The 139,950-nt window shown below is 42.6% G+C and overlaps 4 protein-coding genes across 6 annotated transcripts; all 4 read left to right on the top strand.

Annotated features, from left to right (window-relative positions):
- The first annotated feature begins 4,225 nt into the window (after positions 1-4,225).
- On the top strand, positions 4,226-17,169 carry LOC135517786 (leukemia inhibitory factor receptor-like). The gene is given in 21 exon segments (XM_064942385.1): positions 4,226-4,329; positions 4,419-5,347; positions 5,634-5,747; positions 5,750-5,834; positions 5,951-6,120; positions 6,241-6,394; positions 6,508-6,762; positions 6,907-7,033; positions 7,218-7,354; positions 7,461-7,597; positions 7,690-7,843; positions 7,997-8,058; positions 10,048-10,426; positions 10,956-11,057; positions 11,155-11,322; positions 11,448-11,573; positions 11,655-11,748; positions 13,652-13,718; positions 13,833-15,409; positions 15,653-16,609; positions 16,817-17,169. Coding segments are annotated over 17 exon segments (2,745 nt in total). The 5' UTR covers positions 4,226-4,329; positions 4,419-5,347; positions 5,634-5,675; the 3' UTR covers positions 14,289-15,409; positions 15,653-16,609; positions 16,817-17,169.
- A 13,894-nt stretch (positions 17,170-31,063) lies between these two features.
- On the top strand, positions 31,064-35,255 carry cfap53 (cilia and flagella associated protein 53). The gene is made up of 8 exons (XM_064943766.1): positions 31,064-31,953; positions 32,352-32,581; positions 32,688-32,861; positions 32,958-33,261; positions 33,377-33,595; positions 33,717-33,933; positions 34,103-34,205; positions 34,753-35,255. Exons 1-8 carry the CDS (start codon positions 31,879-31,881, stop codon positions 34,994-34,996), a joined length of 1,566 nt encoding a protein of 521 aa, XP_064799838.1. The 5' UTR covers positions 31,064-31,878; the 3' UTR covers positions 34,997-35,255.
- Positions 35,256-37,288: 2,033 nt separating this feature from the next.
- LOC135517784 (unconventional myosin-Vb-like) lies at positions 37,289-117,961 on the top strand. 2 transcript variants are annotated; one of them, XM_064942383.1, is made up of 39 exons: positions 37,289-37,519; positions 71,992-72,102; positions 72,673-72,844; positions 74,226-74,370; positions 75,042-75,198; positions 77,473-77,616; positions 77,909-77,990; positions 78,204-78,311; positions 78,454-78,563; positions 78,686-78,951; positions 82,929-83,010; positions 83,668-83,808; positions 84,352-84,474; positions 87,281-87,364; positions 89,357-89,509; positions 89,740-89,837; positions 94,353-94,439; positions 95,271-95,382; positions 95,933-96,144; positions 96,339-96,495; positions 96,933-97,172; positions 97,416-97,652; positions 98,335-98,428; positions 102,775-102,908; positions 103,002-103,121; positions 103,237-103,371; positions 103,520-103,582; positions 108,083-108,328; positions 110,481-110,575; positions 112,038-112,236; positions 112,441-112,534; positions 112,674-112,823; positions 113,113-113,264; positions 113,429-113,518; positions 113,775-113,925; positions 114,216-114,510; positions 114,750-114,924; positions 115,069-115,149; positions 115,259-117,961. In XM_064942383.1, the coding sequence occupies exons 1-39, from the start codon at positions 37,442-37,444 to the stop codon at positions 115,409-115,411; spliced, it is 5,526 nt and encodes a 1,841-aa protein (XP_064798455.1). In that variant the 5' UTR covers positions 37,289-37,441; the 3' UTR covers positions 115,412-117,961. The 2 variants fall into 2 exon arrangements, with proteins under 2 accessions (XP_064798455.1, XP_064798456.1); XM_064942384.1 differs by lacking the exon at positions 37,289-37,519 and adding an exon at positions 38,132-38,577.
- An 8,174-nt stretch (positions 117,962-126,135) lies between these two features.
- LOC135517782 (interleukin-7 receptor subunit alpha-like) lies at positions 126,136-138,416 on the top strand. Of its 2 annotated transcripts, none has more exons than XM_064942380.1 (8): positions 126,136-126,330; positions 126,530-126,647; positions 126,844-126,983; positions 130,463-130,614; positions 130,800-130,959; positions 131,093-131,192; positions 134,328-134,409; positions 137,091-138,416. In XM_064942380.1, exons 1-8 carry the CDS (start codon positions 126,249-126,251, stop codon positions 137,514-137,516), a joined length of 1,260 nt encoding a protein of 419 aa, XP_064798452.1. In that variant the 5' UTR covers positions 126,136-126,248; the 3' UTR covers positions 137,517-138,416. The 2 variants fall into 2 exon arrangements, with proteins under 2 accessions (XP_064798452.1, XP_064798451.1); XM_064942379.1 differs by having other exon boundaries at positions 137,088-138,416.
- The last annotated feature ends 1,534 nt before the right edge of the window (positions 138,417-139,950 follow it).

The following is a 139,950-nucleotide window of genomic DNA, read 5'->3' as shown; positions in this document are numbered from 1 at the left end:
ATGGATTTATTATGGATAAATGAATAAACAATATCCCCATTTTAAATAGAATTCTATCTAGGTAAACTTATACTTATACTGTTTTATAAGTGATTGACAATATGAGTTCATAAGAAGGGATTGTGTGACAGGACAAGGAGTAATAAAAAGTTAATGAACACCATTCTAACTAGGCAGAAACAAATGGGTTGGGGACTGTGTAAACACATAAGGTCGTTAGCCTATGGTTGACCCAACTGAAATTTAGCTCTGGGGTTTTTAGATAAGGCAGTGAGTGCCTTCCTAGGTTTGCTGTTAATTATAACTGTCAGTTCAGTGGTGATCGGTAATGTTGAGGGGTCAAAAGTTATCTGGGAGTGTGTTAGTAAGTTAGAATTAACTTTTCACCTTACTTTGTCCCGGTCGAGAGGAGGTGATTCGTTAAAGCAGTGAAATGACGTCATGATCTCCATATAAACTGCTGTACGTGTTTAAGTGGTAGCGCGCTCCGAGAATAAATTCTATTACCTATTATTTAAAGGCTGGTCTGCGTCTATTTTATGCAAACAAGAAATCTTACAAATTCTCATAAAATAGATTAAGGGCTTTCAATTAATGAAAGCACATTGTCATAATTAAATTATACTAACACTAACCTAATAAATAACATGCATCCTGTTTGCAACAAGGCACTATAGTAGACTTTTGTTTGACTTCAATGCAGCTTTTGACATGATCTATCATGCAGGTACAGGACGGCAGGCAGGCAGGCTCAGGTTTGTAATCAGGTCGGAGTCAGGCAGGTACATGACGGCAGGCAGGGTCAGGGCAGGCAGGATGGTCAGAACCGGGAAAAACTCAGAAACAGAACTTAACAGGAACACGGGAAGGCACGCTGGTAAGACAAGACCAACTGGCAACAGACAAAAAACAAGTATAATGGGGATAAATGGGGGATAATGGGGGCAGATGTGCAACACCTGGAGGGGGTGGAGACCAGCACAAAGACAGGTGAAACAGATCAGGGTGTGACAGTATCATAGTCTGCTGATGAAAAAACATATACGGCATTGCACCCCCCTGCTCTATTTAATGGAAGCCTCTCCAACAATCCAGGTAGAATCAGGAATTCCCCAGGGCAGCTGTCTAGGCCCCTTTTTGAAACTTTGCTAATGACATGCCTTGGCTTTGAGTAAAGCCAGTGTGTATGTATGTGGATGATTTAACACTATACACATCAGCTACTACAGCGAATTAAATCCCTGCAACACTTAAAAGTATTTAGGACAAACTGCAGCTCTAAAACTGAAACCATTGTATTTGGGGAAAAAAATCCTTCACTAACCCTAAACCTCAACTAAATATTGTACAATGCACACACAGTCATCCCTAATGCCTCTGGCCTGGCGGACTCACTAAACATAAATGCATCTTTTGGAAATAATCTGAGTGTTGGAATGGGCCCCTGGATAACCGTAAATTTTTAAAACAAAACAATGGTGCTGTCTGCTTTGCTTAATCTAATTAATTTTAAGTGATTTACATTTTTGATACTTAAGTATATTTAAAACCAAATACTTTTACTCAAGTAGTATTTTACTGGCTGACTTTCACATAAATACATCTATACTTTTACTCAAGACAATTGGGTACTTTTTCCCCACAACAGTGTTTTGACTGATTTCATGTCAATGATAATATTGCTCAAATTCACTAGCTAACCAACTGTAATGATCTATTTGAGAGAAAAGTGGTCAATGTATTTGTTTTCTATAAACATTGAAGAAATATAGCTTACATGTTGTCAAAATCCTAAGCAGTGATGTGTATTTATGGATGCCAACGGAAGCCAGGCGTCCCCAATTATTGGACCAATAAAAAAATATCAAATTTAATCTGTGTTCATAAATTTTCCATCAATTCGCAAGTGGCTGAACCTCACTGGAGAAATCATTGAGCGAGGAAACAGTGCCCCTCTGTCTCAGTATGTGTAGCCCATGTATCTGACGCTTCTTCAACCAAAAGAGTATAACATTTTACCGCCATAGCGTATGATTGATGTCAGCAAGAATTTGGCCTCCCTTCATAATTTGTTTTTGCCAATCAGCGATGTGCTGAGCTCAACTGTGGGTTGTCCTGGTGCAGCAAAATGTCTGTTTCTGGTCAGCTTATGTTGATGTCCTGCAGTAGCTAGCTTGCTAAATCAACCTCTTTCCTAAGACATTGATGGAGATTTGACCTTAATTCTCTGTACAGGCCTGTGATGACGTCAATTCTGATCTGAACCATTAATGCATATGTTGTGCCACTGACCTGAGATGATTAAAGTTCCATATGTAACCTATTTATTTTATTTTACCTTTATTTAACCAGGCAAGTCAGTTAAGAACAAATTCTTATTTTCAATGACGGCCTAGGAACAGTGGGTTAACTGCCTGTTCAGGGGCAGAACGACAGAAATATACCTTGTCAGCTCGGGGGTTTGAACTTGCAACCTTCCAGTTACTAGTCCAATGCTCTAACCACTAGGCTACCCTTCACCAACCTAGCAGGCTCACATTAACTAGTTCATTGTAGCCCATACGAGGAACTTAGGCTACCTCGCTAAAATGCTTGCAACTAGCCTATAACAACAGAAACTTCAAGTGTACTGTATGACAGAGCCATAGACTGTTTTGCAAACATGAGAGAAGGATAGCATTGGCTTTCAACTAGTCTACAAGTAGGGAGAGTCCGTTTTACACAGAAGTCAGTACCGTGGACAGTCACATGATATGTAGCAACATTGATGGAACTAAATTGTTATCTAAGTTTGTTTTTAATGTAGTGTTGATTTGATGCTGTTTAAATGGTTAAGTTGAAATGGTGCTGGAATAGTGGAGGCAGTACTCCTGTTGTCTTAGTGCTGACTTGTGGTAACTCTCGTTCTAAATCAGTAGATGTTAAATTAACTTGCTGCAGGTGACCTGTGTATTCTCTATTGATAGGCTCTGTGGTGCTTAGTCAATGGGAACTCAATGGGCCATCAAAGTTTTTACACAGTCTGACTAAAGTGCCAGAGGTATGAGGAGAGACATCCTCCTTTATGGAAACAAACACTACCTGATACTTTGGATCCTATTCTTCGCCAGTTAGAAGACACACTGCATCAATGCAAAAAAATAATAATTACTAATTACTATCCATGAGTAACCTCAACCTTGTGGGTCTGTGGGTGTTTGGGCCAATAAAGTGCCAACTCAATTCTACCACTGACTAGTCTCTCATGGCCCTATGAATGGGGACACAGGGCAATAGTTTTAAAATCTAAACCAGCCCTTTTTTACTAGAGTACACTAACCCCTAATTGGGGCTCTTTTCTTGACCCCCAGTAGCAGTTTACCAGATAAGAAGTCAAGAAGATCAAGACGTAGATTGTTGTAAGGGTGTATTATGTCCTGTGCTGGTCCCATTGTCATATCCATTCTGGATTCTGAGTGGTAAAATCATACACAGAGGCATTTTTCAGCTATGTGTATACTGTATGTGGGAATGTCCATCCTACATGTAGTGTTGGTACATGGAATATTCCTCAACTGCGTATATCATAAATTGCTATTGCAAATATAAGTATTATGTTCAACAACTGACATTTTCAGATATTTTGACAAACACACTTTAACACACTTCGGTGCTTACAGTTCACTCTCTATTGTCATAGATTTGGTGGGCACTGTCATCTGTGATCTATGTGATATGACTTTCTTTAAGCACGTACTGATGAAACTGTCACTTCATATTTTTTTCTTAAAGTCTACAAACGCTCTACATTTATTCACTCTGTGATAGGGTTGGATCTTATATGCTACTTTTATTATTGTCCTGTAAATGGTTCAGTGCCTATAATTTAGGCTGTGTGTAGAATGGGGCATAAAGGAAATTACCTCTACTAGATTATAGTGAGAAAGAAAACAGCATACAATTTTGTCCTGTGTATTAATTTGCCTATAACTAATCAGAATTCCATCATGTTTACATAAAAAACAGAATACTTCAAAATGAGAAGATCCTGCCATGGAAAGACGACTGGGTGGAAAGTGGAAAGGAGGGGATATAACTCACACCATGCAGCAGGACACCTTCAGCTGTGGGGTCTTTGTAATGCAGGTTTGACAGTTCTATTTTCAATAATGAAGGGTTAGCTGTTATGTGACAATTAGGTCAAAAACCCAATCTTATTTTTTGGTGTAGTTGGCCAAGGAAGTTGCACAGAATTTCCTCAACATCCCCTCCCAAATTGACATAGAACCTTCACAAAAACACATGGAGCAACTGCAAAAAGAAATGGCTGAGGATATACTAAAATGTCTGGTATGTAATGACATTTAATTCAAAGTAAATTCTTTATTTTTATGTAGTTGTGTGAGAACCATATGTTCAGTTCATGCCTATGATTTCAGAGTTCAACAAAGCCAACAACTGCTTCATGTGTGCCACTGATAAAGAACCTGGATGTGGCCCAAAGACTGACTGGGTTAGTAACATGTAAGACAATTTATGATATAACACAATGGATGGCTAATTTGTCATATTGAATTGATATTTGATATTATTTATAACGTGTTATGCTTTGTTTGAAGTCAGGTCACATGACCAAGGAGCTATTGAAATTCGAAGTTAAAAGAACGTTGTTCTTTGTTTACGCTCCCTACCGAAATGAACTTGGAATACAAAATGCTGCTCACATTTCCACATGTTTATTAGCTTTGGAAAGCGAATTCATGTCCAAATCGTGAATATAAGACCTGCGCAATGTTCTGCGCAATTTTTCCAACATCATGACACTTATTTGGAGTCTGTGGCTCAAGTGGTTTGAAAGCGCGAATATCCAACTTGAAACTGTTTTTACCTCGGTTAAGTAATTTACGTATCGGCTAATCACATAATGTGTTATAGCAATCTGTCAGCCGATGAGAGAGGGGTTTCGCTTTCTCAACTTTTTCTATGTCTAAAAAGCAGTCTGATCCTATGACTTTCATGATAGATAGGATTTCCTGTATTGTATCATGTTTTCACTAAACAATTTAGCAAGAAAAACGTCAATGTGCCAAACTTATATTTTTTTCCACATTGCTTTTACAAGAAAGACCTCCCCCTTAACAAATCCTTCAGTTCCCAAAGCTTTGCCAAGCTGTGTCTTTGTAGTACAGCACTTTGGCCAGCCTAAATGAACCACACTTTAATATTTTTTTCTGAGGATACAAACTCATGGTATAGTGGGTTAGCTGACAACGTTACGAAAACGAAGCGCACTCTTCAATGGGGCAGGACAGTCTGTGAGTTGTGATTCTGGATGGCCAGATCGCTACTAACAACCATGTGGGGAATTGTAAGTGACTCTTTTTAGCTCGTTTCAGCTTGTTCTTGATACCATGTCTTGTTTTGAAGTGTTTTGACTGATTGAATGTCAATTCCATTATTGCTAGCTAGCTAACCAACAACTAAGGATGTATTTGAGACAAGTGCTCAGTGTAAAAAAAATATAAAAAATACATAAATAATTAACAAATAAGTGCTCATTGTGCAATTGTAATTATGTTTTCAATAAACATTGGAGACGAAAAGTTTACTTGTTGTCAAGAATCTAAGCCAACCCCGTCTGTTTTGCCCCAAAGTTGCACACGCTTTGGTTTTGTTGCTAAACAACCAACCAGTCTATGGGCAAACCCAACAACTATCCCGACCAGAAACTACTGAGGCTGACTACAGACCAACACCTCACCACATCATATTTTATGGGAGTAACATCATGTTGGTTTTCCTGCTATGGGCTTCACTGTTCCTCTCAAGCCTCCAAGAACAAAATGGTCAAGATGGTAAGTCCAAAACGTTATAATTTTATCAATATGTTTTGACTGATACAGAACTGTACAGTATGTGATGTTGAATTGCATTGTCATCATGCATACTGTAACAAGCTATACCTATGTAGCTCCAGGTGTCCTGCTTTCTGGACCTCAGAATGTGAGTGTGAATTATGACCTAAAAGACCAGAGGATATCTGTAACATGGGAAGATGACCCATCTTCCTCCAGAGTACCGGACAAACTGATTTATGATGTGGAGGTTCTCTTAACAGTCAATATGACTGAAGTACACAGTGTGAGTGTTTGCCAAATCAATTCCGCACATTACTACTATGGACCTTATTACCACCGGACACAATTCCAAGGTTACTATATAGAAGTATGAGTGGCTGGTTGTGGGTGTTGATGTCCTCAGGAAGCTGTGGATGTGAGACAAGCCCTCGCCAGCAGGAAATACCACTGGAGTTGGACCTCGGCTTTACCCCTAGAGTGCACCTCCCACTCAGTCAGGCTCCGCTCCCGATACCAGAACTACACCAGTCAATGGAGCCCCCTACTGACCATCACTGGTTGGTGTTTTTATTTCAATTAACGCATAATCACACTCAGGCATGTATACACACACAGTACACACAAACAAATGTTGTTCCTTCACATCCGTAACCTTATTTTCTTTCTGCAGGGAGGGCCTCATCACATCCACAGGTTTTCCCAAAAAGCAGCGTGGTTCAAGTCAATAGCAACTTTACTTTCTGCTGTATTCTTGGGCCAGGGCAGAGACTTGAATACATGAAATACAACAACATTCCAATGAACACCACCCACATCATTGACCAGAGTTATGCCATGGTGGTGCATATGCAGTCTCCCTCTCCGCCCAGTTGCATCAATGTCTATTGTAATTCACCTCTGTATGGCACCTGTGTTTACGTGGGATGTAAGTATAAACTTCTTGTAAGCCTCCCTCTTACCAATCTAAGCAGCTCTGTAGTTCCTTGCCATACTGTACAGTTTACAGCATCATTTGAATGTAATCATAATGGATATGGGATGTGTTCAAACATATATCCCCCCCCCCCAGACCCCCCTGGGGACAGGAACCTTGTCTGTGAGACCCGGGACCTGGAGTCAGTGGAGTGTCACTGGGACACAGGGAGGGCCACCAACCTGACTAAACAGAGGATGACTCGTTATGACCTGAATGGAAGGTACAGTAGAAGTACAAAAAGGAAAAGCCACACACTCTAGTAGCTCCAATGCAATAATTTATTCACCAACAGTTCAACAGCAAGCTGTCTTTATCAGGCTGGAGTACTACCCAGGCCATGATATTGTTAGTATTATTGTGTAATAATCACTGGAGGTGACATTCTCTGTCCATGTATTCTTCAGAGCTTGTCCAAACAGAACAGTCTCAAACTGCTATCAAACAGTACGAGTGGATCAGGGGGAGAGGAATTGGACATTGACTGCCAGAAACCCGCTCGGCACACTGGAGCTCAGAGACACAGCAGACCTGAAGAAAAGAGGTACAGTAGTGTGATAGCAGCTCCTCGCACACTGCATATGAATCTATTCCTTACTCTTAGTATATTGATTTACAAGGCTATTGAATGTTGCGGTTCTACCTTCCAGTGCGTTTACTAGCTCCCATGGAAGTGGTGGCTTCAGGTGTGAATGCCAGTGTTCAGTGGCAGTGGGAAAGACCGCAGTACCATATACTATTAATGGTTTGCCAAGTACAGCTGAACCAGAGTGGGCACATAGACGTGGTAAGTTACAGTAGGACACCTACAATACAATGGACAATAGAGTTATTAACTAGGCAATACTAATGTTAAGCCCATTTACACTCCATTCACAGAGGAACTTTTCTGGCATAGGTCTTAGGTCAGTAGTTTTACATGGCCTAGCACCTGCCCAGACATACACAGTGCAGGTGTGTTGTGGATTGAAACAGCACTTCTGGAAATGGGGCGACTGGAGCGAAAGTAGCACCTTCAAAACCGAAGAGGACAGTGAGTATCCAATCCATATGCAGCTACATGGACACACGTTTTTAAATACGGGTAAAAAAGAAGACGTACACATACGGTGTGTGTTTGAACTATTGTATTTGATTACATAAAGTTCACAATTGTTATGTCATCATGTCTTCTTTTTGTCCCCAGTTCCTGAAATGTTAGATGTATGGATGCAGATTGAAGGGAACCAAACCATGATACTATGGAAAGTAAGTTTTGAAGATTGTGTACACTATATAGTATACATTATGTGCTATTGGTCATACTACATTATAAACTGGGTGGTTTATGGCCTGAATGCTGACTGGCTGACAGCCACAGGTATAACAAAACATTTATTTTTTACGTTGGTTATCAGTTTATAATAGCAATAAGGCACCTTGTGGTATATGGCCAATATACCACGGCCAAAGGCTGTATCCAGACATTCCGCTTTGCATTGTGCCTTAGAACAGCCCTTAGTTGTGGTATATTGGCCATATACCACACCCCCCCGGGCCTTTTTGCTTAAGTATAGCACATTTGGGGACTGGGCTGATAATCAAGACGTTAATAGATAGTGGGCTCCAAAATTACTGGCACCCCTGACTGGCAATGCACAAACAACGCTTAAACAAATATAAACAATATAATTATCGAGAAACTCAAAATACCAACATGTGAGAAATACTGTACTTTATTAATGTTTCAATGGAACCAACCAAAATAATTGATTAATTTAGTTAAAAATCAATGTCCTCCAAATCAAGGTTTCACAATTAATGGCACCCTTAAAGATTATTGTAAATAACATTACCAAAATGAAACCAGTTAAATTCCACTTATTTAAGTTTATCTAAGTTTTAAGGAACTATAGAGCCATTCCATCACTTCCTGTTTCACTAGGGTATATAAAAAAAGAGGTAACACACATGCAATATAACGCTGTCATCCAACAACATGAAGAAAACAAAAGAACTAGCAGTTCAAAAGAGACCGATGGTCATAGACCTTCATAAATCTGGTAATGGCTACAAGAAGATCCACAAACGATTGAATATACCACTGAGCACTGTCAGGGCAATTATTAGAAAACTCAAAAGATATGGAACAGTTGAAAACCTCACAGGGAGAGGACGCAAATACAGTTTGACCCCCAGGATAGGGAGGAGGATAGTGAGCAAAGCAACAAAATCCCCAAGAATCACTGTGAAAGAATTGCAGGCCTTGGTGGCGTCTTGGGGTCACCAGGTTTCAAAAAGTACCATCAGATGCCACCTCACAGGCTCTTTGGAAGGGTTGCCAGAAGAAAGCCCTTTCTGACCCCAAGACACAGACACAACCGCTTGGAGTTTGCCAAACGTCATTTAAATTATGACTGGAAGAAGGTGCTCTGGTCAGATGACACCAAAATTGAACGTTTTGGTCATATACAGCATCGGCATGTTTGGCGTCGAAACAGAGATGCATACAAGGAGAGGCACCTCATACCCACGGTGAAATATGGAGGGGGGGGGGGGGGGGTCAGTGATGTTTTGTGGCTGTTTTAATTCCAGAGGTCTAGGGGCACTGGTTAAGATTGATGGCATAATGAATTCTACTAAGTATCAGGCAATTTTGGCTGACAATCTGGTTGCCTCTGCCAGAAGGCTGGGACTTGGCCTTAAGTGGATTTTCCAACAAGACAATGACCCGAAACATACCTCAAGATCCACACAGAAATGTTTCTGTGACAACAAAATCAGTCGCCGGACCTCAATCCAATTGAAAACCTGTGGGCTGAGTGGAAGACGGCAGTTGATAAGCGCAAACCCAAGAATGTGAAGGATCTTGAAAGGATCTGCATAGAGGAATGGTCCGAAATCCCTCCAAATATGTTCCTTAACCTTGTCAAACATTACAGGAAAAGACTCCATGCTGTCATCCTTGCCCAGAGGTGGTTGCACCAAGTACTAAATGAGGAGTGCCAATAATTATGAAACCTTGATTTTGGTTAAATTTATTTTGTATTAAATAATTGAATGATTTTGGTTGGTTCCATTGAAACATTAATAAAGTACAGTATTTCTCACATGTTGGTATTTTGAGTTTCTCTATAATTATATTGTTAATATTTGTTTAAGTATTGTTTGTGCATTGCCAGTCAGGGGTACCAGTAATTTTGGAGCCCACTATGAATTATATCAAAAAGATTATGATATTCATCCCTTTCTCTTTAGCCCCTTACAGTGAATCAGAGTCATGGGCAGATCAAGGACTATGAGGTAACCTGGGGAAGGCAGGAGACAATTCTCCATCCACCTCAGAATGACTTTCTCATCAGTGATCGATCCACTGATGAGGGGCATAGGGTCACAGTTACAGCCAAAAACTCTGCTGGCAGCTCCCTTCCCTCGATCATCATTATTCCTAGACTTCCTCACAGAAGTAAAAGCTCCATGAAAATTGTTGGCAGTGACGGTGGGTTTAACCTATCCTGGTCCGCTAGCCCCAATTCTAGCTGTGGCTACGTGGTGGACTGGTGTCCCACACATAAAAAATGCAGAGTGGAGTGGGTGAAGGTACCAGCTGGTATAACCAGGGCCAGAATCCAATCAGGTAAGATGCCATCTCAGTAAGGGGATGTTGAAATGAGATCTAGGTTCAAACACATGTATTAGATTTTTTTGTTATTTAAATACTTATTTCCTGTGTAGTTGAGTATTTTTTTTTAAATGTCTCCCAAATCCGCTACTTCTATTGGCAGTATTTGAAATTATGTCCATTAAATAGCCTACTATTTGAACGTGTTTAAGTAATTATTTTAAATACTATTTTCTAATACCTGGGTTAAATGCATGGGAGTGTTTTTTTGTTTTTCTTTTGTCAGTATATTTGTGTATTTCCAGATACCTTCCAATATTCAACTACTTGTCTTTTATAATAAAAAATCTGAATAATTACTTCGAAATGTATGTGAAAGTAATTGAGATATTTGAAATAGTATTTGAACCCAGGTCAGGCTGAAATTGCTCAAACGCCATGTCACAGGGTAAATGCTTTTTAATAGTTATTGTAATACCTTTGGAGTTTGGTTCATGAAGAATATGTATACCTTCATGCCCTTGTTGCGGTTTCTCACACCCAGCTAGCTTTGAAGAGGGGGTGAGGTACACACTCTCCATATTTGCCTGTACTCCAGGGGCTCCAGAGCTATGGGAGAGAAGGGAGGGCTATGTAAAAGAGTGCCGTAAGTATCCACTCTTCTGACTTATAAATCCAGAATTCTTCATTCTCTTTCCTCTTGCTATAGTATTTGACCATCCATCTCTATCTTTGCTACATAGTTCCAAAAGGACCGATTCAGAGGTTGGCTGCAGAACAGCATGGTTCGGACACGGTTCTGATCTCCTGGACTGGTATTCCCCCGGAGAGTCAGACAGCGTTCATTCATGGTTACATCATAAACTACTTTGATACTTCCCATCCTTCCAGCATTTTCAATGTGACTACAGGTATGGAACACATGCCCAGAGAAGATTTACAGTATTCGGAGACAAATTAATTAAATGTAATCATATCTTGCTGCTTCCTTTTTTTTTTCCCTTCTTTTTGGATCATTGCCTGCTATGATGGCCAGATGAGACTGGGGCCAAGAATCTGACAGGCTTACCCGTCAGCTCCTACAGATTCATAGTGAAGGCCCTCACATCAGTAGGAGAGGGCGGAGACTCTTCACCAGTCTTCCTCCAGATGAACCCCCAGAGTATGTCCTGACCTATTCAGCTGTGTATTTTTATTGCTGCTGCTTTGTAAAAAGCTGTAACTTTCTGACTTCATTCCACAGCTGATCAGTTGATCACAGTGATTATCATTTCCCTGGGTTCAGCTGCCTGTCTCCTCGCTCTGGTCACCATCTTATGCTACAGAAACTGGAAATGGTAGGAACATGTTTACTGTCATATCATCCAATCAATCAAATGTATTTTATAAAGTGGGTTGTTCCATGTCATTTCAGAAAGCCAAGACACCCACCATTTCAGATTGTTCGGTAATTGTTTCTGTAGTTAGAAACAGATAAGATTTGCATTTGTGCAACATTATTTTGTTCAAATATAATTACATATCTGAGAAATAAAGCTTAACTGATTGCACATAAATTTTAATTTATAGGAATATAGAACCTAACATCTGATTTGGACCAAACTTTTTTTTCTAACAATGAATGGTCAAAAGCCACCTATGGACCCTGCACATCCCACACCAATACAAAACACCAGCCCATCCCAACCCAACAACGAGTATACAGTATCAGTTCACTGTCTGACTAGTTGTATGGAGTTGCAGCTCTGAGTGTTGTTTCTTTATCCAATGTAATATTCTCAGTAAATTTGGTAATTTTTTCCCCCGCTGTTCAGAGAAATTAGTCATGGAAGCTGTTAGGTTTCTGTCCCATCCTGTAGTCTGATATTACCGGGTTCTGACTAGTAGAGGGTGCTATTCCCGCTATTAGGTGATTTTTATTTTTAAGAACCAACCAACCCCCCCCCCCCATCTATAAGTAACATCATTGAGTTACACAATACATTTTTAGATACTTTAGGATGATTTGAAGTGTGAAAATGCTAATATTAGGTACCATTTACTTGCATTGGATTTGTGTCACAAATGCCAAAAGTTAACATATGAAACATTGGCCAAAAAAAACAAAGCATGGGTTGCTGTCAACTTTTGCCAATAGACTGCTTACAGGGTAAGGAAACCAATATCATTTTGTAATTTGGGTGAACTCCCTTTAATTAACGTTCAGGGGGGATCTTCTAACTTCTTCACCTAATAATAGGAACAGCAGCATCTAGTGGCCAGAAACCAGTAATATGAGAATATAGGATGGGACAGAAACCTAACAACTTCAATGACTAATTTCTCTGAACAGGGGGAAAAAACATTACCAAATTCACTGAGGATGAAGAAACAACACTCAGAGCTGCAGCTCCATACAACTAGTCAGACACAGAACTGATAATATATACCTGTTGGTTTGGGATTGGTGTGGGGTGTCTGTAGGTGACTTTAGACCATTCCTTTGGACTCCTCATGTCGATCTCGTTGTTAGAAAGACGTTTGGTCTAAATATGATGTTAGGTACTATATTGAATAATATGAATCCAATTAAAATGGGCAATTTGTATGCAATCAATTAGCTCAATTTTTCAGAGATCAAATTATATTTTTACAAAACAATGTTGCAGGAATACTAATCTTGTCTGTCTCTAACAACAGAAACGATTTCAGAACAATCTGAGATGTGCTTTTTAAGGTGGAACGACCCAAAGCCCTTTTTACGTCAACAGTTGTCACAACGTTGGTATACAAATACTCAGAGGAAGCAATGCAGATATTGAAGCATGGTGGCTAGGAAAAACTCCCTAGAAAGGAAGGACCCTAGAAAGAAACCTAGAGAGGAACCAGGCTCAGGGGTGGCCAGTCCTCTTCTGGCTGTGCCGGGTGGAGATTGTAAGAGTACATGGCCATTTAGGCAAGATTGTTCTTCAAGATGTTCAAATGTTCATAGGTAGCCAGAGAGTAGAGCATTTCAGTACAGCCTGGTCTCACAGCAGTCTAATCTTGAAGTGTCAAAAGCATGGATTAGCTTTTCTGCATAATTTTTGGACAAACAGTTTCAGATTTTTGCAATGTTACAAACTGCTCTTGAAAATATTTATGATATGTTTGTCATAAAATGCTGTTACAAAGACGGTGCCCATCCCACTGGCTGTTATTTTTTCCAGGACCTGTCCATATGACTATTTTATCAACAATTTATTTTCTTCATGTCAACAGTGTGAAAGGGAACCTGTATCCTAAAATTCCAAACCCAGTATGGAAGGAGGAATGGTTGACACCACTGGTAGGTCCTCGGTCCAACTCCATCTTGTTTTTGCATATAAGCACTCTAGACTAGAAAGCAGTACTTGCTGCAGGTAGAGTATATCCTGATATTAACGTTTTTCTTGTTTTCCAGGAGAGCAATGGCCACCAAATCCACTATGTGGAGCCATGTCAACCCAGTGAGATTGATATAGTGTGTAACCGAGAGCAGTCTGGAGAAGCTGTACTAGATAACAATGCTGGAAAGGGTGCCTTAACCAACACAAACTCCGATGTCCCAGCTCTGCATGGGTACTACAACCAGCTCCACACCAAGACCACTTCAGGACACTTCACCTTCTCTCCTCACACGATGGCGACCCCATTCTCTCAACTCTCAGGCACAGTAATTCAGAACCCCTCATACAACGTAGAAGTACAGGCTAGTTTAGACATGGGACAGTCTGTGGGATATGAGCCGGATAGGAACTCTTTCTCCTGTCCTAACCCAGAACTACACAACACCATGTCTTATGTGCCCTTTGAGACTGATTCCCGGGGTTACAAGTTCCAGTGTCACATAGAAGACAGCTCTCCTCTCCAGGAGTAGAGCTTCTGGGCAGCCCTATTTCCTTCAGCTCCACTCAATTCATATTTTTTGTTCCAGCACTAACACAGCTAAGACCACCAATTAAGATTTTGATTGGGCCATGATTGCACTGCTGGAAATAAAAGTGGCTTATCAAACAGAAATAATTAACTGCTGTGCCTGTATTTATTTAAATGCACTTCTCTCTGATGACTTGATATGTTGCTTTATGTGAAATATTTAGATGACAGCAGAAATGTTTTGATAGATACAGGATGAGTAATTATGTAACAGTAAGTGTTGCTTCTGTCCTTCGCCCAAACCAGGGACCTTCTGCACACATCAACAACAGTCTCCCTCGAAGCACCGTTGCAAGGGGTACAACTACTTCTAGTCTCAGAGCGAGTGACGTCACCGATTGAAACGCTAGCGCTCACCCAACTAATTTTAACTAGCTATTTCACACCGGCTTTTTTTCTGGCAGCATATAGACGTTCGATTGTGCGTCAAGAATTCAGCATAGCAAATTTGTATGAAGGTCCGGTTATTAAATGGGTAAATAGTTCAATTGTAATATGGTCTAAAACGCTCTGGTGACAAACTTTTACAATTATCAAACGTTTCCAATTATCGACATGGCTGGGAGAACCTATTCAAGTAAGTAAGGTAAATACATTTCGAAAATGTAAAACAAATAAAAATTGTTACAGTGCAGGCTAACTCAAATGAGCTAGCTAGTTGGCTAGCTAGACATACTGTTAAGCGAATTAAATGTCACCAGTTAACGTTACCCAACTTCATATTAGCTAGCTATCTTGATGTATTTATCACTGTAAAAAAACAAACTCCAAATGCCATGGAGGAGGGTGAAAGGATCATTTTTAGCAGCCCCAACTTTCAAAGTGAGAGAGTAGGTTATTCTGGATAGGGCAGGTTCTTTTGTGTAGTTCCAGTCCCTAGAAGTGAGGACGGAGGTAAAAGTAACATAATATTGAGTGTAGTGTAATTTCAGTATAATGAAGTCTGTTTCTTGTGAGTGTTTCTGTCCTCAGATAAAGAGAGCTCTGAAAGCCTGTCTACGGATGAAGAGGTCCCAAATGAAGAGCAGTGGTTCTCAGTCCTGGTCCTGGGGACTCAAAGGGGTGCACATTTTTGTTTTTGCCTTCAAATGATCAACTCATCATTAAGCTTCGAGTGGTATTCATTTGTGATGCTATCCTTGTTATGATCCTGTTATTGTCATATGCTACACATGCACATGTGTGTCCATGCATCTATCACTTCAATGTTCTCATGCTTTGTTGTAAGGTATATTATACTTTAGTAATCCACAATGACCTGTTGATGTAAGTCTAATAATGACATTGTCTTCCATATTCCTACAGATATCTTGTAAATGGAGATTCCTTCAAAAGGATTGACTACAGTTACCGTGTAGGGAACTGCAAGGTTGAGTGACCAGGGCCATCTGGGCCGCCTCCTGGAGGAATTCAGGTGTGTGAAGGCTACCGGTGTCCTGCGTAACTTCATGAGGATGGACACGAGGACCGGGAGGGGGATCTGCAGCTCGCCGGTGTGTGCCAGAGGAGAAGTCTGGTGCCCTGCAGGATGTTTCAAGGATGGGGTCCAACAACGCAGCAAGAGAAGCATTCCGTGTGCGGGAGATCTTCACCTCCTACTTCTTTGAAGAGGGTTCTGTTCCCTGGCAACACCATAGACTACACTGCACAACCAAAGGCTCTTTTAAGAGCCATCCACATTGCAATAAGAGTATTCTTCCATTTACTTAGCTATGTCAACTGCAGTTATTCAATTCCCAGTTTCTCTCTTTGATTTCTACTTCTCAGGTGTTGGTAAGGGTGTGATGTCTACAAAAACAAAACAGGCTATTTTAAGTCATCCATATTGAATAAAGTTTAAACAATTAGACACCCTATAACCCACACATGTATCAGTATGATTGATGGATTGCGTTGTGCAGTAAGCAGGCTCAGGTGTATAACTGTGGCTCCTTCCACCTCCAAAGTATAGGCAAGAGGGCAAGCCATGGAGAATAGTAAGACCATAAATTATTTCTAGAAATGCGCTATATTGTTCGTCCTCGTGTGTCCGTCCATGTTTTTCAGCATAAGGTACTAATGCAGCCACTTAGTGTAGGCACCAGGTAAGGCCACACACAGATTGTTGAATACTCTCTTTAACTACCTTATTTTCTCAACAGTCTCTCTCCTTCACTTCATCCCGCTCTCCCTTCTCCCTATATCCTCTAGGTTATATCAGCTGTGTCAGCGAACCCCTCCCGCATCTGAACTGGCTACTTAGAGGGCACAGCATGATCAGAGGTGAGAGCTCACTTTGTCAGATCAACAGAAAATATTATTGAAGAGATTCTTTACACTGAAATAGAGATTCAGTTGTACCAGAGTTAATGATCCACGGTCAGTTTTGCATTTCCACCTGATGATTAGGATGACTGACAGTGTTAGCAGGTTTAAGCCTTTGGTTTTTAGAATAAACATTTTATCTCTCCATCGGTCTCTCGTGTGCAGGTATGTTTTGATGTGAGAGAGGATGCCAACCCCCAGTCCTGTCGCCACCTCACCCTCTCTAAAGATAACCTTTGGGCCGACTGGGAGCCCAAGGCTGGTTAGGAGACACTATTGTGTAATTGTGATTAACTGAGAGAAAATGATGGTAGCACTGTGATTCATTAATCATATGCTGCCTTCCCAGCTCCTATGTTCTTACCTCCTTCCCTTTTACACCTCTCTCACCACCTATTTCTTCCTCTGTTTTTATAATGCACAACAGATGTGCATTGAACTACAGATTAAACATGTATTTATAATATTACAATTATAATGTTTATAACACTTGGACAATTAACTTTTTTCAATAAAGGATTTCACATTCTCTACTGGTTAAAATGAAGTCTCATTTGATGAAATACTACACCTATCCTGTGTTTATCAGATCAATGCAGATTATGGAAATTAGATATTGAGATGAACCGGTTTGAGAATGTACATGATGCATAGGAAGTGGTGTACATTTAAAAATATATATATATTTACGTGTATATGAATTACAAATCAACCTTTAACTAGTTAAATCATGTTTCTAGTCTATTTCATAGTTACAATGTGTAACCATTGATGTCCCAGGACCAAGACTGGTAAACACTGTTGAAGTGTATCATTGTAATACATACATACATACAAACATACATGCAGACACAGCATCATTCAAAGACTGGAATTTTATGCACCTGGTATTGGATATGACTGAAAAATAATCTGACATTGATACCTGAACTGTACCTTTATTTGCCACAGAGTACATGATCAGTGAATATATTAAATGTACAGGCTACATACAATGTGGGGATCTCATGCATGGGAATAACTACATGTATATATGACTTCTTTGGAAACAAGTTATATTATTCTACTCAATCCATAGGCTTCATTAATGTCATTCAGACAGTTTTGAAGTTGGCTATGATAGCTGAGGTTTATAGCTAGGTTCTGAACTAATTTGTACAACAAATGTTTTAGGGTCTATACACAGATCGGCTACAAAGCTATCTACACATCCATAGACATACAGGTATTTTGTATCCTCCACTGCACAATAAGCAAGAAAATAGTTAGCTAGCTACATTATTTCATCTATCTGCATTGTACGGCAAATATCAGCAAGGCAAGCTCACAAAATTGTACATTCAATTTGCAGTGAATGTTTTAGCTAGCTAGATTCTGTACATTCACTGTTTCACAAGACGACAGCCTGGTTTGCTGTTGGTTTCAGGAGTCCCTAAAACATTACATTTTCATACTCATGTCACAACAACCATAAAGCTAGTTGTCTAATGTTGGATAGTCAGCTAGTTTGCTAAATCACCCGATACGATTGTCGTAAAAAATAAAAACGTATCCTTTTCACCGCCTCCCAGGCCACATTCGCACCGCCCAAAGGCCCCCGCTCTCTCTGCATTCCTTCCATTGAAATTAATGGGAAGCGTTGTTTCATCGCGCGGCACCGCGTGCTAGTAAACGCGGGGTATCTCGAGATCAGGGAACGTTCTCCTGCCCACTCCCAAGCTGTGTTCGAATACTCATACGACCCATACCAACCCTACTATTTGTGACGTGAATTGAGTATATAGTATGCTTATTGGTCATAGTGTCGCGATACGAAACCTTCAGCCCCGCCCCTTGGCTGGCAGTGGGGTGCAAGAGGTGGTTAGCGTCCGGTTCCCTGGATTGGACAGGGCACTATAGATACTTCAGGCTATCTCCGTATAACCAGGACCGCTCGCGTAGCCCTGCCTTGCTTTCTTTATCGATACGTTGTCCGCGTAGGGAGGTCTTTTGCCTTGTCACTCAACAGTCTAGCTCAAGCTGGGATTTGTGAACCCCACGTTTATCCTCTAGACTCCTTTTACACCACTAATGGATCCTTGAGTTGTTATTAAGCCTTCTTCCTACCAGTCTCTATATGATTTCCTTGTGGTTGAGTATTTCCCCTCTGTGATGTATCTAGTTGAGTGTGAGGACCTTTAGTCAACTTAGTCTCACTATGCCCGTCGGCTATGTATCGCTTGGATAATAAAACTTAGATCGATAAGACAATTAATGAATCACTACTGGACACACCTTCCTCCTTGTCTTTTAATGATAACTCACTTTGTCAGAGTATTAGTCTCCGTTTCCAGTGTCCCGGTAGAGGGGAGTGTCAAAGTTGTTAACTCCCGTGCCGTTAACTGTCTTGGGAGGACGTTTTACTCGAGACAAAATGTGGCTACCGTTTATTTTTGGAAACACTCTTTTTTGTCTTTGACAATCAAACACACTTCAGAATACACAATTTGTTACTTGGTTACACACAGCGTTAATCAAAAACATGCAAATGCATTAATGCTCTATAATGCCTGGTACAATGATAACACTTATCTCTAATAAAATATATTTCAACTTAATTACCTTTAAAAGATGACAGGGAGACCCACGGTATCAGGAGCAGAGTTTCAGTCGGTCAGAGTTCTTTTAAGAATTTAGGTAGGTAGCGACTCCCCTCTACTGGCTGAGAGGTTGAATTGGAGTCGGTGCTTTACTAAATTGAGAGATTCAAGTTTGGACTGGATGAGAGAACCCGCTGGTGATTCCCTGCCCCACTGGAATATCGAATAGTCTGTGCCATGCAACTAGGGCGAGGTACTGAGCTCAATCGAGAGGTTAAGTTTTTTAGACTTTCTCTGGATGTAATTTGCATCAGTATACAAGCACCAAGGCCACAGGCGACAGAACAGCTGTTCAATAGTTAAACGGTATATCGGAGAGACACTTCTCAGATCCAACAAGTTCGAATCTTTAAAGTAATTTGAGTCAGGTGCCAATTACCCTAAGTCAAATGGTTGTCTAAATGAATTCAGAATTCAAGAAGGCAGCGCCGAAGTATCGGCAGTTTCTCTATACCTTTTTTATCTCTCACTCGAGGTCACGTGAGTGTCCTCCCCTCTACAAACTTTGGAGGACACACAGCTGCATTACCACATATTAACAACAGTTGATATATGGGTATCCATTTATGATAGTGCCCTTACTCTTATAACAGTACATATATGGGCATCCGTTTAGGACAGTGCCTTACTCTATCAGCAATGAGTCTAACAGCTGTTCCCATTCAGAGGTGTCACCTGAGGCAGAGGGTGGTTCTTCCTGACACCAGTCTTGTTCAGTAGTGGGTTGGCTTGAGTCATCTTCTGGTGACGCTGTCCAATCCGGCATTTCAGTAGGCGTGGTCATCTCTGTCTCTACCATTGGTGGGTAAGGCAGGGGAAGAGGGCCAGGAGGTAGATCCATTTGGCGTTTTACTACAATAGTATGGATATATTTAGTATATCCATACTAGTTAGCTAACTACCTAACAATAAGTTCCCCGGATGTCCAACTAAATTAGCCAAAATATGAAGTATACATTTAGAGATAGACCAGATGCTTTTCATCTTTCTTTTGAGAAACTGTACCCATAACATTAGGAACACTGTTGTAACGAACAGTTATGAGAATGGTGGGCTGAATTTTCTGGACTTCACTCCTTTAAATAATACTTTTAAGATCAATTGGATAAAACAATTCCTAAGAAGACCCACTTCTATCTGGAACTTTATTCCTCATCATGTCTTCTCTACTTTTGGTGGCCTTAACTTCATGTTGTTTTGCAATTATAATATTGACAAAGTTCCAGTGAAACTTTCTGCTTTTCATCAGCAGGTTTTCTTCTCATGGTCCTTAATTTATAAACACAAATTTTCTCCACACAGATATTATATATGGAGTAATCGGGATATATTGTACAAAAATACTGGTTCCGAAATAATATCCTATTGGTGAGCCAACTGGTAAATGCAGAGGGTCTTTTACTCAGTTATAAGGAATTTTTATCACTTTACAAGGTCCCTGTTGTATAGCACACTGTATTACTTAGACAACTAATATAAGGACAGGACATGAGACGGGAGTAGAAATGAACGTGGGCATTGTTTAATGCATTTCACAGGAAGAAGATTCCAAGCAGTTCAACGTAGGTAAGCAAGGGGGGTTACAGGTGCTCTAAAGGGACAAAACTAGAATATCAATACACAACATATTCCTCCCCCTTTACCTTTGATGACTCATAAGGAAAAAGTAAATATTCACTGTTTGCCTATTGCTTTCTTTTTAATACAAGTTCTCTTAATGTAAATAAATTAACTTTTCAGAATATCCTTTTCTAAACTAGGGATAGAGGGTAGACTGCATCAGTCCCCAGACTTAACCCAGGGGTGTAATGTCAGAGGTTAGTTAGTCTGAACTAAATAGTCAACCTGTCAGGGGGTCGTCTTTCTCTTGCAGGGTAATGACGACGTACAGGTGAGTCTGCAGTCACGTTATCTCTGAGTGGTGATGGTGTATGCCCAGACTGGGTTGCAACAGTACTCTGAGTAGGCACTCTGGCTGGTTCAGGTGAGTCTGGAGCACTTTCCACATTTGTAGGTTGCTACAGTGGATGTTCAGGTGATAGCTCATTGTCATGGTAGGTCTCCAGTAGCTGATCTTGGTTTGTCACTTGACATGAGTCATCTCTGAGGTTGGTTCCTGGCAACAGTTGATCCACATGTCTCCTCCAGATTATGTTTTATGGTGTGTGAACTGTGTAGGACACAGGCCCTGTTTGTGCAACCACTGTGGCTGGTATCCACTTTGGACCTTTGCAGTAGTTCCGAGCAAGAGCTCTCTCTCCAGCTATGAAGCTTCTGTCTTTTGCGTTGCTCCGTCTCTCCACCTGTGCTCTCTGTTGTGTCTGTACAAACTGTCTCGTCTTTGGAGGTCGAGTCGCGTGTGAAGCTGTCTTTTCATCATGGCTGACGCGGGTGCCACTTTGCTTGTAGCATGGGGAGTGTTTCTATAGGTTAACAGGAAGGTGTTAAGACGCCTATTGAGGGAGCCGTTCTCTTGTGATGATTTTAAAGCTTGGTCATCGTTTGGACAAACCTTTCAGCGAGGCCGTTCGTTGCAGGGTGATACGGCGCTGACTTGATGTACTGAATTCTGTTTGCTTCCATGAATGAACGGAACTCTTCAGACACCAGTTGGGGGCCATTATCACTAATGAGTTGCGTTGGCAAGCCGAAGCGACTTTAGATTGACCGTAGCTCTTCGATGGTTCTCTCCTCTGAGGTGCTCTTCATCACTGTGACCTCAAGCCATTTGCTGTGTGTGTCAACTACGACTAAGAACATACAATCCTCCAGTGGGCCTGCATAGTCTATGTGGACTCGCTGCCAAGGCACCTCTGGGAATTCCCATGGGTGTAGTGGCGCTAGTTGAGGCATGTTCCTCATCTTTTGACATACAGAACATGACTTGACCTTGTCTTCGATAGCTGCGTCCAGACCTGGCCACCAAAAGTAGCTGCGTGCAATCTCGTTCATTCGCACCATGCCACAGTGCCCTGAATGGAGTTCTTCAAGCACCTGCCTTCTCAGTGGCGGCGGTATGATGACTCAAAAAACCCATAGCAAGCATCCAAACTGAACTGTAAGTTCGTTTCTCCTCACTAGGTAAGGTTGTAGGCTGTCCGACATCTCTCCTTTTCCACGAGTGACAATGTCCACGACCTCAGACATCACTGGATCAGTGTGGGTGAACTTTTTCACTTGAACAGACGTAACTGGGGCGTTTGTCACTTCCTTGAAGTAGAAGATTTCAGCCTGGGAGTGGTCAATGTGTGTGACAGGTAAGTGAAGCCTTGAGAGGCCATCTGCATTGCAGTGCTGCTCAGACCTTCTGTACTTGATGTCGTACTGGTGAGCAGATAACAATAACGCTCATCGCTGCATGCGGCTGGCTGCAAGCAACGGAATGCCGGTGTGGGGACCAAAGATGGAGGTGAGGGGTCTATGGTCCGTCAGCAGTGTGAATTGTCGGCCAAACAGAAACTGATGAAATTTCTTAACTCCAAACACAATGGCGAGTGCTTCACGCTCTATCTGTGCATCATTGCTCTCGGCTTTACTTAAGGTCCGTGATGCGAAAGCAATTGGCCTTTCTTCACCTGATGGCATGATGTGTGAGACAACCGCACCAAAGCCATAAGGCGATGCATCACATGCCAACTGTAATAGCAAGTTGGGGTTGAAGTGGGTTAGGGCCTCTGACTGAGCTAAAGCTGTTTCCACTTTCTTGAAGGCCTCCTCACATCTGTCTGTCCACTTCCACTGTTTGGTTTTGTTCAAAAGTTCATGCAGTGGCTTTAACATGTTACCTAGGTTTGGCACAAACTTAGCGTAGTATGTCAGTAGTCCTAAGAATGATCTCAGCTGACTTAAATTCTGTGGGGATGGAGCTTCCACAACGGCTTTTATCTTCGATGGTGCCTTGTGGTGCCCCGAACTGTCGATGATGTGGCCCCAGTACTCAACAGAGGGCTGGAAAAACTTGCATTTTTCCTTCCGGACCCTCAGACCGTACTCCTCCAATCTCTGTAGTGTAGCGTTCAGGTTTCTCATGTGCTCCTGCTCATCTTTGCCGGTGATGAGTAGATCATCGAAGTAACATTGGACCCCAGTGAGCCTGCTCAGTATCTGGTCCATAGCTCTCTGAAACAAGGCCGGAGCTGAGGTGATTCCAAAAGGAAGCCTCCGGTACCTGTACAGTCCTTTGTGAGTCACTATGGTCAACAGTTCTTGTGACTCTTGGTCCACATGCATCTGTAGATAGACTTATGTCAGGCCTATCTTACTGAGTTTTTGTCCTCCAGCTAAACCAGAAAAGAGGTCTTCAATGAGGGGTAGTGGATATTTTTCAGCAGTCAAGACTGGGTTAATGGTGACTTTGACATCACCACAGAGTCTGAGTGATCCATCTTTTTTTATGACTGGAACAACGGGTGTAGCCCATTTACTAACATTCACTGGATCCAATACTCTACTCTCGACTAGTTTGTTTAGCTCAATTTCAACTTTTGGTTTTATGGCGTATGGGACAGGCCTAGCTTTGAAACATTTTGACTTGTATGTCCTTCATACTGCCAAGGTCTCCTTTGAACACATCCGCATGTTTCCTCAATATCCCTTGTAGGTTTGTGTCCTCTTTTGCAACCATGTGAATTTCCTGCCAGTTTAGTTTGATCTTTTCCAGCCATGTGCATCCTAGCAATGCTGAATGTTTGCCTTGTAGAGTGGTAGCTTTACCTTCTGTTTGTTGAGCTCCACTGTAACAATCACGCTTCCTCTCATTGGAACAATCTCACCGGTGTATGTTTCAGGCATCATCTTTGTGGGCTGTAGTATTGGGTGATGTAGTTTCTCCTTGTATACAGCCTCAGACAGCAAAGATATGGCTGCTCCAGTGTCCACGTGCATCAGTACTGCGTTTCCATCCTGTAGCGGTGTCACCCAGTACCCGTATCCATTGTCTAAAATGGACAAAACATGCAAAGATTCTTCCCCTTCAGACAGGGTATCACTTTGTTCATCCTCTGTGTGCTCCATTTTATGCACTTTCTTTTTGTACTTCCTGAAGTCACTTTTCCTTTGTTCAGTACTTTGTTTGATTGTGTCTTTTTGTTTTTCCATGCACGTTCGATGTCACCCTTTATTCCACAACTTCTGCAGTCTAAGTCTTTGCACCAACACTCCTCTGCTTGTTGACCTGGTTTCCCACAGCGATAGCATGGCTTCCCACCTCCTGCCTTGTTTTTTTTTACTCCGTAGACCCCTTATGCACTTTGGTCGATGCACTTAGCTGTTGTGTGTCTTTATTTGCCATTTCCATTGACGTACTCACTTCTATTGCTCTCTGCAATGTTAAGTTACTCTCGGTCAAAAGGCATTTCTGAATTGCCTCGCTGCGCATGCCACACACTAACCTATCACGTATAGTGTCACTCATTGATCGGCCAAATTCAGTGTTCAGATAAGTGTTCCAATACAGCCACAAACTGTGAGATTGATTCCCCCTCCTCTTGATTTCTCTTATGAAACCGGAATCTCTCTGCGATTATCAGTGGTTTGGGAGAATAATGTCCTTTTAAGGTAGCCACAATTTCATCATATGATTTATCACCAGGTTTTTCAGGCGTTACTAGGCTGCGCAATAGATTGAATGTTTTTCCTCCCATAACAGTCAAAAATGTTGGCACAGCGACTTCTGCTTTAATTCCATTTGCCAACACAAAGTACTCAAAACGTTCTGTGTTCCACGATTCATCAAATGTTCCTATATTTCCAATCAATGCAGACAATTTCGGTTTATTTTTCTTTCTCACACTTTTCACACGGTCCCTTACTCCCAGACCCTTTTTTCTTTCTTTTAACTCATGCTGACTTCCCTTTCTCCCGCAGCGAAACTCTTTTAACTTTTTTATTATTATTATTTTATTAGTGAAACTCTTCCTATCCCTCCAGGCACTCGTTGCCGTGACATCAAAGGCTAGCTAGCATCACTCGACTGGCTAGCTCCACGTTTTGTTTAAGTCTTTCTACAGCGAAAAAAAAAATGAATTTAACTCAAGACTTTCTGCCAAAGATGATGAGCACAAACGTGAGGTTTCTTCCTCGTCGCCAGTTTTGTTGTATAGCACAATGTATTACTTAGACAACTAATAGGACAGGACAGGAGACGGGAGTAGCAATTAACGTGGGCATTGTTTAATGGGTTTCACAGGAAGAACATTCCAAGCATTTCAACGTAGGTAAGCAAGGGTGGTTACTGGTGCCCTAAAGGGACAAAACTAGAATATCAATACACAACAGTCCCTGTAACACCTAACGATTTTGCAATTGTTTTAGATGCCATTCCCTCAGGTGTTGCTCTGTTATTCAGGAACGTGTCAAGACCTGACCCCCAGAGTTTACCTTCTATTGACCCTGTTGACTCATCAGTAGGAAAGATTTATTTCTCTTTTGGTCCATTCAACAACAGAGCGATACGAACCTTGTTTCAGCAGGATATTGTATCTATACCTTATGTCATGCCTTATTGGAATGGATTTATTGATAATATCTGTTGGAAAAAAAGTTTGGATGTTGCCACACACATACCTACTTGTTAACCAAATTAAGGAAGTCTCCTTTAAAATTAATCATAAATATTATCCTGCCAACCACTATATGAAGAAGTTTAAGGAAAACATCAACTCAAATTGCTCCTTTTGTAATGACAGCCCAGAAACAGTGTTGGATCTTTTTTGGCATTGTATTCATGTAAGAAAACTGTGGCAAGACATCAGTAGATTTATAATTGAACACATTTATGAAGATTTTACACTATTGTGGAGAGATGTACTCTTGGATTCTTTACATACGATAGAAATAAGATGAACATTTTTATGTAATTAATTTAATTATTCTTTTGGCCAAATTTCATATACTCAAATGTAAATTTACAAACAAAAAAACACTTTCTTACCCTACAAAAAGAAATTGAACTGTATCTTAAGACAATACTCTACTAACAAAAAAGCTGTTAGAATTATAAGTATGTATGTCCCTTAAGGTCCTTGTGTAATTGTAATGTGATATTGTAACCCCTTGCTCGATTGTCCATTGTATATAATCTATATATACCTGTGTTCCCTCATGTACTTTCTGTATTAATTTGTTGTTAATAAAATATATTTTTTAAAGACACTTTCCGTACTTTAGGGCCCATAATGCAATTTTTCAAGAAATGGGCATGGATCCACATCATTTTCAGATTTCAAGAAAATGGCGGAAAATATGCAGCCAAAGTCCAACAGCGGATACAAATTCATTGCTTTAACTAATTATGACAACAAAATGTTGAGAAATGTAATAAAGTAATGACTTTTCCAACAAGTTATCTTACACGCTGACAATTTGTTAGCTACGCTGTCTTTACGAACCACATAGTATATCATTACAGCAGTATGAACAGGCGTTGTGCCGAAAATCGTTCATTGCTGCGACTTGCTTGCTAGAACTTGAGATTTCTGCTCTTCACTTCGTTGTCAGTTTAGCCTACATTTCATTGATCTTAGTAGCAGAAAGCATTTTTATCTGCAGTTTTCGGTTTGGCTATTTGTTACTAGTGTATGTGGCGGTGGGCGGCTGCCATTGTCGCCCATACCTACATCCGCAACTGATTTTGTAGTCTATAAATACATATCTTAGCCAAAATTCGTCATCTCTCCCATGTCTCATTCGACTAGTATTTTTGAAAGTGTAAGGATAATAATAATATTATTATAATTCAGCCATAGTAATAAAATGTTTATTTCTTGCTAACATGTTACTCCGTCCACTATGTTTAATATAACACACATACATTCATTATTACTTTTGGATGCCTATCCTGACGTAAAGTTTGTTCTATAGAAGGTATTTGACTCTGATGGTGTGCCACAGAAAGTATTTGACTCCAGCCACAAATTTAAGGAAATTAGAAGGGGGGGGGGGATTCTGGCAGGGCGAGATTTTCGGCACAACACCTGTATGTTAGCTACCTAACATTAGTTGGCTAGTTATATATCAAACTTGCCAGTATATTAACTATAGGCCATCTAACTACCCAACGTTTATTGACTTAATTATTCCATTCTTAGCTAAATTGTATTATCGTTGTGCGTTCTCAATGAACGTTGGGTGCTTTCGTAAATTCGCTCTGGCTATCTACTCCGATTGTGTACCAGTCCAGAGCACAGAATAATGCATGTACGAGTGCTCAACAGCGGTTGAATATGGCAGACAAAAAAAGCGTCATTAAATTGTTGCCACCAACGCTTTGGACAACATAAAAACTGCCTAACCAGCTCTGCTATGGCGAATAAAATGGTCAGAGTGGTCACTCATTTGTGTCTGGAAGTAGCTAGCCAACATTAGCATGGTGTCAATATGCCTTGTCCATTGTTGTTCTGGTTAGTGTTTATTGGCTTATTTCACTGTAGAGCCTCGAGCCCTGCTCATTAGATCTTATCAAACCATTCAGTTCCACCACCCACACATGCGATGACATCACCTGGTTTCAATGATGTTTCTAGAGACAATATCTTTCTCATCATCACTCAATGCCTAGGTTTACCTCCACTGTATTCACATCCTACCATACCTTTGACTGTACATTATACCTTGAAGCTATTTTATCGCCCCCAGAAACTTGCTCCTTTTACTCTCTGTTCCAGACGTCCTAGACAACCAATTCTCATAGCTTTTAGCTGTACCCTTATCCTACTCCTCTGTTCCTCTGGTGATGTAGAGGTGAATCCAGGCCCTGCAGTGCCTAGCTCCTCTCCTATTCCCCAGGCGCTCTCTTTTGATGACTTCTGTAACCGTAATAGCCTTGGTTTCATGCATGTTAACATTAGAAGCCTACTCCCTAAATTTGTTTTATTCACTGCTTTAGCACACTCTGCCAACCCGGATGTCCTAGCCGTATCGGAATCCTGGCTTAGGAAGACCACCAAAAACTCTGAAATCTCCATCCCTAACTACAACATCTTCAGACAAGATAGAACGACCAAAGGGGGCGGTGTTGCAATCTACTGCAGAGATAGCCTGAAGAGTTCTGTCCTACTATCCAGGTCTGTACCCAAACAATTTGAACTTCCACTTTTAAAAATCCACCTCTCTAAAAACATGTCTCTCACAGTTGCCGCCTGCTATAGACCACACTCTGCCCCCAGCTGTGCTCTGGACACCATATGTGAACGGATTGCCCCCCATCTATCTTCAGAGCTTGTGCTGCTAGGTGACCTAAACTGGGACATGCTTAACACCCCAGCCATCCTACAATCTAAGCTTGATGCCCTCAATCTCACAAAAATTATCAATGAGCCTACCAGGTAGCACCCCAAAGCCTTAAACACGGGCACCCTCATAGATATCATCCTAACCAACTTGCCCTCTAAATACACCTCTGCTGTTTTCAACCAAGATTTCAGCGATCACTGCCTCATTGCCTGCATCCGTAACAGGTCAGCAGTCAAACGACCTCCACTCATCACTGTCAAATTCTCCCTGAAACACTTCAGCGAGCAGGCCTTTCTAATCGACCTGGCCAGGGTATCCTGGAAAGATATTGACTTCATCCCGTCAGTAGAGGATGCCTGTTTTCTTTTAAATGCCTTCCTCACCATCTTAAATAAGCATACACCATTCAAGAAATTTAGAACCAGGAACAGACATAGCCCTTGGTTCTCTCCAGACCTGACTGCCCTTAAACAACACAAAAACATCTTATGGCGTTCTGCATTAGCATCGAACAGCCCCCGTGATATGCAACTTTTCAGGGAAGTTAGAAACCAATATACACAGGCAGTTAGAAAAGCCAAAGCTAGCTTTTTCAAGCAGAAATTTGCTTCCTGCAACACAAACTCAAAAACGTTCTGGGACACTGTAAAGTCCATGGAGAATAAGAACACCTCCTCCCAGCTGCCCATTGCACTGAGGAGAGGAAACTCTGGCACCACCGATAAATCCACTATAATTGAGAATTTCAATAAGCATTTTTCTACAGCTGGCCATGCTTTCCAACTGGCTACCCCTACCCCGGTCAACAGCACTCCACCCCCCACAGCAGCTCGCCCAAGCCTTCCCCATTTCTCCTTCTCCCAAATCCAGTCAGCTGATGTTCTGAAAGATCTGCAAAATCTGGACCCCTACAAATCAGCCGGGCTAGACAATCTGGACCCTTTCTTTCTAAAGCTATCTGCCGAAATTGTTGCAACCCCTATTACTAGCCTGTTCAACCTCTCTTTCGTGTCGTCTGAGATTCCGAAAGATTGGTAAGCTGCCGCGGTCATCCCCCTCTTCAAAGGGGGTAACACGCTACACCCAAACTGCTACAGACCTATATCTATCCTACCCTGTCTTTCTAAGGTCTTTGAAAGCCAAGTTAACAAACAGATTACCGACCATTTTTAATCCCACCGTACATTCTCCGCTATGCAATCTGGTTTCAGAGCTAGTCATGGGTGCACCTCAGCCACGCTCAAGGTCCTAAACGACATCATAACCGCCATCGATAAGAGACATTACTGTGCAGCCGTATTCATCGACCCTGCCAAGGCTTTCGACTCTGTCAATCACCACATCCTCATCGGCAGACTCGATAGACTTGGTTTCTCAAATGATTGACGCGCCTGGTTCTCCAACTACTTCTCTGATAGAGTTCAGTGTGTCAAATCGGAGGGCCTGTTGTCCGGGCCTCTGGCAGTCTCTATGGGGGTGCCACAGGGTTCAATTCTTGGGCCGACTCTCTTCTCTGTATACATCAATGATGTCGCTCTTGCTGCTGATGAGTCTCTGATCCAATTCTATGCAGACGACAGCATTCTGTATACTTCTGGCCCTTCTTTGAACACTGTATTAACAACCCTCCAGACGAGCTTCAATTCAATACAACTCTCCTTCCGTGGCCTCCAACTGCTCTTAAATACAAGTAAAACTAAATGCATGCTTTTCAACCGATCACTGCCTGCACCTGCTCGCCCGTCCAGCATCACTACTCTGGACGGTTCTGACTTAGAATATGTGGACAACTACAAATACCTAGGTGTCTGGTTAGACTGTAAACTCTCCTTCCAGACTCACATCAAACATCTCCAATCCAAAGTTAAATCTACAATTGGCTTCCTATTTCTCAACAAAGCATCCTTCGCTCATGCTGCCAAACAAACTCTCGTAAAACTGACCATCCTACCGATCCTCGACTTTGGCGATGTCATTTACAAAATAGTCTCCAATAACCTACTCAATAAATTGGATGCAGTCTATCACAGTGCCATCCGTTTTGTCATCAAAGCCCCATATACTACCCACCACTGCGACCTGTACGCTCTCGTTGGCTGGCCCTCGCTTCATACTCGTCGCCAAACCCACTGGCTCCAGGTCATCTACAAGACCCTGCTCGGTAAAGTTCCCCCTTATCTCAGCTCGCTGGTCACCATAGCAGCATCCACCTGTAGCATGCGCTCCAGAAGGTATATCTCTCTGGTCACCCCCAAAACCAATTCCTCCTTTGGCCGCATCTCCTTCCAGTTCTCTGCTGCCAATGACTGGAACGAACTACAAAAATCTCTGAAACTCAAAACACTTATCTCCCTCACTAGCTTTAAGCACCAGCTGTCAGAGCAGCTCACAGATTACTGCACCTGTACATAGCCCATTTATAATTTAGCCCAAACAACTACCTCTTCCCCTACTGTATTTATTTTGCTCCTTTGCACCCCATGATTTATTTTTCTACCTTGCACATTCTTTCACTGCAAATCTACCATTCCAGTGTTTTACTTGCTATATTGTATTTACTTCGCCACCATGGCCTTTTTTTGACTTTACCTCCCTTCTCACCTCATTTGCTCACATTGTATATAGACTTATTTTTCTATTGTATTATTGACTGTATGTTTGTTTTACTCCATGTGTAACTCTGCGTTGTTGTATGTGTCGAACTGCTTTGCTTTATCTTGGCCAGGTCGCAATTGTAAATGAGAATTTGTTCTCAACTCGCCTACCTGGTAAAATAAAGGTGAAAAAAATGGTGCTTGACTGCCGTTGTAAGGTCAGAACGCTCAAACCCTACTCCTCGGGCCGAGCGTCCAGTGTGCGCTCCGAGAGCGAAACGCTCTGACTTTACAAACGGACAATGACTACGCTCTGAATTTACGAGCGGACTCTGGCACTCAAGGTTGGATTTAAGAACACACCCGAAGTCGTAAAATGTCTAACTAGTAATTTGTTACGCTAACTAGCTAGCAAGAGGTTGCATAGCAACAGCATCAACTTCCGGTAGACCGGCGAAGAGCTCGTACGCTCAACTGAAAGGATACTGTTCCGTTTACAGTATACTCAAATTAAATTATAGTATGTAGTATATACTCATTAAATATGTAGAATTCAGTATGTTAGTATGGGTATTCGAACACGGCGCCAGTGATCAACTCCTGCAGCATGTTTTGTAGTTGTCATGGTAACAATTTACTCGTTCCGTCAACAAAATCGCCGGAGAGACTCCTCGTCAAGGTCCATGAAACAGTTGGGAAACTTGATGGGATGCAGGACAAATAGAAATATCTGGCTGGGAAGAAGCTTGTTTTGTATCCAAGTATGTTGGCCAGTCAGACTAGAAATAAACCACAATGTCGCGAGTTTAAGGGACCAACACCTCATTCAGTGGCTGTGGTAAGTTCAGCACAAACTCTGTGGCTCGTTAACGTTAGTATCCTAGCTAGTAAGAAACCTACCGCAAGCTAACGTTAGCTGGCTAACGTTAATACGCGTCACTACATGTTGTACATTGCTAAACAAACGTATTGTTTTGTAAAATTAGAGAGTAAGCATATCTGGCAATTATTTTTTTTTATGTTTTTTTTTCCTGACCCCAGTTGACCTGGGTAGGAAAACTGGCCCCTAGTTGTACTGTAACCATATAGATTCCCGTGTGACAGTTCTGTACAGTGTTTCAGTTAAAGCAAATAACTACAGTAGGGCTTGGAGTTTTCCTTGGCCAGGTCACTTGGTCAGGAGAATCTGCTGCCTCCCATAAACATAATTACTAAACCCTCACCAACCTTTTCCAGAGGGCAAGGTTCCCATCATCCAGGCCTCCAGACTACCTCATCCTGGAGAGAAGGAAACAGGAGGAGGCCCGGGACAAGGTGTTGGAGTTCACCAAGTACCAGAACACCTGTGACCTTAAGACGCGCTGGGAGAAGAACTCTGACCGGCGCATTGTGTTGGGAACCATTGAGAGACGGGTCAAAGATGCCATTGGGCAGTATCAGATGACCATCAATGAGAGGAGGGATAGGTCTGTGACAAAGCTTTCGGTTGAGTTCCTATAACAGCTGATCATATTTTTTCAATAGAGGTATTTCAATTACTCCATGTCTGTCTATCACCCCTGTCTCCCTTAGACTGCATGATATGTTGGAGGCAGAGGAGAAGGAACTGCTGAGAGAAATGGAGACCAAGAAGGAGACAGTACTGGAGAGACAAGCCAAGATGCGAGAGAGAGCCAAGTTACTGCGAGAGAGGAGGGAGAGTGAAAGACTAAGTGTGGTTGAAGACAAGCTTGAACAGCTATTCAGGTAGAGAGAACACCTAAAGGGTTGCAGACAATGTTGCAGCTTTATTTTCTATGTGTGTGTCTATACAAATAGATTTTTTAAATGGACCAATTTCAGAGAGCAGAGTGAGGAGCTCCGGACTGAACAGACTCGGCGCAGGCAGGACGAAATTTGCACAGAGCGGGCTGCGCAGCTATGTACACGGCAGGTGACGCAGCGGCAGAAAGAGGAGGAGGAGCAGCTCTTTGCTCAGCTGTGGGAGAGCGACCGGCGAGCCAAGGAGGAGCGGGAGGGCCAGGATGCGCAGAGGCAACGCCAGAGTAACTTGCAGCAGCTGGTCTACCTGCGCATCCAGATGGAGGCTGCCGAGCAGCAGAGAGAACAGGCCAAGCAGCTCAAAGAGGAAGAGGCCCTGCTACTGGTAGGCAAATTCAGCCTGTAACTGAGATGCTTCTCTCTGTGTCTGTGTGGGTTTCTGCTTTGTGATCACTAATTGAGCATTGAGCCCTCTCTGTTTTTCTCTGTGTGTGTCCCAGAGGGAGCAGAGAGAGATGTTGCATCTGGAGGAGCAGAGAGAGCACCGTCATAAGCTCCAGGGTCAGGAGAGCCGGCGCAAGCTGCTCGATCACTCTCTGAGGCTGAAGATGAAGCGCCAGGCCAGGGAGCAGCAGGACGAGCTGGCCCTGGACATGAGCATGCTCGAGCAGCTGCTGACGGAGGAGAGAGATGAGAAACAGGGCAAGGTCACGAGGAAGGTGGGAAAGTGGAGTCGTATTAGCATGTTAAATTACCACATTGTCACTATTTGGCACACAAAGAAATCATATGAAACTTTAAGTGGCAGATGATAACTGACTGTGCGTGTGTGTACCACAGCTTGAACTGCGAGAGGAGCAGAGTAGGTACCAGCAGTACCTGGCCGATCAGCTTGAGGAGCAGAAGAGACAGGAGGTGGAGACAGAGAAGCTGATCGAGGCAGAGCTAAAGCAGACCTGGGCCCGGAGGGCAGAGCAGTGTCACAAAGAGAAACAAGCCAGGGATAGGCTGATGAAGGATGTGATGGACACACGCCGCCTGCAGATCCAGGAGAAATGTAAGAAAGCGGAAGAGAGGGAAGCAGATCTGTCACTTGGGCAGGTCCTCTGTGACAGTGCAGTTGATTTACAGTTTACAATGAATCGTTTATATCACAAGTCATATTTTAAATGGGATGTGGTCTCATGGTGTGTGTGTGTGCTTGTGTATTTGTGCTTCTTCTTTAGTGGATTTGAACAAGCAGAAACAGGCTCAGCTGGCCGAGGAGAGAGACGAGCTAAACAAAACCATACAGGAGAACAAACTGCTGGATGAGAGAGAGAAAAATCGGTATGTGTAACGGATGTGAAACGGCTAGCTTAGTTAGCGGTGCGCGCTAAATAGCGTTTCAATCGGTGACGTTACTTGCTCTGAGACCTTGAAGAAGTGGTTCCCCTTGCTCTGCAAGGGCCGCGGCTTTTGTGGAGCGATGGGTAACGATGCTTCGTGGGTGACTGTTGTTGATGTGTGCAGAGGGTCCCTGGTTCGCGCCCGGGTATGGGCGAGGGGACGGTCTAAAGTTATACTGTTACATTGGTGCCGTGACCCGGATCACTGGTTGCTGCGGAAAAGGAGGAGGTTAAAAGGGGGGTGAGTGTAACGGATGTGAAACGGCTAGCTTAGTTAGCGGTGCGTGCTAAATAGCGTGTGCAGAGGGTCCCTGGTTCGCGCCCGGGTATGGGCGAGGGGACGGTATAAAGTTATACTGTTACATATGCATAGTGTGATCAAAGATTTTGACATGCGTCATCTCACAGAAATACACAATCATTTGACCCTTTTTCCCACACAGCAGTAGTCTTCACAATTAATACATATCTCTGCTTTCCTCTCCCAGTCTGAAACAGGGCTGTCAGGAGTTCCAGACAGACCTGCTGGCCCAGATGATGTACCAGCAGCAGTTGCGTGATGAGCGGAGATCTCAGACAGAGCAGGAGCACCAGCAAGGCCTGGTCTACCAGGAGCAGTACAACAGGAAGATGCAGGAGATCCTCTCCAGGCCTACCTCACACACCAGGGCTGTCCACCCCTTCAGGAGAACCTCTTCCACTAACCCACAGGGACAGTTTAGCTTGGAGTAACCTAGCATGTGAAGTAAAGCAAATGCATTTATGGCCTGGCTCGACAGGAAACACATACTTTCGTAATTCAGACAACATACACAAAAACAAATCTCTAAAAACCATACACTCACACGCCTAATCCTGTCTTACCTCACAAACATACATCTCCGGCAAGTGCTTTATGTGTAATCCTCTTAAGACAAATCCGAAATTAGCTGTCCCAAGTTTCTCAGAAAATGGCTAATGGATATTAAATGCAAATAAAATAAGTTTATTAATCATATTTTTGATTTCAGAAAATGTTTCCATTTTGCTCCATGGAAGAGTGCTATATTGCAAACATTGATGGAGGATATCCCCAGGAACAAAGCTGTTCATATTTTGTTCAGTAGGTAGCGCTGAAAATGTATTTTTTCAGTTCAATTTCAGGAACTCTTTATGAGCACGTTGTTGGTATATTAAATGTACCTAATTTAAGGATAAGTCGATTTTCAATTGAATAATATTACTGTGGAGGTGGAGGCCTGCCTGCATACACTTCAAGAAAGCAGTGACTTTCTGGATTTCATTACAATGTAATGTAATATCACGTGATGGCAAACATAACGTTGTTGGATAATTCAGGGATAAAGTCTGAAATACATTGTGTCATGAGCATAAGTTGCTTTCTCTGGATATAGTTACAGCAAGTGAAGGCAGAGAAAGATACAAGAAAAACTATCTGGTCGAGTGTGAAAGTGTGTGTGTGTGTGTGTGTGTGTGTGTGTGTGTGTGTGTGTGACATTTAAGATAATGCATCATGTGCTATATAAATCTACCAAGCGAAAATGAGATGTGCCTGTATTTAGCATGTTTAAATAAGGCATGTTTTAGTGGTGCCAAAAATAAGAATTGGGCTAAAAGCTTATTGTATCACCCAACTCGACAAACTGGATTTTAGTGTCATACTGCCATTAAGTCTATTATGCTTAGACTCATCGCATGGCACATACCTGTAGGTAGTTGAGCAGGTGGTAGGAATTCAGTGGTTAGTCTGGCTGAGTTACCAGAACAGGTTGTTAGTGGCATGTCAAAGCATTGAGTCCTATTATCTCAGTGTCATTTCCCAAAGCAACCCATGGTGTTAGCCCCAACGTTTGGACCACCTGCTGTGGAATGAGGCATACACAACTCTCCAAACGGATTGCTGTGGAAAATATTTCACAAGCACTAACTGAGTAATCTCTATCCTCTTTGTAACCGACTGTTTTAGGTCCATTTCATAATAACACAAACCCTTTTCCATACAAACCCTTTTACTTATCTGTGCTAGTTATCAATACTACTGTAGTTCAATGTGACCTTCAGTGGAAAGTATACAGTACAAATTGTAGAATGTTGAAAAATAATTGTGTATTCTTGTACAAGGCATGGATTGACATTTGGAAACTAAATGAGCAAATAGCACATTACTAGTAATTTTCCTTGTGACCTGTTCCATCTGTGATCTCTGTTTTCTTTATTTAAAAAAATGATATATATTTCACCTTTATTTAACCAGGTAGGCTAGTTGAGAACAAGTTCTTATTTGCAACTGCGACCTGGCCAAAATAAAGCATAGCAATTCGACACACAACAACACAGAGTTACACATGGAATAAACAAAACATACCATCAATAATACAGTAGAAAAAAATTAAATAAAAAGTCCATGTACAGTGAGTGCAAATGAGATAAGATAAGGGAGTTAAGGCAATAAATAGGCCATGGTGGCGAAGTAATTACAATATAGCAATTAAACACTGGAATGGTAGATGTGCAGAAGATGAATGTGCAAGTAGAGATACTGGGGTGCGAAGGAAGATAAATACAGTTTGGGGATGAGGTAGATTGATAGGCTTATTACATATGGGCTATGTGCAGTGATCTGTGAGCTGCTCTGACAGCTAGTGCTTAAAGCTAGTGAGGGAGATATGAGTCTCCAGCTTCAGTGATTTTTGCAGCTCGTTCCAGTCATTGGCAGCAGAGAACTGGAAGGAAAGGCGACCAAAGTAGGAATTGGCTTTGGGGGTGGCCAGTGAGATATACCTGCTGTAGTGTGTGCTACAAGTGGGTGCTGCTATGGTGACCAGTGAGCTGAGATAAGGTGGGGCGTTAATAAAAAAATGAAAATTGAATGGGTGGAATCTATTTTGACTGTGCCCACATACTTTTCAGATTCCATATAGCAGCCTGGTAGGTGAAGTCAATCAACACCCCATACCTGCAGAAGGAGTGGTTTGGGAGTGTAGTCATGGCATGATATTGGAATGGATTTTTTTCTTCTTTCAAGCCTGCCTTCTGCTAACGCTAAGGCTTAAATAGCCTACTGATAATAATGTCTTGAGAACAGTATGATCTGGAACATGGAATAATCACAGCTACCTCTGAATAGAGTAGCAGAATCTTCTACCACATACAGTATCTAAGGACTATAACGCCATAATGAAAAGGCAAGTGAAGGAACATAGCAACATAATGAAGAGACAAGAGGGGAAGATTGACCATGAACTTTACTGCAAGGTAACATACTACTGCTGTAGACCTACAGTGCATGTTGTATTTTGTGATATTGTTGATCATAGTGGGACTAAATGCAGAACAGGATGTATAAATGATGCTGTGTTTTCCAAAGTCTAATTTCCCAAAATAATGTAACCTTGCAGCTGTCATGGACATAAAACTTCAAATTTTAAGCATGACATTTTTATAGGCTTCAGGTACCAATCTAGTTCCTGTCACAGATTGTACTACTACAATCAAAGATAACACTCTGACGTGTTAATGCTTGCCTTGAACTAAGATACTAGGTCCACTGAGTTCAGGAAATCATAGTAATTGATTATCCATACCTTTGCTTTTCAGAATGATTTTGTGGGGTGGAGCAAAAAGTTGCGTTAATTTCATTAAGATTCCTAAAATGTGCCAAGATAAAACATATAATAGCCAAACATATAGGCGTATATTAGAAGTGTTCAACTTAACATTATGACCTAAACCCATAATTGGACCTACCACTCCACAGTCCAACATGGTATCCCCACTGTAATGTTCGTTCTAATTTAGAGCTGGAATAAAATTGTAGTGCGCTGATGAGCCAGTTGGGGTCTCGTGCGGTACTTCGGTACAGCCTGAGCTATTGCCAGTCAACATGACTTGAGTCCATGGATACGACGGGGAGGATCTAAAGGGAAGCTATTGATAAACTATTTATAGTTTATGTATTTGCACTTATAACCTACTGGGGCTGGCTACCCATATCCAGTCGTCATTCGTTGGCGTTTTTCATTATTGAGTAATATTAGGGGGATCAAGCAAAACTGAGTTGTTACGCAACTCATCCACGTGAAGACACCTGCCGTTCGTGACCAGGAAAGGGGTCGGAAGTGGCTAACATATTTAACTCAACCCTGGACGACGACACTCGGGAATATGACGACGAATTAAACTTCTAATTAGATGAAAAAACTTTACGGGATTATCAACAATCATGAGATATTGTCATTTATAAAACGCTGAAGTGACTTTTCAGTTTTCGTTGATAGTGTTGAACCATGTCCGTAAACGAGTTATATTCAAAGGTGAGTGATTTGTACAGTAATTGATTCTTTATATATACTTCTTTCTCCAGTCCAGGTCCTTTTGTTATTGCATAATTATTGTGGCAACCTCTTGGGCGACCACATCTAAAGAGGGTGTAATTGTAGAATTCGCCATTGTAGCCAGTTTCCTGCATGGATGGCATGTATTTTAATGCAGGCGTAATGACAAGTGTTCAGGAAGAAATCGAGCGCCAGCCATCCCAGTTCTGCTGGCTCGGATGTCATTGCAGCTCGTCTGGCAGGTGCACGAGCAAGTTTAGTTTCGGTCTGGTATCGGTGTTCGGTTGTAGTTTACTGTTGTCTTCTAGCCTTGTGAGCTACTGCTGGACCTAGTTGTGGCCATAATAGTAAAATCATACATTTTCAATACTGACTCGTCTTAAGATAAAATAACTTATGTTATCTTTATTAAAGGATAGTGAGTCAAAGCATTCATAATCTGATTGTACAGTATCTCCCAGGCGACAGTGAGTTTTGAACATGGGATAGATAATTGCAAACAAATTATACTGAAGCTGCTTTGTGAAGAGGGTCAAAAGAGGTGCTTTAATCATGGATTGATTGAATATTCTATTTCTGGTGGGAACATGCTTTATGCAGTAACACAGGCTTGTTCCCAATCCTCAAAAAGGACTTTAGTTTTTGATATACCCCTACCCGAGGTATAACAAAGCACAACCATCCCCCCCCCATATCTCGAAGGTCTCTCATATATGAAATGGATGGTGGTACAAAAATATATAAAAAGGCAGCAGACTGCTTGGCATGGCAACGCCAAGTATTTATTCCAAGTCACAAGCCTCTGAGGATCAATGAGGCAACTGGGAGGCAACAACAGGAAAGATAATCTAACCCTGGACTCTGACACGTCTTCCTAGCTCTACAACTTGCCCCCACAGTGGTATAACTTGCACCTCCAGGATTGGGCTCTTAAATCACCTCCTTATCATTTAGAAGTGAGCTTTGATTCATTGCTAGTCTAATATGTCTGCCTGAATCTAACATGACCTTTTGCTGGCTCACTGCATTTCTGATGTTTATTGGGGTGTTCTGGTGCACTCTTATCCTGCTTGGTTTGAGCTGGCACATTGCTTCTTCCAGACTTTCATGTCCACCATCCTGGCCATCTGCCTTGGAGTTGCTGTATATCTTGACTTGGTGCCAGTTATGGTGTACCACACATAAACAAGCTCATAAGGCAGGTGTTCACTACAATGAACCGACACAACCTGACAAGAAATGCCATAAACCTATTGGGCCTTCACTTGCCATCCTGGATCTCCCAGAACTGTCCATGATAGGCCCAATCCACTATCAGTCCTTCCCTCATGTAGTTACTAGAGACAGACACACCATGGAACTGGACTGCCACATGTCAGGAGGCCATTCAACAGCAAAAATGCCATCTGGACATTGCTGGCGTTCATTGTCCTCATATGTACCTACTGTATTTGGCTACCAACCATGGCTGGCCAAGCCATGTGATACCTGAACTGTACTCACTTGTGAAGAAGGGCCTTTTATGCTGAGATGAATCATCTTTTGGTCTGGGAAATCCCAACATCCCTATAAGGACATATGTCATTTATGGCAAATGAGGAACCTTAGGATGGTAAAACTTGCTGTATGTGATCATTTATGGTGGCTGGGGATTGACTATGAGAGTGGTCTTTGTGGGTCATGCTTAGTCTGCTCCACCTCCTCTGCAACCCTTTTACTGTCCATCAAATCCCAGGGATCGTCTTCAAATGTATGTGTGTGTGGAGCTTTGCTATGTCCCTCACAACCAATGCTTCTTAGTCATGGTCTATGTGGCGCAGTGGTCTAAGACACGGCATCTCAGTGCAAGAGGCGTCACTACAGTACCTGGTTTGAATCCATGCTGTATCACATCTGGCCTTGATTGGGAGTTCCATAGGGCGGTGAACAATTGGCCCGGCGGCATCCAGGTTAGGGTTTGGCTGGGGTAGGCTGTCGTTGTAAATAACAATGTGTTCTTAACTGACTTGCCTAGTTAAAGGTTAAATAAGTTTAAAAAAATAGCTACACTCTAACTGACCTCTAAATATAAGTCACCCTCACAGGTTCTGTCATTCTACATCTCCTACTTGTTGTGCCCCAGTGGCTAATCAATGCCAACCACCCACAGATAATATCGGTGAAATTATCATCCTACCTGACTTCCAAAGGAATTTAAAGAAATATGTAGGACTTGACCTGCAGGACATTTTGCCACATTCAACATATAAAAAACCACACCTACAGGCCAATTAGTCATTGGAAAGATCTAAAGGCAAGTCTGTTTTTGACAGCCCTTTCACAGACTTTCCTTCACAACCAGACAACCAACCATTCCACTACTGATGTATCCCCAGCAACATTCAGGCTGGGATAAAATTCCAGTTAGTCAATGCAACTCTGGGATGTTGGCCTTCTAGGCAGAGTTGCAAAGAAAAAGCCATATCTCAGACTGGCCAAGAAAAAGATTACAATGGGCAAAAGAACAGACACTGGACAGAGGAACTCTGCCGAGAAGGCCAGCATCCCATACTGTTGAGACTGGTGTTTTGCGGGTACTATTTAATGAAGCTGCCAGTTGAGGACTTGTGAGGCGTCTGTTTCTCAAAGTAGACACTCTAATGTAGTTGTGCACCGGGGCCTCCCACTCCTCTTTCTATTCTGGTTAGAGACAGTTTGCTCTGTTTTGTGAAGGGAGTAGTACAAGTCATTGTTTTCAGTTTCTTGGCAATTTCTTGCATGGAATAGCCTTAATTTCTCAGAACAAGAATAGCCTGACACGTTTCAGAAGGTCATTTGTTTCTGGACATTTTGAGCCTGTAATCGAACCAACAAATGCTGATACTCAACTTGTCTAAAGAAGGCCAGTTTTATTGCTTCTTTAATCAGACAACAGTTTTCAGCTGTGCTAACATAATTGCAAAAGGATTTTCTAATGATCAATTAGCCCTTTAAAATTATAAACTTGGATTAGCGAACACAGGAGTGATGGTTGCTGATAATGGGCCTCTGTATGCCTATGTAGATTATTATTTTTTTAAAGCAGCCGTTTCCAATTACAATAGTCATTTACAACATTAATAATGTCTACACTGTATTTCTGATCAATTTCATGTTATATTAATGGACAATTTTTTTTTTGCTTTTCTTTCAAAAACGAGGACATTTCTAAGTGACCCCAAACTTTTGTACGGTAGTGTATACACTACTAGAGTAGCTGTTTTATTACGGTTGCTTTCCTGTTACTTGGTTATGATACTGTGTGATGTGTGTGTGTGTGTGTGTGTGTTGTGAAAGCTTGTTATTATATTTTAAGGTTTTGCCCCTTGTTGAAATGAATGAGATTAAAACATGAACACACATTGTGGCTATTCAAACACAACAGAGGCATGACAGTGCCACTCATTGTCCTTGATATACCAAGAGCCTTATGAAACCATTTCAAAGACAGAATAACACAATCAAAATGAACAAGGGCTATTTATATGGAGGCTAAGGTGTTTGAGGGTAATCAACATGTTGGCCATGTTGAATTCAGAATACAATTGATTCAGAATTAGGAATGAGGGTTGTAAACAATTGTGAATAAATGCCTCCCATTTACAAAATTCGTATTTGCAGGTGACTTAACCTTGATCAAATGTTATTATGGCAGCCATAATTATATTTTTGGATTTGAGGCTAAATATAATCTGTGATTGCCCCTTTGACCTAATTGCAATCCTTTAAGGAACCTTGGACCCCAAAAGTTTGTATATTGATGTTTGTTGTTTTCCTTAGAGCCAATTACAATAGCCACAACATCAAAGAATGTGTAACTGTATGTCTTTTTTTCAGGCAGGACCATACAGCAATGAATGAGAGCAAATTTGACATGGAAAATGTTCCATTGAACAGCTACCAAAACGTGAAGTTTCATAATATTTGTATATCTGATATTGCCGTCTATTGTATCTCTGTGTGTTTACAGGTCTACATTGCACAAGATGCTTTAACATATGCTAATGTTTGTTTCGGTATGTAGGGCAGATAATTGTCTCCTTCTATTCCAAATTCTAGCAATATCAGAGTTTGCAGTACTGGGTTACAGGAGTCACCCCCCTCCCCTCAGCCAGGCAGGCATTATTCTTTACTGTTTGAGTTAAGGTGATGTCACAACATCTATCAATTTAACCACTTTTTCTATAAAACTTTTGTATACAACCATCCATTTCATATATTTATAGGAGACCTTTAGAGATATGGAAAAATGTGGTTGTTTTGTTATACCTTGGGTAGGGTTATGTAAAACATTTTGGGGGCCTTGTCACTAGCCTATTTTCCAATACTGGGGGCCCACAGTTGAATGAGCATGCAACAATAACTTGAACGGACACCATTACACACATTACAGACAAATGATGGGTTACTGGCCTACTCTGACATAGATTGTTGTGTAAAATTAGTACTTTGAATTTATACTTTGTATTTTGTTCCAATTGTTATGAAACATTATATTTTTTTTGTGGTGTAGGCCTATGTGTTGATTAACCTAGAAGATGTGTGTACACCACTGGAATGACTCATTTCAGGAAGAAACTTAGCCCAATGAAAGACACTAACTGCCTTCAGCGCCTAGTGACGATAGTGTCTTCTGGCCGGGGGAGTTTTTTAAGAGCCCTGATGCTTGCTCTAAACATTAACACTCATCGCTTGCGGCACAGTTTTGGAAACATAAGGAACGTGTCTTTCATATCAGCGAGAAATAATAATAATTTAAAAAAAGGGTTAGGGTTCCTACATGGCCATATTTCCATGTTACAGTGCTTGTTTATGGGAAAACAGATGTAAGACGACCTGTGCTAATTAGCTATCTACGTCTCTGAACACCTGCGTGCAAATGGAAGACAGACGCCACAAACGTGTTGTCACTGATTAAATACTGTCGGCTGCAACTGTGTTAAAACAGTGTACAGTTAGTGTGTTTTGCATTTGTGAAATTATTTTGATGTGATATGAAAGTAAAAGGATTTCTTTTTTTAGAACCATACCGATATCGATTCACTTTTATATGGAGTATTTGGCTGTTTTGGCTGCCAGAGCCAATTCACCTTTTAAACAGAACATGTAAGGTCCTTGGACTATAAGGAGTAACATTAGGCTCCTTTAGTCTAGAAGAAACCTAGCCAAACTATTGAGAAAGAGATGTCTTTTGAAGTGTGGAGTTATACATTGCAGGTGTTATTGGATAGAGAACAGAATCAGGTTACACACATTATTTGTCACTAATCATCCATGACTCAAAATCTAGTTTCACATTCCTCTGCAGAAATGACAAAAAACAAAGCTGCATTGTTGTTTATTTTAGAACTCTTGCATTTAGTTGAGGTGTTCCTTTTACTCAACTTTTGACTTGTTGAGTGAATGGCTGTTACAGTTCTCTGTCCAAACATATTGTTCTATTTATTTACTAGTTACTTCCCTCTGTCTCTCATTTGTTTACTCAGGGACAGACCAGTCAAACTTTGTCCCGTGAATAATTAACTTAGTCTGACAGATGTCAAACCTTTTTCTTAATGTTTTCCTTTGTGTATCGTTAGTAAAAATAGGACTTGTGACATCATTGTAAAACACTAAAGACACACCTGTAGGCATTGTCATCTGAGTATTTCTCCTCTCTAGTCATTCCTACTTGGTGCTTTCATCCGTGACCTTTTAACTTGCATTGTGTGACATCTCTATGAAATATTCTACCCTGTCTGTGAATAATATTGTATAAGAAGATTCTTTGTCATAATTCTGTCTCGCTGGGCCAGTTCAAAGTCTTCTGATTTAGGAATCCATTTAGCTTTTAGATTTAGTTTTGATACTGGATTGCAGTACAGTAACAGTCCTCAAATTGCACTCCTCAGTTAATAAGCTATTATCTTCCTGGTCCATCCTACTCACACTCTCTGCAGCCCCCCCCCCCCCCAACATGAAGCCCAGTAATCCAGAATAAAGACAAATCCTACGATTCCATCTGTTTTGTGATCAACGGCTGTACCAGATGGCACACAGATTCTTTTTTAGCTTACTATGTTGTGGTCAAAACACAGATTCAGCATGTGTCGTCTATCTACTATCTACCTTGCATTATGTACATAACCTGTAGATGTTGTGATGTCATTGCAGACCTATAGTAATTACGCCTTCCCTCTGACTGTGTGTTTGGTCTGCTGGTGGAATGTTGTTTCTTTGTGTTTAGTCAGGCTGTGGGCCTTCTAGAGCGGGATTATTTGGAGTCGCCACTAACCCCTTCCAGTTTGGGCCTTGGAGTGAATGTAGCCTAAACCTGCCCTCTGTTTTTAGTGGATTCCTAAATCATGACCAATACCTACAGTTGAAGTCGGAAGTTTACATACACCTTCGCCAAATACATTTGAACTCAGTTTTTCACAATTCCTGACATTTAATCCTTGTAAAGATTCCCTGTTTTAGGTCAGTTAGGATCACCACTTTATTTTAAGAATGTGTAATGTCAGAATAATAGTAGAGAATTATTTATTTCAGCTTTTATTTCATTCATATTCCCAGTGGGTCATAAGTTTACATACACTCAATTAGTATTTTGTAGCATTGCCTTTAAATTGTTTAACTTGGGTCAAACGTTTCAGGTAGCCTTCCACAAGCTTCCCACAATAAGTTGTGTGAATTTTGGCCCATTCCTCCTGACATAGCTGGTGTAACTGAGTCAGGTTTGTAGGCCTCCTTGCTCGCACACACTTTTTCAGTTCCCGACCACAAATTTTCCATAGGATTGAGTTCAGGGCTTTGTGATGGCCATTCCAATACCCTGACTTTGTTGTCCATAATCCATTTTGCCACAACTTTGGAAGTATGCTTGGGGTCATTGTCCATTTGGAAGACCAATTTGCAACCAAGCTTTAACTTCCTGACTGATGTCTTGAGATGTTGCTTCAATATATCCACCTAATTTCCCTTCCTCCTGATGCCATCTATTTTGTGAAGTGCACCAGTCCCTCCTGCAGCAAAGCAACATGATGCTGCCACCCCCGTGCTTCACGGTTGGGATGGTGTTCTTCGGCTCACAAGCCTCCCCCATTTTCCTCCAAACATAGCGATGGTCATTATAGCCAAACAGTTATATTTCTGTTTCATCAGACCAGAGGACATTTCTCCAAAAAGTACAATCTTTGTCCCCATGAGCAGTTGCAAACCGTAGCCGTGGCTTCTTCCTTGCTGAGCGGCCTTTCAGGTTATGTCGAAATAGGACTTGTTTTACTGTGGATATAGATACTTTTGTACCTGTTTCCTCCAGCGTCTTCACAAGGTCCTTTGCTATTGTTCTGGGATTGATTTGCACTTTTCGCATCAAAGTACGTTCATCTCAAGGACACCGAACGCGTTTCCTTCCTGAGCGGTATGACGGCTGCGTGGATCCATGGTGTTTATACTTGCGTACTATTGTTTGTACAGATGAACGTGGTACCTTCAGGCATTTGGAAATTGCTCCCAAGGATGAACCAGTCTTGTAGAGGTCTGCAATTATTTTTCTGAGGTCTTGGCTGATTTCTTTTGATTTTCCCATGATGTCAAGCAAAGAGGCACTGAGTTTGAAGGTCGGCCTTGAAATACATCCACAGGTACACCTCCAATTGACTCAAATTATGTCAATTAGCCCATCAGAAGCTTCTAAAGCCATGACATCATTTTCTGGAATTTCCAAGCTGTTTAAAGGCACAGTCAACTTAGTGTATGTAAACTTCTGACCCACTGGAATTGTGATACAGTTAATTATAAGTGAAATAATCGGTAAACAATTGTTGGAAAAATGACTTGTCATGCACAAAGTAGATGTCCTAACCGATTTGCCAGAACTTTAGTTTGTTAACAAGAAATTTGTGGAGTGGTTGAAAAACGGGTTTTAATGACTCCAACCGAAATGTATGTAAACTTCCGACTTCAACTGTATGTGTTAATGTGGGCCTCAGAGGAATGTTATTTCTCAATTGCTTGTATCCCAGCCTATTGGTAGGCCTAAGTTTTTCCCATTTATCATTGCAATATTTGAATTGTTTGAACTCTCACCTCCCCACTTAATGTAGCAGTATTGACAAGTGCTTGTTGTTAAATGGCAGGAGTCAGCTAATGCTAAACCTCTCCATTGCAAGATGTCAGGTGATGCTGTAATTCTACTCCATACATTGTTTATTAGACATGCCAGTGCAGTACTTGCCTTTCATAAACAGGTAATAGGGTGCTGTCAGTGAGCCACTTTCAGCGCCAACATATACGTTATCTTGCAGGCTATTCTAAAAGTTTTTTTCACACATGCCCAAACAGACATTTCTTTACTCCAGACCCCAGTGTCCTAAACTCCTAAAGTATACGCTTGGCTACTGTATGTAAGAGTAGGACTGAAACACGGACCCTGTATCGTAGCTGAAGGGAAGTTAACTGTAAAAATGTAAGGCACAAAAACAGAGGAAGAAAATTGTACCATGAAGCAGGAAGTTGCTGTGATTCTCAGGAGTACAGCACATAGAGAAGCTGGTAAACAACAACCTTGGTTCTTCAGGGAATTGAGCTTAAAGCCAGGTGTGTGTCTGTGTGTTTGGTATGTGTGTTCCTCTCCCTGGGGATATATTGTCCCTCATAGGGCTTGTAACTGTAACATTACTCAGAAGCTTCACAGTAGAGTTGCTTGCCAGCCCACAAATGTCTGTCAGGGAGATACTACTGGCATAAAGCCTCAATGTCCTATGTAGGCTATTCTAAAAGGGCTCGATTCTGACTTGAGATACTGTAAGTAGACTTGACTTAACATGGACTTATGTCAAACACTGTTAAGTTAACTCAAGTCTGAATAGGGCCCAAAGTGATTAGCATTTCGTTTTGTGGTCAAATGCTACTGAAAAGGGTGACAGGTTTTTAATACCACATCTTTTGCATCATCAAGCATATCTCTTGATAATTCTCTGCATCTAGTCTGTTGCTTAGGAACATTTGTCATGTCCTTTGTACAACAAAGCACTCCAGGAAAACCTTTATTCCACCTGCCTGCCTCATGATCATGCTAGCTGACATTCTCAGCATTTTTCCCCTAACACCTAAATGTTTCTCCTTGCTTCTGTCTTTAGAGCAGGTGTAATTAGCACTCTCTTTTTCCGATAAACAGACAGGTCAAAGTTCCTGGAGGAAGGGATTATGGACGTGACTTCCTATTGGCAACAGGCAGCAGGTTTTCACCTGACGCAGTAATAATAGTCCTTGTGCTGACTGACACGCACATCCTAGCAGGGCGGGGCAATGGTAGCACTGGTGCGGAAGGATAGGACACCTGTACAGTAGCTAGCTCCATTCTCAGGGTTTGCATTTTACCTGTGTGTATTTACTTCAGCAGTTTATAAAGGGACTTTTACTGAAACTCCTCACGACCCTTCACCAATTTATCCTATAGACAAGAAGAGGATAACTTTTCACCAACTGTTATAAAGCCCATTAATAGTTCACAAAAATGACAATGGAGATTGAAGAAAAAATATTCTTTGTCTAAAAATTTGAGCCAACAGCCCAAAGGTTAGCATAGCTGTAATTTGATTAAATTTTTTAATCATTGCGACTGTTTGTAATAATATGGCCCACGAAAATTTTCAATGTTCTAGTAAGTGGATTAGTGGAACGTAAACGCACCACAATGACAAAGCAAAAACAGTTTATTTTAGAAATTTTTGCTGATTATAATTTTTTTTCCTACAACTTGATTGGAGTCCATCTGGGGTAAATTCAATTGATTGGACATGATTTGTAATGGCACACACCTCTATATATCAGGTCCTACAGTTGACAGTGCATGTCAGAGCAAAAACCAAGCCATGAGGGCAAAATAATTGTCCGTAGAGCTCAGAGACCGGAATGTGTTGAGGCACAGATCTTGGGGACCTTCAATGCTGCAGAAATGTTTTGGTACCCTTCCCCAGAACACTGGCACCCATCATACATAAATGGAAGAAGTTTGGAACCACCAAGACCCTTCCTAGGGCTGGCCGCTCCCGGCCAAACTGAGCAATGTCGGGAAAAGGGCCTTGGTCAATGATGTGACCAAGAACCCGATGGTCACTGACGGAGTTCATCTATGGAGATGGGAGAACCTCCCCTTAGGACAACCATCTCTGTAGTGCTCCACCGATTAGGCCTTTATGGTAGAGTGGCCAGACGGAAGCCACTCCTTTAGTAAAAAGCACATCACAGCCCGCTTGGAGTTTCCCAAAATGCTCCACGAGAGTCAGACCATGAGAAACAAGATTCTCTGGTCTGATGAAACCAAGATTGAACTCTGGCCTGAAAACCAATTGTCACGTCTGGAGGAAACCTGGCCCCGTCCCTACGGTGAAACATGGTGGTGGCAGCATCATGCTGTGGGGATGTTTTTCAGCAGCTGGGACTGGGAGACTAGTAAGGATCCAAGGGAAAGATTAATGTAGGAAAGTACAGAGATCATTGAAAACCTGCTTCAGAGCGCTCAGGACCTCAGACTGGGGCAAAGGTTCACCTTCCAACAGGACAACCACCCTAAGCATACAGCCAAGACAATGCAGGGGGGACTTCGGAAGAAGTCTTTGAATATCCTTGAGTGGCCCAGCCAGAGCCTGAACTTGAACCCGATCAAACATCTCTGAAGAGACCTGAAAATAGCTGTGCAGCGGTGCTCCCCATCCCACCTGACAGAGCTTGAGAGGATCTGCAGAAAATAATTTGAGAAACTCTCCAAATACAGGTGTGCCAAGCTTGTGGTGTCATACTCAATAAGGCTGTAATTGCTGCCAAGGTGCTTCAACAAAGTACTAAGTAAAGGGTCTGAATACTTATGTAAATGTTATGTTTCAGTTTATGTTGAATAAAATTGCTAAAATTTCTAAACCTATTTTTGAATTGTCATTATGGGGTATTTGTGTGTAGTTTGATGGGGGAAAAAGAATTATCAATGTTATAATAAAGCTGTAACATAACAAAATGTCTATGGGTCTGAATACTTTCTGAATGCACTGTATAAAACATTTATATTGGTTGCAAGAATTTTGTATAATAATTCAAATTAAAAAATGTGAAGTTTTTTAAATCTGGCATCGTTTTGTGCACCGATGTCATGTGCCAGTTTATCCAACTACATTTTTTACCACTACATCACTGGTTATGCTAGTGTTATAACCTCATGAGTTTAATCAGTCTTGTTGTAGGTTGGTTGACTGACGTGGATACGGGTAGTATCAGAAAGGCAAGGGAATTTTTAGACATTACGTAACAGCATGACTTCATCAGGGTCATAGGGGAAACCGGTACTGTAACTTTTTCCTCTGACGTTATTTTCTTCTCCTCTCCCTTATTTCCCTACTCGTCCCTCCTGCCACCCTTACAGGTGTACTTCCACTAACTCCACCAGACCTGTCTGGATGCTTGTTTTATGTCTCCTCTCTTTACATTAGTAGTATTTGGTTGGACTACTACTGTATCTAATGTATTGTTGCCTCTTCTCACTTATAAATCAGATTCCTGAACTCTGATCTATCTATTAGATTTCCTTCTCTTATGTTCTACATATTTGACACAGAGAATAGGGTACTACCCCTATGACAATTCTGTCAGTCCATGGCCATGAGAGAGAGAACAAACACACACACACACACACACACTAAAGACTGGTTCTCAATGTTTCCCTGTCAAGATCATAAACATCCCTGTGTAACTCCTTTGTGTCTTGTCAGCCCATCTGCAAAGCAAGCAGGACCAACACTAAGCCTGATTGAATTGACCCAGTGCAGTGGCCGATGGTAATAAAAAATAAATAAAGCAATTTCATTAGGTCTGTTGGAAAGTGTGATCAGAGGGGGAGAAAGAGGCAGGGAGTGAGCAAGAGTAGGGCTCAGTTAGTTAGTAGTCAAAGCCAGTACTAAGGGAATTTAGGCTTCTTATACCCTGTCATTACTGATCCTGTCTTTTGTACTCAATGAGGAATGGCATCACTTTTTTTTGATGACCATGGGCGACATGGTTAGTCTTCTAAATAGCACTGATTGAACAAAAATGACAATATTACTCACAACAACAGCTGTCGGTGTACAGCAAATGTCACCCATTGTCTCTTAATGTGCTTATATCCAATACCTGTAGGGTAGTCAAAGCATTACCTGTCTGTGACTATTGTCCATCAGAAGGGACATGGAGATGTGGTCTTGGCTATGGATCTTTCCCAGTATAAATTATAGTGGCACGTTGGCCATGTAATGTTAGTCTCCTATTATTTTGGCTGATGTCTGACTGCACAATCCCAACTTTTTTGCTGAGCAAACTGCTTCTTTGTGATTGAATTCTGATGAACTGTACCTGTCATCATAGAACTGTGGCCTATGATGCAGCACAAACTGCAAATCATGTCAGTTCCATTATCAAAGACATAAGGTCCTATTTGATAAAAATCGGGAACCATATTTCTTGGATAATGAGGAAATAACTTTCTGCCCAGCGAAGAAGCATTTTTTTAAAGTTTACTTTCTTTTCACAGTGGGATGGTTAGGATTGGATGAGAGGAGTGTAGAGGTAAACACTCAGCTGAGTGTCATTGAACTTGGCTTTCGAAACATGCTAGGGGCTCATTTCATTACGATCAGAGTCTTCACTAAAGTTTCACCCACGCAGCATTTGACATAGCAGAACAGACTAAATTCAAATGGCTGCCTCAAAAATATATATTTTTAAATAAGGTCACATTAATCAACAGTATATAATTGCAGATATCTGTAATGTCGTCTACTCTATCTGATCACCACCACACTATCCTATCAAATCACAATTTGTCACATGCTTTTTGTAAACAACAGGTGTAGACTAACAGTAAAATGCTTACTTACTGGCCCTTCCCAATAACGCAGAGAGAAAAATAATAAAGGTAACACAAGGAATAAATACACAATGAGTAGGAAACATGATTGATAATACGCTGTAGCAGCAGTGTGTGATGGTTCAAAGGGGGGTCAATGCAAATAGTTGCAATTTGGTTAACTATTTAGCAGTCTTATGGCTTGGGGGTAGAAGCTGTTCAGAGTCCTGTTGGTTCCAGACTTTGTGCATCGGTGCCGCTTGCCGTTCGGTAGCAGAGAGAGCAGTCAATGGTGGCTGGAGTCTTTGACCTTATTTAGGGCCTGCCTCTGACACCGCCTTGTATAGAGGTTCTAGATGGCAGTGGGGCTCAGCCCAAGTGATGTACTGGGACTTACGCACTACCCTCAGTAGAGCCTTGCGGTCGGATGCCAAGCAGTTGCCATACAAAGCAGTTATGCAGCCAGTCAAGATGCTCTCGATGGTGCCGCTGTAGAACCTTTTGAGGATCTGAGGGCCCATGCAAATGGTTTTAATCTGTGGATCTGTTGGGTCGGTATGTGAATTGTAGTTGGTCCAGGGTGTCTGGGATGATGGTGTTGATGTGAGCAATGACCAGCCTTTCAAAGTATTTAATCGCTACGTGTGTGTGAGTGCTACAGGGAAAAAGTAATTTAGACTGGTTACCTTTGCGTTCTTGGGCAGAGGAACAATGGTGGTTTGCTTGAAACATGTAGGTATTATAGACCGGGTCAGCGAGAGGTTGAAAATGTCAGTGAAGACAATTTCCATTTTCGCTGGCATGCTCGGAGTACGCGTCCTGGTAATCCATCTGGCCCCGCAGCCTTCTGAATGTTAACTGTTTTAAAGGTCTTACTCACATCCGGAACAGCTGGTGCTTTCATTAACTTATTAGTGTCACGTTCTTTGAATGTGGCAGCTTTAGCCTTTAGCTCAGTTCGTATGTTGCCTGTAATCCATGGCTTCTAGTTGGGATATGATGTACGTACGGTCACTGTGGGGACAATGTTGTCCGATGCACTTATTAATGAAGCTGGTGACTGATGTGGTAAACTCCTCAATGTTGTCGGAAGAACCCAGGAACAAATTTCTGTGCTAGCAAAACCGTCCTGTAGATTAGCATCTGCTTAATCGAACCACTTCTGTATTGAGCGGGTCACTTCCTGTACTTCCTGTTTTGAGTTTTTGCTTGTAAGCAGGAATCAAGGTTAGTTGGTCATCAAGTATTGTGATTCTGATGACTTCTGTATGAACCACGTCTAAGGACAGGATAGATTGGTTCTGTTTAGGAGGGTGATGAATATGTTTTGACGGCAGAAAGGAGTGGTGTCATGGATCTAGGCGAGGACACTTCAGGATAAATGAGGCTGCTTCATATGCGTTCAGGATTGATGTTTGTTTCCGAAGTGAAGAATGGGTTGGAAAAGTGTGTGTGTGTGTAGGCTATTGTATGTGTGCTGATGTTTTAGGAGGTGGGTAGGACCGGGTGTAGCATCGCATCAGAAGTCTTTAGCAAAAAGACTCCTTCACAAAGCTCTCTATCCATCTCGGTTCCACGTTCATTTGGCACTGTCTTATTGTCCTTTCTTCAAACAGTGATGGGCTGAAGTGAGATTGCGCCCGCTGCGCTACTTATAAAGTTATTTATTTTGGATTTCAACTCAGTTGTTGAAGAGTTTGAAATTTGGAGAATGTTTAGTCACCTCTATGTTTAGCTGTCTTTTGCTCACATTGGCAGAGGAGCTTGGCTTTAGTCTATGATGGTACATAATTAAAGATGGTTTGATCAGGACCTAGCAAGAACACTGCCCTCAAACGCCTTAGCACACCATGGGAGAGAGACATGAAAGATTAGGAGAGAAAAATCAACTGCAGAGAGAACACCTGCCCTCACTTCTGTGGCATGAAAATAGATTTTTCGCCAAGTGATTTCCCCTTTGGCTTTTATGTAAGTCTGGCAAGAATTGATTACTTGTATAAATATGTTGGAAAATAATCCTTAATGTTCATGATCTCCTGAATGCCTTAGTTTATGAAACAAACTCATAATTTTACATTTGAGTGTCAACAAAAAATGTGTCTTACATCCAGTCTAAGCACCAGGGTTCTTAATAAAGGCGTACACTACTCCTACTCCTCATCCGGCCTACTGTATGTTAGGCATAGCCTACATACCATAAGTCCGTATGTTTGGCCTGCTTTGTTTATATTGTTTTTTCTGGGTCAATCCATGGGCCGTGGGACATGTAGAGGTCCTTTGTGATGGTCATTGAATGAGACAGGTGCAGTCAGAGGGCCAGCCCCCCCCCCTCAATCTCTAAATGGATTTATAAGGAGGAGAATCAGCCCCTGAATTCATAACTTCAGAATTACGAGAGAGCCCACTCTGGAATTGTAATGTACTTAGAGTATATTGTTCCAAACTTCTTAACTACTTCACAGATATGAAACAGACAATCATAATCAGTCAAATTTCAAATTCCCAGTTTATGCTTAAAACCAACTTTAATAAGAGGTTTTTCAAATAAGTTTGATGTTTTTCCTCAAAATTCCATGACGTACAGTAAAGAATTTGACCGAATAGATGGATGCAGTTTAATGCATCATTTATATAATTAATACATAGCTAGCTAGCTGCTGGGAGGATGTCATGTCATTGGAGGAGTGGGTGAGTGACCGACCTTTTTCCCCTCATTGTTTTTCAGTGGCTACAGCTAGAGATGCAGGTGTCATTTGTTTAGCTAGCAAGAAATATGAATCGCTTTGCTAGGAATGCTGAATTTGAACGACTGTTATCCCGTTAGCATATCTCTTGCGTTCGTAAATTAACTCTGGCTATTTACTCTGATTTAAGAGCAGAGTCTGAGTGTGCCAGAGTGCACAGTAACTGATGAATTGATGAGAGCAACACCTGCTGGATATGACCAGTATCAGTAAATGTCTGCAAAAAAAAGTAATTCAATTGTTGCCAGCAGCAGAGTTAGTCACTAACGTTCTATATAACATGTAAACCGCCTAGCTCTGCTAGGGCGAGTAAAATGGTCAGAGTAAGGTCATTCTGTCATTTTGTGTCTGGAAGTAGCTAGCAAGCTAGCCACTGTGAGGAACACTAGGATCAACCCTACTCCTCGGCCAGAGCGTGAAGTGTCAATAGTGCAGTGTGCGCTCTGAACGCTCGGAATTTACAAACAATCTGACAACAGCAGGCTACTATGCGGCCAACTAGCTGAAAAGGTTTGAGTGTGTTTATCTAATGTTCCCTTGTTAGATTTTAGCTCATCTCGCTCTGGCTAGAATTAGTTGTTGATCATGTTATTGATGTGCACAGCGGAGGGAGTGAGCCTACTTTTTTCATGGGTGTTTGATCAGTAGGACAATAAGGTCCCAAATGTAAGAGGACTCTGATGGTATTTACATATTTGCAGAAATCCATTCAGGTGACTTTTGGTGAATGTGTTCTAATGATTTTAAAGTCACGCTGTTGCTCCTGCCTGTTAACACAAGAGTCCAGTTCAAAGTGAATGATGGCAGGCACATGTGGCGAATGGCTTATTTGCATAAAGGCCTACTGTAGGTCTGATTGGCTATGGCACACCAGTGGTCCTGGACAAGACAGATGTTTTTATCATGTTTTATTTACTAGTGTCTATTAATTGTCCTAACTTTTACTGTCAAATGTTAAAAAAATAATAAGAAGAAGAATAATAATAAAGGGGTCATAAACTTCCTGTGGGTGTATATGAACAGATTTTACACTGTCAGTTCACTTCTAAATGAACAAAATCTAAAAGGGTACTTTTGAGACGTTCACATTTATTCAACACTACAAATATTAATATGTGTAAATTTGTATTTCAGAATCTAGACATACTCCGTATGTCAGAAGTTATTATACTATAAGAATAACGTTAAACTATTAGAACAACAATTTTAATATTATACTGTTATATATTATGTCTTTATACTATAAGAAGTATAATGACACCAAGATGTTGTCTGTATCATGTACGGTTCACAGATGATATAGGAGGCATGTTTAGGTCTAAAAGGGTCCTAAATGGCCACTTTCATTATGATTATCCTTCCTCCCAATTAAGTTTCTATGTGAGAATTTTTTATTTAACCTTCATTTAACTAGGCAAGTCTGTTAAGAACAAATTCTTATTTACAATGGCGGCCTACCAAAAGGCAAAAGGCCTCCTGCGGGGATGGGGGCTGGGAGTAAAAATGTATCAAATATAAACATAGGACAAAACACACATCATGACGAGAGACAACAGAGCGACCTAAGACAACACCGTAACAAGGCAGCAACACATGACAATACAGCACGGTAGCAACACAACGTGACAACATGGTATCAGCACAAAACATGGTACAAACATTATTGGGCACAGACAACGGCACAAAGGACAAGAAGGTAGAGAAAACAATATATCACGCAAAGCAGCCACAGCTGTCGGAGTGTCCATGATTGAGTCTTTTGAAGAGATCGAGATAAAACTGTCCAGTTTGAGTGTTTTGTTGCAGCTCGTTCCAGTCGCTAGCTGCAGCAAACTGAAAAGACGAGCGACCCAGGGATGTGTGGGCTTTGGGGACCTTAAACAGAATGTGACTGGCAGAATGGATGTTGTATGTGGAGAATGAGGGCTGCAGTAGATATCTCAGATAGTGGGGAGTGAGGCCTAAGAGTGTTTTATAAGCATCAACCAGTGGGTCTTGCGATGGGTATACCGAGATGACCGGTTTACAGGGGAGTATAGAGTGCAGTGATGCGTCCTATAAGGGGCATTGGTGGCAAATCTGATGGCCGAATGGTAAAGAACATCTAGCCACTCGAGAGCACCCTTACCTGCCGATCTATAAATTACGTCTCCGTAATCTAGCATGGGTAGGATGGTCATCTGAATCAGGGTTAGTTTCACAGCTGGGGTGAAAGAGGAGCGATTGCGATAGAGGAAACCAAGTCTAGATTGAACTTTAGCCTGCAGCTTTGATATGTGCTGAGAGAAGGATAGTGTACCGTCTAACCATGCTCCCAAGTACTTGTATGAGGTGACTATCTCGAGCTCTAAACCCTCAGTGGTATTCTTCTTACCAAACCACATGACCTTTGTTTTGGAGGTGTTCAGAACAAGGTTAATGGTAGAGAAAGCTTGTTGGACACCAAAGAAAGCTTTGTTGTAGAGCATTTAACCTCTCTGGGATATGTGGGACAGTAGCGTCCCACCTCGCCAACAGCCAGGGAAAGTTCAGGGCGCCAAATTCAAAACAACAAAAATCTCATAATCAAAATTCCTCAAGCATACAAGTATTTTACACCATTTTAAAGATAAATTCTCGTTAATCTTGCCACCGTGTCTGATTTCAAAAATGATTTACAGCGAAAGCACCACAAATGATTGTTAGTTACCACCAACTCACAGAAAAACAGCCATTTTTCCAGCCAAAGAGAGGAGTCACAAAAAGCACATAGATATATAAAATTAATCACTAACCTTTGATCTTCATCTGATGACACTCATAGGACTTCATGTTACACAATATATGTATGTTTTGTTCGATAAAGTGCATATTTATATTTTAAAAATCTAATTTTACATTGGCGCGTTACGTTCAGTAGTTCTAAAACGTGGTGATTGTGCAGAGAGCCACATCTATTTACATAAATACTCATTATAAATGTTGATGAAAATACAAGTGTTATACATGGAGTTAGAGAGATACTTCTCCTTAATGCAACCGCTGTGTCAGATTTTCAAACAATCTTTACGGAAAAAGCAAACCATGCAATAGTCTGAGTACAGTGTTCAGACAACAAAGCAGCCAAAAAGATATCCGCCATATTGGGTAGTCAACATTAGTCATAAATAGCATTATAAATATTCACTTACCTTTGATGATCTTCATCAGAATGCACTCCCAGGAATCGCAGTTCCACAATAAATGTTTGTTTTGTTCGATAATGTCCATCATTTATGTCCAAATAGCTTCTTTTGTTAGGGCGTTTGGTAAACAAATCCAAAAGCGCGTACAGGTCCAGCCGGACGTCGGACGAAAAGACTGTTGACATCTAGTGGAAGCCTTAGGAAGTGTAACATAACCAATATCCCACTGTATCTACAAAAAGGGTTGAGTTAAACTACAAGCCTCACATTTCCCACTTCCTGGTTGGAAAAACTTCCTGGTTTCTCAGGTTTTCGCCTGCCATATGAGTTCTGATATACTCACAGATATCATTCAAACATTTTTAGAAACTTCAGTGTTTTCTATCCAATACGACTAATAATATGCATATATTAGCATCTGGGACAGTGTAGCAGGCAGTTTACTCAGGGGACCTTATTCATCCAAGCTACTCAATACTGCCCCCCTGTCAACAAGAAGTTAACACAATCTGGGGAGGGGCCAGCTGAGTATAAGACTATCATCTGCATATAAATGGATGAGAGAGCTTCCTACTGCCTGAGCTATGTTGTTGATGTAAATTGAGAAGAGCGTGAGGCCTATGATCGAGCCTTGGGGTACTCCCTTGGTGACAGGCAGTGGCTGAGACAGCAGATTTTCTGACTTTATACACTGCACTCTTTGAGATAGTTAGCAAACCAGGCCAAAGACCTGTCAGAGACACCAATACTCCTTAGCCGGCCCACAAGAATGGAATGGTCTTCCGTATCGAAAGCTTTGGCCAAGTCAATATAAATAGCAGCACAGCATTGCTTAGAATATAGGGCAATGGTGGCATCACTGAGCACATTTTAAGGTTGCAGTGACACATCCATAACCTGAGCGGAAACCAGATTGCATACCAGAGAGAATACTAAAGACATCAAGAAAGCCAGTCAGTTGACTATTGACAAGTTTTTCTAACACTTTTGATAAACCGGGCAAAATAGAAATAGGCCTTTAACAGTTAGGATCAGCTTGACCGCCCCCTTTAAATAAAGGACGAACCATTGCCTTCCAAGCAATGGGAACGTCCCCAGAAAGGAGAGACAGGCTTTGCGATGATTGGGGCAGCAACCTGAAAGAAGAAAGGGTCTTGAAAGAGTTGCCAGAACAATTTGAGACACCCAAAATATTTTTGTCTACGCTGGCGTGGAATCATCCCAAATTTAGTCAAATAACTCTTCAAAGGACTTTGTTCTTTTGTATGTGTTATAGTGGGAGTTTTCAGTATATTCTTGGTGTCCTAATTACAGTTTGATAGGGCCCACGCTGAGCTGTTCTGCATTCAGGGGATGGGCAGCACTCTTTTCTGTACGCTGTACATATTGGAGAACTTCACTGACCCAGATAAACACAGAAAACGGGGATGGGAGGATTCGCTTTGCAGCTGATGCATTTAAATTTTAACAGAATAGCTTAGGCCGACTTATTAAAATGCCCAGGCCTGCAAGAAGCATAAATGTCTGCTATGGCATGTGCTCATATGGGTGCGGGGAGGAGTTTACTAAGGATGACCTCATTGCCCCTTTTTTAACTTTCTCTCTCAGTCCGATGCAGCATCTATGACATTTTGAGAGGATATCGTGAATATTGTCACAATTAAGAAGAGAAACAACAATTCCACGTTCAATCTAACCAGGGTATGATTTTGGCTACTTGATTTAATAATGTTTGTCTTGCCCGAGTCCAAATTTGCAACAAACCTTTGGAAATAGCGAAGTGTTGTGATGGATTGTTTTGAAAGGTGGACTAATGGTCCAGTTTTGATGCAAAATCTGAATGCGTACTGTTGTTGCTTCTGTAGAAGATTATTTATGCCATATAACAGGGCTTTCATCTTGTTTGTTGTTAGTCTCAAAATCCTTTCGACCTGTAGAAAATCACAAAGCAAAGAGAGGAGCGAAGGACGGAAAATGCCGGAATGCCAGTCCCAGCAATAGAATGTAACGAGTGAGAGAAAGATGAGGAGTAGAGGGAGTTTTACAGTACTGATCAAGTCTATCTCATTCAATGGAGCTGATTTACTTCAGCACCACTGCAGCTTGACTCACAGGTAGCTGCTGCTATTCCTAGGCATTGCTGTAGCTTAACACTGCTACAGCAGGGGCTGCTGTTGGAATGGGGGCTAGAACACATATTGTAAAGTCATTAGCGCACCTTCCTGATCTCTACAAAGCAAACTGCAGTCAGAAGTCCTCTGTCAAGTCTCTCCATTCATTTTGTTTTCTAATGTAATAGTGAGGTCATATTTAGCCCTGGCTCTGTCAGCCATTGCTGTTTATTTTAAGTGTACAGTATGCTGGTTTGAGGAGGAGTGAGGCGGAGCTCTAGGAGATGACACTGTTTTACAAATCAAATGAGTTCCTGCCATCACTGAACAAGATTTGCATTTCTGCTACTACCGCACGAAGGAACAGCGTTCTCTGCCAGTTTTCCCTCTTGCTTCCAGTTCACTTCAGAATTAGCCTATTCCTTTCAAAATGTCTTTATGACGGAGTACTGACTGACTGAAGCCATTTACAATGTAATGGCAATCGCCTTTCAATCTCTCATGTTTTTCCTGTTCTTCCTCTTTTGACAGTTTCCATCCCACCACACTTTATTTCCCTTTTCTGTTGACTTTCTTTCATTATTAGGCAAGTACCTGTACCTTAGTTCCTTATTTGTGTTGATTCATGAAGCCTTTGAACTTGGTCAAACATGGGTATTTTCTACAGATTTGTCCTTTTATGTGCTAAGTTAGAGAATTGTATGTCCACACTAACTTACATGATGCCCAAGTGACTACTACAACCATGCACTACTGCCCGCAGATAGTCCATCTGCTCTTGTTCAGGTGCCCTAGAACGTTGCCGTGTCTGTGTAAAGGCAACCATATGTGACTGTCATGTTTACACTGCTGAGAGAAACTGACTGGGCTGCTACAGCGTTAGAACTGTTTGCCATCAAACCAGATTATATCACAATGGTCTGACACTGCTGCTGTGTGAATGGCCATAGCAGCCAACCAGCATGCGGAAAAAAAGCTCGACGCTTGCTATTTTTAAAGTTCTACCACCAGCAGGTGAGCAGAGTGCCGCTTAAGACATGATTTACATCTCTGGCGGGTAGCCCCCAGTCAGAGGACTGCTACACGCCTTCAACAAGCCCCTTATGTTATTTACATCTCTGTCGGGTAGCCTCCAGTCACAGGACTGCTACAAGCCTTCGACAAGCCCCTTATGTTATTTACATCTCTGGTGGGTAGCCCCCAGTCAGAGGACTGCTACAAGCCTTCGACAAGCCCCTTATGTTCTTTACATCTCTGGTGGGTAGCTCCCAGTCAGAGGACTGCTACAAGCCTTCGACAAGCCCCTTGTGTTATTTACATCTCTGGTGGGTAGCCCCCAGTCAGAGGACTGCTACAAGCCTTCGACAAGCCCCTTGTGTTATTTACATCTCTGGTGGGTAGCCCCCAGTCAGAGGACTGCTACAAGCCTTCGACAAGCCCCTTGTGTTATTTACATCTCTGGTGGGTAGCCCCCAGTCAGAGGACTGCTACAAGCCTTCGACAAGGCGCCTTTCCCTGCCCAGCAAATGTAAATGCCTGGAGTTTGCTACATGGCATTGGTACTTGGATTGGAACCAGTGCTATGGTCCGATGAAATGAAAATGGAGCTCTTTGGCCACGCACACCAGTGGTGTGTTTGGCTTCGAAATAAGGATACGTAAGCGGAAAAGAACCCCAAAATATGGTGGTGGATCAAATCTAATGTTATTGGTCTCGTAAAATATTTAAAAGGCTCTGCACCGCTACCTTCGCAGGGTGAGGTATTGAAAACAGGGTACCAGTAATTTTGACCCAAATCTTTTTGAGAAAGATTACTTGTTAACCCCCTCGATGTCCATGCCTCTGTGGTAATCTAATTAGCGTTTAAAAAAGTCAGTTTAAGCTAGAGAGAGTGCATTCGGAAAGTATTCAAACCCCTTGACCTTTTTACCCATTTTGTTTTACATTACAGCCTCATCAATCTACACACTATATTACAAAGCAAAAACTGTTTTTTAGAACTTTTTGCAAAGTTCTAAAAAAAGATCACATCACATTTAAGTATTCAGACCTTTTACTAAGTACTTTGTTGAAGTACCTTTGGCAACAATTACAGCCTCGAGTCTTCTTGGGTATGACTCTACAAGCTTGGCACACCTGTATTTGGGAGAAACTCCCCATTCTTCTCTGCAGATCCTCTCAAATTCTGTCAGGTTGGATGGGGAGCGTCACTGCACAGCTATTTTCAGGTCTCTCCAGAGAAGTTCGATCGGATTCAAGTCCGGGCTCTGGCTGGGCCACTCAAAGACATTGAGACTTGTCCCGAAGCCGCTCCTGCATTGTCTTGGCTGTGTGCTTAGTGTCGTTGTCCTGTTGGAAGGTGAACCTTTGCCCCAGTCTGAGGTCTTGAGTGCTCTGGAGCAGGTTTTCATCAAAGATCTCTCTGTACTTTGCTCCGTTCATCTTTCCCTCGATCCTAACTAGTCTCCCAGTCCGTGCTGCTGAAAAACATCCCCACAGCATGATGCTGCCACCACCATGTTTCACCCTAGGGATGGTATTGGCCAGGTGATAAGCGGTGCCTGGTTTCCTCCATGCGTGATGCTTGGCATTCAGGCCAAAGAGTTCAATCATGGTTTCATCAGAGAATCTTGTTCTCATGGTCTGAAAGTCCTTTAGGTGCCTTTTGGCAAACTCCAAGTGGGCTGTCATGTACCCTTTTACTGAGTAGTGGCTTCTGCCTGGCACTCTACCATAAAGGCCTGATTGGTGGAGTGCTACAGAGATGCTTGTCCTTCTGGAAGTTTCTCCCATCTCCACAGAGGAACTCTGGAGCTCTCTGAGTGACCATCAGGTTCTTGGTCACCTCCCTGACAGAGCTCCAGAGTTCCTCTGTGGAGATGGGAGAAACTTCCAGAAGGACAACAATCTTTCATCAGTCCTTTTACATGAAAATGCCCATAAGGAAAATGAAGTCTGGACCAGATTTCCCCAAATATTCTGTTAACAAATGTTTTATTACTATAATGTTATACTATATGAACCCTCAATTGAATTATACACAAGCCTATTCTCTTTTACAGAAAGTCAAAAGATCTATGTATAGTGACAGTCACACGTTAACTTCCCAAGCAAAGTCTCCATTTTCGGACTCCTCGACTTTAGAAGTTCTTAGCTCAACTTCTGAATGTCATAGAGACAAACCAAAGATATTCCCATGTGCATCAGTTGCGTCTATCTCTGGCATTTTACAGCTTGTTTCACAGAGTTATGCATTGTTATAGATCGGTTCATACAATCCCGAATTTGTAAAAATAAATGTTTAAAATTACCACTCATATCAAGGAAGGTCCTGTGACACTTTGGTGTCCCCCACAATTTCGAAAAAATGGCCAAACCATTGAACAAGTGGTACAGTGAGTAGGTTAGATTGTGTTTTGAAGACATCAGTGCTGCCCGTAGTGGAAGCCAATGAAGCAGAGCGTTAAAAGCATCTTGTCAGGATCAAAGGGAAATGACTCTGGTGTTCCACTGCAATACCAGTTGTCCTTTGAAAGGGTCTGTAACCTGGAGCTTTGGGCCTGATTGGTAATCTCCTCTGGGCAGATCCATCCTACGTCCCATCCTATAGTGGGCTGAGAGAGTCCCTGAACTCTGAATCATGTCCCCATTGTGTCAGTCTGTATCTCTCACACGCTCCAGGTGATGGGCTGAGTAGAGCGTTGGGCTGGCTCGACCCCAAACCCGCAGAGCCAGGAAAAAAGGCAGCAAATTGTTTACTGTATGTTTATGCTCTGTTTACAATCACATGGTCCAAAAGTTATGTCTTGGTCTCATCAGCCAATCTTTAGGATGGCCAGTTCAGTGGCACCTTGCCAAAATCCTTGCTATTTATAAATGAATTATTCTCTTCTCTAAATGCATGTGTAGATAGTCTACTGTGTAGGGGCACTGTAGTCACTCAAGACCGTGTAGTGGTGGATTATTGCAATTCAATGAAACAGAGGCAAGTGTGATTTTAATTAGGAGATTCATATGCACAGTAATGCTGAAGTAAGTCAAATGCATCAATGAGTGACATTGAGATGGGATGCTTCAGTACATCTTTGCGATTATTTATCCACTTAGATATTGTTTATCCAATTTCATGGAAAATTGTCTTACTTCTACTGCATGTGGTTTTGGCAAAAGGATTTCAGACATCAAAGGCCCAGTAAAGATGAAGACTTAATGGACGTTTGCCCACCAGCCTGAGTGCAGACTTAGGTGTAGTAATACACATATGATGCTGAATTCCTCTCTTTTTAGCCATGGGATACAAAATATGGGCTATATCCCAGCCACTTTGTCATGTTTAAGAAATAACGTCATGGCGACTAAGCTTTTCATTCAAACAGTATCGGAGCAGGGGCCGTATCCATAACGTGTCTCAGACTAGAAAATTGGTCCTGACAATAGACACTTTACGCCTACTCTTATGGGTAAAAATAAAAGCTATGCATGAAGCCTCTTTTAGTCATAAGAGTCCTACCTAGTTGACAGATTATTTAGGAGACCTCATGAGATGTCCTAAAAGGCAGCGAGTTAGTGGTTCCCGCGCCATATACAGGCAATTGCTTTGGAGTTTTGTTTAAATGTTTGTGTGTGTGTGTGATATATACTGAATAAAAATGTAAACGCAACAATTTCTAAGATTTTACTGAGTTACAGTTCATGTAAGGAAATCAGTCAATTGAAATAAATTCATTAGGCCCTAATCTATGGATTTTACCTGACAGCGGCAGGTAGCTTAGTGGTAAGAGCGTTGGACTAGTAACTAGTAATCTGTCTTTCTGCCCCTGAACAAGGCAGTTAACCCACTGTTCTTAGGCCGTCATTGAAAATAATAATTCATTCTTAACTGACTTGCCTAGTTAAATATAGGTAAAATAAATGTTTTAAAATTGACTGGGAATACAGATATGTATGTGTTGGTCACAGATAACTTTAAATAAAGGTAGAGGTATGGATCAGAAAACCAGTCCGTATCTGGTGTGACGACCATTTGCCTCATGCAGCGCGACACATCTCCTTCCCATAAAGTTGATCAGGCTGTTGATTGTGGCCTGTGGAATGTTGTCCCGCTCTTCAATGGCTGTACGAAGTAGCTGGATATTGGTGCTAAGGATCTGTACACAACATGCTGTCGTACATGTCAACCCAGAGCTCAATGGGGGATATGTCTGGTGAGTATGCAGGCCGTGGAAGAACTGGAACGTATGTTTTCAGCTTCCAGGAATTGTGTACAGATCCTTGCAACATGAGGCTGTGCATTATCATGCTGAAACATGAGTTGATGGTGGCGGATGAAAGGCACGACAATGAACCTCAGGATCTCGTCACGGTTTCTCTGCATTCAAATTGCCATTGATAAAATGGAGTTGTGTTCATTGTCCGTAGTTCATACCGTAACCCCACCGCCACCATAGGGCACTCTGTTCTCAATGTTGACATCAGAAAACAGCTCGCCCAGGGCCTCCCGGGTGGCGCAGTGGTCTAGGGCACTGCATCACAGTGCTAGCTGTGCCACCAGAGACTCTGGGTTTGCGCCCAGGCTCTGTCGCAGCCGGCCGCGACCGGGAGGTCCGTGGGGCGACGCACAATTGACCTAGCATCGTCCGGGTTAACAAGGGTTTGGCCGGTAGGGATATCCTTGTGTCATCACGCACTAGCGACTCCTGTGGCGGGCCGGGCGCAGTGCACGCTAACCAGGTCGCCAGGTGCACGGTGTTTCCTCCAACACGTTGGTGCGGCTGGCTCCTGGGTTGGATGCGCGCTGTGTTAAGAAGCAGTGCGGTTGGGTTGTGTTTCGGAGGACGCATGGCTTTCGACCTTCGTCTCTCCCGAGCCCGTACCGGAGGGGTAGCGCTGAGACAAGACTGTAACTGCTAACAATTAGATCCCACGGAATTGGGGAGAAAGGGGGGGTAAATCTTTTTTTACGCTCGCCCACAGGACACCATCTGTACAGTTGAAACCGGGATTAATCCGTGAAGAGCACACTTCTCCACCGTGCCGGTGAGCATTTTCCACATAACTCGGTTACGATGCCAAACTGCAGTCAGTTCAAGACGCTAGTGAGGACGGTGAGCACACAGACGAGCTTCCCTGAGACAGTTTCTGACAGTTTATGCAGAAAGTCTTCGGTTTTGCAAACCCACAGTTTCATTAGCTATCCGGGTGACTGGTCTCAGACAATCCCGCAGCTGAAGAAGATGGATGTGGAGGTCCTGGGCTGGCATGGTTACACATGGTCTTCTGTTTGTGAGGCTGGTTGGAGGTACTGCCAAATTAAAAATTAACGTTTAATGTGGTTTATGCTATACCAATTAACATTCAATTCTCTGGCAATGGCTCTGGTGGACATTCCTGCAGTCAGCATGCCAATTGCACGCTCCCTCAACTTGAGACATCTGTGGCATTATGTTGTGTGACACAACTGCACATTTTAGAGTGGCTTTTTATTGCCCCCAGCACAAGGTGCACCTGTGTAATGATCATGCTGTGTAATCAGGTTGACGGATTATCTTGACAAAGGAGAAATGCTCACTAATAGGGATGTAAACAAATTTGGACACAACATTTGAGAGAAATAAGCTTTTTGTGCGTATATAACATTTCTGGGATCTTTTTTTATTTCAGCTCATGAAACATGGGAACAACACTTTACATGTTGCATTCATATTTTTGTTCAGTGTATATATTCCTGTATGATCAATCCATAAATAACCTAGGCCTTCATGCACTTTTGACAATGATTTCACCATGATGCCTATTTCACATGATATGCCTAAATACTTATAACCTCTAGGCTAATAAATAATCACATGTTTTCCTTTCGATTATTCCATTAACCTACATGTTATTTCACGTTGGGCTATTGAATGCATCCAAGGCCTATGTGAACATTGATTGTGTTTGGTGAAAATGATAGACCTTCCAAACATTTTATGCAACATTATCAGCAACGGACTTGATGCCAACTGTGTCAAAGCGATTTAGAGTTGTTGGAACAGGAGTGAGGAGTGTGTTGACGTAACAGTAGCCTAATATTATAAAAAGTTGGCTTTTAATAACCATCATACTATATGATTCAGTGCAATATGCCTATCACATTATTCAACATATCAGAATTGTTAAAAAGATTTAAGAGTAGACAAAGTGATCGTGTCAGGCAAAACTATCAAGCTTTTTTAAATCTTTGCAACATTTGATGTAGTCACATTCACTGTGATTGTCTGAGGCTATAGAGTTCACAGCTGGCGAGCCTCGTCGCCATTGGTAATTCCCCATAATTTGCAACAATGTCAATAAGCGTCAGCGCCATCTTTCCTTTGGGGTACCTCAAACTGTCGCGATTACTGGCTGAGGTTGAGTTGAACATCATCCTAAAACCCACTCTGAGCTGGGAGTTCTTTTAATCTTAAAACCGGTTTCAACAAGATTCCTTGGACCTTTTCTGAGACGCTTTGTGGCTACTACCCCAGGACATGCATAGTAATTCAATTAGGCTAATAATGAATGCTGCCATTTCAAACGCAACCTTTGGAAATGGCACAGCACAGTTGCCATTTCCGTTCCAAATCCTTGATCTTTTCTTGATCTTGACATTCAATCAGCCTCTCAAATATGAAGAAACAACAGTCTGTGAAAAGAGTAGTGAGGATTCCTCTTGCATTATATGCCTACGGTTGTGCCAAATATGTCCTCAATCGTTTTGTCAATAAGGATTCATTGGAGAAGTGGCAGGATGTCAGCCATGCTTACAAACATCTTGTGTTGATTTAAACATTTCTCTCTCCTTCCTTAGATCCATCCCTCGCTCCCTCTCATGTTTCCCCTATTGATTTCTTCCCTGGTGATGTTAAGTAACTGATTTACATGTAGCTAACCAATGAAAGTGTGTCCGAGCATGTGGTATCAGCGGCATGGGGAGTTACAGTAGTTGCTCAGGGGGATCCAGAGAAAAGGCTTTGTTTATTTCCTTCTCTGATGTGTCGCCCTGGGATGATGATGATCTACAGTAATGTAGAGTCACACCTGACCTGACTGCTGTGATAGTCTGTGATTTGGATGGAGGGGGGACTCGCTCATTGTTCTTTTATTTCCGTGCTAAAAGAATGGTCACAAATTGTCATAGCTCTGCTGGATACTTGACAAGTGCACAGAAGTCTCTGTGCTTGTGAAGAAGAACTCTGAGCAAAGGAGAAGCATTGTATACCCATGAGCGTAAGCTTGCAATCGGGAGTGAAGTGAAAGAACCTTTGTGACCCGTCGTCGATCTCCTTAAGAGTCAGCGCGTGAATCGATCCCACGTCTAAATGGACTGGTGGTGAGTGAGTTGCTGGCTCTGTTGTGCAATTATTTTGAACAAGGCCCTATGTAACCTAATAGGTTAGTCATAAATAAGGTACTGATCAGGTCAAATATGCCATACTATTTCCTACAACTGTAAGCTGCAAAACAGAATGAAAGTCACTCACAGTACAATAAGATTTTCCCTCGGGTTGTGTGAAAAAGTTTCAGACTCTGAGACAAACGGTCTTCAAGTGTTCCCAGAGTCAAAGCCAATGTGACCCTGGCTGACACGTGGGTAATATTAGTGATAGCACGGTCGGTTGCAACGCTACGCAAGGTTATTATGTATCGCTACATCTCCCCCCCCCCCCCAGTTATCTGCCAGCCCGCCCGCTGCCTCCTTATTAAAGCGGATTAAAAAGCGCTGCTGTCATCTCGCCTGTCGTAATACGCTGTGCCTCTCAGTTGCCCGGGGGGGGGACAGCGCTCAAAGTTCAGTCTTTTAGCTTCTCAGCCAGAGCATGAATAACGAGGACTTGGCGTCGGTAGGTGTCTTCTCTATAATGTATTTCTACAGGGGAGTGGCCTGCGACATGGTTGTGAGGTGTTCTTGTTGAAATATGAATGGGCCCTCTGTGACCGAGGTAAATGTTAGGTTAAACCTCATGGGGTAGAGTGTCATCTGACTCCTCTCACTGTTCTGATATCAGGCTGAGAGATATCATGATGTACTGATCTGAGATAGCTGGGCTCTCTGGTAACAGTAAACACTGACAACGTGTTGTTCTCCATTTGAGACACGCAGAGCTCAGCTGTGGAAAATCCACTTGACTTACACACAGAGTACACAGCTCCGTAGGGCTGAGCACTGCATAAACTCTATTACCCCTGACAAACTGCGTTAATTCAGTCTGCTGCTGAAATGGGAACCATAGTCTACAAATTATTCCGTCCACTTACCTTTTCTAATGAATATAATGCCAATGTGGCCGAATGGAGGAAATGAGTTGGAACATTCATTAACCTTTGCAGATGTAGTTATTTTTCTAAAAGTTTCCTCCTCTCTCTCCCTCTGTAGTGTTTCTCTGGGGTGATGTAAAGGAGAAACAGTTCTGCACTGGAGGGATGTTGCTGCTTAATGACCCCCCCCCCCCCCTTCTTTCAGCACCCATTTTTGTTTGGGCTTTCTTCCTCTGCTGGCTCAAATTGACATGCATCTAGCTGCTATCTGCTGGTTTTATGTACATAAACTGTGTATATATTGAGGTGAAAGTAGAATTAATTTCTTCCTGGTATGGGAAATCCCTATGTGTGCATGCCTGTGCACCCAGAAAATGTGTGAGCGTAACAGGCCTGGCCCTGAACATTCTGCCGCCCTAGGCGGGACAAAAACATCTCCCCCTCCCCCATCCTCGCTAAACTAGAATAGTGTATAGCAGGGGTTGGCAATAGGTTTGGCCTAGGGCAAATTTTCTCAGCTAATAGTCAGCAGAACAGAACATAATAGTAGCCCAATTCATAGGCCTATGTTACACATTAAACACAACGTTAAACACATCTGGCTAGTTGGCTATATAATCAGGTCAATGTCAATAACATATCCTCATATTTTCAATGTGATTACACTGATAAAATCACCAACGTCTCTATTAAATTAGTTTTTTATATTTCTTTGTGCGTTGATTGGGGAGAAACTGCTTGCAATCAAGAGAATGTCGCTCTGAAAAAGTCTGAAAAGAAAGATGGATAATGAAAAATAGAGCTTTCAGGGAAGAATGGACAGAGGAATAGGCATATTTCTCCAATGTCAAACCAGAGTGTGAGCCTAGTCATAAAGATTTGTCATTGAGCTTAATAGTGGCATATACACAACCAGTCATGATGTTTTCCTCTGCTTGTCAAACAATCACTTCAAAGGGCTCCTTCACTAGGCTACCCACGCACGTTCATCCACTCACAACATACTTCCATCCTCCATACCGTTGTGAATGGAAAGAGACTTCTTTTACACAAAACACCAAAAAGTGTCATGACATTTGGTGATTGTCATTAGGCCAGAGTTAATGCCTCCACTGCTGTCCGCGTGCTTCTTGGTGTGGCCACCCATCTCTGACTTGGCACATTTCTGTGTTCTTGTCGAAGCCAAAATGCAATGTGGTATCACCCACTTTCAAGTCCATTCGCTTTTTCATGCCTCTGACGTATGGTAATGGTGGTACAGCCTACAGTTTTCTTGATGTTTTAGTTATTGTGATCGGCCCAGGTTTTACCGGTACGGCGTACCCCCACTATTTATTTTTCCCGGGATGCCGTACAGGTCCGCCTTACTTTCATCCCTGTGCAATGATGGAAAAGGTACCCAATTGTCATACTTGAGTCAAGGTAAAGATACCTTTTTAATAGAAAATGACTTGTGCTTGATCACCCACAGTGAGCCCTATGTAGTTTAGCTGTCTGAGGTTAGGCTGCTACTCTACTGTACTGTGTTTCTAAGGTCTGCAGCTTAGGCGGGCTTATCTCTGTCAGATGAAATATGGTTGTGGTTTTTAAAGAGCTGAAACATCTCAACAGTGATTGTACTGCGTACAGTAGTTTTGTTTCGCCTTCTCCTTTGTCTGCTGTTTCCCCCACTTACTCCCTATTACCTCGTAGCAGTGCATTGTTAGGCTGTTTTGTGCCTGTGAAGGAAATGGGAGGTAAGGAGGACCGTGTTTAGGATCATTTTTCTGGCTTTTCTTTTTTCCCTCAAGAACACAAAAAATAAACTGCTTGTTCTTTTGTTCTGTGGGGCAGTAGTTTGCATCTGGTATGGTCGTTATAGGCCTAACTGTCAGTGAAGTGAAACCTAGGCTGATGTGCTGAGAAATGGACTAGTCAATTAATGATTAACGCCATAAAATTATATGCTCAATGTTTGTTCAGCAGGGATTTTTTTTTTTGTAAACAAAAATGATTGTTCTGATCCTGAATGAAATTGACAATACCTCATTTCATGTGTTTTTTTTATTTTGAGATTTGTAGGCTACGTTGTGGTGTCTCATTAAGGCAAAGTCTACAGGCTTCCATAATTAATTCAGAAAGAATCCCCCCCCTCATTTTTTTTATTTTTTTCTAATAGTTCTAATTTCAAAATGCAATTAGCAGCGGAGGACCAGCTAATGGTTTGTATGATTTAATCAGTGAGTTATCACTCCCACTCTCCTGACAAATAATAATAATTTATTAAACTTTTTATAGCACTTTTCATAACAGAAAGAAACCTCAAAGCGCTTCAAAAGCAACAACAACAAAACAAAAAAACGATCAAGCAATAGGCTGTCGTGAGTAGCCTAGCTTATAGTTAGCTAGGTCAACCAATAGAGGCCAAGGCTTTGGGTGACGGTTTCCTTCAAAGATGGAGATGGTCAGTTTATGGCTTGATCAGATGAAGGGAGATGGTTGATGGAATCTGATGGTGATTTTGTCGAGGGTCAAGCCCTTCTCCTTCACAATGTGTGGGTGATGCCTCAGCAGCACTAGTAGGTTCAAAACAAAACCTTTCTCTTCAACATCAGGCCAAACTTCTCTCATTAATAATTTGTTCTATTCATCCCGTAAAGTTACTAATTTACCGTCAAAGGAACTGTTAGAAAGGTGCAATTAATCATTTTTGGAAGATGGAATAAGTTGTTGACGGTCTCTTTAGGACACGACTTAGTTTTGCCGTTAATGGCATCCCGGCTTGAAGTACATTTTCATGTGATTCTAAGTGAGTCGATCAAAAAGGTAGGGCCCAGGTTTATAGAAGAAGTAAGATTAGCGAAGAAGTATGCCCTTGGGAGATATCAGTCAGCGTTTTCACCTCACTATGGGCCTATCGAGGGTATCTCAAGGCGGGATGTGTCACAAACAAAATTGCCTCAACACTGCCACATCGTCAACCTGTTGACACTTATTTTCAGCTTTAGTTTGAAACAATAACGCATTGCAACATCTTTGAGCTGTCATATCAATTGGACATCTCTAGAGCATTCAGCAGTTCTGTCGCTTTTTATGGCTTGACAGTATGTTTGCATTGACTATAAATTACACACGGTCAATGAACATGGGCAAGTGGGGGAGGAATGCTCTCTAAATGTGCAAACAATATCCAAAGTAATTGATGAGTTGAATGAAATCTATTTGTATGTGTTTTTGCGTTGCAGTACACTCGGGTGTGGATCCCAGACCCAGAGGATGTATGGAGAGCTGCAGAGATCATCAAGGACTACAAGGAGGGAGAGCCAATCCTGCACCTCAAACTTGAAGATGAATCGGTAATCTACCCCCCCCCCCCCCCCGGATCAGGCCACAATTATAAGATAAATATTGTTGTAATTTTTTTTCAATTATATAGCCCTTGCCTAAGGACTCAATATGCTTTGGTCTATTTTGTCGTGCTCATGTACATTTGTACATGTCCTCATTAAAGCAGTTAATGTGTGTGCGTGCCCACGCACATTCAGAAACTTTGGTGCCATGAATCATTAATCATATTTTTTGAAGTGAGAGATGCAAGCCCTGAGAGTACAAGATACAGTTATTAAATAAGAATGCACTGTGCCAAGAGTAGTTTGAATGAATCAGCAGATGATGATATTATCGCTGTGTGCAGCAGCAGTATGTTTCCCTACTCACGATCACAATCTCTAGTTGATACAGGTATGATTCATAAACACCTAGAAGCCACCTAATCCATATCCTTTAACATGTGTAGTTATGGACAGTGCTGCAATGTGATTTCAACTGATAAAGGGAGTCATCATACCCTCAAACTATGTGCACATACTTTGCTTTTAATGTTTTTTTAGTGTTGACATTTTTGGCTTGAACCCCTCCTGTCCCAGCTGTTGGAATACCGCATCGGACCCAAAGACAACCCTCTTCCCTTCCTCCGGAACCCTGATATCCTGGTGGGGGAGAATGACCTCACAGCGCTCAGCTACCTTCACGAGCCTGCTGTCCTGCACAACCTCAAAGTGCGCTTCCTCGAGCCCAACCACATCTACACATACTGTGGTAAGTCGCTATACTGTACCACCACCTGCTCTGACAGCGCTACTTATAGTAACCAGAATGTCTGGTCTGTATGTCTGGTCTGACCTTGTGCTGCAAATTCCTCCTACGTTTATTATGGTAGCTGGCTTATTTTACACCATGTGTAGGGTCGAGGCTTTCATTTACCTTTTGTAATGGTTGTCTTGTCCCAACTTTTACAAACCTGTCCTCCCAATTCCCCGATCAACTAGGGTTCCATTGACGTAAACAGCCAATGAGTGAGCTGTTGCCATGTGTGGTATGCCCCCTTAACAAAGCAGACAAAGGGGAATGAGCAAAGACAATATTTGTCTGTTGATCCTACACTGGTCATAGATATCACCATCATGTTTTAATTAGGGAAATCTGTTCCCATAGTAACCCTGCCATTGCAAACTTGGGTGAGCCTACTACATTCCTCTGGTAATATGGATGTTGTCATATGTTTTGGTAGTATTTGCCTATCAAAGGTAGCAGGAAATATACAAAGGGCTGTTAACAATGTGTTTTTACCCACAGTAGCAAATTGTACTGTATGATAGGATTATCTAATTATTATTATCTGTGATATGTTGTTGTCCCACCTAGCTATCTTAATGTGAACACACTAACTGTAAGCCACTCTGGATAAGAGCGTCTGCTAAATTACTAAAATGTAGATGCACATATAATTAATGGACTTAAGGTATTCTGGTGGGAATTCAGGTTTTTACTTTCTCATATATTTTCTTAGTATAAATACTTTGAAAGTATGTTGCCTCATTTGCATATATACAGTATGCTGGGTGTATTTGCATTCATGAATAAATGCATATACAGTGGGGGAGCCACCCAAAACCTGCTCTGTCTCTAGGTTACTCCTTCCTGTTGTCACCTTCTCGTGCATAATTTGTTTTATTTATTTTACCTTTATTTATTTATTTATTTATTTCCGGTTACTAGTCCAATGCTCTAACCACTAGGCTACCCTGCCGCCCCAGAGATATGGGGTTAGCCTGCCAGCAGCCATTACCAATACATCTAGCATACTGTACATATGCAGGTCATTCCAAACGTTTCCGCGGTCGTTACATTAACGGGGGGGGGGGAATGGCACAAGCAATAGTGGGAAAGAGTCACCAGTGAAATGAAAGCAATCAATCCAGCAAGATTTCAGTGACCAAGTGGATTTTGCACTCCTCAAACACAGGAAATAGATGGCTGAGATCCTCAGCTGGGTTGCAAACCCCGAAGACACACAAATACACACCCACAAGAATATATGGGATGTATTACTAAATATAGGATTAAGTAACTAGAGGTTACAGTCTCACCGACTGGCCATACTATTTTCTCTGTCCTCCCTTCCCTCCTTCCTCTATAGGTATCGTACTGGTGGCCATCAACCCCTACGACCAGCTTCAGATCTATGGAGAGGAGGTCATCAATGCCTACAGTGGGCAGAACATGGGAGACATGGACCCACACATCTTTGCTGTTGCTGAGGAGGCATACAAGCAGATGGCCAGGTACTGGATGAGCCTCAGGGTACAGCTAAACGGGTATAATACAGGATCAGGATATTGTTAATGTATTAGACCTGGAAGAGTTGCCAATTAATAACCACATTCTATATATTAGTCTGTTTTGGGAAGCAATTGAGTTGCTACTGTGTGGCACGTGGAGCTGTGTAGCAAGCACTTGACTCCTCGTTCGGTTTGATATGTCATTTTGATAGTGTGTGGCTCAGTTGGTAGAGCGTGGCGCTTGCAACGCCAGGGTTGTGGGTTCAATTCCCATGGGGGACCAGTATGAGGGGGAAAAAAGTGTGAAATGTAAATGTATGCACTCTCGATAAGAGCATCTGCTAAAATGTAAATAGTGTCGGTGTGGGACTGAATAATGAGTCGCCACAGAGATAAGCTGTCTTCAATGGAAGATGTGGGTGGATAATAACAGTGCTCCCGTCCACATGAACTGTCAACCTCATCAATGCTGCTCTTCTCTGTAGAGCAAAAGACAATAAATACCATGGCCACTGCCTACGTACTGTGCATGCCCACTGCTGGGTAGTCCTGGCAACTCCAGTCACGTAGAGAAAATGAGCGTCGACGTGGCCCATTTTAATGCAGCTCTGGTCAGTTACCACTTTTTATTAAATGTTCCAAATGTCTTTGTCTCTCTTTTTCTTTTCCCGTAGAGATGAGAGGAACCAATCCATCATAGTAAGTGGGGAGTCGGGGGCAGGGAAGACCGTCTCTGCTAAGTACGCCATGCGGTTCTTCGCCACTGTGGGAGGGTCGGCCAACGACACCAACGTTGAGGAGAAGGTGCTGGCCTCCAGCCCCATCATGGAGGTGAGGAGAGGAACTGGGGATGGGCTACTGGTCCCATACTGTGGGCCAGCCCAGCAGAATGGCATCCTAGTAAAGGAGGTCGATCCGGGAATATATGGGTTACATAATATGATTTGTGTCTTTTTGGAGATGACACATGTATCTTCTGGACAACCAGGTAATATTTTGTTTACCTGCTTCGATGGGTTCTCGTGAAAACGGCATCGTGTTATACTTTTTCTATGCCCTGAAAGTTTTATGAACTCAGCTGTAACTTTGTAGAGATTACAGCACAGTATTCTTATGGGGAATCATTTTGTAAACTGTAGGTGGAGAAGCTAAACACACCAGGAGTCCATTAACAGCAGTCCCACAGCCTGCCTGGGAAGATACGGCTAGGAGAAGCTGCTAGCTAGAACGTTCTCATGACTCTCTGTCCTTCAGGAAGTTATAGCTGAGGAGAGTCCGACATCTCTGAGTCCATTACCAGCCTCACCTCAGCTAGATCAGTCAGAGTGAAGAAACAGGACAGATCTGTATGCAAGGCCAGTTGGGCACAGTCTCCATCTTGGCAGATGACACAACTCAAAATTAGGAGCTTTACAACTGTCAAGGCACATTACGAGCAGCAAGGAGAAGCTAAAGGTTTTTGCGTGGCATGAATCACAATTTCAGAAGATATAAACTCAGCAAAAACATAATCTTTCTTTTTTCATGACCCTGTCTTTCAAAGATAATTAGTAAAAATCCAAATAACTTCACATATCTTCATTGTAAAGGGTTTGAACACTGTTTCCCATGCTTGTTCAATGAACCATAAACAATTCATGAACATGCGCCTGTGGAACGGTCGTTAAGACACTAACCGCTTACAGATGGTGGGCAATTGTCACAGTTATGAAAACTTAGGACACTAAAGAGGCCTTTCTACTGACTCTGAAATACACCAAAAGATAGATGCCCAGGGTCCCTGCTCATCTGCGTGATCGTGTCTTAGGCATGCTGCAAGGAGGCATGAGGACTGCATATGTGTCCAGGGCAATACATTGCAATGTCCGTACTGTGAGACGCCTAAGACAACGCTACAGGGAGACACGGCGGACAGCTGATCGTGATCTGCCACTGCGAGGACATGAAACAACAGGATCGGAACATCCAAACATCACACCTGCAGGACAGGTACAGGATGGCAACAACTGCCTGAGTTACACCAGGAATGCACAATCCCTCCATTAGAGCTCAGACTGTCTGCAATAGGCTGAGAAAGGCTGGTCTGAGCGCTTGTAGGCCTGTTCTCACCAGACGTCACCGGCAACAACATAGCCTATACGCACAAACTCACTGTTGCTGGACCAGACAGGACTGGCAAAAAGTGCTCTTCACTGAGTCAGGGTTTTGTCTCACCAGGGGTGATGGTCAGATTCACGTTTATCGTAAAAGGAATGAGCGTTACACCGAGGACTGTACTCTGGAGCGGGATCGATTTGGAGGTGGAGGATCCGTCATGGTCTGGGGCGGTGTGTCGCAGCATCGACGGACTGAGCTTGTTGTCATTGCAGGCATTCTCAAAATCAAATCAAATTTATTTGTCACATACACGTGGTTAGCAGATGTTAATGTGAGTGTAGCGAAATGCTTGTAAACGCTGTGTGTTACAGGGAAGACATCCTCCTCCCTCATGTGGTACCCTTCCTGCAGGCTCATCCTGACATGAGCCTCCAGCATGTCAATGCCACCAGCCATACTGCTCGTTCTGCAAAAGAGGATTGTCAGTGTTCTGCCATGGCCAAGGAAGTGCACAGATCTCAATCCCATTGAGCACGTTTGGGACTTGTTGGATTGGAGGGTGAGGGCTAGGGCCATTCCCCCCAGAAATGTCCGGGAACTTGCAGGTGCCTTGGTGGAAGAGTGGGGTAACATCTCACAACAAGACCTGGCAAATCTGGTGCAGTCCATGAGGAGGAGATGCACTGCAGTACTTAATGCAGCTGGTGGCCACACCAGATACTGACTGTTACTTTTTTATTTTGACCCCCCCTTTGTTCAGGGACACATTATTCTATTTCTGTTAGTTACATGTCTATGGAACTTGTTCAGTTTGTCTCAGTTGTTGAATCTTGTTATGTTTATACAAATATTTACACGTTAAGTTTGATGAAAATAAACGCAGTTGACGTTGAGAGGACCTTTCTTTTTTTGCCGATTTTAAATCTATTTTACAGTGGTTATGATTTTCTTTTGATCTCTGAAACTCTCCCACTTTTTTTCCCTCCACCCCTTTGCTTCTCTTTTCAGGCTATTGGAAATGCGAAAACCACGCGCAATGACAACAGCAGTCGTTTTGGGAAGTACATCCAGATTGGTTTTGACAGGCGTTATCACATAATAGGTGCCAACATGCGCACGTATCTGCTGGAGAAGTCGAGGGTGGTGTTCCAGGTATGTGTAACTCCACGCTGCGCAGTCTGGGATGAAACTCTGTATTACTGCTTACTAAGTCTGTGCTTCCCTTTACATTTACTTTCCTTCATTTAAACATTTGATTAGGTCCTAGCTTGACGTGTTTTTTTCCCCAGTCAATCAAATCAAAATAAACGTATCTAAGTACTTTACAGAAATTAATACAATATTAAATTGCAGCCTGTGGGAACTCATGATCTAACAAAAGTCTTTCATTCATCAGAATATATTATTGATAAAGAGTTAAGTGTAGTATATTTCTTCTTTTTAGGCTGAGGATGAGAGGAATTACCACATCTTCTATCAGTTGTGTGCCTCTGCTAGCTTCCCGGAGTTCAAAGACCTAGCCTTGAGTAAGTGTTACAGACCGAGCCAATATTCAACTACGTTTCTGTTAAGGAAGCAACTGCATAATTACTGCAATCGTTATTTTCTTTATGTCACGTTTACTGGAGCGCGTAGTCCTTCGAACTACATTCAGAGAATAGTACGTGTCGTCTGTGAGGACGTTCAAATGGGAACACTTTTCTGATACGTTTATTCCTATCTCTGCTTTCATCTTAAAGCCAGTGCGGAAGACTTCATCTTCACATCGCAAGGAGAGAACATCTTCATTGAGGGGGTGAATGATGCCGAGGACTTCAAGAAGACCAAGGAAGCCTTTACACTACTGGGTAACGGTCTGACTGCATGGGTACATTCTAAGATGGAAACACCGCTACATTAGAGCAGGCTCAAAACAAAGGGGTTTATGCATCTTGGACATAAATACTCCCTGTGGAACAATATTTACCTTACTGTGGTTTGTTTTTGCAGGTGTTAAGGAGAGCAATCAAAGCAGCATCTTCAGAATCATAGCTTCCATTCTGCATCTGGGGAACGTGGAGATCTGCTCGGAGAGAGACGGAGACTCCTGCCACATATCAGTATGTCACTATACAGCCTTATCCAGCTTAATTCTGTTTGAGTTTATAGCTCCACATCACAGCCTCAAACCGTATATCTTCTCTATACATCATTTATTGATTAAATCTGTGTGTGTTTGTAGAGGAACGACCCTCACTTGACGCACTTTTGCCGGTTGCTGGGGGTGGAGCTGGAGCAGATGGAACACTGGCTATGTCACAGGAAGCTGGTCACCACGTCAGAGACCTACGTCAAGAACATGTCCCGCAAACAGGCGGCTAATGCCCGCGACGCGCTCGCCAAACACATCTACGCCCACATGTTTGACTGGATCGTGGAGCACGTCAACAAGTCCCTGCACACCTCCTCCAAACAACACTCCTTCATCGGTGTTCTGGACATCTACGGGTAAGACTGCCCACCTGTGCTCCCCAGAACCTCTGAAAACAAAGCTCAACAGTGGGTTGGTTTGGGATTGTGAGAGAAATGTGACTGTGTGGTGAGACCCGATTTTCATGCCAGCAATAGTAGTCTTATTTCAGGAGGGTAATCTCAGCCATGGTGAAAGGTAATAGCATCCCAGGCAGGCAGTAAGTTAACGCACTGTGACAGCAGACGAACAGAAGAACATCATTTTCCCTCGCAGTTCTGTCACACAATGTTTTCTGTACTAAAGGCACGGAGAAGCATGATATTTGATGAGTAGATTTCAAAACTACTCTTTATCTGTGCAAATCAAATGTTATCAGTCACATACACATATTTAGCAGATGTTATTGCTGCTGTAGAGAAGTGTGTGTTCCTAGCTCCAACCGTGTAGTAACATCTAACAATACACACAAATCTAAAAGTAAAATAATGGAATTAAGAAATATATAAATATTAGGACGAGCAATGTCGGAGTGGCATTGCATAGAATACAGTATATACATAAGAGATGAGTAAAGCAGTATGTAAACATTATTAAAGTGACTAGTGTTCCATTATTAAAGTGACCAGTGATTCTATGTCTCTGTCTACAGTGGGGCAAAAAAGTATTTGGTCAGCCACCAATTGTGCAAGTTCTCCTACTTAAAAATATGAGAGAGGCCTGTAATTTTCATCATAGGTACACGTCAACTATGACAAACAAAATGAGAGAAAAAAAATCCAGAAAATCACATTGTAGGATTTTTAATGAATTTAGGGTACTATGGTGGAGGGTACTATGGTGTTTAATACTGAGCTGTGGTCTATGAACAGCATTCTTACATAGGTATTCCTCTTGTCCAGGTGAGATAGGGAAGTGTGCACTGCAATGGCGATAGCATCGATTGTGGATCTATTGGGGTGGTAAGCAAATTTAAGTGGCTCTAGGGCAGGGGTGGCCAAAGTTTTTGGCCCAAGGGCCACATCGGGATTTTGAAATTCAATGGAGGGCCACATTTTTTTGGAGGACCAATTGTTTGTTCAAATGAATTTGCCTCCCGGGTGGTACAGTGGTCTAAGGCACTGCATGGCAGTGCTTGAGGCGTCACTAGAGCCCGGGTTCGATCCCAGCTGTGTCACAGCTGGCCATGACTGGGAGACCCATGAGGCGGCGCACAATTGGCCCAGCGTCGTCCGGGTTTGGCAGGCGAAGATTTCCTTATCCCATCGTGCTGTGGCGGGCCAGGTGCATGCACACTGACACGGTCGCCAGGTGCACAGTGTTTCCTCCGACACATTGGTGCTTCCAGGTTAAGCGGGCATTGTGTCAAGAAGCAGTGCGGCTTGGCTGGATCGTGTTTCGGAGGATGCACAGCTCTCGACCTTCGCCTCTTCTGAGTCTGTACTGGAGTTGCAGCGATGGGACAAGACTGTAACTACCAATTGGATACCACAAAATTGGGAAGAAAATAGGGCAAAAAAATATATTTATGTCTCACGGGCCGGATTGAAGTGCCTGGCTGGCCGGACGTGGGCTGTACACCCTTGGTCTCGGGTGTTATGTAAGGTAGAGGTGATATGATCCTTAACTAGACTCTTAAAGCACTTCATGATGACAGAAGTGAGTGCCACGGAGCGATAGTCATTTAGTTCAGTTACCGTTGTTATCTTTGGTACAGGAACAATGGTGGACTTATTGAAGCAAGTGGGGACAGCTGACATCGGATAGGGAGAGATTGAATATGTCCGTAAACACTCCAGTCAGCTGGTCTGCGCATGCTCTGAGGACGCGGCTAGGGACCCTGACTGGGCCGGAAGCCTTGCGAGGGTGAGCACGCCTTACTCAAGTCGGACACGGAGAACGAGAGCCCACAGTCCTTGGGAGCGGGCCACGTCGACAGCACTGTGTTATCCTCAAAGCGTTTGAAGAAAGGTGTTTAGCTTGACTGGGTGCAAGACGTCGGTGTCCGCGACGTGCCTGGTTTTCCCATTGTAATCCGTGATTGTCTGTAGACACTGCCACATACGCATCTGTGTGTGTGAGCACTCAAATACCTCCATCCCCTGTGTTTAAGTGCCTCTTTTCATTACTGTAGATAGAGGATGGAACCATATTGAATTGGGGTAGCTGTGCTTTTCTTATTCATGACCCTGTTTGACTGAGGGCTTAATTGGTTCTCTGCTGTGGGTTAGATTATTGATAAAAACTGGCAGCCTGGCCTGGCGCTGGGAGGGGAAAGATGCTGAGCTACAGCAGAAAGCCCAAATAGTAAGGCATACAGCGGTGGGGTATTTGGAACTTGAGTCTGATAATTATCTGTACAAAACATTTAATCTGAAAATACTTGTGGAATATAAAATACTTGCTTGATTCACTGTTTGTCATGTTTCCCAGTTTCTTGAAATACTTTGCAAATGCAACTGATTTCTATGTGAAAAGTGAAATGGTCTATTCATTCCTTTTCCATTTTAGTAGACAGTCTTATCCAGAGCAACTTAAAGTAGCGAGTGGATCCATTTTCATACTTTTTCGTACTGGTCCCATGTGGGAATCGAACCCACAACCGTAGCATTTTAAGCGCCATGCTCTACCAACTGAGCCACATCATCATCAATGTACTCAATTACTGTATTGTGATGGAAAGTGTACAGGTACAAACCTTGATGACCAGCCTATGTGCAATACGGTAATTTACATTTACATTTAAGTGGTTTGTAAGGATGGTACATTAATACCTCACAAAAAGTGGTTGTTTTCCATGTTATTTGATTAAGAAAAATATTTAATTTGATGTGGATGTTTTGTCTTTGTCCATAACTTTGCACCTTTTGATGTAAGTGTTTGAGAACATTGGTTTGTTCTTTCTGGATCCCATTAGAATGATGATCGCAGAGAAAGGGACAAGGCAACAACTCTTACTATTGAATCCTGCTAGATGCAGTTCTTAATTATACAACTACCTTATTTGCCAAAGCAGAGATGCTGGCCAAAAACAGTTTTGCCCATTGCTATCCGCCAATACTGGTAAAGGCATACTGCACTACTTTAATTTTTCTTTTTGTATAAATATATTTTTAATTCAGATTTTTCAGGGGGTGCTGCAGCACCCTTACTTCCCGTGGCTATGCAGCAGGGGTGTCTCAATCATTCCATGGAGGGCCTAGTTTCTGCAGTTTCTTTTTATAGACCTAGACAACCAGGTGAGGGGAGTGCTTTACTAATTAGTGACATTAATTTATTAATCGAGTGTAAGGGAGGAGTGAAACCACGCAGACACTCGGCCCTCTGTGGAATGAGTTTGACACGTGATTAACAGAGAGCTCAAAATATAAGGGACATTTTGTCGTTGTTTGTCTCTGGACTCCAGCACTTTGGATTTGAAATTGTACAATGACTATGAGGTTAAAGTTCAGACTGACCCTCAAATTAAAGTGGAATTTTCTTCCAAATCTGGTGAACCGTTTAGAAATTACAGCACTTTTTGTACATAGTCCCCCAATTTTAGGGGACCAAATCTATTGGGACAAATTCACTTATGTGTATTAATTAAAGTAGTAAAAAGTTAAGTATTTGGTCCCATATTCATAGCACACTATGACTACATCAAGCTTGTGACTCTACAAATTTGCTGGATGCATTTTCTGTTTTGAGTTGGTTGCGTTTCAGATTATTACAATAACAGGGGAGGTTAACATTTTTGGGGGGATATATTTGTGCATCTGTAACTTTCTCACTCATCATTATTCACAATTCATTCCAAATTATCAGTATTCATGGTAGCATCCACATGAATGTAGACGTGTTTAGAAACATTATCTTCTCATTTAGAATAAAAGTGACTCCAAAATTACACACTACATTATTTACTATTTAGTTTTCCTCTAGGCCTAAAATCACTGTCTAAAACAGAGGATGAAAATAGACCGGAGACTTCCGACTCACCAAATATGTGACTGTTTTCTCTTCATCTGAACAGATTTGAGACCTTTGAGATAAACAGCTTCGAGCAGTTCTGCATCAACTACGCCAATGAGAAACTGCAGCAGCAGTTCAACCAAGTGAGTTTAAGTCTTACATTAAGACTTAAAAAACATTAAGAACACCTGCTCTTTCCATGACATAGACTGACCAGGTGAACTATATGATCCCTTATTGATGTTACCTGTTAAATCCACTTCAATCGGAGTCGATGAAAGGGAGGAGACAGGATAAAGAAGGATTTTTAAGCCTTGAGACATGGATTGTGTATGTGTGCCATTCAGAGGGTGAATGGGCAAGACAAAATAGTTAAGTGCCTTTTGTATGGGGTATGGTAGTAGGTGCCAGGCGCACCGGTTTGAGTGTGTTAAACTCAACAGTGTTGCATTTCTTTTCACGCTCAACAGCTTCCAGTATGTATCAAAAATGGTCCACCACCCAAAGGACATCCAGCCGACTTCACACAACTGGACTATACATGCCCCTGACGAATTGAGGTAGCTCTTAGGGCGAAAGGGGTTGCAACTCAATATTAGGATGGTGTTCCTAATGTTTTGTACACTCAGTGTAGCTATCTACCTTATATTCCAATGTTCAGTAGAGGAGACCTGAGAACTTCTAGTGGTTAACCTAATGACTCAACATGAATGTTTTCAAGTGAAATAATTCAGGACTTAGTCTAACTGATAACTTACTGTGCTGTAGCTCACTGTGGGACTGTCTCTCTGTGTCCTCAGCATGTATTCAAGCTGGAGCAGGAGGAGTACATGAAGGAGCAGATCCCCTGGACGCTCATCGACTTCTATGACAACCAGCCGTGTATCGACCTCATCGAGGCCAAGCTGGGCATTCTGGACCTGCTGGATGAGGAATGCAAGGTGGAGTATCCGGTCTTACATACATAATGAATTCGTCTTTAGTCCTGAATTCTGTCCTTGCTCCAGTAGTTCTTAACTTCTCTTTTTGGGATGCATTAGCGGGGAAGTGTATATGAACAATTGGCTACTGGAGGAGTTTTAACGCTGAATGCACTTGAGCAGTCACAGGTGTTGAACAATCTCCTGTGTTTTGGTCTGGAGGGAGCAGAGCGGAACACACTGCTGATCCCTGCGTTTTAAACCTCCGGTCTCAGTTAATGGGATTCATCCTGCATTCATAGGTGCACAGAGTGGCCTGTGTCTGTTTTCCCCTGCCTGCATCCAGATTGTTATTGGAGTTAAGGACTTTGCAACAAAACTGATGACTTATTTATTTCACTCATCCTCATCCCACAGCCCTTTGAAGTTATTGACGATAATTTGGAACAACCTCAAAATAATTGTTATTCTGAGCACAGCTAACCTGGATAGAAAGTTTTGGTTTCCTTCATGGTTTTATGTAATATTTCTCCTTTATTTCCCCCTCACCTGCTGCTGCTACAGGTGCCCAAAGGGACAGATCAGAACTGGTGCCAGAAGCTGTACGATCGCCTTTCAAGCAGTGTCCATTTCCAGAAACCACGGATGTCCAACATATCTTTCATTATCATTCATTTTGCTGATAAGGTGGGTAGACCCAGCCTAGAGACATGTTTCACATGAAAAGCACCTGTATGTATGGCTCTTCAGTTAGGTGAAAATTGACCTGATGCTAGGCTATTGGTTCAAATGTAATTTTGGCCGGGAAATCTTATTGTTTCTGTCCTTAAGCAAAGGTTGTGTGTTTAAACCCAACTGCTTCAGTATACCTGGCTGAATAATTGGGAACATCTACAGATTGTGCTATTCAAAGGACCTGACATGAATCACCCTCATTGCAGGGGCTTTGCCTGAAACGAGCTAATATGATTATCCCACGATGACTCATCAGAGAGGCTTTGTGTGTTAGTATTATTGTGAGTGATCTCATTGGCCCTGCAATGTCACCCCTCCTCCTTATGACACATACACAAGCTCTAATTAACTCAAAGAGCAGCGTTCCTACGCAGAGGAGCTGGCACTACGTAGAAAGGACTGCCTGTGTGTCTGTCTAAAGTGGGTCATGTAAACAGATGAAAGGCAGGCAGCTGTAGCAATGTCCTTTTATTTACCGTGGTAATTTCCGTGAAAAGCTAGGGATGTGAGGGCTAGAGTGGGACGAGAGAGTCCTGTTAATGTAGATAGGATTTCCCCAGCTCTCCTCTGTTAAGATGGTATTAAACTGATTCCCTTGGGGTGTTTCTCTTCGTCTAACTCTTCAAGTGAAAAGGAGTAGGATCTGCATTCAATTACTGTTCTTCCTCTCTCTCACTAGTTGTACAGTCGTGGCTGGAAGTTTTGAGAATGACACAAATATTAATTTTCAGTCTGCTGCCTCAGTTTGTATGATGGCATATACTCCAGAATGTTATGAAGAGTGATCAGATGAATTGCAATTAATTGTAAAGTCCCTCTTTGCCATGCAAATTAACTGAATCCCCCAAAAACATTTCCACTGCATTTCAGCCCTGCCACAATAGGACCAGCTGAAATCATGTCAGTGATTCTCTCGTTAACACAGGTGTGAGTGTTGACGAGGACAAGGCTGGAGATCACTCTGTCATGCTGATTGAGTTTGAATAACAGACTGGAATCTTCAAAAGGAGGGTGGTGCTTGGAATCATTGTTCTTCCTCTGTCAACCATGTTACCTGCAAGGAAACATGTGCCGTCATCTTACTTTGCACAAAAAGGGCTTCACAGGCAAGGATATTGCTGCCAGGAAGATTGCACATAAATCAACCATTTATCGGATCATCAAGAACTTCGAGGAGAGCGGTTCAATTGTTTTGAAGAAGGCTTCAGGGCGCACAAGAAAGTCCAGCAAGCGCCAGGACTGTCTCCTAAATTTGATTCAGCTGCGGGATCGGGGCACCACCAGTACAGAGCTTGCTCAGGAATGGCAGCAAGCAGGTGTGAGTGCATCTGCATGCACTGTGAGGCAAAGACTTTTGGAGGATAGCCTGGTGTCAAGAAGGGTAGCAAAGAAGCCACTTCTCTCCAGGAAAAACATCAGGGACAGACTGATATTTTGCAAAGGGTACAGGGGTTGAACTGCTGAGGACTGGGGTAAAGTCATTTTCTCTGATGAATCCCCTCTCCGATTGTTTGGGGAATCCGGAAAAAAGCTTGTCCGGCGAAGACAACGTGAGCGCTACCATCAGTCCTGTGTCATGTCAACAGTAAAGCATCCTGAGACCATTAATGTGAGGGGTTGCTTCTCAGCCAAGGGAGTGGGCTCACTCACAATTTTGCCTAAGAACACAGCCATGAATAAAGAATGGTACCAACACATTCTTCGAGAGCAACTTCTCCCAACCATCCAGGAACAGTTTGGTGACAAACAATGCCTTTTCCAGCATGTTGGAGCAACGTGCCATAAGGCGAAAGTGATAACTAAGTGCCTCTGGGAACAAAACATCGATATTTTGGGTCCATGGCCAGGAAACTTCCCAGATATTAATCCCATTGAGAACTTGTGGTCAATCCTCAAGAGGCGGGTGGACAAACAAAACCCCACAAATTCTGACAAACTTCAAGCATTGATTATGCAAGAATGGGCTGCCATCAGTCAGGATGTGGCCCAGAAGTTAATTGACAGCATGCCAGGGCGGGTTGCAGAGGTCTTGAAAAGAAGGGTCAACACGGAAAATATTGACTCTTTGCATCAACTTCATGTAATTGTCAATATAAACCTTTGACACTTGTAATTATACTTCAGTTTCCCATAGTAACATCCGACAAAAATATTTAAATACACTGAAGCAGCAAACTTTGTGGAAATTAATATTTGTGTCCTTCTCAACTTTTGGCCACGGCTGTACAATTTCGAACAGCCTACAACCCTATCTGTGAGAAAGAGGACAGAGCAGGGGTGAAGTGTGACACCAGACTGCCTGGAGGCTGGGGCTGCTAATGGACAGACAAAAGGGAAGGACGATAGACTGACTGACGGAGGGATTTCCTTCCAAACAATACCTGCACTCGTGTTATTTTACATAGGACTTTTTTATAAATAAACATAGTTTGCTAATCTGGTTCATCTTCTCTTTTTTTTTTCCCATGCTCAGTAAATGCTTCTGTTTAAACTGCCACATGCTTTAAATTATTCAGTGGACCACTGGATGTTTGTCGACGGTTCCTGTAAGTGCATTGCTGTGGGACACAACAGCAGGACTGTATGGGCCACCTGGGATTTGAACAAATAACCCTCAGTCCCTATTGTACATAATTACCATAGTTGATTAAATGTTTGCTAATTTAGTTGTCAGTGTATTTGGCTGTGAAGTGTAGTCTGTTTATATATGTATGTATATCTCTGTCGTCGTCGTCCCCCCCCCCCCCGCCCTTGGCAGGTTGAGTACCAGTGTGATTGCTTCCTGGAGAAGAACAGAGACACCGTCTACGAGGAACACATCAACATTCTGAAGGCCAGCAAGGTGAGTTAAAACAATGTCATTAGATCGCTACCCCAATGACACAATCATCAAAATGCTTCTAGTGGACACTTCAACTCACACTGAACAGCCCACTCTGACCACTTAAATGCAGAAAGCATGTTGCAAAGAATTATGTTTTTAAGCTCTAACTCATTTAACCGTATGGACTTCTTTCTTGGAAAAGCAGCACCGTAAAGGTTTTTACCAAATTAGATTACTGCCGAAAGAGGCTTCAGTTTTGGGATAGAGTGCAACGACGCAAAAGAAAGTAACACGATTTAGAAAGTGGCAAGTTGGAAGCATTTCACAGGTTCATATGATGGGACGTATAGCTCCTATCAGATATAGTTGTTGTTTAAAGCCAGACTGACAACTTGGCAACACTTCACATGAACCCTGAAGTTTAAATCCTGCTTTACATTCTCATTTGAAAAACATGAAACTCTCAAAATTCTAATATATTGCAGATGAATTGTCTCACACACACACACACACACACACACACACACACACACACACACACACACTTTCTGGAGATCCGCTGACTCCTGCCTCTCCCAGCCAAACTCAAACTGCTTGATTGGAACCTAATTTCAGCGCATGTTCTCTGCATGAACTTTTTAACTGATTAAGTGGTGAGAGCCAAAAGTGCATTAGCTTTCTCAGTCATTTCTGTTCAGTTCCACCTCTCTGCCACTCTCTTTGGGACAAATACCAACTTTAGTTCACTTCATCTCGTATTCAGCCCTTTCTCTTTCATCCATCTCGTCTCCCTCTCGCCAAAATCCTCTCCTCCAACATTACTAATGCAGCAGCCATTAAGAGTGTGCAAATGAGAAGGAATATTGAGAGGCAAGGAGAGATTTCATATTTTATGTTCTGTCTAAAAGCATCTTGTCTGTGCCAAATCTATTTACTATCAGAAAGGCACCAAGCTCCATTGAACAGCATGGATAGGACCGAGTTTTGGAAATGCTGCAATAAGGTTTCCTAAACAAAATCAGTGATAAAGACATAGCACGTCTCAATATTGTACAATATGCTGTACTGCATTTTTTTTGTCGCTGTCATTTCAATTGATTTTCTAATGTCAATTTTGCTCAGTAGTTGAGAACTTGGCAAGAGCCCCTAGCTTGTTTAAACCCCCTCATATCTAGCTGACAGTGATGCAGAAACCTATCAACATTGTAGAGCCTTGGAGGACATGTGAGGGTCATGAAACTTCCTCCAGCCGATTTAAGTCTTTCCTCAATGGACCATTACTATCATCTCTCACAACCTGAAAGCCCTGCTAACTCTGAGGTACCTGAGCAGTACCCCAAGCCAGAGGAGGTGGAGGGATCAAGGAACCTCCATGAATCTTCATAGAAGTCCAATCCTGCTTGCAGAGCATATTCTTTGCAAAGTGATAAAGGAAACATTTTCCGAAAGGAATTTCATGTTAATTTCAGATTGTTTTTTTTTGTTGAAAGTTTGGCATGAGAGAATAGTTATCAGTATGGATGGTGGGACTGCACTGCAGTCTATTAGTTCTGTTTTACCGCACCAGCCTTATCGGTGACTGAGATATTATTATTATGCTATTATCAATGTTCCCTCTGCATCCACCGCAAATACGTGGATGCTGCTGCTTGACACTCAAATTGTTCACCTTCACTGGTTCTGCTGTGGAGATATGACTACAGGACCATCCTGACAGACGCCTTAATGCTGGTTTATTGACGTCCTGTCCAGCCATGCTTTTCATTACTGTAGTCTCATCAGTGTTCTTTAACACACCCACCATTACACTGGATCCTACAGTACAGCAATATGCAAAAAATATATCTTATGAAAAAGATTTTTGTGGAAATTCAACGGCACTTTTTTGCGCGGTTTGGTGAATTTATGTTGTTATCCGGCTGTAAAATAGCTTATATAATCTGTTTTATGCTAAATTGTTTTGGATGAAACAATCTGATAAACATATTAATGATGTTCCCCCTCTCCCAGTTTCAGCTCGTGGCGGATCTGTTCCAGGACACTAATAAAGATGGAAGCAGCTCCACGTCTTCTTCCAGCAAGTCCTCCAGGATCAACGTGCGCTCAGCCAAACCGACACCTAAAGTCCCCAACAAGGAACACAGGAAAACAGTGGGCCACCAGGTTAGCATCCTCTGTGACACCATCATGAGTTCAATCAGTGTGCCTTTGGACAGGAGCCTGTCTGTGTTAGTGTCATAGTCATTTTCTTAACAATGTCTTTAACCTTTCATTAGGAAGCAATGACGTAACAAGTCTGTATTTTTACAATGATTGGTGGGATTAAACAGTTTTTTTTTGTAAAACTTAGCCTTTGCAGTACTTCTCATCCTCCGTTCCTCTTTGCACTGTAGTTCCGCAGCTCCCTGCAGCTTCTCATGGAGACCCTGAATGCCACCACCCCCCACTATGTCCGTTGCATCAAGCCTAATGATGAGAAGGAGGCATTCTCGTGAGTAAATATTTGTTTTTCAGTGACGGTGTACAGTTGAAGTCAGAAGTTTACATACCAGTGCCTTGCGAAAGTATTCGGCCCCCTTGAACTTTGCGACCTTTTGCCACATTTCAGGCTTCAAACATAAAGATATGAAACTGTATTTTTTTGTGAAGAATCAACAACAAGTGTGACACAATCATGAAGTGGAACGACATTTATTGGATATTTCAAACTTTTTTAACAAACCAAAACTGAAAAATTGGGCGTGCAAAATTATTCAGCCCCTTTACTTTCAGTGCAGCAAACTCTCTCCAGAAGTTCAGTGAGGATCTCTGAATGATCCAATGTTGACCTAAATGACTAATGATGATAAATACAATCCACCTGTGTGTAATCAAGTCTCCGTATAAATGCACCTGCACTGTGATAGTCTCAGAGGTCCGTTAAAAGCGCAGAGAGCATCATGAAGAACAAGGAACACACCAGGCAGGTCCGAGATACTGTTGTGAAGAAGTTTAAAGGCGGATTTGGATACAAAAAGATTTCCCAAGCTTTAAACATCCCAAGGAGCACTGTGCAAGCGATAATATTGAAATGGAAGGAGTATCAGACCACTGCAAATCTACCAAGACCTGGCCGTCCCTCTAAACTTTCAGCTCATACAAGGAGAAGACTGATCAGAGATGCAGCCAAGAGGCCCATGATCACTCTGGATGAGCTGCAGAGAACTACAGCTGAGGTGGGAGACTCTGTCCATAGGACAACAATCAGTCGTATATTGCACAAATCTGGCCTTTATGGAGAGTGGCAAGAAGAAAGCCATTTCTTAAAGATATCCATAAAAAGTGTTGTTTTAAAGTTTGCCACAAGCCAGCTGGGAGACACACCAAACATGTGGAAGAAGGTGCTCTGCTCAGATGAAACCAAAATTGAACGTTTTGGCAACAATGCAAAACGTTATGTTTGGCATAAAAGCAACACAGCTCATCACCCTGAACAGCCCATACCCACTGTCAAACATGGTGGTGGCAGCATCATTGTTTGGGCCTGCTTTTCTTCAGCAGGGACAGGGAAGATGGTTAAAATTGATGGGAAGATGTATGGAGCCAAATACAGGACCATTCTGGAAGAAAACCTGATGGAGTCTGCAAAAGACCTGAGACTGGGACGGAGATTTGTCTTCCAACAAGACAATGATCCAAAACATAAAGCAAAATCTACAATGGAATGGTTCAAAAATAAACATATCCCGGTGTTAGAATGGCCAAGTCAAAGTCCAGACCTGAATCCAATCAAGAATCTGTGGAAAGAACTGAAAACTGCTGTTCACAAATGCTCTCCATCCAACCTCACTGAGCTCGAGCTGTTTTGCAAGGAGGAATGGGAAAAAATTTCAGTCTCTCGATGTGCAAAACTGATAGAGACATACCCCAAGCGACTTACAGCTGTAATCGCAGCAAAAGGTGGCGCTACAAAGTATTAACTTAAGGGGGATGAATAATTTTGCACGCCCAATTTTTCAGTTTTTGATTTGTTAAAAAAGTTTGAAATATCCAATAAATGTCGTTCCACTTCATGATTGTGTCCCACTTGTTGTTGATTCTTCACAAAAAATACAGTTTCATATCTTTATGTTTGAAGCCTGAAATGAGGCAAAAGGTCGCAAAGTTCAAGGGGGCCGAATACTTTCGCAAGGCACTGTACACCTTAGCCAAATCAAATGTATTTATAAAGCCCTTCTTACATCAGCTGATGTCACAAAGTGCTGTACAGAAACCCAGCCTTAAACCCCAAACAGCAAGAAATACAGGTGTAGAGGCACGGTGGCTAGGAAAAACTCCCTAGAAAGGACACACATATATTTAAATTTAAACTCAGTTTTTCTGACATTCCTGCCATTTAATCCTAGTAAAAATTCCCTGTCGTAGGTCAATTAGGATGACCACTTTATTTTAGGAATGTGAAATGTCAGAATAATTAGTAGAGTGATATATTTCAGCCTTAATTTCTTTCATCACATTCCCAGTGGGTCAGAAGTGTGCATACACTCAATTAGTATTTGATAGCTTTGCCTTTTTAAATTGTTTAACTTTGGTCAAATGTTTTGGGTAGCCTTCCACAAGCTTCCCACAATAATAATTGGGCGAATTTTGGCCCATTCCTCCTGACAGAGCTGGTGTAACTGAGTCAGGTTTGTCGGCATCCTTGCTCGCACATGCTTTTTCAGTTCTGCCCACAAATGTTCTATGGGATTGAGGTCAGGGCTTTGTGATGGCCACTCCAATGCCTAGACTTTGTTGTCCTTAAGCCATTTTGCCACAACTTTGTTTGGAAGTATGCTTGGGGTCATTGTCCATTTGGAAGACCCATTTGCGACCAAGCTTTAACTTCCTGACTGATGTCTTGAGATATTGCTTCAAATTATCCATTTCATTTTCCCTTCCTTATGATGCCATCTATTTTGTGAAGTGCACCAGTCCCTCCTGCAGCAAAGCACCCTCACAACATGATGCTGCCACCCCCATGTTTCACGGTTAGGATGGTGTTCTTCCCCCTTTTCTTCCCCTTTTTCCTCCAAACATAATGATGGTCATTATGACCAAACAGTTCTATTTTTGCTTCATCAGACCAGAGGACATTCCTCCAAAAAGTACGATCTTTGTCCCCATGTGCAGTTGCAAAACGTAGTCTGGCTTTTTTATGCTGGTTTTGGAGCAGTGGCTTCTTCCTCTGTGAGCGGCCTTTCAGTTTATGTCGATATTGGACTCGTATTACTGTGGATATTGGTACTTTTGTACCCATTTCCTCCAGCATCTTCACACGGTCCTTTGCTGTTTTCGCACCAAAGTACGTTCATCTCTAGGAGACCGAACGCGTCTCCTTCCTGAGCAGTATGACGGCTGCGTGGTCCCATGGTATACTATTGCGTACTATTGTTTGTACAGATGGATGTGGTACCTTCAGGCATTTGGAAGTTTCTCCCAAGGATGAACCAGACTTGTGGAGGTCTAAGTTCCTGGCTGATTTCTTTTGATTTTCCCATGATGTCAAGCAAAGAGGTTACTGCAATTGACTCAAATTATGTCAATTAGCCTATCAGAAGCCTTTAGAAGCCCATCAGAAGCTTCTAAAGCCATGACATTTTATGGAATTTTCCAAGCTGTTCAAAGGCACAGTCAACTTAGTGTATGTAAACTTCTGACCCACTGGAATTGCAATACAGTGAAATAATCTGTCTGCAAACAATTGTTGGAAAAATGACTTGTCATGCACAAAGTAGATGTCCTAACCGACTTGCCAGAACTTTAGATTGTTAACAAGAAATTTGTGGAGTGGTTGAAAAACGGGTTTTAATGACTCCAACCTAAGTGTATGTAAACTTCCGACTTCAACTGTATGTAGGCAACAGAATACGGAAGAGTTTGTGTGTCTTGTCTGTCTCATGTAACTTCTCTGCTCAAATAGCCAATTTGTTTGGATTAGCACACTTTTTTCATGTTGACTGAAAAACCTTGCTCATTTTTAGTGGAAGGGGTGCTTTTGGGACTTCTGCACCCACCGGTACAGTATTACTACAGTATTACTGTAAACAAAGAGGGCTCTGTTCTGCGTGTATGTTTGTGTACAGTGTGTTTAAGAATCAGAAGCCAACTTCTTACCGTGACTGGATTCACTAATCAGATCTTGGAGCCTAATATGTGGTCTGCCATTCTTATTTAAACGTGGTACGGTCATTGTGAGGTAATTTTTGCTTATGTGTACAGAACACTAATAAACATGCATGGAGTCATGGGAAAAGACAACCAGGAGAGATTACTGTGTGTGACAGACAGAGAGAGAGACATAACCTGCGTGTGCTGTTTGTTCTTTGGTTGCCTAGACCCGGGTGTAGCCTGAGGTGCTGATTCTGTCTCTTGCTGAATAACTCTCTCAAGTCCTCTGACTCAATAACAGTTTCTCTTGCTCACAGTGGCACAACCATGTTGACTGTTACCAGAAACTCCCGTCCAAAATAAAGACTGCTTTTCAATAAACAATGTTGTCTTGATAAGCAGTGTTGAATGGGGTTTTTAAGCCAGCACACCAGATATCCTAGGTTGTTGTTTTCGGAGGTCGATTTAAGGAATTGTCTTGTGTTCTAATGCTTTTCTACGACAGCACACATTGTCGACAGGACAGAAGGAGAGGTCAGGTTATGTTGCCATCTTCTTGATGCATTCTTTCGCACAAATGCCTCTTCAAGGTCTCTAAATCTAATGATGTGCCTTGGTCACATGCTGTGGCTGGACATTAGCAAACATACCGACGGCTGTATGTAGGGACACAGTCAGTCTACCCAGGCAGCACCTAGCTGACTAGCATTAACCACCTCTCAATGCTTCGGTCTTCTGCCTAGTGGAGATGTGTACAATACTGAAGGGGAAGCTTAAGCTCAGGTACAGTAAGGAGAGGGAAATAGCCTTTATTTGTGATGGGATTATTTTTTTAAAACTTTGTATACGTGTTCTTTTGTCCCTCTCTCTGTTGCAGGTTTGACTCTAGGAGAGCTGTGCAGCAACTGAGGGCATGTGGAGTCCTGGAGACCATCCGCATCAGTGCTGCTGGGTACCCATCAAGGTAAGATTGCTTCTCACACACAGAGCACTACCGTTACGTGGGTGGCCAAGTTGTCTGCTGTGTGCAATAGATAGTGGAAGCACAGAAATTGATTGTGGTCCTGTGTGGGTCAGTTGGTAGAGCTTTGCGCTTTGCAACGCCAAGGGGCGTGGGTTTGATTCCCGCTGGGGCCATCCATATAAAAAAATTATGTGCGCAAGGCTGTCTGTCACTTTGGATAAAAATGTCTGCTAAATGGCTTATTATTATTATTATTATTATTATTATATATATTGTAATAGAATGGGATTGTTATGCGACTCCTGGTGATGTAATGGGCATGCCACTTCCGTAATTTGTGCTGCCTGGACGGAGGCTCTTCCTCTGTCTGTTTTTATTGCTCCATCATTGAGCTTTCTCGTCGTCCTAAGCAGGGAGGAAATTGAATTCAGTCTCCCCTGATGTACGTGCTTCCCTGAGGGAGAACAGCAGGAGAGCAATTCACCACAGAGCACGAAAACCCTCTTAATAACAATTTTTGATTCCGTTACACAGCATAAAACAGATTGCACTTTCTCACACAGTACTTTGTCTTATGCAGTCTTACTGTTTCAAGTTTAGAGGACTGACAGTAGTCCTGACCTGCTCATGGTTGCAAACCAAAAAGAAACTAGAGATTAACAATAATCATGCCTTTATGTTGTGTGGAAGTGGTAAGGACTTTTTTTTTACAATTTTGTTTTGTTCAAAATAATACAAATGGTTTACTTTTTCATGGATTAAAATATGCCTGTTTCAGATTTGGGCTGTGTGTGTTTGACTTGCATCTCAGCCAGTCCTATGTGATTCCAGGTGGACGTACCCAGACTTCTTCAACAGATACAGAGTCCTCATGAAGAAGTCAGATATGACCGTAGGAGACAAGAAACTGGTGTGTAGGAACCTACTTGAGACCCTGGTCAAGGTAAGAAATATTTCCACCCTAAAGCCCCAAGCAGGATAGGAAAGGAAATGAATGAATAGAAAGGATCACTTGTTCCCTCCCATGGTGAACCTCTCATGGTGAACCTCATGGTTAAAGGATGTTGTTCTCTTCAACGGAGCTCCCTAACTCCTTCAGGGCCAGTCCATCTTTGCATTATTGAACCTACTGCATGTCTGCTCTGATACAGTACATGTGAACTTTTCCAGTATTGAGAGACAACAGGTTTTGAATATATGAACCTGTGGGATGGGGATGTAAAAAGGTAGGTCATGAGTTTCAGTCCTAATGGACAAACCCCGTTGTGTTCTCAGTGGAGAATTCATCATACACAGTCTGAGATGAATCATGTTATTAATACATTATTACAGGAATATCATTTGAATGTGCCTTGGACAGTATGTCATGGATTCCTTGGGGAACTATTTAACCTTGTGTTTGATAACATCCACTTAACTAGCTGCCTTGATGCTCAGTTGATCGAGCTGAAGTTCCATTTAACTGAATGAATGAATGACTGGTCCCTCACCAGGACCCAGACAAGTTCCAGTTTGGTAAGACCAAGATCTTCTTTCGGGCGGGCCAAGTGGCCTACCTGGAGAAGCTGAGAGCAGACAAGTTCCGCTCCGCCTGCATCAAGATCCAGAAGACAGTGCGACGCTGGCTACAGATGGTCCGCTACAAGAAGATACGCAAGTCTGCCATCACCTTGCAGAGATTTGGCCGCGGTTACATGGCCCGCAGGTGAGAGGAGAAGCACAACGTTCTGCTAGACTAACAAAGTAGCTGGTCAATTTAGAATTCTTCCCACGAGGGAACTTCTTGATAAATCACACTACAATGGTCGTGAACAAGTTTTAATATTTTTTTTTAATCAATATCGGTGCCAGTGTTGTAACTACTTTCCGTGTCCTCCTCCCTTTGCTGTCTTTTTTCAGGTATGCCGAGCGGCTGCGTCTAACCCGCGCTGCTGTTATCTGTCAGAAGCAGTATCGTATGGTCCGAGAGCGGACGGCCTATCTGAGGGTGAGACAGGCTGTTGTCACCATCCAGGCCTTTACCAGGGGCATGTTCACCCGCAGGATCTTCCAGGAGGTACTACAACCACAACACTCTACCTGTTATGTCACTGGTTTACCTTTGACCTTTTTTATCCTGGATTTTGTATACACTCTCATTTGTTCCCAATCCCGCACTGTATTCATGTTGAAGCTATCCGTGGTTAGATCTCTCTTAGATCTCTATCAGGAGTAAAGAGTACCCTGGGAAGATGCCTCAGTCTTGGACTTGTTGTCCTGTTTGTGTGGCTGGAAAATTGGAGGCGAGGTTCTCAGATTTGAAATGGAATGTGATCAGGCGGGCCTCGCATAAATGCTGCCTGCTATTGCGCCTTCTCGGATACTCTAGATTCCCTTTGGATTTAGTACACTAGAATATCCCCCTACTGGGAAATCTAGTTAACTGCATATTTCTCATCACATTGTACAGTTCCGTGTCCCTGATCTCTACCTCCCCTCACCCCCCCACCCCAGTTCCTTCTGCATCACAAAGCCATGATCATCCAGAAGCATGTCCGAGGCTGGCTCACCAGGAGGAAGTTCAAGGTGGCACGGAACGCCGCCATCACCATCCAGTGTGCCTACCGCCGCATGCGAGCCAAGCGGGAGCTGAAACAGCTGAAGATTGAGGCGAGGTCCGCTCAACATCTGAAGAAGCTCAACACGGGCATGGAGAACAAGATCGTCCAACTGCAGAGGAAGATGGATGACCAGGTACAGTCAAAGACGCATGGTTCTGGGCCAGGCAACTTTTTATAGGAGTACACTGACCTGTAACGCTAGCAGCCTACAATGAGGGCCATTATACAAAGACGGGTCAATGACCGGTCAATCATTTTGGCACCGAAGGTTTTTTGGCTAGTCTAGACTGCAAGTTATGTTAAAAAGGGATTGATTTGAAAGTGATGTGACGTCCCATAGTAGTAACAGAGCTCTCTCTCCTGTCCCACTGTTTAGACCAAAGATCTGAAGACTCAGAATGAGCAACTGGTGGTGGCCAAAGTCTCCCTGGGCTCAGAGGTGAACAAGCTGCAGAAGGAGCTGGAGACCATGCGCAGTCGCCAGGGAGACGGCAGTCAGTTGACCTCTCTGAAGGATGAGCTGGAGAAGCTGAGGGCGGAGCTCCAGGAAGCACACGCCCACAGGAAGAAGCTGGAGGAGGAGCACAGCAACGAGAAGATGAGATTTGAACAGGTGAGCTGTCAATCACTGAAGAGGAAAAGGTCATTTTCCTTTACCTTGTATGTTCTCCAAAGCCCTAATGTTGACAGAATAAAACCTTCTGTTTGAAACCCGTGGGTGAAAACAGTCATCAGTTGCCCGAGTCACCACAAAAGATGCTGGTAGCAGCGGTTTTACTGAATTCTTGCTCTTTAGAGTCAAGTTACTGAACATCTGATTCTCCAACAATCTCAATGTGGATTTAACTGTATGTGTCAGTGGTCTTCTACTGACCTGAAAGGGATATCATGCATACATTTTTGTATTGTTTTGACCACCTGACTTAAGAAGATCATTGTTAAGTAGATTGGCCTCAGGCTTTCTCAGTGGTAATAGACACCCCTCTTTGGCACTTTTGATTCGATTCAGTTTGTAACAATGCAAGAATTGTCCCTGGCTCTCTAGCTCCGTTTGACATCACTATGAGAGCCTCACACGCAGGATCGACAGATTTATAGTCACTTAAAGAGAAACCGGGAAACAAAACAACTAAATAGACCTTTTGCTCACTTGTAGAGAGGAAGTAGCATCTATCGTCTGAAGTAGAAAATTTAAATCGATAAAAGAAAATGCATTGCTCTTGAACGGCCACCATGCTCTTTCTGAATTACCAGTCTCTATTGCTTTCATTAATGCTCTTGTTGTCTTTCCTTAGAGAGTGGAGGAGCTGGAGAGGGAGAATTCCCTGCTGAAGAGTGAAAAGGAGAAGATGAACCAAAGGATTCTGCACCACTCCAAGAGCACAGAAGGTAAATGATCTCATACACCACTAAGATGTAAATGATAGTACTATTACAGTGACATGTATGCATGTATGTATGTGAGTGGTTGAAGGTGAAACTGTAGTCACAGTGAGCCCTGCATTCTGCCTGACCTGAGGGGAGGGAAGGCTTGTTTCCCCACACAAAGGGGGTTTCTGTGGAAGTAGGACGAGGCAGAAACCGCATCACGTTACACGGCAGCAGCAATGTGAGACTTTAAAAAATATATATATAAACCTGAGACTGAAGTCAGCCCTTGTTTAGCACTGGGTTCATGTGGAAAAGTATTCGTTTTGGAATATGTACCTTTTTATGTGTGCGAAACAACATAAATCAATCAATTTGTTAAATCCATTCGTCAATGGACTTCTCTTTGTCAATAAGAAGTCACTTCTCGTTTACATCATCACCTCCTGAACATGACCACTGCCTTTATCTGAATTACCATGTGCAGTACTTCAAACAGGATGCTTCATCACCGAGCAGTTAAAAGGAAATCATTTTACATAATGACACCAGCCATGACCCACATCTGACTTACTGAATACCGTATCCACTCTTTTCTGGTGAAAATGTCAGTAGTTACTGAAGAGTTGTATTGGCCAAATATTGTCCAAATCTGCTCTCTTTATCCGCAGTATTACTGTAGGGTTCTCTCGGGGCCCCATGGGATGAGCGATATCACAATGTACTGTAACATTACTGTGTTTTTCTTTTCTACTGCCGGTTAGAGCAGCATGTTGTCCAGGCTGGGGTAACAACCCATGTTTATGGAGCTAGGGATATTACAGACCAGAGAGCCCCTGTTATTTATCTATTACAGTAGCAACATACTATGATCCCAGTGGTGCAGCCTTCATATTCATTCCCTTGTAATAACAGAGAATGACATGGTCCTCCTAGGATCCGTGGGCACGAGAAGAGACAAAAAATGAGTTATCAGGCAACTTTCATGTTTTCATCCAGTGGTTTCTTTTTAAACCATACAACCTGATTTAAAAAATCAATTACAAATCTGGTGGCCTCCTGAGTGGCGCGGTGGTCTAAGGCACTGCATCACAGTGCTAGCTGTGCCACTAGAGATCCTGGTTCGAGTCCAGGCTCTGTCACAGCCGGCCGTGACCAGGAGACCCATGGGGCGGCGCACAATTGGCCCAGTGTCGTCCGGGGTAGGGGAGGGTTTTTGCCGGGCAGGGATGCTCTTGTCCCATCGCGCGCTAGCGACTCCTGTGGCGGGCGGGCGTAATGCACGCTGACACAGTCGCCAGGTGCACAGTGTTTCCTCCGACACATTGGAGCGGCTGGCTTCCGGGTTAAGCGGGCATTGTGTCAAGAAGCAGTGCGGTTTGGTTGGGTTGTGTTTCGGAGGACGCACTTCTCTCGACCTTCGCCTCTCCAGAGTCCGTACTGGAGTTGCAGCGTTGGGACAAGACTAACTACCAATTGGATACCACGAAATTGGGGAGAAAGAAAGGGGTAAAATTGAAATGAATTAAAAAAGATCAAATCTGGTCCCATCATAGCCTAAATAAAACTGTTTTTTATCATAAATAAAATGGATTTATTATTATGTCATAACCAGAGTTTTACCTGGTGTGGTTAACCTACCAGATCATGGAAAAACTATCCCCCCATCACTCTGGGACCTTTGGTGCCACCTCTAAAATAACCACAAAATATTACAAATGAAATAGTAATTCATACAAATAGAATATATTATCTCAAAATTTTGACTTGCGTAGTTTCACTTGTGTATCTCAAAATGTTGACTTGCATATCTAACCATTTTGGGACAGTAGACCAATCAAAAAATATATACAGAGCCTCCCGGGTGGCGCAGTGGTGAAGGGCGCTGTACTGCAATCTACACACAATACCCCATAACGACAAAGCGAAAACAAGTTTTTAGAAATAATTGCAAATCTATTAAAAATAAAAAACTGAAATACCGTATTTACATAAGTATTCAGACCCTTTGCTATGAGACTCGAAATTGAGCTCAGGTGCATCCTGTTTCCATAGATCTTCCTTGAGATGTTTCTACAACTTGATTGAAGTCCACCTGTGGTAAATTCAATAGATTAGACATGATTTGGAAAGGCACACCTGTCTACACAAGGTCCCACAGTTGACAGTGCATGTCAGAGCAAAAACCAAGCCATGAGGTCGAACGAATTGTCCGTAGAGATCCAATACAGGTTTGTGTCGAGGTACAGATCTGGGGAATGGTACCAAAACATTTCTGCAGCATTGAAGGTCCGCAAGAACATAATGCCCCCCATCATTATGAAAGGCATTTGGAACCACCAAGACACTTCCTAGAGCTGGCCGCCCGGGCAAACTGAGCAATCAGGGGAGAAGGACCCGATGGTCGCTCTGACAGAGCTCTAGAGTTCCTCTGTGGAGATGGTTGTCCTTCAAAGGTTCTCCCATCTCTGCAGCACTCCACCAATCAGGCCTGTATGGTAGTGGCCAGACGGAAAGCCACTCCTTAGTGAAAGGCACATGACATCCCGCTTGGAGTTTGCCAAAATGCACCTAAAGGACACTCCTCCATAGTATGAGAAACAAGATTCTCTGGTCTAATGAAACCAAGATTGAACTCTTTGGCCTTCATGCCAAACGTCACGTCTGGAGGAAACCTGGCACCATCCCTACGATGAAGCATGGTGGTGGCAGCATCATGCTGTGGGGATGTTTTTCAGGGACAGGGAGACTAGGCAGGATTGAGGGGAAGATGAATGGAGCAAAGTACAGCGAGGTCCTTGATGAAAACCTGCTCAGGACTTCAGACTGGGTGTAAGTTTCAACCTTCCAGCAGGACAACGACCTTGAGCACACAGCCAAGACAACGCAGGAGTGACTTCGGGACAATTCTCTGAATTCTCTGAGACCTGAAAATAGGTGTGCAGCAACTCACCCCATCCAACCTGACAGAGCTTGAGAGGATCTGCAGAGAAGAATGCGAGAAACTCTCCAAATAAAGATGTGCCAAACTTGTAGCATCATACCCAAGAAGACTCGAGGCTGTAATCACTGCCAAATGTGCTTCAACAAAGTACTGAGTAAAGGGTCTGAATATTTATGTAAATGTGTTATTTTCGTTTTAGCAAGGGGAAAAACTATTTAATCAATTTTAGAAGAAGACTGTAACCTAACAAAATGTGGATAAAGTCAAGGGGTCTGAATACTTTCCAAAGTGTGTGTCGTTTTTCTTGGCTCAGTGCAGCCGGAAGGCAGCGGCTACTGTGACAATTTCAGAGTGTAACAGGGTGTTAACTGCAATTTCAGTTGTTAGGTTCTAAATATCAGAGTAAGAACTCAATGTACACTATGAAAGCTTAAACCAAGTTTATTCACCCCAAAGCATCAAACAGCTGAACATGGTTCCCCCAGTGGTGGTATATGTAGCCCAGTTTGGGTTGGAATCTCCTCCTTCTCTTTAAACATTTCATCTCTGTCGCTAGGCAGGAAATCAAGTGACGCGTGCAATAAACTGTTCCTTCTCCCTTAACCTGACCTGACCTCGGCCCCCTTTCTCACTAATCCACAGCTCTCCACCCTTATCGGTGCCTGCCAAGATGTGATTGTTTTTCCTTTACTCAGTACATTCCAAGCTTAATTGTCTCCACCATATACATTCCTCCTACAGATAACCATTAACTTCTGGTGTAACCCTAGACTATGGCACCCCTCATGTCTCAATATTTGAAGTTTAGAAATCTAAACCTATCACAGGTAAAAACTCAATAAAACACGTCTCAAATATAAGTCTCAAATATAAGTCTATACATTTCAGCTGTTTCAAAAACATTGCTCTGTAGGAGTGTTAAGCTCAACGAGGTCAACTGCCCTGCTCGGAGGGGGGTGAGTGTAGTGCGTGAAAACTGTCATCTCTTTTCTAGTGTAAAACCAGATGTAATGCTCCAGGCGTGACCATTTCGTAAGTTTACGTGACAGTATTGTCTCTTAAAAATCTATGCCTCTCGAAAACCTCTCAAGAATGTCCCTATGCTATCGGCAATGTGAAAACGGTCCAAGATAGAAAAGTTATTTGGAATCATGACAATACAATAACCTATCCCTCAAATGAAAATATGCAATGGTGATGACACCAAGGTGCTATTTCAAGTAACTTAATAAAATCAACATGACATCAGAGACTAGCAATAGATATTCAGTACCAGTAATGGAGAATACTGTATGTAACTTAATGATGGCTTGTTTTCTAGTCACTCAAATGAAGGCTCATCTATAGGACAGTAATTGAGTAATAGTAAAAGTGGAGACTCGTGAAAGTGATTTGATGTGGACTGGTCGTGTGTGTGTTTCAGACCAGGAGAGCAGTGCATCCCAGAGTGTGGGTCGGGTCCAGGCAGAGCTGGATGAGGAGAGGCAGCGCTATCAGAACCTGCTCAGGGAGTTCTCCAGACTGGAGCAGAGATATGACAACCTACAGGAGGCCAAGGTGCGTGTGTGATGGTTTGTGTGCACATTTGCATGTAGGTTTCCTATGCCAAGCCAGATGTCCAATGGTTCCCTGTCTCCTCTTACCCTTCAGTTTCAGCCTGGCCACAGGAGGAACAATTCTACCCAGAGCAGCCTGGAGTCTGACTCCAATTATCCCTCCATTTCTACCTCGGAGGTGGGAGACACTGACGATGCCATCCAACTCGTAGAGGTAAGACCTCCTTAACCAGGATTAACACGTTTTATACAGTCTTATACATTCTAACACAGGCTTACTGTACATAGTTGCTTGGGCTAGGTTTTCACCTGACATTGTTCCCCTGTAGGAGATGGGAGTGGAGAAGGCAGCAATGGACATCGGTGTGTTCATGAAGCTGCAGAAGCGTGTTAGGGAGCTGGAACAGGAGAGGAAGAGACTGCAAGTCAACCTGGAAAAGATGGAGGACCAATCTCAGCGCAAGGTGGGCCCATGTCTCAGTCTAGTGTTATGTTCTTGCTTGTTTTTCTATACATCTAAAATACTTACACAGAAGTTTCTCCCGTTACTCTTTGTCTTGAATACCTTTAAGTTTAAGATCCTCAATATTTACTATTAGCCATCTCTCGTAGGGCATTGAGCCAAAGACGACATCAGAGCAAGAGAATGCGGATCTGGCCTACAACAGTCTCAAGGTACAGATCCATCCACCCCCACACAGATACACCAATTATCATGCATACACACAGACAACCACAGTGTACAGTACTATTCAGCAGTGGGATGTCTCTATTTGTCGTGTTTCATTTCTTCTTCACTCTGGATGTTCTGGTGTCTTTGGTCTTCCTGCCCTCAGCTTCTCAATCATATTAAAAAAATGAAATTGTAATGAAATTTTACATGTCGCCACAGAAAGGTAGAGGATCTGATTCATGTTAATTTTGTTGTAGCAACACCTTTTCACTGGAATAATAATTTCAATATCCACAGTTGAAAACAAAAAAATCAAATATAGCTGCAAGCAGCAATGAATGGGGTTCACAGGATGAGAGAAAGGATGCACGGGCAGTTGGATAACAAAGCAAAGGTTCATTAGAGGAATATGTTTAAAGTATTTTTTTTGCACATCTGCTCATGTAGATCTATAGGTACAGTGCGGCCATATTTGAATGCTGCAAAAAAATCTCAAAACCATTAAAGACTGAGTCTAAATACAAAATCAGGAATGAATCTGGCATATGGTTAATGAGGAGAAGATGATTGCATATGATTTTGAGCATTACCGTTACATATGCAGATAATTAGATGTTAAAAGTTTCCTTGTTTTTTGAGATATCAATACCAAATTCAATGTGGTTTTCCTTAGGGATGTCCATGATAGCGATGACAAGTTTCAAGTTAATAGGCAACTGTGAAGTGGATTTATAGTGGTTTAAATGGATACGTAAAATCTGAACTCCACCATCTTTTGACCAGCTTTTCTCAAACTAAGTTAAGATGCGTACTATGGGTATACTTTCCAAATGTGTTGTCATTTGATCCTATGGTTCAAGAGAAGTATTCTTTTGCATATTAGCCTATGTGCTAATATGCTTCTACTGGTATAGTGTGGCCATCTTTGAATGCATTAGCGTTATTTTCTCAAACTCTTTAGGGACTATTGTGATGAGTCCAAAAACCAACTTAATTTATTGATTTTAAATTTTGCAGGATGAAATCTCTTGAGATGCACCATTCCATTTAAGTGTTCAAATGAAAGAAAATGAACAAAGTAACAAGAATATGGCAACTACTGTCTAATAATAAAACGTACAAACACAATAAAACAGTTGTTGTACAACTACTAATAGATCTACAACTAATAAAAATGACTTCCAACTACAACTAATAAAACGAAGTACCTATAATATATACAGTGCATTTGGAAACTATTCAGACCCCTTGACTTTTTCCACATTTTGTTATGTTACAGCCTTATTCTAAAAAAAAAAAAATTTTTTTCATCAATCAACACACAAAATGACAAAGCGAAAACATTTTTTTTTAGAACTGTTTGCAAATGTATTACAGATAAAAAAGATACCTTGTTTGCATAAATATTCAGACCCTTTGGTATGAGACTCGAAATTTTGCTCAGGTGCATCCTGTTTCCATTGATCATCCTTGATGTTTCTATGACTTGATTGGAGTCCACCTGTGGTAAATTCAATTGATTGTACATGATTTAGAAAGGCACACACCTGTCTATATAGGGTCCCACAGTTGACAGTGTATGTCAGAGCCGAAACATTTCTGCAGCATTGAAGGTCCCCAAGAACACAGTGGCCTCTATCATTCTTAAATGGAAGAAATTTGGAACCACCACAACTCTTCCTAGAACTGTCCGCCCGGCCAAACTGAGCAATCGGGGGATAAGTGACCAAGAACCCGATGGTTACTCTGACAGAGCTCCTAGAGTTCCTCTGTGGAGAAGGGAGAACCTTCCATGAAGGACAACCATCTCTGCAGCACCAATCAGGCCTTTATGGTAGAGTGGCCAGGCGGAAGCCACTCCTCAGTAAAAGGCACATGGCAGCCCGCTTGGAGTTTGCCAAAAGGCACCTAAAGGACTCTAAGACCATGAGAAACCAGATTCTTTGGTCTGATGGAACCAAGATTGAACTATTTTTCCTGAATGCAAAGCGTCACGTTTGGAGGAAACCTGGCACCATCCATACGGTGAAACATGGTGGTGGTAGCATCATGCTGAGGGGATGTTTTTCAGCGGCAGGGACTTTGAGGCTCGTCAGGATCGAGGGAAAGATGAACGGAGTACAGAGAGAGCCTTGATGAAAAAGGTTAACCTTCCAACAAGACAAATCTAAGCACACAGTCAAGACAACGCAGGAGTTGCTTCAGGACAAGTCTCTCAATGTCCTTGAGTGGTCCAGCCAGAGCCCGGACTTGAACCTGATCTAACATCTCTGAAGAGACGTGAAAATAGCTGTGCAGCGACGCTCTCCTCTCAACCTGATCGAGCTTGAGAGGATCTGCAGAGAGGAATGGGAGAAACTCCTCAAATACAGGTGTGCCAAGCTTGTAGCGTCATACCCAAGAAGACCCGAGGCTGTAATCGTTGCCAAATGTGCTTCAACAAAGTACTGATTAAAGGGTCTGAATACTTATGTCAAATCAAATTTATTTATATAGCCCTTCTTACATCAGCTGATATCTCAAAGTGCTGTACAGAAACCCAGCCTAAAACCCCAAACAGCAAGCAATACAGGTGTAGAATCACGGTGACTAGGAAAAACTCCCTAGAAAGGCCGAAACCTAGAGAGGAACCTGGCTATGAGGGGTGGCCAGTCCTTTTCTGGCTGTGCCCGGATGGAGATTATAACAGAACATGGCCAAGATGTTCAAATGTTCATAAATGACCAGCATGGTCAAATAATAATAATCACAGTAGTTGTCGAGGGTGCAACAAGTCAGCACCTCAGGAGTAAATGTCAGTTGGCTTTTCATAGCCGATCATTGAGAGTATGTCTACCGATCATCCTGCTGTCTCTAGAGAGTAGAAAATAGCAGGTCTCGGACAGGTAGCACGTCCGGTGAACAGGTCAGGGTTCCATAGTCACAGGCAGAACAGTTGAAACTGGAGCAGCTGCACGGCTAGGTGGACTGGGGACAGCAAGGGGTCATCATGCCAGGTAGTCCTGAGGCATGTCCTAGGGCTCAGGTCCTCCGAGAGAGAGAATTAGAGCGAGCATACTTAAATTCACATAGGACACCGGATAAGACAGGAGAAATACTCCAGATATAGCAGACTGACCCTAAGCCCCCTGACACATAAACTACTGCAGCATTAATACTGGAGGCTGAGACGAGGGGTCAGGAGACATTGTGGCCCCATCCGATGATACCCCCGAACAGGGCCAAACGGGCAGTATGTAACCCCACCCACTTTGCCAAAGCACAGCCCCCACACCACTAGAGGGATATCTTCAACCACCAACTTACCATCCTGAGACAAGGCCGAGTATAGCCCACATAGATCTCCGCCACGGCACAACCCAAGGGGTTGTAAAATGTAAATGTGATATATCCATTTTTAAAATGTTATTTTATCAGATCTGTTTTTGCTTTGTCATTGTGGGGTATTGTGTGTAGATTGGGGGGGAAACAATTTAATCAATTTTAGTGGATTGTGGAACCAGCACGCCTGACACTGACGATCATACCACGCTCAAAGTCGCTTAGTTCAATTGAACAGTAACTGAATGCCTCAATGCCTCTCTGCTTGATTTTACATAGCAAGCCACGGCCATGTGACTCCTGTCTGTAGGAGCACTCCATTTTTGTGGACGGAATGTTGTACCTAATAAACTGTCCAATGCACCTTGGGTAATAGGATGGAATCAATATCATGCCAAATATATTCACAAATGTAAATCACCATCCACAAACACGTTTTGATTTACAAATGCAGATGTGCAGGTCTTTTCCGAGGGCCATAAGTAAAATAACTGCCTTAACATTTTGTGTTTATCACGCGTAGAAAACTATTTGTAGTCGTAGAAAAAAAGTTTATCGCATTGATGCTGTTGACCCGGATCACTGGTTGCTGCAGAAAAGGAGGAGGTCAAAGGGGGTGTGTGTAACCGGTGTGAAATGGCTAGCTAGTTAGCGGTGTGCGCTTTTAGCATTTCATTCTGTGACGTCACTCGCTCTGAGACTTTGAAGTAGTTGGTTCCCTTGCCCTGCAAGGGCCGCGGCTTTTGTGGAGCGATGGGTAACGGTGCTTCGAGGGTTACTGTTGTCAACGTGTCCAGAGGGTCCCTGGTTCAAGCCCAGGTTGGGACGAGGAGAGGGACGGAAGCAATACTGTTATAAAGTCTGATCCCATATCCTACACCTCCCCTCTACCTTTTGCTTGCCTGTCCTGGGGAAACGGTTAGAGGCTTCAGGAATACTTATGTCTCCTTAATGCTCATTGTCTGTGCAACATGAGACAGCGGATGGATTATAATCACTTACAATGTATGACATATCCTTCACATTTAGTGGTGCTGTCACACTGGCCAGCTAATTCAACTATTTGGGTTCTTCCTTACATTGAGCCTTGGCATTTCATTACTTTTATTACCGACGATTACCAAAATTCAATTTTAGATTGCCGATAAATCTCTTTGAACTTTGGCCTTGTTTTTCCACAGAGACAGGAGCTGGAATCTGAGAACAAGAAGCTGAAGAATGACCTGAACGAGCTGAGGAAGGCCATCGCTGACCGCGCCTCCAAGAACAGCTCCTCCAATGAGCTTCAGGACGGCTACAACCTGTTGCTGGGCCAGCTCAAGGCAGCCAATGAGGAGCTGGATGTGCGTAAGGAGGAGGTCCTTATCCTCAGGAGTCAGATTGTCACTGCAGCCCAGCAGAAAGAGAAGGAGACAACCAATCACATTGTAAGTCACCAAACTGGGAGCTGAAAGGTGACATGGCTTAATTTGTCCAATGGGAAGTGTTTATTGTCCAGTTTATATGGCCCTATTGGTTATCTACATATTAAACTGGTACCAAGGACCTTCAAATTAGTCTTGTGAGGCTTGCGTTCTAGCGCAAAACAGAGAACACCATGTTCATGAGTCTCAGCATGTCACGCATATCTATAGTTTAAGCAGATGGACTTTGATGGGGATGTTTTTATGCTAATTAGATTTCCACTGGGGCTATAGGCCAAGGGTTGAAAGAATGTTCCACAGCTTGTCTCCACGACTTCACAGCAAGTTGTTAGTGGCCCTAGTTATCCAAATTGCCCATATATATATATTTATTTATTTAATTAATTAATTATTTAATTATTTATAGCAAAGAAGCAATAAAATAGCCTTTTATCGAACCAGGAAGTAATTTGTTAGAATGATGAGATTACTACAGCTTCGATGGAGCTTTGCATCTGGAAGGCAGGTACAGTATGGGGAGGCGTGTCTAAGCTTAATATAGTAACGATACACAACCGCAATGCACACAACAGCACTATATGAAATTATGCCAATATGAAAACATTATCTAGCAGGCCCCTGTTCTCTTGGCCCCAGGCATATTGTTTTCTTCTCTAGTGGATGGTCAGGATGCCGGAACATAATTACAAATCATTTGCAGACTGCACATTGTGACCGCAAGATACACAAACCGATATGTTTGACTAAAACATAATAATTTCACACCTTGCTTACATTTGTATACAAGAGTGTACGATCACATGAAGTATCTTTCTATTCTGCATGGGAATACTTTCCAAAATGTAAATTACTTGGAGCTGATTTGCTGGTGTTTTTACAGTCTTTTATGTCCAACCATAAAACATACAAATAAATCAAATTAAAATGTTTTGGTCACATACACATGGTTAGCAGATGTTATTGCGAGTGTAGCGAAATGCTTGTGCTTCTAGTTCCCGACAGTGCAGTAATATTTACCAAGTAATCTAATAATTCCCCAACAACTACCTGAGGGTAAAATCTGTAAAATAACAATACCTAGCTTTTTGATCTACAGAACTCATTTGGAAGCTGTTTCTGTAACGTGACAAAAAAATGTAGGTAAAAAAGAAACAAATCCTGAACGTTGGTTTAAGGATCTCTGATATACTTCTTGTTTGTGACTCATGTGGGTTGAAGGTCAACAGAATTATTATCATTATGCAGCGTAATTGAGTCAAGTCAGCCAGTGATGGAAAAGCAAGTGATAGTCTTGCACTGTATGTTATGGATTCCAGTGACCTGTATCTTACCCAAACAAAACACTGGAATATTTAATCAAATGTTTCCAGTTGGATTTAGACAGAGGTACAAGCAGACAATCATGTAACTGGAGAGGTCACATTATGAGACATATGAGAGAGACTGGCCTCCGTGCCTGACCTCCAACTGGAACTGAGAATGACAGAGTCTGACAGATCAGCCCTTACACTGCAATAATCCAGCGCGGCATTCACCTGTAGTTTTGTCCTCCTGATGAGAGTTCTGAATATGATCCTCACTGCTGTTAAACACCGTGGGTAGCCAGGCGTTTGGTTTGAGAAGGGAGTGCATCAGGACAGGAGAGCAGGGAGAGAGAGAGAGAGAGCATGGTGTGCGGGAGGCAGCAGAACAGACAGCTCTCATTCACTCAGGCGTTTCCACTTCTACCCCCCCCCCCCCCCCACATCTAGGTAATGTTTCAGACACTCCTGAGCTGCACTCTCCCAGTCCCACCTGCTTGGCTAGTGGAGGATATGCTTTGCGTGTCATACTCCTTAGAAGGGTGGTGACTGACTCCACTGAGATGATGGCCTGTCGCTCTGATTCTTCCTTTCCCAACTGTTGAAGCTGATTAGTTCAGATGCAGATATTAGAGGCGCTGGCCTGTAATATGGAAGTATGTTGAGGGCAGCTCTACTACAATATGGCCTATGACTCAGGTTTATGAGTGTGTGTTAAACACAGACTAGTTTTGACCTAAAGAGGGAAAGAGACGAGTCGGATGAATGTCATTACCTTATAAAGCAGTCCCACGGGTTTTACTACCTCTTCAAGGGTATCATAAATTGACCTTCATGTCCCCCTCTCTCCATAGGAAACCAATAACTTGCCTGAATGGATCAACAGCAAGAAGCCCATAGACAAGGAGGAGGCTCTGAGGTCCTATCATGGAATCTGTGAGTCTAAGAAGTAAGTGTCTTTACCTTATATTGGAAGTACAGTAATGCCATATCACAGGCCAGTGCGTGTTTCATCTTTTTGTGTGTTTTTTTTTGTCATACCCACTGGCGCACAGAATGTTTTTCAATGTAAATATCGCATTTATACTTCTGGATTGACAGAGTGAAATGCAAATGAGGAAAGTGTCTGGTGGTTATCATTCCATGTGACTACATCAAACTGTTGCCAGTGCTACTATTGTTTTGTCTAACTAGAAATTGCCTAGAGACCTCCACTGCTGTACTTCTATGTCCGGCGCTTAGCCCAACAGACACAGTGTAGCTACAGTATGCTCAAGGTGACAGACCACAGGAGATTACTCTCAGGGTAACATCCGATCACCTTTCTCACCAAAACTGTCCCAATCACTTTGACGGTATAATGACATATTCATGGAAAACTGCCCTGCTTTTGATTCCACCCTATTGAAATTGACACAGTAATATCCTTCCTGAGCCATCTACCTTCATGGCCCTCTGTCATCATCAATAACAGAACCCTCAGACAGTAAGTGAGTGAGGGGACTTAGATAGCACTCAGATTGCCAGGGAGGAAAGACATTTGTGCTGCTCGTAATGAGCCACTCGAAGCACACCGATTTATCTCGATCCAAAGCAATCTTCCTTTGACCCACAATCTATTCCTGTTTTTTTAATATCTTTCATTCCGTGTCCTGGACCGGTTTGAGAGACCTAGCCAAAATGCCAGGGTGATTTGAACATCTCTGTTGTGTCTGCAGAGTAGAACCTTTGAACCCGGAGGTATTTGTTAGACGTCGTCATTATGGCAGAATGCAGATAGATGGCAGAAATGAGAGGCAGATGCTGATATAAGGACACTCTCTCACCGTGACCGGGTTTTAAAAGGGTGATGTTAGTGTCTGTCTGTCTGTCTGTCTGTGTGAGAGCCTGTTCCTATGTCAGCTATAGGATTTTAACTGGAGAATCTCTGGTTCTGCTCTACCTCTCTGTGGTGCTAACTCCTATTGCTCTGTTCTGTTTTCCCCTGTCCATTTTTGTTTCACTTCCTCCTGTCACTCCTTTCTTCTTGCCATCTCTCTCTTTTCCTCTATCTCTCTATCTCTATCTCTCCTGGCTTGCCGCCGGCAGCAAAGCTTCTGACTGGGGTTATTTGAATGAAGATGGCGAGCTGGGCCTGGCATACCAGGGTCTAAAGCAAGTGGCCAGGTTATCTTCTGCTTTCCTTCTCTACTTACTGCCTTCCTGTTTAATCCTCTCCCCCATTGCTATGCCTAAAAGAGGCACAAACTGTGGGGGTTAAGATGCGAGTTAATGAGCTATGAAACTATACTTAATAAAGTCTCCACAATGCTACAAGTTAGACGTTTGGGAAGGTTGTCAGTTTTAGGCTTATTGTAACCATCTCCTCTCTCCTCCTCCTTCCTGTCTCCCCCTCTCCTCCTTTCCCCCAGGCTGTTGGAGGCCCAGCTCCAGTCTCAGGCCAGGAAGCACGAGGATGAACTGGAGGCGTTCCGCACCCAGATTGAGCTGCTAAGGGACGACATAGAGAAGAAGCAGGAGATGCTAAACCACACCATGTCTCTGTCCCCTGAGGCCCAGGTGGAGTACAGCGTCCAGCAGGAGATCACCCGCCTCACCAACGACAACCTGGTGAGAACACTGCAACCAGGGTGCTGCTCTAGGACTCTCAACCATACTATTATGATCAAAAGGCAAAACTGATCCTGTATCAGCAGTCCTACTCTGAGCGACTCTTTGTGAATACAGGCCCAGGGGCACCTATTGGAATGGAACAGCCCAGAGCTCTGAAAGTTAGTGTAGAGTTGACCATCTTGAATGTTTTTGTTACTATAGGACTTAAAAGAGCTTGTTGAGAAACTGGAGAAGAACGAGAGGAAGCTGAAGAAGCAGCTGAGGATCTACATGAAGAAAGTACAGGAGCTGGAAGGTGAGAGACCTGGAGCTCCTAATGAATTCTGTAGCCTATTCATTGATTGGTCTCACTAAGCTGTAAAGGCCAAAAAAGGGACATAGTGTATGATGGTTGTTGCGGTATCAGTGACCACTTTGTCCTCTGCTCTGTCCAGTGTCCGTGACTGCAGCAGCATCCCAGTCCACCACGGCCAAACCAGAGATGACCCGTCAGGTGACTGTCCAGCGCAGAGAGAAGGACTTTGAGGGCATGCTGGAGTACTACAAAGAGGACGAGGCCCTGCTGGTCAAAACGCTCATCACCGGTACGACGTGGCGGCAGAAAGTCGGCTCATCACACAATATGACAGCATCCCAAGTACAAACACCTGTCAAGTCCAGAGCGTATCACTGTATTCTCAAATCCACACGATGACTTACAATGATAACTGAAATTAGTGGAGGAACCTGTTCCAGGACACATCACTCTCTGTTATAGAAATGGAATGTCACTGTAATGTCATTGGAATAACTTATTGTAATGCAGTGTTAGTGTAATGTTATTGTGATTACAGTGTTATTGTAATAACTAAGATGTGCTGTTTGGTGTTCCAGACATGAAGCCCCACGCTGTATCAGCAACAGTGCCCTGCCTACCTGCCTACATCCTCTTCATGTGCATCCGCCATGCGGACTACATCAACGATGACCAGAAGGTCCACTCTCTGCTCACCTCCACCATCAACGCCATTAAGAAGGTCCTCAAGGTATAGATACAGAGTTGTAATCCCGCATACAGATGGAGACTTCACTCACATACTTTAACGCGGTGCACAGTCTTTGGAAGTAAGTTGCGAGGAACGCTCGGTCAGAATGGAGTACAGCGACTCTGGTATTTGAACATTCTTTTCATTTTGCAATGCCTCTGCAGAAAAACAATGATGACTTTGAGATGACCTCCTTCTGGCTGGCCAACACGAGCCGTCTGCTGCACTGTCTCAAGCAGTACAGTGGAGATGAGGTGAGCCTTACTTTGAACGATCAGAGATCATTCTGCTTATTATGAACTGTGACGGGATGCTAGAAAGGATGCTCAGTACTTTAGCTGGTTGAAATAAGGGGTAGGTTGTCTGACATTTATACAGTCTGACGACTCCTTGATTCCTCTCCATGCACGATGCATTTTACAGATGTGCAGATTGACATGCACTTGCTTTAACCTACTCTACAAATCGTAGCTCTCTACGACTCTCATTCCTTTCTTGCTGTTTTCCCAGGCGTTTATGACTCAGAACACGGCCAAGCAGAATGAGCACTGTCTGAAGAACTTTGACCTGGCAGAGTACCGCCAGGTGCTGAGTGACCTCTCCATCCAGATCTACCAGCAGCTCGTCAAGGTGGCAGAGCATGTGATGCAGCCCATGATCGGTGAGGCGCTGGGGCAGCTCGGTGGGCAAGAACTGTATGGTCCAGAAGTTGGAGACAATGGACTTGGAAATTGACCAACTGTTTCTTCATTCTGGGTTGATTGTACCGCTGTTTTGTTTTGACATATATAAATGTGTTTTAAATCCCTTATTATACCGATCTATATTTTCCACAGCTGAAGGTTCAGTTCAGTACTTAGGTTTCCTAAAAGAAGGAAAGTGAGCCAATTAAACCTATAGTTAACGCAATGTTCATTCATTCATATCTATCTCCTCCCTTCAACTGGGCAGTGTCGGCCATGTTGGAGAGTGAGTCTATCCCCAGCCTGGCGGGAGTGAAGCCCATGGGTTACAGGAACCGCTCCTCCAGCATGGACAAGGACGAGGAGGGCCCAGGGAGCTACACCCTGGAGGCCCTGATCAGACAGCTGGGCCAGTTCCACGGGGTGATGGGCGAGCACGGCCTGGACCCAGAGATAGCAGGTCAGGTGATCCGGCAGCTGTTCTACAGCATCAACGCTGTCACCCTCAACAACCTGCTGCTCAGGAAAGACGTCTGCTCCTGGAGCACTGGCATGCAGCTCCGGTATGTTTGTTTATTTATGTGTGTGTGTGTATATATATTACACACATACAGAACCATGCTGGGGATATTATATGTTACTCGGGACTGACCAGGAGAAGGCCCTTAATGCTACATACACTATAGCTAAGAGGAGCACTCAGTACTGTTAGAGAGAGAAAGTAGCATAAGGGTTTGATTTATGACCCGTCACTGAAGAGGTGGGTCTGTACTACTAAGTGTCTTTCACTGGGATTGGTCAGGTACAACATCAGTCAGATGGAGGAGTGGCTTCGGGGGAAGAACCTCCACCAGAGCGGGGCGGTGATTAACATGGAGCCCGTCATCCAGGCCGCCCAGCTGCTTCAGGTCAAGAAGAAGACGTCCCAGGACGCCGAGGCCATCTGCTCACTGTGTACCGCTCTCACCATGCAACAGGTACACTCATACACCTGTTACAGAAACGAGCCTGTTGCACATCACCAATCCTTGAGCACCGGAACGCCCCTTAACTCCGTCTCAAAGTTCACAGGAAGAGTGACGTGTCTTCATATACTAACCAGTGTCCTATTGGTCATACAGATTGTGAAAATCCTCAACCTCTACACCCCGCTCAACGAGTTTGAGGAAAGAGTAACTGTGTCCTTCATCAGAAACATCCAGGTAACAACTCTCTGTCTGTTATAATGAGTGATTGAAACCACTTCCAGTCAAATATAATCTATTTTCCATGCCATTTATTCATGTTGTTTTAAAAAAATCTTGTCCTCAGAATCGTCTGCAGGAGAGGAACGATGTCCCAATGCTCCTGGTGGACACCAAGCACACCTTCCCTGTCCTGTTCCCCTATACCCCCTCAGCCCTCAGCCTGGAGACCCTTCACATCCCTGCCAACCTCAGCCTACACTTCCTCACTCGAGTCTGAGGCTTCAGCGAGTCCTACCACAGGCCTGGTTCTTAGCAAGGAGAAGCAGAGCCCAACGGAGCTCCCTCTAACCTGGGTAGCTTTCAGTTGCTCTGCTAAACAGCAGAGGGTGCCAAGTCTACAGCGCTCAATGGAAGGCAAAATAACCTTCCAGCTGACCAACAATGGATGCTGTCAAGCTTCGGTCTGTGTAAATCCAGCAGAATGTGTCAAGTCATTCTTTAGAGCTGCCCACAACTGCTTCCTCTATTTGGCGTCTTCTACAGTGGGCTATTGAGATGCTGTGCTTCGTCAGTTCTGTCCCATACAGTCAAATGTATTTTAATTCGCTGTAAGTCGTCTCTCTATGGTAAGCCGACTGTAAATACATTCCTCTTAAAGATGAATTGAATCTGTGTAAATGTGTGCTCTCACTTCCATTGACAAGGTATTGATTCCCAGTTAGCCACTCCGCCAAGCATTCAGTGTCCTGTTTTATTTATTGTACAGTAGGCAGTGGTCTACCGTGTCAGTCTGGCTTCCTCATGATGAGTTAATTGTAGCCTCACTCATCTCTACACCCTGTCAATGGACAGCAGATCAGACTCGGGAGCAGCCCTGCATTGCAGTGGCTCTGTTTGTGACTCACAGTCTACACGCAGCACTGTGGCTCTGCTGCTCTCGATCCTTCCTCTGCCTTGAGGAATCCTCAGTCTTCAGAGCCCTTCTCTCACTGAGGCTCGAGTTTGATCTTTATATAAGAGCCATATCTCTTCTGTGTTCAGATCCGAGCACACCGTCACACCATCTCCTACTACACGCTATGGTCCAGGAAGTCTGAAGCGCTCAACAAATCTCTGAGAGATTAGTTGTCGTTTTTACGCTGAATTCCATTCAAAATGAATTGAACCCGTATCATCTCCGAATCAGGAGAAGTGAAGGCAAGCTTTACGTAAGTGGGGTAGATCCATGTGTTTGTGAAGACTAGGGTTGAGTCGAGATGGGCGAGAGAGAACTTGAAAATGGGACTGGAGAGTCTCCTGTGCAGAGTAAGGAAATAGCCGTATTCCTGCAGGACAGACTTAGCCTGCTTTCAAATCTGTTTGTGCGGTCTTGCCAACTCCTGCATGGCATGACAATGACTGGCAGGAGTTGGCAAGACTGTCGTTTCCTTGGACTGCTGCCACAGTTGTGAAGCAGAGAGCACGTGGAAGGTCAAAGTCACTTCATGATGATACTTGGAGAGCACTGTATCTCAAAGTTAAGACTGCGAGCGTATCTGCTCCATGAAACTGAAGTAATAAATAACAGATCATGTCTGCAACTCCACTGTTTCCGCACCGGCTATTCCTATTGGATAGAAAACACATACTGTTGTTGAGCCTCTGAAGTTTTAAGCTCGTCTTCAAATCACGTTCAGAGATATCAGAGCAGCTTTTACTAGAACAAAGCCTGTGTGGGGAAAGGTCTCTAGCTACTAATGATGCCACTAACATGTACAGGACCATCTTTGATTCACCTTGTGCTTGTATTTTGTCTGGAATATGTTCATGTGTTTATTTTAGTTATTTTTTATTACTGTTGAGAGTTTATGGTAAAGGGAGCAGGCTTTTTCTTACACTACTACTCGCTCATTTTGAGTGTCATTCCTATTTCCGTTGTGTGGTTATATAACTTGGTCTTCTGTCGATTTTGTGCCATTATAGTAGAGTTTCAGATGCAGGTTCCGATCACATCCTTTCTGCTACTCACCTTTCTGCTACTCTAAAGAACTTGATATTGCTTATGTTAAGACTGGAAGTTCAGTATTTTTCACTGCATTCCTCTTTATGTCATAACTTACGATCATATCCATTATATCATGAGGCTATACACAGAATAAAATATTTCACAGGGGCCACATCCCCAGAGGCCTTCAGTCTATGGGCCCTGTGTGCCATAATAACAGTTAGAAAACACAAACAATGCATACATTTAACAATGTCGTAATGTTCATCGATATAAAAATAGAGTCGCACACTCTATATATAAACTCCCAGTAATTTATTGGGTAAAATCATTGATGAAATTAAACTGGAGTCGAGGCCCTGGTGTGTAATTAGAGTATGGATGCCAACGTTCATACATTGATTTATGTGTTGTCCTTAATTGAAGATTTTTCTAAAGCAATGGTCTTGTCCTAAAGTTGAATCTTGATGTGGACTTTATAGAAGTGTGTTTGATTGTATGCAGATTAGTACATGTTGCACAGTATGAAAATGGTGACATGGACACATTTATTCTGCCAACATCTCATTGAATGATCAAGGATTGTGAATTATTTTAGATGAAGCATTGAAAGCCCACAATGATCTGGTTTTGTGGATGAGTAAATGATAAGCAAATGCATATGACAATGTTTGTATGGTCAGGGTGATGTATGGTTTTCCATCTCATATCTGTATAATTAGGAAATGTATTTAGTCATGGGGGGGGGGGATTAAAATAGTGTATTGACTCAGTTTGAACAAAATGTAACCTCACAATCTTTCTTTGAAAAAAATGTTGTAAAAATAAAATGTTCAATTTATATTTTGTTGTGAATTGTGGTTTACTATTGTTACGTTGCCCAGCAAGAAAACCAAATAATGTTGCTCAAACAGAAGGAGGATCGAACAAAGTCACTGACAACAGCCAAAAGGAAACGTGGGGTTTTAGGAGGGGTTCTGAACGAAACTTGTGGGGGTGTCCATGGAAAGTTAACTAGCAACAACAACTGGAACCAAAAAGACACCCACCATGAGAACCCACTAAATTTGCCCAAGAACAGGAAAACAAAATTAAAACATTACCAGGACGTAAACCAAAAAAGTGGAGCAAAACAAAACCAGACAAAGGAATGTTTTTCTAGAAATCCAATTTGGAGAGCCAACTAAAGGTGTTGACCCTCCACATCTCTCAAGACAACCGGGGTACTGGGCCAGCCGCTCTTAAATATCAGCTGTGCCAGCACCGATGAAACACTTAATGAGATGACAAATCAGCACTGGTGTACGCACACTGACTAATGAGGTGACATCAATCGGTTATAGCTATATGTGCAAAGTCCAACCTCAAAACATAAATGGAAAAACCAAAGCCTGTTCACTATCAAAAAAACTTTTCAGATGTGAATACAGAATTGCATACATTATCTGCTGTGTGGGATTGCCCTAGGGAATGTTTTAAACTACTCCAAAGGCTATTAGTTAAGAGTAACTTACGTTACTCTTTTGTAATAACACAACGACAGCCCTGAAACCACTTGGTGTCTGTGGGTATTGGTGAAATGGCAGTCTCCCCTTCTTCCTCTCACACACACACCTTCATTTCACACAAACACCAATACACGGACAGAGCCGACGTGTGAAAGTGTCTCACGTGGTAGCAGACCGGTTGTGTCTACAGCTAAGCAGCTGTCACTGAATGGCTGTCTAGCTCCGTGTCCGTGGTTACCTTCAGTCTCTCAAGTGGGTAGTAACTCTGCTCTCAGGGCTGCAGGGTTGCAGGGCTGTTTGGTATGTTTTGTTTTTAAATATATTTGTACGTTTTGGTATGTTTATTGGATCGAGAACGATAGAGGTTAACCCTTCTACAATTTCTGCGGCCCTGTGGAAATTAATTAACATAACACAAAAATCCCAATCAAAATCTGTCTGTTTAATTAAAGGCAGGAGAGGGAATGCTGACAGAACAGTGGGTCTGATTCAAACCCATGCTGGCAACTGTACATCGTACATGTGCTCCTGAACACACCAGGCCACGTTATGTTCAGTTTGACAGTAAGGCTGACGTAGACAGGTTGACCTCCATTGACACAACCACCAAAAACATCTCTATTGTCTGCCAGTCTTATTACAAATGACAGCTTTCTGGGTTAAAGCCGGTTTTGGTAGGTTTACATCAATGAAAGTGTGTCTCAGACAAACGTGTTGTCAAATGGGCCTCTATGGTTCATCTTTGACCTTGAGGATAACTCAGTATCGCTCTGCCTCCGCCTGCACCAAAAACACTAAGCTGTATGACTAGAACAGACTTGAGACATTGTGAGATGACAACATCCACTCTACATTTGTGAATGTTGAACACAATTACAGAGTGACATAAGGAGGTGGATTTCTTGACCAATTAGTCAAAAGATATGCAGGTGAAAGTCATTCAGTTGAGTTTTATAGGCAAAAACACTAAGTTACCTCTGCAACCAGGTCTGCCTTTGTTACAGAATATTGCAAAACAGTTTGTTGATGTTGAGTGCAACCTTGGTTAGAGAAACAAGCAAAAGGAAGCAGGAAGCTCTCAGAGTTGCTGTGCAGCGGAGAGATTCATGTGGCTGCCACAGACATAGGTTCAAAGAGTTGCTTATTTTGGTGTGGCTTCACTGGAAATGAGCCAAACAATAGTAGTATGAGCTCAGTGTGCCTTCATAGTGGAGGTGGAGGATATATCTGAAGGTTGAGGTCAGAGGTGGCTTAAGCAGCACTTTACCAAATCTGTTTACATGCTTGATGGGGATGTTTTAATTGTGTTTGGTTAAAGATGCACTCTCAAACTTTTGTATAATTTCAGCCAGTAGTTTTGAAAGTGCTGCTCATGAGTCAATAATGGTCCCTGTTTTTTGTGTACCATGTCATCCATTTTGTATGATATGCTGTCGGGCTAAAAAATATATATACTGTATATATTTATATTCATATGATGTTACAAATTTGTTGTGCTTAAGATCCTGGAGTGCATCTTTAAAGGTCGACTGCACTCCCTGATTTGACCTTGTTTTAGATTTGTTTAATTAAGAAATGCTAGCGGCCATTACTGAATTCAAAGTGAGTCGGTTTCGGTGTGTGGTTTGATGTGGGTGTATCCTGTGTGTGTGTTTGCAGGTGGGAAAACTTAGCCAAATCATTTAACCAATTAGCTTCAGCCGGCTGGTGTGCGACTGGCAAAATTGGTTTGACTTTGGATATACTATATCTGAGGCTAGTTTGGGACCGTCAATAAAATTACACAATATTTTAATGTTGCACATCTATTAGTTGTCTCAATAAAAGTTTTAAATATTTGAAAATGAATTAATACAATTTAGTTGGTTTGAGGTTAAGTCATTGAAATTTGGAGCTATTGACCTTTTAATATATTGTTCCTTGTACATCCTTTACTGATGGTGCCTAACTTGCCCCAGAGGGATGTCGAATGTACAACCGAATTGACCATGGGTATTACAATCGAGTCCAATGCTGCTGTGCTTCAAATGTATGATTAATTGGGTGCTGCCAGCTGTGGGCATCTGAGCAGTATTAAACTAAACCCAACCCAAGGAAAACTGTTACGGTACCCTTCATTCAGTAACATACCATTTTATCATATCATCTCTCAAATCTCAGTTTTTGACGAGGTTGACTTTATGACAAAAATTATCCTATTTACACATTGTAGTCAATTTTTACACAAGAATAAATGTTTCATATTGATGCCACATAGGCCATTTTCAAAATGAAAAGTAGCTTTTTGGGACAGTTGCTCTTTAATTATGTGATATATTTTTTAGGTTTTTGCGGTTGCTTTTCAATACATTACTACAGACTCTTTTCACCAGCACACAGGGACCATGCGTCATCCTTTACCCACAAGCACTAAGTAGTCTATACACTCAGTCAAAGGATGAGGATTTAGAAACCCCAGAGAGACTACAAAACAGACGAGAGAACAGTTCCCCAGGCCTTGTGGAGCTCTATAAAACCATGTGGTATAAAACCACAGCAGATGATGTTTGTGAGATGAGTGAAGAGATAATGCCGCCAGCTTGTGGTTTCAGGCGAGGCAGGCTGGTTGGTTCCTCAGAACTCCGTAGAATCAGATGTGTACCAACCAGGCTTTACGACGCATTGTAGAGAATGGTGTGCTGCTAGGCAAGTGTTAACTAACCTTTCACCCTTCTCATAACCATCTCCCCTTCCCTAATGCAGTTATCAGTATAACACAGGCAATCACAGGCTTTGATAAACAGCAACAGTGGGGAGAACAAGTATTTGATACACTGCCGATTTTGCAGGTTTTCCTACTTACAAAGCATGTAGAGGTCTGTAATTTTTATCATAGGTACACTTCAACCGTGAGAGACGGAATCTAAAACAAAAATCCAGAAAATCACATTGTATGATTTTTAAGTAATTAATTTGCATGACAAGTATTTGATCACCGACCAACCAGTAAGAATTCCGGCTCTCACAGACCTGTTAGTTTTTCTTTAAGAAGCCCTCCTGTTCTCCACTCATTACCTGTTAACTGCACCTGTTTGAACTCGTTACCTGTATAAAAGACACCTGTCCACACACTCAAACAGACTCCAACCTCTCCACAATGGCCAAGACCAGAGAGCTGTGTAAGGACATCAGGGTTAAAATTGTAGACCTGCACAAGGCTGGGATGGGCTACAGGACAATAGGCAAGCAGCTTGGTGAGAAGGCAACAACTGTTGGCGCAATTATTAGAAAATGGAAGAAGTTCAAGATGACGGTCAATCACTCTCGGTCTGGGGCTCCATGCAAGATCTCACCTCGTGGGGCATCAATGATCATGAGGAAGGTGAGGGATCAGCCCAGAACTACACGGCAGGACCTGGTCAATGACCTGAAGACAGCTGGGACCACAGTCTCAAAGAAAACCATTAGTAACACACTACGCCGTCATGGATTAAAATCCTGCAGCGCATGCAAGGTCCCCCTGCTCAAGCCAGCGCATGTCCAGGCCCGTCTGAAGTTTGCCAATGACCATCTGGATGATCCAGAGGAGGAATGGGAGAAGCTCATGTGGTCTGATGAGACAAAAATAGCTTTTTGGTCTAAACTCCTGGGTTTGGAGGAAGAAGGATGAGTACAACCCAAAGAACACCATCCCAACCATGAAGCATGGAAGTGGAAACATCATTCTTTGGGGATGCTTTTCTGCAAAGGGGACAGGACGACTGCACCGTATTGAGGGGAGGATGGGGCCATGTATCGCAAGTGTCACGAACCGGCTCAAAGCCCGTAACAAAGGGCGACAATGTGGAGATAAGGAGTAACAAAATATATATTTATTAACTAAAGCAACTAAGGAAAATATACAATGGTGTGTGTAATCAGTAATCAGTAGTGTAAGTGAGTGTTTTGCATGAATGTGATAATGCAGGGTGTTGAAAGGTGCCAAAGCAAACAAACAAACAAAAGGCCACCAAGATACACAACACAATCTACAATGGTGTCTGCATGGAGAGAGTCTCTTCCATGAATGTAGAAGAGGTCTATTTATTCTGGGACACACCTGGTCCAGGTGTTTCCCATGTAGCTGACGACCCTCCCCAACTCCGCCCACCGGCATCCTAATAAGGAAACAAGAACAAAGACAGAATACGGCAGACAGTGGGAGGGTCGTCACACAAGATCTTGGCCAACAACCTCCTTCCCTCAGTAAGAGCATTGAAGATGGGTCGTGGCTGTGTCTTCTGATGTATCAAATACTTATGTCATGCAATAAAATGCTAATTAATTACTTAAAAATCATACAATGTGATTTTCTGGATTTTTGTTTTAGATTCCATCTCTCACAGTTGAGGTGTACCTATGATACAAATTACAGACCTCTACATGCTTTGTAAGTAGGAAAACCTGCAAAATCGGCACTGTATCAAATACTTGTTCTCCCCAATGTATGTGTTTGTGGTTGTTGAGTCAATTAGACCATGCCTATTTCAATGTTATCTTTCAAAAACAGTTATTTCTGAATATTTAGGCAAGTTAGCTGGCCAACTCCTTGATCCTGCTTTGTAATCTCTTGTAAGATGTGGCCCCTCAATGTAAACAGTGCAAAAGCCAGTGAGTGTAGAGAGGAATAGGATTCTTCCCCTTCCCCTACATATTTTTAAAATATTTCTTCTACATCAAACTCAGCATCAGAACCACAGCTGCCACCCACAGATGCATTCGAGAGCTCACACCAACATCTACCTTCCACCCACGGGCACCCGCAGGTAAAACACACACAGATCAATCACCTTCCCTCCAATCCTCCAGATCTAGGTTATGTTATTCTCTCTGATGTTAAATCCTGATAAACACATTAGGTATTTTATTTATTTATTAGGGATCCCCATTAGCTGCTGCTAAGGGATCCAAACACATTAAAGCACTTACATCACACAAACAAAAGATAACAGTACATCATATAACATTACACCACTACATATCTACAATACAACATGTATAATACCATCATACAACAATAATACAATGTACGTGTATGTAGAGTGCGTATTTATGCGTGTGTCCAGTGGTGTAAAGAACTCAAGTAAAAATACTTTGAAATGCTACTTAAGTAGTTTTTTGGGGTATCAGTACTATACTATTTATATTTTTAACTACTTATACTTCACTACATTACAAGAAAATAAAAAACAATGATAATACAAATCTTGAAGTTAGGATTAGCCCGTCAATAGCAGAAGAATATAACCTGAATATTGGATGAGTATCCATACAACAATACTACAATGTACACTACCATTCAAAAGTTTGGGGTCACTTAGTGAAGAGGCGACTCCGGGATGCTGGCCTTCTAGGCAGAGTTGCAAAGACAAATTCATATCTCAGACTGGCCAATAAAAAGAAAAGATTAAGATGGACAAAAGAAGACAGACACTGGCCAGAGGAACTCTGCCTAGAAGGCCAGCATCCCGGAGTTGCCTCTTCACTGTTGACGTTGAGACTGGTGTTTTGCAGGTACTATTTAATGACGCTGATAGTTGAGGACTTGTGAGGCGTCTGTTTCTCAAACTAGGCACTCTAATGTACTTGTCCTCTTGCTCAGTTGTGCACCGGGGCCTCCTACTCTTTCTAGACAGTTTGCGCTGTTCTGTGAAGTGAGTAGTACACAGCGTTGTACGAGATCTTCAGTTTCTTGGCAATTTCTCGCATGGAATAGACTGACGAGTTTTAGAAGAAAGGTATTTTTTTCTGGCCATTTTGAGTCTGTCATCGAACCTACAAATGCTCCAGATACTCAACTCGTCTAAAGAAGGCCAGTTTTAGTGTTTCTTTAAATCAGAACAACAGTTTTCAGCTGTTCTAACATAATTGCAAAAAGGGTTTTCTAATGATCAATTAGACTTTTAAAATGCTAAACTTGGATTAGCTAACACAACGTGCCATTGGAACATAGGAGTGATGGTTGCTCATAATGGGTCTCTGTACGCCTATGTAGATATTCCATAAAAAAATCTGCCATTTCCAACATTAACAATGTCTACACTGTATTTCTGATCAATTTGATGTTATTTTAATGGACAAAAATGTGCTTTTCTTTCAAAAACAGGGACATTTCTAAGTGACCCCAAAATTTTGAACAGTAGTGTATGTGTGTGCTAGCGTGTGTATGAGTATGTGTGTGTCCAGTGGTGTAAAGTACTTAAGTAAAAATACCTTGAAGTGCTACTTAAGTAGTTTTTTGGGGTCTGTACTTTACAATTTATATGTTTTTACTTTTTAAATATTTCCTTGGTAGTTAGGTTGGTCTCTAGACATAACAGGAAAATGTGGGGAAATGATATCAGTAAGGGGATTTTCTTTACTGTCAAGTTACAGGACACATACCACAAATGCAATGGAACCTTATCAATGTAATACAAGAAACTGTTGAAACAAGTGTGTCAAGTCATCCTCACAACATCCTGTAATGGTAAACTCCTTTTTCTGATTTTATATTGTTATATTTTGGCAAGCAATGAAGGATATATCGATTGTGAAGAATTATTCAACCTCAAACTTTTGTTCAGTGATAAGGTTAGTGTTGAGTAAGTTGAGTACGTTCTGGCCTCATTTGAAACCAAACCAGTTAATTTGAGTTGACAGGAAGTGGTTTGTAGGTTACTGGTTTGTTTTTCTCTTCGTGGTTGTTGGTACATGGAGAGGAAGACTGTCTTCTTGTTAAATGCACGCAGCACAGGTTGTTGCACGATAGTAAATGCACAGGTTGTTGCACGATAGTAAATGCACAGGTTGTTGCACGATAGTAAATGCACGGGTTGTTGCACGATAGTAAATGCACAGGTTGTTGCACGATAGTAAATGCACAGGTTGTTGCACGATAGTAAATGCACAGGTTGTTGCACGATAGTAAAGACAGCTGAAAACTATTCTAATATTCAAATGACTAGGTCCTTACACTATGTGAAAACACAAGTGTTTGAAAGTAAGACAATTATATATTCTTCTGTCTGTGTAAATATACAAGGTCTCCATAACAGCAAACCTATTGTAATGCTTGGAGCACTGAACAAATAGGCACCCAACACCTCCCCTTTTCTTAGTTGTTTCTGTGAGAACGTTTTCTATCTGAAATTCACATACAGGAATGTGACCTGGCTCGATAAACCTTGAAATACTGACCCAGTGATATCACTGAGAGTGATGTGCTTAGAATAAACAATGGTAATACAAATCTTGAAGTTAGGGTTAGCCCGTCAATAGCAGAAGAATATAACCCAACAACTGGATGAGTATCCATACTACTCTCAGGGATATTATAGAATATAGAATATAACCTGACAATTGCAGAAACGTATCCGGTAAGGCATATGGACACAAAAAACCTTTCTCTGCCCCCACCCTCTCTGCCACTCCCTCTTCCTACCACTCTCTCTCTCTCTCTCTCTCTCGCTCTTTTCTGCTCTCCTCTGTGATATTTATACTGACATTTCATTGAGACAGCTGAGACATCACTTTGAGTTCCTTGTGCGTGTGTGCCCTAGTCTAACACCGCTGTGTGTGGGGCTACTACATCTTACGTTAGTGCGACACCTTTGTAAAAAAAAATGGCATACAGCGTGTGGATTGCCCTACTCTTTCTCCCGGTTCTGGTGCACTCTCAAAGTGGAAAAGAATGGGCTGACAATGGTGAGCTGCCTTTTCTCTTGAAGAGTTATTTTAATTCTCTTTAAGAATGATTTACATTCACTGCAACGTTTGTGTCCAAAAATACAGTGCTGGTGCATCATTGACGGTTATTTCTCACTCCATACCAAAATGTATCTGGATTCGCTGCTGTTGACCTCATCTAAACTGCTTTAATTATTTCCTTTCCTTTCCCTCCCAGAACCCAGAATACTCTGCACTTCTCATCTAAGTGTGTCATCACCAAACACCCTAACCTGCTACCTTGATGATGACAACGGGGATGATGAAATAGAGGACGTAAAAGCCATGACTCTTTGGTAATGAACCTTCTAGAAGACCACTGAACATCAGCTATGTTAGTTAGGAGCTTGTACAATACATAGGACATCAATCATGGGTAGAAGAACTCCACCCTTACTGCGTATACAGATATCCAAATGTGTAAAATCCTCAGCTGGACTAGGAAATGATTCCCTGAATCTGATTTTATGAATGTTATGTTTACCGCTACAGCATTGGTGAGCAACGCTGTCTAACAGAGAAGGGGAATAATGTCACATTTACGAACCTGGACACACTGTCACCATGTAATCTCACCATTCAATTGAAAGGAGGAAGCACATTTTGGAAAACAATCCTCTTGGCAAAAATAAGTAAGTTAAACAACAGGTGTAGACCAACAGTGAAATACTTACTTATGGGTAGTTTTCCAAAAATGCAGAGTTAAAAAAAATATATTTTATAGAAAAATAATGAGGAGGAATAAATACACAATGAGTAACGGTAACTTGGCTATACTCACGGGTACTAGTACCGAGTCAATGTGCCGGGGCACGAGGTCATTGAGGCAGATACTGTATGTTCATTCATAGTACCAGTCAAAAGTTTGGACACACCAACTCATCAAGGGTTTTTCTTTATTTTTTACTATTTTCTACATTGTAGAATAATAGTGAAGACATCAAAATCATTCTTGGCATGCATTTAAATTAACAGGTGCACCTTGTTTAAAGTTAATTTGTGGAATTTCTTCCCTTCTTAATGCTTTTGAGCCAATCAGTTGTGTTGTGACAAGGTAAGGGGTGGAATAAAGAAGATAGCCCTATTTGTTAAAAGACCAAGTCCATATTATGGCAAGAATATCTCAAATAAGCCAAGAGAAATCGACAGTCCATCATTACTTTTAGACATGAAGGTCAGTCAATCAGGAAAATTTCAACAACTTTGAAGGTTTCTTCAAGTGCAGTCTCAAAAACCATCAAGCGCTATGATGAAACTGGCTCTCATGAGGACCACCACAGAAAAGGAAGACCCAGAGATACCTCTGCTGCAGAGGATAAGTTCATTAGAGTTACCAGCCTCAGAAATTGCAGCACAATTAAATGCTTCACAGAGTTACAAAGTAACAGACACATCTCAACATCAACTATTCAGAGGAGACTGCGTGAATCACGCCTTCATGGTCGAATTGCTGCAAAGAAACCACTACTAAAGGACACCAATAAGAAGAAGAGACTTGCTTGGGCCAGGAAACACGACCAATGGACATTAGACTGGTGGAAATCTGTCCTTTGGTCTGATGAGTCCAAATTTGAGATTTTTGGTTCCAACCACCGTGTCCTTGTGAGATGCAGAGAAGGTGAACGGATAATCTCTGCATGTGTAGTTCCCACCGTGAAGCATGGAGGAGGAGATGTGATGGTGTGGGGGTGCTTTGCTGGTGACACTGTCAGTGATATATTTAGAATTCAAGGCACACATAACCAGCAAGGTTACCACAGCATTCTGCAGAGATATGCCATCCCATCTGTTTTGTGCTGAGTGGGACTATCATTTGTTTTTCAACAGGACAATGACCCAAAACACACCTCCAGGCTGTGGGAGGGCTATTTGTCCAAGAAGGAGAGTGAGTCGCTCTGGATAAGAGCGTCTGCTAAATGACTTAAATGTAAATGTAAATGTGCTGTATCAGATGACCTAGCCTCCACAATCACCCGACCTCAACCCAATTGAGATGGTTTGGGATGAGTTGGACCGCAGAGTGAAGGAAAAGCAGCCAACAAGTGCTCAGCATATGTGGTAACTCCTTCAAGACTGTTGGAAAAGCATTCCTCATGAAGCTGGTTGAGAGAATGCCAAGAGTGTACAAAGCTGTCATCAAGGCAAAGGGTGGCTACATTGAAGAATCTGAAATATAAAATATATTTTGATTTGTTTAACACTTTTTTGGTTACTACATGATTTCTTATTTGTTATTTCATAGTTTTGATGTGTTCACTATTATTCTACAATATAGAAAATTGGTATAAATAAAGACAAATCATTGAATGAGTAGGTGTGTCCAAACTTTTGACTGGTATTGTAGGTAGGGATAAAGTGACTAGGCAACATAGATTATAAACAGTACCAGCAACGTATGTGATGAGTCAAAAGAGCTAGTGAAAAAAGTGTCAATGCAAATAGTCCGGGTAGCTATTGGTCATCTTTAGTTGTAATTTTTTTACCCCAATATCGGGATATCCAATTGGTAGTTACAGTCTTGTCCTATAGCTGCAACTCCCGTATGGACTCGGGAGAGATGAAGGTCGAGAGCGTGCATCAGCGTGCATGCGCCCAGGCCGCTATAGAGCGATGGGACAAGGACATCCTGGGCGGCCAAACCCTCCCCTAACCCGGACGCCAATTGTGCGCCGCCTCATGGGTCTACCGATCGCGCCCGACTGCGACACAGCCTGGGATCGAACCCTCGGTCTGTAGTGACGCCTCAAGCACTGCAATACAGTGCCTTAGACTGCTGCGCCACTCAGGAGGCCTAGTGGTTATCTTTTTAACTCATTGCTTAGCAGTCTTATGGCTTGGAGGTAGAAGCTATTCAGGGTCCTGTTGGTTCCAGACTTGGTGCATCGGTACCGTTTGCCATGCGGTAGTAGAGAGAACAGTCTATGACTTGGATGGCTGGAGTCTGACAATTTTTAAGGCCTACCTCTGACACCACCTGCTATAGAGGTCTTGGATGGCAGAGAGCTCGGCCTCAGGGATGTACTGGGCCGTACGCACTACCCTCTGTAGCGCCTTGCGGTCAGATGCCAAGCAGTTGCCATGCCAAGCTGTGATGCAGCCAGTCAAGATGCTCTCAATTGTGCAGCTGTATAACTTCTTGAGGATCCGAGGGCCCATGTCAAATCTTTTCAGCTTCCTGAGTGGGAAGAGGCGTTGTCGTGCCCTCTTCATGACTGTGTTGGTGTGTGTGGACCATGATCATTTCTTTGTGATGTGGACACCGAGGAACTTTAAGCTCTCGACCTGCTCCACTGCAGCCCTGTCGATGTGGATGGGGGCATGCTCGGCCCTCTGTTTCCTGTAATCCGCGATCAGCATCTTTGACATTGAGGAAGAGGTTGTTGTCCTGGCACCACACTGCCAGGTCTCTGAGCTCCTCCCTATAATCTCATCGTCATCGGTTATCAGGCCTATCACTGCAGTCATGGGTGAACAGGGAGTACAGGAGGGGACTAAGCACACACGAGGGGCCCCCGTGTTGAGGGTCAGCGTGGCGGATGTGTTGTTGCCTACCCTCACCACCTGGGGGCGGCACATCAGGTAGTCCAGGATCCAGGGAGGTGTTAAGTCCCAGGGTCTTTAGCTTAGTGATGAGTTTGGAGGGAATTATGGGGTTGAACGCTGAGCTGTAGTTAATAAACGGCATTCTCACATAGGTGTTCCTTTTGTCCAGCTAGGAAAGGGCAGTGTGGAATGCAATAGAAATGGAGTCATCTGTGGACCTGTTGGGGTGGTATGCGAATTGGAGTGGGTCCAGAGTGTCTGGGGTGATGGTGTTGATGTGACCAACCTTTCAAAGCATTTCAAGGCTACAGATGTGAGCACTATGGGGCAATAGACATGTAGGCAGTTTACCTTGGTGGTCTTGGGCACAGGGACTATGGTGGTCTGCTTGAAACTTGTAGGTATTACAGAGTGGGTCAGGGAGAGGTTGAAAATATCAGTGAAGACACTATGATTTGAATGACAGTTTTTACATGACATCTTCCATCAATTGATAGTCCTTAGTTGTCTCCTTCATCAATTGCCCTTAACACTTATCCTCTGTTTCTTGTTCATCTTTATGGTTTAGTTAAACCCATGAGTCCTTGGGTGGTGAATGTCACATTTCTGGGGAGCTCCAACCGGGCTCTTATTTACATTGGGAATCCATACCTAAACGATTACCTGAAACCCCGCAATCAACTGTTCCAATTTCACATCTGGAGTGTCAAAAATACTCTGGTACAGTAGCCAAAAGCCTATTTTTCTTGGATTTTTGGATGCAAACGCTTAACTATATGATATATTTCACTTTAATTCTGACATAATAATTATTTTGCAACACTGTAGTTACTCTTTATAGTACAGTATATTCTATGAACACAATTTCTGTCTTGTTCTTCTTTTACGTTGTCCCCTGTTCATAGTTTCATAGCATAACCTATCAGCCTCTGATCATCGAGGGGGACGAGTACCTCCATAAGAACACAGAGTATCACGTCAAGGTTCGAGCCAAGCCAAATGGGAGGTACTTTGAAGGGAGCTGGAGTGAATGGAGTGTCCCTCTCAGTTTCAGAACAGACGAAGGTAAAAAAAAGACTTACGTGTCTTAAAAGTATAGTATGATATCGAGACTGTGCAGTTGGGAGTGATAGAGGGTAGAGAAAATGGGAGTCACGTGCATCGTCTCTGCTCTCGTTCTCTCTCCCCTCCCCTACAGAGACAAAGACAGATGTCCAGATGCTGTCCTACTCACTCATCGTGGCCATTTTTGCTCTGCTTCTGGTCACCTTGGCAGTTAGTATTTTCTGGAGAATACAGTGAGTATTAAATTGGTCTCCTTTTCCTCTGCAAATCATCTTTTGTGTGTGTGTGTGTGTGTGTGTGTGTGTGTGTGTGTGTGTGTGTGTCAAATGTGATGTCACATGCGCCGAATACAACATTAGAGTGAAATACTTACAAGCCCTTAACCAACAATGCAGTTCAGAAAATACCTACAAAAAAGTAAGAGATAAAAATAACAAATCATTAAAGGGCAGCAGTAAATAACAATAGCGGGGCTATATACAGGGGGTATCGGTACAGAGTCAATGTGTGGGGTCACCGGTGTAGAGGTAATTGAGGTAATATGTACATAGGTAGAGTTATTAAAGTGACTATACATAGATAATAAAAGAGAGTAGCAGCAGCACAGAAAGGGGGGGGGGGTGTAAATAGTCTGGGTAGCCATTTGATTAGCCACTTGTCGTGCGGTAGCAGAGAGAACAGTCTACGACTAAGGTGGCTGGAGTCTTTGACAATTTTTAGGGCCTTCCTCTGACACTGCCTGGTATAGAGGTCCTGGATGGTAGGAAGCTTGGCCCCGGTGATGTACTGGGCTGTACGCACTACCCTCTTTAGTGCCTTGCAGTCGGAGGCTGAGCAGTTGCCATACCAGGCAGTGATGCAACCAGTCAGGATGCTCTCGATGGTGCAGCAGTAAAAACCTTTTGAGGATCTGAGGACCTATGCCAAATATTTTCAGTCTCCTGAGGGGGAATAGGTTTTGTTGTGCCCTCTTCATGACTGTGTGTTGTGTGCTTAGACTATGTTAGTTTGTTGGTGATGTGGACGCCAAGTAACTTGAAGCTCTCAACCTGCTCCACTAGAGCTCCGTCGATGACAATGGGGGCGTTCTCAGTCCTCCTTTGCCTGTCAGGTCAGGTCTCTGACCTTCTCCGTATAGGCTGTCTCATTGTTGTCGGTGATCAGGCCTACCACTGTTGTATCATCGGCAAACTTAATGATGGTGTTGGAGTCGTGCCAGGATGTGCAGTCATGAGTGAAATGGAAGTACAAGAGGGGAGCACGCACCCCTGAGGGGCCTCCGTGTTGAGGATAGGCTGTAGTCAATGAATAGCATTCTCACATAGGTGTTCCTTTTATCCGGGTGTGAAAGGGCAGTGTGAAGTGCAATAGAGATTGCATCATCTGTGGATCGGTTGGTGCAGTATGCAAATTGGGGTGGGTCTAGGGTTTCTAGGATAATGGTGTTGATGTGAGCCATGACCAGCCTTTCAAAGCATTTCATGGCTACAGACATGAGTGCTACGGGTCGGTAGTCATTTAGGCAGGTTACCTTAGTGTTCTTGGGCACGGGGACTATGGTGGTCTGCTTGAAACATGTTGGTATTACAGACTCAGACAGGGAGAGGTTGAAAATGTCAATGAAGACACTTGCCAGTTGGTCAGCGCATGCTTGGAGTACATGTCCTGGTAATCCATCTGGCCCTGCGGCCTTGTGAATGTTGACCTGTTTAAAGGTCTTACACACATCGGCTGCAGAGAGCATGATCACACAGTCGTCTGGAACAGCTGATGCTCTCATGCATGTTTCAGTGTTACTTGCCTCGAAGTGTGCATTGAGGTTATTTAGCTCATCTGGTAGGCTCGTGTCACTGGGCAGCTCGCGGCTGTGCTTCCCTTTGTAGTCTGTAATAGTTTGCAAGCCCTGCCACATCCGACGAGCGTCGGAGCCGGTGTAGTACAATTCGATCTTAGTCCTATACTGACGCTTTGCCTGTTTGATGGTTTGTCAGAGGGCATAGCGGGATTTCATATAAGCTTCCGGGTTAGAGTCCCGCTCCTTGACAGCAGCAGCTCTACCCTTTAGCTCTGTGCAAATGTTGCCTGTAATCCATTGGCTTCTGGTTGGGGTATGTACGTACAGTCATTGTGGGGATGACGTCATTGATGCACTTATTGATAAAGCCTGTGACTGATGTGGTGTACTCCTCAATGCCATCGAAAGAATCCCGGAACATATTCCAGTCTGTGCTAGCAAAACAGTCCTGTAGTTTAGCATCTGCCTCATCTGACCACCTTTTTATAGTCACTGGTGCCTCCTGCTTTAATTTTAGCTTGCAAGCAGGAATCAGGAGGATAGAATTATGGTCAGATTTGCCAAATGGAGGGCGAGGGAGAGCTTTTTACGCGTCTCGGTGTGTGGAGTAAAGGTGTTTTTTTTCTATTGTTTTCTTCCCCGTCTGGTTGCACATTTAACATGCTGATAAAAATGAGGTAAAACTGATTTAAGTTTCCCTGCATTAAACTCCCGGGCCAGTAGGAGTGCCGCCTCTGGATGAGTGCTTTCCTGTTTGTTTATGTTGGTATACAGCTCATTGAGTGCAGTTTTAGTGCCAGCATCGGTCTGTGGTGGTATGCAGTCATTTACGAAAATTACAGATGAAAACTCTCTAGGTAGATAGTGTGGTCTACAGCTAATCATGATATACTTTGCCTCAGGTGAGCAAAACCTTGAGACTTTCTTAGATATCGTGCACCAGCTGTTGTTACATATATGCATAGGCCCCCGCCCCGTGTCTTACTAGTAGCTGTTCTATCCTGCTGATAGAGTGTATAACCACCCAGCTGTATGTTATTAAATGTCGTCGTTCAGCCACGACTCGGTGAAACATAAGATATTACAGTTTTTAATGTCCTGTTGGTAGGAAATACGTGTTTTCAGTTCGTCCCATTTATTTTCCAGGGATTGAACGTTAGCTAGCAGGACGGATGGTAAAGGCAGATCGTTGCCTGATCCTCACAAGGCACCCTGATCTCTTTATGCAAATCTTTGTTACCTTCGAGCGAATGACGGAGATGAGGGTCCATTAGAGTGTTTGTCGTATATCCTTCCCGTCCTGCTCAATAAAGAAAAACTCTTCCAAATCCAATTCCTCGTCCCATTCGAGGTGAGTAATCGCTGTTCTGATGTCCTGAAGCCCTTTTTCGGTCATAAGAGATGGTAGCAGCAACATTATGTACAAAACAAGTTACGAACATGTGAAAAAACAAACAACAAAGCATGGTTGGTTAAGAACCGATAAGACGGCAGCCATCCCCTCCGGCGTGTATGTATATGTGTGTGCGTGTGTGTGCATGTCCTCCACTCTCATGTCTCTCTTTCCTCACAGAATACATTCCTTCATATGGCCAAGCATTCCACATCCCAAACACACACTTCTCCAGATCGTCCAGAAGTACGAGCCAATGAAGGTACACTATACAGTGCATTCTAAAAGTATTCTGACCCATTGACTTTTTCCACATTTTGTTACGTTACAGCCTTATAAAAAAATATATATGGTTCCTCATGAATCTACACACAATACCCCATAATGACAAAGCATACTGATATATTACATAAGTATTCATACCCTTCACTCAGTACTTTGTTGAAGAACCTTTGGCAGCGATTACAGCCCCAAAATGTTGATGCTACAAGCTTGGCATACCTGTATTTGGCGAGTTTCTCCCATTCTTCTCTGCAGATCCTCTCAAGCTCTGTCAGGTTAGACGGGGAGCATCGCTGCAAAGCTATTTTCAGGTCTCTCCAGAGATGTTCGATCGGGTTCACGTCCGGGCTCTGTCTGGGACACTCAAGGATATTCAGAGAGTTGTCCTGAAGCAATTCCTGCGTTGTCTTGACTGTGTGCATAGGGTCGTTGTCCTGTTGGAAGGTGAACCTTCACCCCAGTCTGAGGTCCTGAGTGCTCTGGAGCAGGTTTTCATCAAGGATCTCCCTTTAGTTTGCTCCCTTCATCTTTCCCTGCAGCTGAAAAACATTTACACAGCATGATGCTGCCACCACCACGCTTCACCGTAGGGATGGTGCCAGGTTTTCTCCAGACGTGACGCTTGGCATTCAGGCCAAAGAGTTCAATCTTGGTTCTATCAGACCAGAGAATCTTGCTTCTCATAGTCAGAGTCCTTTAGGTGCCTTTTGGCAAACTCTAAGAGGGCTGCCATGTGCCTTTTACTGAGGAGTGGCTTAAGTCTGGCCACTCTACCATAAAGGCCTGATTGGTGGAGTGCTGCATAGATGGTTGTCCTTCTGGAAGGTGGAGCTCTGTCACAGATGGAGCTCTGTCAGAGTGGTTCTTGGTCTCCTCACTGACCAAGGCCCTTCTCCCTCCGTTGCTCAGTTTGGCCGGGCGGCCAGCTCTAGGAAGAGTCTTGGTGGTTCCAAACTTCTTCCGTTTAAGAATGGAGGCCATTGTGTTCTTGGGGACCTTCAATGCTGCAGAAAGTTTTTGCTACCTTTCTCCAGATCTGTGCCTTGACACAATCCTGTCTTGGAGCTTGAGGGCCAATTCCTTCGACCTCATGGCTTGGTTTTTGCTCAGACATGCACTGTCAACTGTGGGACCTTATAGACAGGTGTGTACCTTTCCAAATCATGCACTATCGATTGGAGTCCACCTGTGGTAAATTCAATCAAGTCATAGAAACATCTCAAGGATGATCAATGGAAACAGGATGCACCTGAGCTCAATTTCAAGTCTTATATCAAAGGGTATACTTATTTAAATAAGGTATATGAATAAATTAGCAACATTTTCTAAAAACCTGTCTTCTGTTTCTCATTATGGGGTATTGTGTGTAGATTGATGAGGGAAAAAACATGACATCTATTTTAGAATAAGGCTCTAATGTAACAAAATGTGAAAAAAAGGGTCTGAATACTTTCCAAATGCACTCTACATACAAAAGTATGTGGACACCTATTCAAATTAGTGGATACGGCTATTTCAGCCACACCCGTTGCTGACACGTGTATAAAATCCAGCACACCGCCATGCAATATCCATAGACAAACATTGGCAGTAGAATGGCCTTACTGAAGAGCTCAGTGACTGACTTTCAACGTGGCATCGTCATGTGATGTCACCTTTCCAACAAGTCAGTTCATGAACACAAAGTGGGCCACACAAACTCATAGAATGGAATAGCCGAGTGCTAAGCCACATCGGTTGCAAACTCTCAAGAAAAGCACAAGAACTCAAAAGCACAAGAACTGTTCATCGGGAGCTTCATGAAATGGGTTTCCATGGCCAATCAGCCGCACACAAACCTAAGATTACCACTCGCAATGCCAAACGTCGACTGGAGTGGTGTAAAGCTTGCCGCCATTGGACTCTGGTGCAGTGGAAACGTTCTCTGGAGTGATGAATCATGCTTCACCATCTGGCAGTCCGACGGACAAATCTGGGTTTGACGGATGCTAGGAGAACACTACCTTCCCGAATGCATAGTGCCAACTGTAGAGTTTGGTGGAGGAGGAATAATGGTCTGGGGCTGGTTTTTAATGGTCCGGGTAGGCCCCTTAGTTCCAATGAAGGGAAATCTTAACGCTACAGCATACAATACTATTCTAGACTATTCTGTGCTTCCAACTTTGTGGCAACAGTTTGAGGAAGGGCCTTTCCTATTGCAGCATGACAATGCCCCCATGCATTAAATAAGTTCCATTCAGAAATGGTTTGTCGAGATTGGTGTGGAAGAACTTGATTGGCCTGCAGAGCCCTGACCTCAACCCTATCGAACACCTTTGGAATGAATTGGAACGCCGACTGCGAGCCAGGCCTAATCGCCAAACATCAGTGCCCAACCTCAATAATACTCGTGACTGAATGAAAGCAGGTCCCCGCTGCAATGTTCCAACATCTAGTGGAAAGCCTTCCCAGAAGAGTGGAGGCTGTTATAGCAGCAAAGGAGGGACGAACTCCATACTAATGCCCATGATTTTGGAATGAGATGTTCAACAATCAGGTGTCCACATATACTTTTTGTTATGTAGTGTAAGTCCTCTGATATGCACTAGATTAGGAACAATAATGTCCATAATGAGTTAGAAGGATATTGGTTTATCCCGTCTCTTTCCTGTGACCCAGCAGGGCCAACCTCTGAGCTTTAACCCCGAGGTGTTCAGTGACCTCAAGATCCAGCTGGTGGAGCTGGACGAGGAGCAGCACGTTACTGCCCAAACCTCTGACTCTAACGCCCATCACCTCACTGAGGTCAAAGATCAATACCTCATTCAGGAGTGTGATGGGGATACGAAGTCCTGCCATAGCACCAGTAGTGGAGGTTCGGAGGCCATACTGTTGAGGTGTGAGTCCCCAGGAGAGCACCCCAACTTTGGGGCTGGGAGCAGTGCCTCCACCATGGGTATCCTGAAGAGCGACCTGAAGAGTGACACGGAGAGTGTGGAGACAGACGACAGTGATGGTAATATTGGTCCTGAGGGGCTAGTCGCTACCCAGCAAGGAGACAAAGGTGAGGTGTATGTCACCATGTCTAGTTTCTATCAGATCCATTGAGAGATGTAGAGAGAAAGAGCTTATTCAAGGTTATAGCTTCTTATTACATTCTTACGCTGAGCGACTTTGTTAACGGCTGCGTTCATTTGAAGTCTATTTGATCCACCGTGACTCAAACTGACTATCCACTGACTCCCAGTATCACAAGAGACTAGTAGAACTCAATGCACATGTTATTTACAAATGATAGGAGACATCCTCATTATTATCCTCATTACATTTCTTAGGTCTTGTGTTATTCATCTGTTGGAAGTTGCAAACTTGACTTGACTAACTTGAAATACAAAGCTGTCCCTCCTTTATACATTATTTTTGCATTTGCACCTCTTCCCATTCTGTATATTATACTGAGGATAGTATACTGAGGAGCCACGGCGATATCCTGGCCTAATATTATTATAATACACACTGCTGCTTCTTATGGCCTTGACAAAGATACTTTTTACTTTACCATGACAACAGCTGCAAAGTAAACCTAGAATGTATCATTCAATTCCTCAGGGTTTGAACCCGTCTACACATTTGTATACATAAACATGGAAATAAGGTTTGATTAATTTATCTGTCTTATGTTTGTCACGTTTTTTCCCTTCTTTTTTGCACATACGTGATTGTATTTCCTGCAGTTACCAGTACGTCGTTTTTTACTTTGAATGTATTATACTATGCACTATCATGCATTCGTTTTCAATGCAGAATGCTTGATCATTTTGTTGAACACGTTGTCGGAGACATAGCATTAGACAGTCTTCAGCTTCACCGTATTCGTTTTTTTAATTTGTACATTTTACTCTGACAAATGCGACAGCATTTCCTGTATAAAAATCGCTGTTGTTGAATTTTGTTTAAAACGTTTCATTAAAACAGATCAAATGTGTATGCATAATAAATAAATAAAAAGTATAATTTCTTCTGCTCTCATCCCCTGAAATGACTGTACTTTGATGTATCATTCATGTTGTATCTGCTCAACCAATCTGAATGTAAAGGGATCTCTATGGTATTCCTGTGTCTTTATAAAGTTGTACTCCAACATTGACGCCTCAATCACAATCTGGTACACCAGAAATACATTCATTTACAAAGGAATGCTGCTTTTGCTTTGCAGCATTGCGTTGCAGAGGCAGTTGCAGTGCGTTCTGTGTAATGCATAACATGGTATGGTATATACATGCGTTCAGTTTAGTTGGGTAGCGATGCAAAACGGTATGTAATGACGCTGTCGGTCTGATAGGGGCGTCAGACTGTGGACTACAGTTTTCTACAATACATATACAGTGGGGCAAAAAAGTATTTAGTCAGCCACCAATTGTGCAAGTTCTCCCACTAAAAAAGATGAGGCCTGTAATTTACATCATAGGTACACTTCAACTATGACAGACAAAATTAGGAAAACAAATCCAGAAAATCACATTGTAGTATTTTTTTATGAATTTATTTGCAAATTATGGTGGAAAATAAGTATTTGGTCAATAATAACAGTTTCTCAATACTTTGTTATATACCCTTTGTTAGCAATGACAGAGGTCAAACGTTTTCTGTAAGTCTTCACAAGGTTTTCACACACTGTTGCTGGTATTTTGGCCCATTCCTCCATGCAGATCTCCTCTAGAGCAGTGATGTTTTGGGGCTGTTGCTGGGCAACACGGACTTTCAACTCCCTCCAAAGATTTTCTATGGGGTTGAGATCTGGAGACTGGCTAGGCCACTCCAGGACCTTGAAATGCTTTTTACGAAGCCACTCCTTTGTTGCCCGGGTGGTGTGTTTGGGATCATTGTGATGCTGAAAGATCCAGCCACATTTCATCTTCAATGCCCTTGTTGATGGAAGGAGGTTTTCACTCAAAGTCTCACGATACATGGTCCCATTCATTCTTTCCTTTACACGGATCAGTCGTCCTGGTCCCTTTGCAGAAAAACAGCAGTAGGTATGGTGTTCTTTGGATGCAACTCAGCATTCTTTGTCCTCCAAACACAATGAGTTGAGTTTTTACCAAAAAGTTATATTTTGGTTTCATCTTACCATATGACATTCTCCCAATCTTCTTCTGGATCATCCAAATGCTCTCTAGCAAACTTCAGACGGGCCTGGACATGTACTGGCTTAAGCAGGGGGACACGTCTGGCACTGCAGGATTTGAGTCCCTGGCGGCGTAGTGTGTTACTGATGGTAGGCTTTGTTACTTTGGTCCCAGCTCTCTGCAGGTCATTCACTAGGTCCCCCTGTGTGGTTCTGTGATTTTTGCACACCGTTCTTGTGATCATTTTGACCCCACGGGGTGAGATCTTGTGTGGAGCCCCAGATCGAGGGAGATTATCAGTGGTCTTGTATGTCTTCCATTTCCTAATAATTGCTCCCACAGTTGATTTCTTCAAACCAAGCTGCTTACCTATTGCAGATTCAGTCTTCCCAGCCTGGTGCAGGTCTACAATT

The sequence above is a fragment of the Oncorhynchus masou genome, chromosome 28 (assembly GCF_036934945.1).
Source record: "Oncorhynchus masou masou isolate Uvic2021 chromosome 28, UVic_Omas_1.1, whole genome shotgun sequence".
NCBI lineage: Eukaryota > Metazoa > Chordata > Actinopteri > Salmoniformes > Salmonidae > Oncorhynchus > Oncorhynchus masou.
The sequence above is the reverse complement of the archived record's forward strand: the minus strand, read 5'-3'. Positions and strand labels throughout refer to the sequence as shown.

What these genes read in the sequence shown, in the direction of transcription:
- LOC135517782 (XM_064942379.1), top strand. Translation starts at nt 126,249, where the DNA reads ATGGCATACAGCGTGTGGATTGCCCTACTCTTTCTCCCGGTTCTGGTG. An exon ending in GTAAAAGCCATGACTCTTTG is followed by an intron (nt 126,648 to 126,843) that starts GTAATGAACCTT and finishes TTACCGCTACAG; the next exon opens with CATTGGTGAGCAACGCTGTC. An exon ending in AGAAGTACGAGCCAATGAAG is followed by an intron (nt 134,410 to 137,087) that starts GTACACTATACA and finishes CCTGTGACCCAG; the next exon opens with CAGGGCCAACCTCTGAGCTT.
- cfap53 (XM_064943766.1), top strand. Translation starts at nt 31,879, where the DNA reads ATGTTGGCCAGTCAGACTAGAAATAAACCACAATGTCGCGAGTTTAAG. An exon ending in CACCTCATTCAGTGGCTGTG is followed by an intron (nt 31,954 to 32,351) that starts GTAAGTTCAGCA and finishes AACCTTTTCCAG; the next exon opens with AGGGCAAGGTTCCCATCATC. An exon ending in AGGGCAAGGTCACGAGGAAG is followed by an intron (nt 33,596 to 33,716) that starts GTGGGAAAGTGG and finishes TGTGTACCACAG; the next exon opens with CTTGAACTGCGAGAGGAGCA.
- LOC135517784 (XM_064942383.1), top strand. Translation starts at nt 37,442, where the DNA reads ATGAAAAGGCAAGTGAAGGAACATAGCAACATAATGAAGAGACAAGAG. An exon ending in TGCAGCAGCAGTTCAACCAA is followed by an intron (nt 83,011 to 83,667) that starts GTGAGTTTAAGT and finishes CTGTGTCCTCAG; the next exon opens with CATGTATTCAAGCTGGAGCA. An exon ending in ATGCCATCCAACTCGTAGAG is followed by an intron (nt 103,122 to 103,236) that starts GTAAGACCTCCT and finishes GTTCCCCTGTAG; the next exon opens with GAGATGGGAGTGGAGAAGGC.